The 117109-nt window shown below is 36.1% G+C and overlaps 11 protein-coding genes across 28 annotated transcripts; 7 read left to right on the top strand and 4 right to left on the bottom strand.

Moving 5' to 3' along the window:
• Window positions 1–7852: 7852 nt before the first annotated feature.
• On the top strand, window positions 7853–9444 carry LOC117622791 (shikimate O-hydroxycinnamoyltransferase-like). The gene is made up of 2 exons (XM_034353564.1): window positions 7853–8260; window positions 8470–9444. Exons 1-2 carry the CDS (start codon window positions 7853–7855, stop codon window positions 9442–9444), a joined length of 1383 nt encoding a protein of 460 aa, XP_034209455.1.
• A 17736-nt stretch (window positions 9445–27180) lies between these two features.
• LOC117623022 (shikimate O-hydroxycinnamoyltransferase) lies at window positions 27181–28818 on the top strand. Its single transcript, XM_034353857.1, has 2 exons — window positions 27181–27588; window positions 27796–28818. The coding sequence occupies exons 1-2, from the start codon at window positions 27181–27183 to the stop codon at window positions 28768–28770; spliced, it is 1383 nt and encodes a 460-aa protein (XP_034209748.1). The 3' UTR covers window positions 28771–28818.
• A 6459-nt stretch (window positions 28819–35277) lies between these two features.
• Window positions 35278–43142, bottom strand: LOC117623315. 4 transcript variants are annotated; one of them, XM_034354247.1, is made up of 13 exons: window positions 42793–43142; window positions 41390–41545; window positions 41142–41244; window positions 40849–40938; window positions 40013–40126; window positions 38737–38922; window positions 37936–38073; window positions 37338–37843; window positions 36674–36773; window positions 36509–36568; window positions 36255–36347; window positions 36037–36156; window positions 35278–35930 (listed from the first exon to the last, which is right to left on the bottom strand). In XM_034354247.1, the coding sequence occupies exons 2-13, from the start codon at window positions 41425–41427 to the stop codon at window positions 35613–35615; spliced, it is 1866 nt and encodes a 621-aa protein (XP_034210138.1). In that variant the 5' UTR covers window positions 41428–41545; window positions 42793–43142; the 3' UTR covers window positions 35278–35612. The 4 variants fall into 4 exon arrangements, with proteins under 4 accessions (XP_034210138.1, XP_034210137.1, XP_034210136.1 ...); XM_034354246.1 differs by lacking the exon at window positions 42793–43142 and adding an exon at window positions 41877–42064; XM_034354245.1 differs by lacking the exon at window positions 42793–43142 and adding an exon at window positions 41958–42064 and having other exon boundaries at window positions 41390–41469.
• A 2835-nt stretch (window positions 43143–45977) lies between these two features.
• On the bottom strand, window positions 45978–49245 carry LOC117622398. 3 transcript variants are annotated; one of them, XM_034353056.1, is made up of 3 exons: window positions 49067–49245; window positions 46757–48600; window positions 45978–46606 (listed from the first exon to the last, which is right to left on the bottom strand). In XM_034353056.1, exons 2-3 carry the CDS (start codon window positions 48492–48494, stop codon window positions 46215–46217), a joined length of 2130 nt encoding a protein of 709 aa, XP_034208947.1. In that variant the 5' UTR covers window positions 48495–48600; window positions 49067–49245; the 3' UTR covers window positions 45978–46214. The 3 variants fall into 3 exon arrangements, with proteins under 3 accessions (XP_034208947.1, XP_034208948.1, XP_034208949.1); XM_034353057.1 differs by having other exon boundaries at window positions 46757–48597; XM_034353058.1 differs by having other exon boundaries at window positions 46146–46606; window positions 46757–48577; window positions 49067–49182.
• A 3443-nt stretch (window positions 49246–52688) lies between these two features.
• LOC117622911 (myb family transcription factor PHL6) lies at window positions 52689–57420 on the bottom strand. Of its 5 annotated transcripts, none has more exons than XM_034353721.1 (9): window positions 57191–57420; window positions 55626–55765; window positions 54671–55371; window positions 54134–54341; window positions 53871–53947; window positions 53737–53776; window positions 53492–53564; window positions 53332–53401; window positions 52689–53194 (listed from the first exon to the last, which is right to left on the bottom strand). In XM_034353721.1, the coding sequence occupies exons 3-9, from the start codon at window positions 55298–55300 to the stop codon at window positions 52868–52870; spliced, it is 1425 nt and encodes a 474-aa protein (XP_034209612.1). In that variant the 5' UTR covers window positions 55301–55371; window positions 55626–55765; window positions 57191–57420; the 3' UTR covers window positions 52689–52867. The 5 variants fall into 5 exon arrangements, with proteins under 5 accessions (XP_034209612.1, XP_034209614.1, XP_034209613.1 ...); XM_034353723.1 differs by having other exon boundaries at window positions 55694–55765; XM_034353722.1 differs by lacking the exon at window positions 57191–57420 and adding an exon at window positions 56560–56904.
• A 4297-nt stretch (window positions 57421–61717) lies between these two features.
• On the top strand, window positions 61718–66742 carry LOC117623396 (organic cation/carnitine transporter 7). 2 transcript variants are annotated; one of them, XM_034354357.1, is made up of 6 exons: window positions 61718–62110; window positions 62770–63069; window positions 63838–64075; window positions 64541–65072; window positions 65181–65383; window positions 66261–66742. In XM_034354357.1, exons 2-6 carry the CDS (start codon window positions 62801–62803, stop codon window positions 66504–66506), a joined length of 1488 nt encoding a protein of 495 aa, XP_034210248.1. In that variant the 5' UTR covers window positions 61718–62110; window positions 62770–62800; the 3' UTR covers window positions 66507–66742. The 2 variants fall into 2 exon arrangements, with proteins under 2 accessions (XP_034210248.1, XP_034210249.1); XM_034354358.1 differs by having other exon boundaries at window positions 61747–62110; window positions 62793–63069.
• Window positions 66743–70146: 3404 nt separating this feature from the next.
• LOC117621170 (YTH domain-containing protein ECT2) lies at window positions 70147–76873 on the top strand. Of its 4 annotated transcripts, none has more exons than XM_034351500.1 (8): window positions 70147–70411; window positions 71965–72002; window positions 72114–72288; window positions 72708–72784; window positions 72872–73390; window positions 74704–75237; window positions 75344–75556; window positions 76135–76873. In XM_034351500.1, the coding sequence occupies exons 1-8, from the start codon at window positions 70372–70374 to the stop codon at window positions 76504–76506; spliced, it is 1968 nt and encodes a 655-aa protein (XP_034207391.1). In that variant the 5' UTR covers window positions 70147–70371; the 3' UTR covers window positions 76507–76873. The 4 variants fall into 4 exon arrangements, with proteins under 4 accessions (XP_034207391.1, XP_034207390.1, XP_034207392.1 ...); XM_034351499.1 differs by having other exon boundaries at window positions 71926–72002; XM_034351501.1 differs by having other exon boundaries at window positions 71822–72002.
• Window positions 76874–77932: 1059 nt separating this feature from the next.
• On the top strand, window positions 77933–82125 carry LOC117622621. Its single transcript, XM_034353365.1, has 6 exons — window positions 77933–78336; window positions 78726–78870; window positions 79084–79344; window positions 79777–79858; window positions 80321–80517; window positions 81221–82125. Exons 1-6 carry the CDS (start codon window positions 78059–78061, stop codon window positions 81494–81496), a joined length of 1239 nt encoding a protein of 412 aa, XP_034209256.1. The 5' UTR covers window positions 77933–78058; the 3' UTR covers window positions 81497–82125.
• A 1567-nt stretch (window positions 82126–83692) lies between these two features.
• On the top strand, window positions 83693–89392 carry LOC117622049 (protein STRUBBELIG-RECEPTOR FAMILY 5-like). 2 transcript variants are annotated; one of them, XM_034352562.1, is made up of 16 exons: window positions 83693–83819; window positions 84650–84782; window positions 84916–84987; window positions 85087–85152; window positions 85343–85414; window positions 85495–85566; window positions 85922–85993; window positions 86070–86135; window positions 86241–86303; window positions 86385–86698; window positions 87075–87304; window positions 87521–87792; window positions 87945–88065; window positions 88174–88310; window positions 88401–88557; window positions 88910–89392. In XM_034352562.1, the coding sequence occupies exons 1-16, from the start codon at window positions 83729–83731 to the stop codon at window positions 89084–89086; spliced, it is 2115 nt and encodes a 704-aa protein (XP_034208453.1). In that variant the 5' UTR covers window positions 83693–83728; the 3' UTR covers window positions 89087–89392. The 2 variants fall into 2 exon arrangements, with proteins under 2 accessions (XP_034208453.1, XP_034208452.1); XM_034352561.1 differs by having other exon boundaries at window positions 87069–87304.
• Window positions 89393–98569: 9177 nt separating this feature from the next.
• Window positions 98570–103693, top strand: LOC117622046 (beta-amyrin synthase). Of its 2 annotated transcripts, XM_034352553.1 has the most exons (15): window positions 98570–98796; window positions 99951–100136; window positions 100286–100375; window positions 100491–100688; window positions 100779–100863; window positions 100966–101132; window positions 101216–101407; window positions 101491–101604; window positions 101768–101887; window positions 101993–102115; window positions 102189–102287; window positions 102379–102435; window positions 102562–102930; window positions 103024–103188; window positions 103353–103693. In XM_034352553.1, exons 1-15 carry the CDS (start codon window positions 98596–98598, stop codon window positions 103470–103472), a joined length of 2286 nt encoding a protein of 761 aa, XP_034208444.1. In that variant the 5' UTR covers window positions 98570–98595; the 3' UTR covers window positions 103473–103693. The 2 variants fall into 2 exon arrangements, with proteins under 2 accessions (XP_034208444.1, XP_034208446.1); XM_034352555.1 differs by lacking the exons at window positions 98570–98796; window positions 99951–100136; window positions 100286–100375 and adding an exon at window positions 100390–100431 and having other exon boundaries at window positions 100488–100688.
• A 246-nt stretch (window positions 103694–103939) lies between these two features.
• On the bottom strand, window positions 103940–111585 carry LOC117622045 (cycloartenol synthase). Of its 3 annotated transcripts, XM_034352550.1 has the most exons (18): window positions 110994–111585; window positions 110092–110277; window positions 109772–109861; window positions 109296–109490; window positions 109124–109208; window positions 108714–108880; window positions 108169–108357; window positions 107392–107505; window positions 107109–107231; window positions 106904–107026; window positions 106739–106837; window positions 106511–106567; window positions 106047–106093; window positions 105805–105948; window positions 105218–105395; window positions 104927–105007; window positions 104595–104678; window positions 103940–104184 (listed from the first exon to the last, which is right to left on the bottom strand). In XM_034352550.1, the coding sequence occupies exons 1-18, from the start codon at window positions 111204–111206 to the stop codon at window positions 104071–104073; spliced, it is 2289 nt and encodes a 762-aa protein (XP_034208441.1). In that variant the 5' UTR covers window positions 111207–111585; the 3' UTR covers window positions 103940–104070. The 3 variants fall into 3 exon arrangements, with proteins under 3 accessions (XP_034208441.1, XP_034208443.1, XP_034208442.1); XM_034352552.1 differs by lacking the exons at window positions 110092–110277; window positions 110994–111585 and having other exon boundaries at window positions 109708–109814; XM_034352551.1 differs by lacking the exons at window positions 103940–104184; window positions 104595–104678; window positions 104927–105007 and having other exon boundaries at window positions 105278–105696.
• Window positions 111586–117109: the final 5524 nt, after the last annotated feature.

Raw genomic sequence — 117109 nt, 5'->3', positions numbered from 1 at the left:
TTCCTGTTCTGCCTCATCCACCATCTGTCATCATTTAAATGAAATTACTCTTTAAATATAGGGGAGTTGATTTTCTCACTCTTTTGTCCACTTACACACCCTTTGTTGAAAGTTGTATGTTTCCACTTCACTTTTGTCCACTTTACACTCCCTTATATGTTATAGTAAAAAGTATTAAAAAACGAAAGGCAATGTAAGTGGACAAAAGGAGTGGAAAAATCAACATCCTATACATAGAAATGTACATACTAGTATAATTGAATTTTATCATGTATGAATGGTTTAAGTAGTCATATATTCAAATACTCGCAACATCATGAGTTGATATAAAACTATTTATACCATTTCAACTGACCGTCTTTTATACTTTTAACGGAAGCAACACTCAAAATCAATTACTAAGATGGTACAAATGCCAGTGTATTCATCTAAATTTACTTAAGACTTTTTCTCTTTTTCTCTTTGCTTGTTCTTTTTACTTTTTCTTGGATTTATTGAGAGGTTATGAGCTTTGATGGTGATTGTAATTAGAACAAAATGTCACTTAAAATAAATGAAGGGGTTGTGTTTTGAAATCAAGAAAATAAATTATAATATACCCTTTGAACCCCCTTTTTATTATAAAAAAAAAAAAAAAAACTATTTATTCTTTTGTAAAAAAATAAAAAAAACCTATTTATTCTTTTAAAATGAAGGGGTTGTTTGGAGTGTCGTTGGGGCTTTACAGTATTTGACATTCACAAGACCTGACTTGGCCTATGCAGTAAACACAGTGTGTCACTAAATGAATAGTCCTACTGATGTTCATTGGTTGCTAGTTAAAAGAATCTTAAGATATGTTCAAGGTACTCTGAACTTTGGGATTAATTTTACTAGTACCAGTCCTATAGCAAGTGATCCTTGGCAGCTGTCAGCATATAGTGATGCCAACTGGGCTTTTTGTAGTGTTTTTAGGAAATAATCCCATCTCTTGGCAGTCCAAAAAGCAAGGATCAGTCTCCAGAAGCTCAACAAAGACAGAGTATAGAGCCTTGACAAATATTGTTTCAGATATTGCCTGGATCAGACAAGTGCTGTAACATGTGAAATTCTTTCTACCTAATCCTCCTGTGGTGTATTGTGACAATCTATTTGCCCTAGCACTTAACTCTAATCCTGTCTACCATTCCAGGATCAAACATCTGGACATTGACTAACATTTTGTGAGAGAGAAAGTTCAGAAGAAAGACTTACTTGTACAGTATTTTCCTATAGAAGAGCAAGTGGCAGATGTATTCACAAAGGGATTACATAGTCCTACATTTTCACAACATTGTAATCATCTTCGATTAGGAAATGTAATAGGGTAGGGAAAATATTAACTATTGATATTAAACAGTTAGTAAGTCAGGTGTGCAAGGCACGTGAGTTGTTAGTAGAGTTAGTTAGACAGCTGGATTGGTTACACGGTTAAGCCTTACTTAACATGTATAAAGTGTAACAGTGCTGGAGCTTAAAACAGATTAAGCAATACAGAAATCAAGATTTGCAATTTCTCTCTGTTTCTATTCCTTCTTCTTCCTCAGATAATATTTAGTCATATACCCATTCTTAGCACTAAAACTATAAATAAACCTTACACCATTTAATTTCTATAAACAAACCCAAAAAATGACAACTAGCCCTATTAAATTTAATTTTGATTATTTTTAATGAGATTTTGGGGTTGAGTTTGTTTTAAGAAATTAATGGCAGTTTTGTAATTTAAAAGAAGTTAAAAGCCTTTTTGTTATATTGTAAATGGGCTTTCAGTGTGTTTCTAAAGTCCATTTCATATAGAATTTTTTATAATTTAGGCTCCTATATTTGGTGTAATAACCCAAAACAAAATATCTAAAAAGTATGATTAATTTATTCCAGCAAAAAGACGATTTTGCCCTCGCATTATTTAAAGGGAAAAAAGTTGACTTTTTGATCGAGAATGAATTTGGCAATTCCGCTTACGCCGTTACGTAGAGCACGGCGAAACGAGTCCGTAGACACGGAGTGGACTCGAATCGGAGTTGTAACGAAGAAAATACGGTCAAAATACCGCGAAGGGCAAAACGGTAATTTGGACAAAAGTCAGATTTTTATCTCTTCTCTCTCTCTCTCCTCCCCTCAGCTTTCTCTCTCCTCTCTCTCTCTCCTCCCGCGCGACACCTCCTGCGACCTCCGTCCCTTCTCGTCGCCACCGCGGCCACCACAGGCCGGCTTGATCTCCGGTGTGGGTACCAACGGAACCGTCACACCCTCGCCGTCACGCCACGACCCGTCGCCGCCCTTGCCTCGGCCGGAGCTCGTCGGAAACTGGAGAAAATCGCAGGTTTTCATTCGAATCTTCAAGCTCTTCAATCTTCTTCGTTTCTCAACCAAATCGTTCGAGTAAGGCACCAGAGGCCCGGCAGAACCACAGGAGGGACCTTCAAGGGGTCCAGCTAGCTCGGACCAGCAGTGAGTGGACTTTCTTTCATAAATGATTTTATATAAATGAGTTTACATAAATGATTTTATATTGATTTTATATAATTAAGTTTTATAAATGAGTTTATATGAGCAAATTTCATTATTTGATTTTAAATAAGTTTTTATCGAATGCTTTCCGAGCATGATTAGTACAGTAACATTTCTCTAATTTTATGCTACTTAGTTACACAAACTAAAAGTTATAGAAACAGAGTTTGAGGTTCCAATCAGATGAGAAAGCAGCAGAATTGAGATTACAGTTATTAATCAGATTTTTCTAAAGTTATTTATTTTTGAAAACCACCATGTACCTGTTTTTGGTGATTACCCACAGTTGGACCGATGTCTACGGACATCCAGTCTGATTTCAGCTTCGTCAGTGCACTTGACATTGCCTCACGAGTTTCGGGGACGCTCGGACCGTGAGTGCCAAGATTTGAGGCTCGGCAGACTTGGTGTCCCGAGACCTGCCAGGATTTGCGGCTCGGCTAACTCTGTGTCCCTGAGACCTGCCAGGATTGCGGATCAGGCTGACTACGGTCCCATGTATCTTGCCAGAGCGGCTCGAGTCGACTTGGTGTCATCGAGACCTGTCGGCGGATCAGGCTGATCATAGTCCCCTGAATCCTGCCAGTTTGCTGCTCGGATAGACTTTGTGTTGCCGAGACCTGCCAGGGGATTTGACGGATTTTACAGGGATACAATTAGGTGGTAGTTTAACGGAATTTGAGTACTTTTATACAGCTATTGCTTTCAGTCATTTTATATCAGTTTCCTCAATGTTCGTACATGTTTTATATCTCCATATAATTGTTCAGTTTTACGAATTTATATACATACATTTATATATAGTTAGATGAATACCTTATATTAAACACAGTTGAACTTTAGCCTTACTTATCCAGTTATTTTTACCATGGGGGTTATTATGATTGTAAACTGTTTTCAAGAACATTATTTTTATCCACTCACATTTTCAAACTTGTTTTTCGCCCCCAGGCTGTAGAAGTGTGCAGGCATCCACCACCGGGCCACTCCTAGCTTCCGCACCACCAAGAGGCGTAAAAGTTCTTGAAATCTTGTAAATTAGTAGAAAATGCTCTGATATCTAGTTTTAGTGGGAAACTTGATCTGGTGAATGCTTGGTTGTTTTATTCTGGCAATTGGTGGAAAATTATTTGCTTGTTTAACAGGTGGAAGATTTTGGGTTTAGACAAAAATACAGGGGAGACTCTGCCGAATTTTCGGCAGGAGTCTAAGGAAAGTTTTAATGGTAATTGTAACAGGAAGGGTAAAAAGGTCATTTGTGCACTATATTCACCAGGTGTCGGACACGCACAGGACTTGGCTCAAATTTCAAAGTGGAATTGGGATCGGGTCCTGTCATTTTGTATAATAGTGAATCTCCCTTATTATTGTTATTATTTTGGTCAAGAGCCTAAAGAGTTTATTTGCATGAATTTATGCCCAGATATGTTGGGCCAAATTTCTTGCCTTGGTTAGTCTGGGCAGAACTGCCCGCTCAATTAGCTTTTGTTGGCAGATCCAAATTGCCCATGCTCTTCTAACTTTAGAGTGGTATTTGTAGGTAGAAGAATGATAGGTTTAGTTGCAAGGGCTGATTCAGGAATTTTACTAGGGGTTTCTTTAAGAAAAAAATTTAGTCCACCCTTACCGCGAGTGCGGGAGACTTTTTTTTCATCATGCTTGTAGTGTGACTTGCAATTTTTCAAAAACAATTTCCTATCATGCGCGTAGTGCAACTCAGTATTTAACAAACAAATCCTAAATCATAAACCTTAACAATAACAATTAAACTTTAAACAAAAATAAAAATAAAGAGACAAACTTACTAAAATTGAAGAACCCACTGAAAATATGTTGATACAATTTTGGAGAGGAAGAGAGTCACTTATTTTTTGGTTCTCTCGTGCTTTTAGGCTTTTAGGCTTTTTTTTTTTAAGTTTGGCTTGGCTTGCTTCCTGGTTGGACGCTTGTTTTTTTTGGGTCAGATAGTTGGAGGCTTTTGTTCTATTATTTCATTGGTTTTTTTGGGCTTAGTGAATTCCTTATCCACTCCTTGTGTGTAAAGATGGCTAAGTGGGTAGCCTTCTTTTTATACAGAGTAATAGGTTGACTTATGTATAGAGGGATAGGCTGGTTTCTAAAATATCTAAGTTAGACTACACCCTTAAGCCTCTTTACTAAAGCAGGAATGGGCTAGAGCCCACTCTAGCCCAAGTGTAGATCCGTCCTTTGTTTTTTTTTTTTTTTTTTCTTTTTTGAGGATCTTTCCTATTGAAAGGGGCGATAGCATATTAAACTCACACACACAACACGGATGCTAGGACTCGAACCCAGGACCTTGCCTGAGGGAGTAAATACTCAAAACCACTACACTAGTGGGTCCTTTGCTGATCCCTCCTTACTTTGTTGTACTGGAATGGGAGAGTTCTAACCTTCGATGTATTGTGGGGGACTAATTTTAGCACCGCTCGTGTTAAGTACATGTATATTTTGTTGTTTGATCCTATTTTATCACTATAAACATATGATTAGTCTTTTGTTTGTTAGAGTTTTGTTGGTTGTAAAAACTATGCAAAAATAGACACATTCTTGTTAATAAAAGCACACAATGCGGGAATGCCAAATATCGGCATTGATTATTACCAAAAAACCAAATTATGCAACATTACCCTCAAATATACCTACTAATAATAATAATAATAATAATAATAATAATAATAATAATATCATCCCTTTACTATGCTCGTGTTAGGTACATGTCATTCTATGTTGTTTGACCCTATTTGATCACTATAAACATACGATTAGTCTTGTGTTTGTTCGAGTTTTTTCGATTGTAAAAACTATGCAAAAACAGACACATTCTTGTTGATAAAAGCACATAATGCGGGAATGCCAAATATCAACATTGATTATTACATAAAAACCAAATTATGTGACATTACCCTCTAATATACCTAATAATAATAATAATAATATCATCCCTTTACTATACTAAGTTACCTAATTTTATACATTACTTTTCCTAGTATCACAATTTTAGCACCGCTCGTGTTAGGTATATGTCATACTCTGTTGTTTGATCCTATTTGGTCACTACAAGCATATGATTAGTCTTGTGTTTGTTAGAGTTTTCTTAGTTGTAAAAATTTGACAAAAATAGACACATTCTTGGTGATAAGCACACACAATGCGGGAACGCCAAATATTGGCATTGATTATTACCTAAAAATCAAATTATGCGACATTATCCTCTAATATACCTAATAATAATAATAATACTAATATCATCCCTTTACTATACTAAGTTACCTAATTTTATGCATTGATTTTGCTTGTATCACAAATTAGTATAAGTAACATCTGGTATAATATTGGTTATATCTCTAGTTAGTTAAGGGGTTTCTTTTTCTGAATTACAAACGATAATCTAAACTATTTTAAATTAATTTAATTTGCATGGAGAGGGACTCAAGAATGTGAGCTCACTGCCCTGATCAACTTACCTAAGCTACATTTTCTTGTTGAGGGGTTTAAATTTCTCACAATGTTAATTATCCCATTATGTGAACCAATTTGTTTCACAATTGAAGAACCTACCACACGAGGCACAATTTAGTACCCTTTTTATGGTCGGTTGTAGAACTGCCAGATTGGACAATTTATTGGAAGGAGTCCAATCTGGTAGGTAGTACGTAGGTGAGCTCACTGTCGTTTTTTTTTAATAGCAAAATTGAGTACCTTTTTTATGGTCGGTTGTAGAACCGTGGAAAAATGGGCTTTGTTTGTTAAAGCAAGAATCGACACAGGAGGCACACATTTGACTGGCACTGGACCGGGATAAAATTCCCACGCCACAGTCCTCGAGGCCTAATTTGTTAAAGCAAGAATCGGCGGCACATTGACTTTGTTCTAATTGTCCATAAAAAGTGGCAGGCTTGTACTAACCATTAATGCAGGCAAGAATAACTCAAATACTTTGTCATTGTTGTTTACTCTCTTTTAATAGTTTTTATTGTTGAGAAATTCTAAGATTGAATTTATAATTTAATTAAAAAAGTTATTAGTTATAAATGATCAATATAAATTAGTTATAAAAAGTCATTATAATAATAAAGAGATTTAATATTAAAATTAAGATAATCTAGTACGCTTTCATTAACGATCATGTATGATCGAAAAAACTCTGGTATAAACATCCCAACGAACATTACAAACTCAAAACAATCAAAAATAATAAATAAATAAAAAGCTTGAAAAACCAAACTATAATAATACAAATAATACTCTCACAAAGGAGAGATGAAAAACTCTCACAAAAGGCCTATTCTTATAATTTGGACCATCGCTTTTACTATTTTAAAAAAACCCTACCAAACTTGGAACCATTTTCCACTGTACAATACCAAAACATCTCCCAGGTTTTGAGGGCTTTTATTGTCTTTTTATCCCAATAGGAGGGTAGTTGGCTAGCTAGTCTTGCTAGAAAATTCTCGTTTTAAACGTCTTGAGCCTATTGGTCAAGGCCGGTCTTGAGATTTTGAAGGCCCCGTGCGAATATTAAATTTTTGCCTCACATAAACTAACACAAACTTACACCATTACGTAATGCCATACAATAAATGTTTTTTTTCTTAAAGTGACCAAAGTACCCATACTCCCAATGACAAAATTGAAATTTCACAAAACAATTAAATTGGATTAGATTGATTAAATTGGGTCAGGGATGTTACACCTTTTGAATAATCACCATGATTATGACGATGAGTCTTTGTCTTCATAGATCATATTCATATATTAAATATTTATTAACACCCAATGTATTTTGCATCAATATTCCAAGAACATCATTAATTCGATGCAATTATTTTGGTTGAGTTAGTTGGATGCATAAATATTCTAGGAACATCATTAATTCAATGCAATTATTTTGGTTGAGTTAGTTGGATGCATTATGTTTTCCAAAATTGAATCTGAGCATAGGGTATTTATTATTTCAGTTTGTGTTTGTGAAAGTAGCTGGGATATTGAATGTTGGTGTTGACATTGGACAAGCCTTTAACATAAGTGGGTTTTGAAGTCGCGCCCAGAATAAAAGTTGAGGCCCTGCAAACCAACACAACTAGGAACGTCTTTGTGTCAACAATTTGCTCACTCGGTATATATATAACATTTGTTAAACATATATTATACATATAAAAACAATCGGGGCCCTGTGCGGTGGCACCACTTGCACACCCTCAGGGCCACCCCTGCTATTGGCTGCTTATAAATTGCCTCCCTTTCTTCCCGTCTTTTGCTCACAAAAATATCAAACCATATAGCAGTCAAATAATCAAACATGGAGAGAGGAGAGTTCAAGGTGACCATGAGCAAGCAGGAAGTGGTGGCTGCTGCCTTGCCATTGCAAGAGCATTGGCTGCCACTCTCCAACCTTGACTTGCTTCTGCCTCCTGTGGACGTGGGGGTGTTTTTCTGCTACAAAAATGAGCAGAGCATGAGCTTCTGGTCTATGGTTGGGGTTCTGAGAAAGGCCATGGCCCAAGCTTTGGTCACTTTCTATGCCTTCTCTGGTGAGGTGGTGCAAAACTCTGTTGGGGAGCCTGCGATCTTGTGCAACAACCGTGGTGTCGATTTTTTCGAAGCCTTTGCAGATGTTGAGCTTAAGGGCCTTAACCTTTATGACCCTGATGAGAGCATAGAGGGCAAATTGGTTCCCAAGAAGAAGCATGGGGTGTTGGCTGTCCAGGTATCTGTCAGACTGTCTCTCTAGATAGGTCATGCTATGTCGACATAGATAAAATCTGGACCAGCTAGAACTTGACTTTGGGAACCTTAGTTATATCGAATGCCACGAGAAAAACTTGACTCATTAATTGCAAACACAAAACCTTAGTTAAGATCATATTTACGTTATAACAAAATATCCTAACACTATGGAAACAAAATGAATTGCAGGCAACTGAGCTCAAGTGTGGAGGAATGGTGGTGGCATGCTCGTTTGATCATCGCATAGCAGATGCCTACTCGACCAACATGTTTCTGGTCTCATGGGCTGAGATGGCTCAGTCGAAATCACTCTCTCTGCTACCAACTTTTCGTCGTTCTTTGCTCAACCCTCGTCGTCCTGGTCACATTGATCCCTCCCTAAACGACATGTACGTGCCCATCACAGCTCTGCCACCTCCCAAAAACGACACTGATGTTGACCAAGACCATCTCATCAGTCGCATATACTACGTCACAGCAGAGCAACTTGATAATCTGCAAGCCCTTGCAAGCTCCAATGGGTTCAAAAGGACCAAGCTCGAGTCGTTTTGTGCATTCTTGTGGAAGATGGTGGCTAAATCTGACACTAAAATTGGTTGTGCCCAAAAATTATGCAAAATGGGCATTGTTGTTGATGGACGTACAAGATTAAGCGAGCGAGGAAATTACCGAAGTCACCAAGCCTCACATATGGCTACATACTTTGGAAATGTGCTATCCATTCCATTTGGTGGGGAAAAAGTGGAAGACCTAGTTGAAAAGTCGTTGAATTGGGTAGCTGATGAAGTCCATGATTTTTTGAAATGTGCTGTAACAAAGGAGCATTTTTTGGGGTTAATAGATTGGGTTGAGGTTCATAAACCGGTGCCAGCCTTGGCCAAGATATACTGCAGTGGGAGTGAAGAGGGGCCCGCTTTTGTCGTGTCATCGGGGCAAAGATTTCCTGTTTCGGAGGTGGATTTCGGGTGGGGACTGCCGGTTTTTGGGTCGTACCATTTCCCGTGGGGCGGCAATGCCGGGTATGTGATGCCAATGCCCAGTCCGGCTAGGAAAGGTGACTGGATTGTGTACATGCACATCTTCAAAGGGCAGTTGGAGTTGATAGAGAAGGAGGCTGCTCACGTGTTTAGACGCTTGACTTTTGATTATCTTAGTCAAATTTGAATATTAGTGTTACCACTTCCATTAACTATGCCATTATCTTTAATAGTAGCATGATTGTTGCAACTATATAAATATATATATACACATAAAAGTTTGTATCAAAAGCATGCATGCATATAAACTTTATTAGCAATACAATCACGAACTGCTGCAGTTGGTAACGTTATGTAATACAACCCCCCTATTTGTTTACTATGTCTAATAATTTTGTGAGTCTTGAGATTCTAAAAAGAGAAATGGGTATGATAGAAAGTAGTAGACGCGTTAAGTGTGTCAAGAAAATGACCAACAGATAATAAATTGCAACGAATATTTGAAACCAAGAGTGCATGAGATAAGGGTAAAGAAAGGATAAGGTGGATGGTACTTTTACTGGTAACATGAGAAGGTAAACCATTAACACTAGTAATATAGGGGTCACGAAGGGTACGAGACAACTCATCAAACAGATTAATATCACAAGTCATATGACCAAAAGCACCAGTGTCAATTATCCAAGTATTGGAGCACAAAAGAACACAAATTTGCAGACGGGGCCTGAGGATTGGCCTCGTCTTGGGTCATAGTGCAAGCGGCCTTGGGACTATACATATGAGCTTTGTAGTCAGCAAACCAATCAGGGTAACCATGCTCTTGAAAACATTTTTCAGAGTAATGATCACCATTGCAATGACGACACTTACGATGACCTTCAAAATGATGAGAACCATTGGAAGATGCGAGCTTGTAAGATGACGGGCGACCGGTCGTATCTTGACTAGTGGCCGATCAGTTACGAGCAGGATCCATTTTTAGGGCCATCGAACCTCCCCCGAGCATAGTAGACTGACGAGTGTCTTCCTCAATGACCATGACATAATTCTAGAGGAGGCGGGACAGGATTGAGAGCAAGAATTCTGCTACATACACTATTATACTGGGATCAAGTCCTCAAAGAAAATCATAAACTCGATCAGCTTCAATCTCTTTCTAATGACGAGCCACATCAGTAGAACAACTAAGTTCATTTGGATGCAGACAATTAATCTCATGCCAGATCGCATGAAGTTTTTCATAAAACACTTTCACAGATTCACCATTATGACATGTAAGTATGGACTGCCGTCAGAGTTGAAACAACCGAGAACTATTCTGAGTCACAGTATAGGTCTTCCTAGTAGCCTCCCATATATCAAAAGCAGTAGCACCATGTTTGAAGAAGGCACAAACTGGTTTAGTCATAGAATTGAGAAGCCATGACTGCACCAAGCTGTAACATCCCACATCGACCAACGGAAAGGGGTGATGTGCCTTATATGTACATGCCCGCCTCCATCTAGCATGAGACATTTTGGGAGCTCATTGGCTTCGAAGTCATGGGAACTCCAAAGTTAAGCGAGTTGAGGCTAGAGCAATCCCAGGATGGGTAACCCACTGGGACGTTGCTCCTGAGTTCCCAAAAACAAAATCGTGATGGCATAGTGGGGGCCCCAAAGAGGACAATATAGTGTTATAGCAGAGCCAATCCCTGGATGTGACAATTTGGTATCAGAGTCTGCCGTGTGGTGCGAATGTGCCGACGAGGACGTCGGTCCTTAAGAAGGATGGATTGTAACATCCCACATCAACTAACGGAGAAAGGGTGATGTACCTTATATGTATATATGCCCGCCTCCATCTAGCATGAGGCCTTTTGGGAGCTCGCTGGCTTCGGAGTCATGAAAACTCTAAAGTTAAGCGAGTTGAGGCTAGAGCAATCCCAAGATGGGTGACCCACTGGGAAGTTGCTCGTGAGTTCCTAAAAACAAAAGGCATAGGCAGCAGAGTCTGGAGACGGAGCAGTCTTCTTTCCATTAATTCAATTTGCCATACGACGACCAGTAATCGTAAGGAGTGCACCACGAGACCAAGAAGCATAATTAGAGCCATCCAATTTGTCATGAGTAATATGGGTAGAGTAATCACGCGAAGGACGTTCCTCCTTCGTTTCAGAAGCACTATCACGCGCCACAATTTTGGAATACAAGGATGATACCCTAGTATGATCAAACTAGGTAACAAGATAAAATACTAGTTACACAATGTCTATACAAAAGGAAAGAAATAGAGTCCTAATATACTAGGAAATAAATATCCTAATTAGTCTAGGATCTCACTAACAAAAGTTGTTTTTTTTTATAATGGAAATGTGGGGATATTATGCCACCTACATTTTTTTAAGTAATTTGGATATTGTTACCAAGCACCGCCGGCCATGACTTTTTCTAGTGTATGGACATGGTACATTAAACATTGTATTTCAAGAATCAAAATCGTCTAGTTTTTAGATGTTCCTACAAAAATAATCTCTACAAATCATCATTTGAATCCAAAATCATTTAACCATTCAATTAGATGGTTGTTATTATAGTCTTTTCTTGAATTACCGCGTTAGTCTATTTTGTTTGTCCAAATTAGATGTCTTAATTTTCAATTTGCCTCATTTTTTATGAATGAACACTTGAAAAATAGATAGTTTGGAACATTGAAAAAAAATTTGTACAGAACCATAAAAGGTGTCCCTCAAATAAACTTATTTTAGGATCCCTAGATAAAGGGGATATATATCGGGAGCGGATCCGTGGCACTATATTTTTGACACAAATTTTCAATCATTAGATTAGAATGAATTGAATGGTTGAGATTATGTTTCATTAATTACTTAAATTAAATTAAATCTCTAATGCCAAGTAAATTTCATTTTTATTTATTAGTTATGATAATCATGAAAATCACTCAATTATCTTTCCTCCTTTTGTTTTCTTATCATTTTCTCACTTCTCAATTAATATCCTGGGAGGCTTGTCATTGACATCTACACCAACCGAGCATTCTCCCACGACATAGAAAAACTGTCTCAATAAGCCTACCAATATTGAAGAGAAAATAGGATATTAGTATTTAACCAAAAAAGAGAAAGCCCAAATCTGTTGCAATATTTCTTCTCTAGGGTTTGGTTGGTCTAACTCTGTGTTGCTCTCTCTCTCACTCTCTCTCCCTTTTTTTTCCTAACATCTCAATGGCTTACAAGGTTTAGCTTTTATTCAATATGATTAATAATAATATTAAAAAATATATGGAAAAGACAGTTTACCTTTAGAAAAAAGAGGAGGAGGATGGAAAAGTCATTACTTGAAGAATTGTAGAGGATAGAGAACGACGAAATAGGAAGATTTGATCAAACAATAATTGAGGATAGAGAAATAAGAAAGAAAAAGTCAATTAATAATTATTTTTAATATATATATATTTTAAAAATATATAATTAATTTAGTTAATCTTACTCATTCAATTCATTTCAATCTAATAATTGAAAATTTATGCCAACAATATAGTGCAACGGTGTATGAATTTATACCCATTTAGGGATGGCAAAAATCCCCGTAGGGGCGGGTCCCCGTCGGGTCCCCGACCCTAACGGGGGGAGATTTCGGGTCTAAATGGGTATCGGGTACGGGGATCCCCGAACTTGAAAAATCCCCGACGGGTATGGGGAGGGGATGGTATTGGCGTCCCCATCCCCGAACCCGGCCCGAAAATATATATGTTTATATTTAAATAAATAAATATATAATTATAATATTTATGTTTAACCCTAAGTTAACTTCCCTCTCCTAATTCTTCCTAATTTTCTATGGAATTTCATATTGATGTGATTTTAAATAGTTGAGTTGAACTTTATAGTTAATTTGGATGTGTTGAATGATAAGTTAATATGAAACTTAATGTTAAAATGTATGATAAATATTTTTTTATGCAAAAAAATCGGGGATTCGGGGTGGGTATGGGGGATAGTCCCCCGACGGGGACGGGGACGGGGATTCCCCGAAACCTAATAAACGGGGATGGGTTCGGGGATGAGGGCGGGGATGGAGAGCGGGGATGGGGATGGTATTGTCATACCCGGCCCCTACCCGACCCGTTGCCATCCCTATTCATACATTACTAAAAGGATATTAATTAAGATATTCTCAAATTTAAGCTTGTCAACTATGAGCTGAGGTTTGCATGTTCGGGCAGTTTTGGATTTAAATTTGGTGAGAGAATATTATTCTGTGTATTTATAAATTAGCGTCCAATAATGTCTACAAAATAACATACTAATAGTCTACTTTTCTTTATGCAAAGAGTCATTCAAGTCAGCGAGTAACATGCGTCAAGGCCTTGTGCTTGTCGTCAATTCATTGCGTCTTTTTCTACTCTGGGAAAGGCCTATATATGCCAATCCTTGATTCTTTTTTCGGTCGAAATCCTTAATCCTTTGTCATTGACCTGCATGAGATCGTTTGAAAACCACCTTCTAGATTCTATAGTGTAAATTTTTTTGAAAAATAGAAACTTCATGTTAAATTTACGGAAGTTCATCCTGTATTCGGTGGAAATTATTTTATCATATCTCTGTAAAACTTAACTGGTTCCACAGTTTTTAAGAAGAACAAAAAAATGGCTCATTCTACCTAAGCAACTTTCAAAAAAAAAAAACTAGCTAAACCATTCGCAGATAATAAACGAAGAACTTATGAAAATTCTTGATTCCGCTTTTAGAAAGTACTTGTCAAATTCTCCTTCTTTTTCTTCTTACTTCTTGTTTTTACATTCAATCTAACTTTCTTTATGTTTTGGGTCAAAAGCCAACTTGTTTTATTAATTGAAGAAAGTTGCTCCTTTTCAATTTAGGGCATGCGATCGTCCGAAAGTAATTAGCCAAGTGCCTTGCACTTCCCTAATAAATCAAAATGTTAATAACGTTTTTAACGTTGGAGGTAACATATACAAGGACTTTCTCGGTTACGAAGTGCAACTGTGCAGAGTTCTATTTGTGGCCGTCAGAATACTTATACGCTGTAGATTTGAAACTTGATTGAGAGAAACTCGTTTTCACATCGTGGTAAATATCAAAACTTTTCAGTCTTTTTGTCAGAGTCAAAATTTTCAGCTCTTACACCTCCAATCCACTAACCTCTATTTATTTTTTCCACCACAACACGTTCTCTTCCCTATGATTTCATCCGACGCTTTCATCATTTGCTATACGTGACTCTGCATATGCAATACGTCATTTCCCTTCTTATCTACATTGATTTTCTATTTCTTTTTATAGGGATATCCTCGCTGATTTGGGTTTGGCTTTTACGTGGTCTTCGTATAAACTTGGCTCATTTTTGTTTCGTTTTCAGTTTGGTGAGGTGTTGTAGTGCTGGGTGGGATTTTTTTATATGACCTTAGCTGATCTGTTATTTACCTGATGTTTACAATTACTGACTATATTTCATTTGCAGATGGGGGATATTGAAGCTAACTATGATCTCCTGATATGATTCGAAGAGTCATGCCTTCTTTGGATGATTTGCAAAGTCTGTATATAGGATATCTTCAAAAGTTTGGAAAATATATGAACAGAGAAATGATTGAAATAGATGGTCCCAAGACTCCATTACAAGACAAGGGAATTTAAGCTACAGCAATAATTGATGTTGTGGGTACAACTTACAAGTACAAAATTTCAGCTTCATAAGAAATAAGAAATTATATATTTTCTAGTAGAACTTTACTTGCCTCTTGAGATACCAAGGCACCATCAATAAGCTCAAAAGCAAGTTTAGACAATCTTCCACACTCAGTTATTTCCCCTCCACCCTCTTCCACAACTACGTCAGATTTTGCAGCTCTTGTCCATCTCTTTAATATATATTTATTTGGCAAATACTCAATTTGTTTCATTTTCATGTATGTCAACACATGCCTGCACAAGATTTCTTCAAATTCAAATTTCTTACATATACATGAAGAATAGTCTGCAACTTTGTCAACCATGACTTGTCGCACCATTACCATCTTTTTTCCTCTCCATTACCTTATAAAAGCATAAATTGTCATCCACTTTCGCAAGTTGAAGTACACATGCCAAACATTTCCACAACTCTTTTTGAAACTTGTAGACATGACAGTCATTTGCTTCTCCATTATCAATGGAGATTCAACGTAGTCTGCTCATTGATATCAACATGATCAGCAATTATCTCTTCATGACGTTGCTGGGCAAGCGTCCTATTCAACTGTAGTATGAAATATATAGCTTGAAAAATGCATGAACACCCTATACTCATTGGCTACTGATAAGTCTATATTTTATACATATTTTATGCCTCTTTTGCTTATTTATTTATTAATTTCTTGGATTAAATTGGTTGTTTTTAATTGGTTTTGTGAGATTTGTGAAGGAATTGTGAAATAGGAGAAAGTGTGCTAAAAAAGGCAATAAGATGAAGATCAATTAAAAAGAAGCCAAGTCATTCCTTTTGTTGCAAGGAATGTTGTCAAATTTCCTAGTTCAAGATGGTGCAAGTCTTATCAAGTCAAACAAGGAGAAATAAAGAAGACCTTATTTTAGAAGGAATCCTATTTTTATAACAATTGTAATTATTCCTTAGGTAGGATTTCTAGGAGTTTTATAAATAGGGAGTTTAGGTCATTGTTGAAAGGATCCATTACCCATCATCCATCCTCCATCATCTACCCTAAAATTCCTACACATTCATACTCATAGCCAAAACACTCAAAGGAGAGAGAGAGAGTTTTAGAGAGACAAAGAAGACAACCTGGAGCTAGAGTTGTTATCGTGCAGAGATCAAATCTTCAATTGGTTACTTCTTTCCTATGATATTATTTATCATGGTTTTTATTAAAGTTGTCATGAACTAATTTCTTCTTGCTAGGGCTACGATGTAGCCTAGCCATGAATACTCAATTACTTTAGTCAATGTTAATTCCAAGTATTTTTCCATGTTGAGTATCTATTACCATGCTTAATGCTTTGAATGTTTGGCCAACATTTAATTGTTTTGATGCTAAATTGACAATAGGAATATCCAATTTGGGGTTGCTTCTTGTAATAGATGCCATGAGTTACATGATTAGACAGGGATGTTTGTCATGACTTATGTGGTTGTTTTGTAGGTTTTCCAAGGAATTTAATGGGTTCTTATTATCTTAATTCCATTACTAGGGATAGAGTGGGTTGGTAATAAGAATACTTTTGGTATAACCAGGGATGGAGTATCGAATAAAGTAGGGAAAATCAATTGTCAACATGGAGAATAATTAGGATTAACATGCTAAGGGAATTGGGTAGAATTGGCTATGGTGAAATCGGAAGCTCTAGTGCTCTCATAACTTGAATCTCACTACTTTATTTTTCTACGCTTGTTTTTATTCATTGTTTTAGTTAATTAATCAATCAAATCTCATCATCAATTGTTCAAATAAAGTCTTGGGTTAATCACAATCGGTACTTGGTAAATTAAATCACTCTTCGTGGGAACAACACTTCACTCATCACTATATTACTTGTGCGAATTGTGCGCTTGCAATAAATATCACAACAGCTACTCGACATTCCTGCTGAAAAAATATCTTTCACATATATTGGCACCCATCTTGAACGTATTCTATAGATTGAAGATAGCCACTCATCATCATTTAGTTTACCTTTGTGGACCACATCCATCCACTTTGACTCAAATTCTTCCTTTGTGTATGATTCCCACACACAACTTTGAAGTTCTCTATTTTCATCCTTATAAATGCAAGTGTTTATCTTTTGAGAAAATTTATCCAAAATGTGCCAAATGCAATATCTATGAAACACACCTGGAAAAGCTTGTGAAATAGCATTTCCATGGCTAGATCCTGATCTGTGGGTGGACCAGTAGGCATAGCTTTCTTAAATTGCTCAAACAACCAAAGAAAAGACTTAGTGGTCTCATTGCACAAGGACCCACAACCAAAAAGAATAGTTTGACCATGGTTATTAACCCCTACCAATGGGGCAAATACCATACCATATCGATTAGTATTGTATGTGGTATCAAATACAATCAACATAAAACTTATAGGCTCTTTTAGATGTTGGATCAACCCAAAAACAATGTTTAAGCCTATCATCATCGTCAGCCTCTATCATAAAAAAGAATGATTTATTTTTTGCTTGCTCACCAATAAAATGCTCACTCAACATCTCTGCATCATGCCCCTTTATCTTTCTCTCCAATTGTCTTTTGTAGTTATATAAATCTTTCTTTGTATATCCAATCTGCTTGCATTTCAAGAAGACTAAATTGTTGATGTGTTGTTCCTTCTTTTGTCTTCAGAACCGCAATCTTAACTTTTCATCCACTTCGTACTACACCTCACCACCTTTCACTTCCATTAGAAACTTCTTTGGAATATACTCCGTCTTTGTAGCACACATATTCTTTTCTTAAGATCTCATTAGCAATTTTACTCCTTTGCTGACAATAACTTCAAACATTAAATCCCGCTTGTTTTGCATAGTTGTTATAGAAGTTATAGGCATCCTCAAGTAATTCAAACTCTTGACCAATTTTTGGTACATGCTGGTTTTCTACTTGAGGATTGAAAACTAATTCTGAATTATTTTCATTATTATCTTCCATAAATTCATATGTCCCGAGTCCTTATGGGCTTCCCATCTCTAAATTTTCATCTGTTAAAGCAAAAAATAACAAAAATATTGGTCAATGGGATATTGGTAAACAATAGCAAAGAATACTGCAGCAATGCTTAAACCAAAAGCCAAACTCGTAAGTACATATCAAACCTGAATTAGATAAACTTTGAACCAAAAAACAGAATAGAATAACTTAGCCAAAACTATACAAAACAAAGACCAATTAGTGGCCAAATCCATATAACCCATATATCGCTTTCTGTTTTTCCGATTCCAACCTTTGTGATTTTCAACGAAACCCAAATCTTTTTAGTAAACAATCCCATACCAAAAGAAAATCAGAAAACGTTGTATAGACAAAATGGAAATACCCATATATCATAAAGCAAAAAAATAATAATAAGAAGAAGAAATAAAAAAATTTCTAACCTGGAGGAGCAGCTATGATATTGCCAGAGATGAAAGCACACGGAAGAGAAGGTGTTCAAAAAAAGAAATAAAAATATTATAACATGGAGGAGCAGCTATGATATTGCCAGTGATGAAAGCACAACGAAGAGAAGGTGTTGTGGTGGAAGAAAGAAATAGAGGTTAATGGATTGGAGGTGTAAGCGCGGGAAATTTTGGCTATGACGAAGAGACTGAAAAACTTTTATATTTACCGCGATGTGAAAACGAGTTTCCTCAGTCAAGTTTTAAACCTATAGCGTAAAAGTAATCTAACGATCACAAATAGAACTCCGCATCGACTCTGCACAGTTTCACTTCGTAATGGAAAAAGTCCCGCATATACATATGCCGATAGTGATCTTTGTCATATGCCGAAAATGATCTTTTAACACTAAGCTCAAAGAAATTAGTTTATTGGAAAAAAAAAAAAAGAAAAAAAAAAGAAAAGAGTAATTACATGTTTTGACCTTCTTTTTTAAAAAAACAAAACAAAAAACAAGCAATAATTAATTCAAGAAAGTTGCTCTTTTCTACTTTTACTTGGTTTTGCATATATATATATACAGTCCCGATCTCTTGGACCACAGGAGTCCAAGAGATTGTGGTCACCCACCGTTGGATATTAATCCAATGATTCAAAGTGATATATATAAATGCAATATGAAATAAATGATTATTACCCGATTCAAGTCAACCGTTGAATTTACATCTAACGGTGAGTGACCATAAATCTCTTGGACTACAGGGGTCCAAGAGATCAGGACTGTATATATATATATATATATATAGAGCTTCTATTGAGGGATCCCTCAAATATATATATATAGAGCTTCTATTGAGGGATCCTTCAAATAAGTTTATTTGAGGGATATCTCTTGTAGGCCCCACTTCGGATTGTATTTCACAAATCCAAATCATCTATTTTGTAGATACTCATTCAAAAATCATCTCTACAAAAAATCACTTGAATCGGATATCATTTGACCACTCAATTGAGTTATTGAAATTTTAATATTTTCTTGAAGCACCGTGTTCATTGATTTTGTAAGACACAATTGGATGTCGAAACGGTTTCCGATTTGTCTAATTTTTTGTAAGGATGATCTATGAATGAAGTCCAAAAAAATAGATGGTTTTGATCATTGGGAAAAAAATTGTAGGGTACCCTAAAGGGCGTCCCTCAAATAAAATTATTTGAGGGATCCCTCAATAGAAGGGGACTGTATATATATAATAACTGTACATAAAAATTTTCCTATGCGGATGTTCAGACGTTTGGACGTTATTTTCATGTGAACGCCATGTATTTTTTATTATCCCTCCCTACTTTTCCTTGCTGCCTTTAAATGCTTGGCACTCAACAATACTATTCTCATTAGCATCGCTTCAATACATGTAGAGATATTTGTTCAAAAATCAATTACAAGCCAAGTTGATGCACAACCATTGAATTTTTCCTTGTATATGCAACATGCTGCTTGCTCATTCTTCCGAGATGCCACTGGCCACAGATATATAGTTTTGTTCTTATCCCAAATGTCACTTGAGAAGCAGAGCTTCTCTTATTTCTGTTTTCTTTCTATTTTGGCATAATAGTTTCCTTGCATTGTTGACATAATATTTATATTTTAATTGAGTTGCAACTCTGAATTCTCAATTCTGTTTTCTTCACTCTGATTCTTTGAGAAATTGGATTTCTTGCAGTTTGGTGTAGTGCTAAGATATTTGCAATTTGATTAAGGATGGTGACGACGGGCCTTGATTGTCTTTTTTTTTTTTTTTTAAAGATCTTTTTGTAACCCGAAATTGTATAGCCTTCAGTTTGATTTCTTGTACAGAAAGCAAGAGATGTTCAAATATTGTAAATTTAACCTTACCATGAAACTGCATGTGTAGGTTGGAAAGTGTACATTGCTATAGATTTTGAGATTTTAAATGGAAACATAAATTTAAAATAAAATATAATAAATAAAAAAAAGCATCGACCAAAAAAACAAAACAAAAACAAAAAAAACAAAAGGGTTCAGTTTATGCAGCACAGGGAGACTTGAACTTTGTACCAAGAGAGGTGGAATTAAAGCCTTGATGTAGAAAACAAAGATGAAGTGGGAGAGGCGTAGGGGACCTTTCCAATTCCACTACTTTTATGCCCTTCTCCTTCATCTCTTTCGCCCTTCCTATCATCTTTCCCCCTCCATTGTCATCAACTTCCTGTTCTGCCTCATCCACCATCTGTCATCATTTAAATGAAATTACTCTTTAAATATAGGGAGTTGATTTTCTCACTCCTCTTTTGTCCACTTACACACCCTTTGTTGGAAGTTGTATGTTCCCACTTCACTTTTGTCCACTTTACACTCCCTTATATGTTATAGTAAAAAGTATTAAAAAACGAAAGGCAATGTAAGTGGACAAAAGGAGAGTGGAAAAATTAACATCCTATACATAGAAATGTACATACTAGTATAATTGAATTTTATCATGTATGAATGGTTTAAGTAGTCATATATTCAAATACTCGCAACATCATGAGTTGATATAAAACTATTTATACCATTTCAACTGACTGTCTTTTATACTTTTAACGGAAGCAACACTCAAAATCAATGACTAAGATGGTACAAATGCCAGTGTATTCATGTAAATTTACTTAAGACTTTTTCTCTTTTTCTTTTTGCTTGTTCTTTTTTCTTTTTCTTGGATTTGTTGAGAGGTTATGAGCTTTGATGGTGACTGTAATTAGAACAAAATGTCACGTAAAATAAATGAAGGGGTTGTGTTTTGAAATCAAGACAATAAATTATAATATACCCTTTGAACCCCTTCTTTTAAAAAAAAAAAAAAAACCTATTTATTCTTTTAAAATGAAGGGGCTGTGTTTTGAATTATTATTATTACTATTATTTTGGTCAAGAACCTATAGAGTTTATTTGCATGAATTTATGCCCAGATAGGTTGGGCCAAATTTCTTGCCTTGGTTAGTCTGGGCTGAACTGCCCACCCAATTAGCTTTTGTTGGCAGATCCAAATTGCCCATCCCTTCGTCTGTTCTTGATTGATTCTCTCTCTTCTGACTTCATAGTAGTGTTTGTAGGTGGAAGAATGATAGGGTTAGTTGCAAGGCCTCATCCAGGAATTTTACTAGGGGTTGCTTTAAGCAAAAAATTTAGTCCACCCCTACCGGGAGCGCGGGAGACTTTTTTCCTATCACGTGTAGCATGACTTATAATTTTTTAAAAATAATTTCTATCACGCGCGTAGCGCAACTCAAAATTTAACAAATAAATCATAAATCATAAATCTTAACAATAACAATTTAAATTTAAATTTAAATAAAAATAAAGAGATAAACTTACTATGATTGAAGAACCCACTAAAAATATGTTGATACAATTTTGGAGAGGAAGAGTGTCACTTCTTTTTTGATTCTCTTGTGCTTTTAGGTTTTTTTTTTTTTTTTTTTTAAAAGTTTGGCTTGGCTTGCTTCCTAGTTGGAGGCTTGTTTTTTTTTGGTTAGATGGTTGGAGGTTTTTGTTCTATTATTTTCGTTGGTTTTTTTGGGCTTAGTGGATTCCTTATCCATTCTTTGTGTGTAAAGATGGTTAAGTGAGTAGCCTTCTTTTTATATAGAGTGATAGGTTGACTTATGTATAGAGGGGTAGAATGGTTTCTAAAATTCCTAAGTTAGACTGCAACTTTAAGCCTATTTACTAAAGCAGGAATGGGCTGGAGTGTAGATCAATCCTTGGTTAGTTGTACTGGAATGGACGAATTCTAACCTTCGATGTATTGTGGGGGACTAATTTTAGCACCGCTCGTGTTAGGTACATGTATGCTTTGTTGTTTGATCCTATTTTATCACTATAAACATATTATTAGTCTTGTGTTTGTTAGAGTTTTCTCGGTTGTAAAAACTATGCAAAAATAGACACATTCTTGTTAATAAAAGCATACAATGCGGGAATGCCAAATATCGGCATTGATTATTACATAAAAACCAAATTATGCAACATTACCCTCAAATATACCTAATAATAATAATAATATCATCCCTTTACTATGCTAAGTTACCTAATTTTATGCATCAATTTTCCTAGTATCACAAATTTAGCACCGGTCGTGTTAGGTACATGTCATACTTTGTTGTTTGACCCTATTTGATCACTATAAACATGTGATTAGTCTTGTGTTTGTTAGAGTTTTCTCGGTTGTAAAAACTATGCAAAAATAGACACATTCTTGTTGATAAAAGCACACAATGCGGGAATGCCAAATATCGGCATTTATTATTATATTTCTTGTTAGAGTTTTCTCGGTTGTAAAAATTTACAAAAATAAACACATTCTTGTTAATAAAAGCACAAAATAGAGTTTTCTCGGTTTAAATTGCTCACAATGTTAATTATCCCATTGTGTGAACCAATTTGTTTCACAACTGTCCTTTTTTTTTTTTATAGCAAAAATTTTATGGTTTGTTGGAAAATGGGCATTGCCTTGTTGATGGACGCACCAAGGTTAACTAGTGGAGTGGAAATTCATGAAAATGAAGTAGCAACATCAATGGCTCCTTTTACTTTGGATGCATGCATGTGCAGTGCTACCCACTCTCTAAAATGTACTGATGAACCAATTCAATTTCATACCTTCTTTGGATTTGGAAAGAAGCTTCTCCTTTCCGTACTGCTAAAAGCTCGAGGTCAAGTTATTTGACAGGGTTATTGATTTGGACTTGTGTCAAATGTTATTTCAATAAATGATCAACTACATCATTATAATACAATGAATCTTTGTAGAATTCATTATACATTATATTATGATGATCCGAATTGTCTATTCATTAAGTATTTTTTCATATTAGTTCATGACGTGTGTGGTACTCTTTTTTCTTCTGGGATTTGTCTCATGAGGTTGTCCTAGGAAGGTTTTAACGAGGCCACTATATCATGTTGCTTTTTATACGTCTGTGATTTTATGAATGAATTCTCATTCTCAAAATATATCATTTATGCAAAAATGCACTTGAATTTGATTTAATCACTCAATTAAATGGTTGTTATTTTAATGTTTTCTTGAAGCATTGTTTTTGAAGTAATGCTATTTAGACACATAAAATTGACCAAATTAGCTGACCACCTCATGTGACAGCTAATGTGGTCATGCCATGTCAATTAATGAATATTATTATGTAAATTTTATTTTTATTTATTTCTTTTTTAATAATTATTAAAAACAAAGATAAAGGTAAAATTATAAATAATAAATAATAAAACAAAACAAAACAAAAAGTTGGACTTTTTCTGTCTCCGGCACACCCTTCTTCCTCCATCAAGTTTACCTATCCCCATCAAAACCGGAGAAGAGATATAGACATACTCTAGCACTCCCTTCTTCCTAATCAAATTTACCTATCCCTTCAAAACCAGGGAAGAGATATGGATATACTAGAGAAGAGATCGAATTCAAGAAAAACAACAAAATTACAAGAAGAGAGAACCCAATCAAAACCAGAGGATTTTGATTTTGATTTTGAATTTTGGTGGTCAATTTTGTGTTTCTAAATAGCATTACTCTTGTTTTCGTCTATTTTGTTGATCACAATTAAATGTCTTAATAATTTTCAATTTAACTAACTATATGAATGAACATTTGAAAACATACAGTTCGGGTTGTTGAAATAAAATCTATAGGCCATGTTTGGTAAGGCTCACCAGATAGGACTGTACTAAATTGGACCTAAAGCCCATGTTTGGTTAGAAAGGAGACTAATTTAAATGGGATTATATAGCCCAATAGTAAAAAATACCCTTCACTCGTTCTCCTTATACAGAGACACTGAAAATGAGTTCGCAAAATAAGCCTTCGCTATATTGAACACGCCTCTCGATGTGGTTCGCGACTCCGCCTCTATGACTCCACCTCTCCTTCGTTCAACATCGACTCATCTTCTTCGAATCTTGACCCAGGCAAGTTTTTCTGATCTTTCCCTTTGGAACCTCTCTTATTCCTTCTTCCACCTCTTTGAATTTTGCAATTGTCCTCAACAATTTTGACCTAAAGCTTTGAATCTCTCCTTCATTTTCTCTGTTATTTTCTTCTTCTCTTCTCTAATTTTCATAGAATCCATATCTACTGTAGCAATATGTATATACTTGATGTTAATTGGCCATTAATTTGTAATTAGGTATTTAAGAAAACCTAGAAATTCATAAGTAGACTAGACTTTTGGCATGAATCCTGAGTTTATTGAACTTACTGGTTCATGTGAGATGATGCATCCTTGTGGTTCAGTTTTTCTTGGTTGGTGATTTAGTGCTAAAAGATTACACATAGGAAGATTTGTAGTTTTGGAGTTTGCCAAATTTTTTTTTCTTGGTTGGTGATTTGGTGATTCAATTTGTACTGCATCTATTTATCCTTTGCCTGTTGGTTTTAATACCTTGCTTCTGTTGGGTTTTGATAGTGAACTATTTTTGCTTCTGTTGGTAGCATTTTAAAGTAATCTAGTTCTGATGATTTTCCTAAATATCTATTACAAATGGTTGTATTAGCTCTGTAGAAATTGCAATTTTTGTTCTAGTTATCAAACAAGTGTTTGATATTCAAAATTATGAATCCCGTAAGTAATTATCTATTTTGCAGAAGGATTTAAAATTCACGAGTGTATTTTTTCTAGTGTGATAATTTTATTTGGGTTTGTACAGGCATATACTTATTTTATGTTGTTGTAGGCTGTTGTATTCACTGACATCAGTCTTGAGAAAGCCATTGAATTCAATGATTATTGTCGTAATCATCAACCTCCAATCGCCTTCATTAAAATCGAAGCTAGAGGCCTCTTTGGTTTTCTTCTTTTTTCGTTGGCCATGTCAAAGCAAAGTCATGCTCTCTTTTTTTTCTTTTTTCTTTTTTTGGAGAAAGATTTGTAGTTTTGGAGTTTGCAATTGTCGGTGATTGATTGTATCTGTCATTTGACAAAGCAATTTGCGTCCTATGTTTTCTCATTTGGTTTCAGCCCAGATCCCACCATTTCTTCTAATAAGCTTCTTGCTAAACCAGGCTTTCCAGCCTTGCCCATTGCCTCTAACAAAGTATTGTACACAACCAAATTAGGCTGCACACCAATACCAGCCATTTCCTGCAAGACATACCTAATGCCATCATAGTCCCCAGCCTCACCAAACATCTTACCCAAGATAGAAAATGCAATGGGGTCTGGTTTCCACCCACTAGCTCTCCCTCTCTCATATAAACTAAGAACCTCCTCAACCTTTCCCAATTTGGCATTGGTTTAGGTCTCTCAAATAAGAAAATGTAATAAATAACATGGTGTTAATCAGCAGCAGCAACATCTTTTGGCCAGTTGTGAAATAATCCTACAACTTTTTTCTTCATATTTGTTGTGATATTAGGCACACATTGGTTGATAATTTTTGGTCCATTTGAGGTGAATTTTCCATACTTTGCAAATTGTATTAATTATGGCTTTGCATTAATTGTTATGTTTCTATTTGCATATGAAACTGTTTGTTTTCAATTTGGGGTTATTTCACTTTCAGTAAGATTGATTAAGTGCAATAATTCTTTTCTTTTTTGATTAATAGATATGGATCAAAGACAAATGTTTTTTTATTAATAAATAAAATTGAAGAGACGGAAAATGTGATAGAAGGTGATATGGTTGGCACCATTGGAGCATCAGATGAATGGACTACTTGGAGGAATGACTTGGCTTTCCAAATGTATAATGAGTGGCAAGGAAATGCGAATAACTAGCCAACTCTTGTTATTTATGTTTGAGTTCTTAAGGTGTTTTCTTTTTTATGTGATTGTAATTTGTATTTGAGGCATGATAATTCAGCCTTAACAATGTATTGATTGTGGTATTGTAGTCAATTTATCAATTTGTTTGTTGATTTTATTTCTCTTTTTGTTTTTAAGGTTATGTGATGTACTAGAGAAGAGTCATGCTTTGAAACAAAGTTATGTTTTCTTTGTAAATTCCAATTATTGATTGTGGTATTATTTTATTTGTGTTGATTATTCTTAGGGATGAAAAGTGAAGGTAACAGTCAAAACTTTGAACAAGGAAAGAAAGGAACTAGGCTGTCATGGTCAAAGTTTGAGCAATATGCATATATGAAATGTACATGCTAATTTGAATTGGAGGAAAAGAAATGTATATGTCAATTTGGTAATTCTAATAGCAAAAAAACTTACATTTAATTATTTAAAAATTATTTTTTAAATATATATATATATTTTTTTAGTCCAACATAGCACCAAACATAAGTCTTCACTATTTTTACAATTCAGCTTCTTAGTCCGACGCAGCACCAAACGTAGGTCAGTACTTAATCCAACTTAATCTAATCTAAGCTAATCCAAGACAGTCCCAGAATTTAGTCTAGTCCATGACAATCCGCCGTACCTAACGACCACACAAATAAGGGTACCTAAAGCAAGAATCGACAGCACATTGACTTTGTTCTAATAGTCCAATAAACAGCGGTAGGCAAGAGCAGGCTACCAATAAACAGTGGTAGTCTAATAGTGTCATTTAAGTAAGAATATACTCAAATACTTTGTCATCTGACCATTTTTCCGCCGTCCAATACCAAAACATCTTCCAGGTTTTGAGGGCTTTTATTGTCTTTTTGGTCCGCATAGGAGGGTAGTTGGCTAGCTAGTCTTGCTAGAAATTTCCCTCGTCTTGAGCCTATTGGCTGCTTATAAATTGCCTCCCTCTCTTCCTTATGCTCACAAAAATATCAAACAATATAGCAATCAAATAATCAAACATGGAGAGAGGAGAGTTCAAGGTGACCATGATCAAGCAGGAAGTGGTGGCTGCTGCCTTGCCATTGCAAGAGCACTGGCTGCCACTCTCCAACCTTGACTTGCTTCTGCCTCCTGTGGACGTGGGGGTGTTTTTCTGCTACAAAAATGAGCAGAGCATGAGCTTCTGGTCTATGGTTGGGGTTCTGAGAAAGGCCATGGCCCAAGCTTTGGTCACTTTCTATGCCTTCTCTGGTGAGGTGGTGCAAAACTCTGTTGGGGAGCCTGAGATCTTGTGCAACAACCGTGGTGTCGATTTTTTTGAAGCCTTTGCAGATGTTGAGTTTAAGGACCTTAACCTTTATGACCCTGATGAGAGCATAGAGGGCAAATTGGTTCCCAAGAAGAAGCATGGGGTGCTGGCCGTCCAGGTATCTGTCAGACTCTCTCTAGATAGGTCATGTTATGTCGACACAGATAAAATCTGGACCAGCTAGAACTTGACTTTGGGAACCTTAGTTATATCGAATGCCACGAGAAAAACTTGACTCATTAATTGCAAACACAAAACCTTATTTTAAATCATATTTACGTTATAACAAAATATCCTAACATTATGGAAACAAAATGAATTGCAGGCAACTGAGCTCAAGTGTGGAGGAATGGTGGTGGCATGCTCGTTTGATCATCGCATAGCAGATGCCTACTCGACCAACATGTTTCTGGTCTCATGGGCTGAGATGGCTCAGTCGAAATCACTCTCTCTGCTACCAACTTTTCGTCGTTCTTTGCTCAACCCTCGTCGTCCTGGTCACATTGATCCCTCCCTAAACGACATGTACGTGCCCATCACAGCTCTGCCACCTCCCAAAAACGACACTGATGTTGACCAAGACCATCTCATCAGTCGCATATACTACGTCACAGCAGAGCAACTTGATAATCTGCAAGCCCTTGCAAGCTCCAATGGGTTCAAAAGGACCAAGCTCGAGTCGTTTTGTGCATTCTTGTGGAAGATGGTGGCTAAATCTGACACTAAAATTGGTTGTGCCAAAAAATTATGCAAAATGGGCATTGTTGTTGATGGACGTACAAGATTAAGTCAGCGAGGAAATTACCGAAGTCACCAAGCCTCACATATGATTACATACTTTGGAAATGTGCTATCCATTCCATTTGGTGTGGAAAAAGTGGAAGACCTAGTTGAAAAGTCGTTGAATTGGGTAGCTGAGGAAGTCCATGATTTTTTGAAATGTGCTGTAACAAAGGAGCATTTTTTGGGGTTAATAGATTGGGTTGAGGCTCATAGACCGGTGCCAGCCTTGGCCAAGATATACAGCAGTGGAAGTGAAGAAGGGCCCGCTTTTGTCGTGTCATCGGGGCAAAGATTTCCTGTTTCGGAGGTGGATTTCGGGTGGGGACTGCCGGTTTTCGGGTCATACCATTTCCCGTGGGGCGGCAATGCCGGGTATGTGATGCCAATGCCGAGTCCGGCTAGGAAAGGTGACTGGATTGTGTACATGCACATCTTCAAAGGGCAGCTGGAGTTAATAGAGAAGGAGGCTGCTCATGTGTTTAGACCCTTGACTTTTGATTATCTTAGTCAAATTTGAATATTAGTGTTACCACATCCATTACCTATGTCATTATCTTTAATATTATCTTGTTTGTATCAAAAACATGCAAGCATATGGTTCATATCATATGTTAGCAAGCAAATTATTATATATCCAAGTGTTTCGCCTATTTACTATTTAACTGAGTGTTCATTGGTCATATGATATCAATCTCATTCTACTTTTCGTACCACTCAAATAATCCATGTATAACTGTAACAACCCAAAAAATAAGCAATGAAAAAAAGCCAAAAACAAAGTTAGGGATGGAGAAGAAAAATAGTCAGACACCTGTAAAGCTTTAGAAGAAAAAGGAGGAGGTGGGAAAGTCATTACCTAAAGAATTCTAGAGGATAGAGAACGACGAAATAGGAAGATAAAACATTGATTGAGTATAGAGAAATAAGAAAGAGAAAGTGAATTAATAATTATTTTTAATATATGTTTTTCTTAAAAAAAATATATAATTAGTTTAGTTAATCTTAGTCATTCAATCCATTTCAATCTAATAATTGAAAATTTGTGTCAAAAATATAGTGCTATGAATCCATACATTACTAAGAGGATATTAGTTAAGATATTATCAAATTAGGTTTGCATGTTCGGTCAATTTTGGATTTAAGCTTGGTGTGAGAATATTATTAGCGTCCAATAATGTCCACAAAATAACATACTTAAAAGTCTACTTTTCTTTATGCAAAGAGTCATTCAAGTCAGCAAGTGACATGCGTCAAGGCCTTGTGCTTGTCGTCAATTCATTGCGTTTTTTTCTACTCTGGGAAAGGCGTATGCCAATCCTTAATCCCTTTTTTTTCGGTCGAAATCCTTAATCCTTTGTCATTGACCTCCATGAGATCGATTGAAATTTGAAAACCACCTTCTAGATTCTAGAGTGTAAATTTTTTTGATGTTAAATTTACAGAAGTTCATCCTATATTCGGTGGAAATTATTCTATCCTATTTTGGTAAAACTTAACTTGTTCCACAGCTTTTAAGAAAACAAATTCGCTCATTCTACCTAAGCAACTTTCAAAAAAAAACCAACTAAATTATTCGCAGATAATAAACGACAAACTTATGAAAATTCTTAATTCCGCTTTTAAAAAGTACTTGTCAAATTCTCCTTCTTTTTCTTCTTACTTATTGTTTTTACATTCAATCTTACTTTTTTTAATCAATCCATTTCATCCACACACACACACGAAAAAAAAAAAAAAGTTGCTCCTTTTCAATTTACGGCAAGCACGCGTCCGAAAGTAAGAAGCCAAGTGCCTTGCACTTCCCTAATAAATCAAAATGTTAATAACGTTTTTAACGTTAGAGGTAGCATATGCATATGCCGAAAGTGATCTTTAACACAGCTCAAAGAAAGAGCAATGACTTGTTTTGACATATTTGCAATCATTAATTCAAGAAAGTTGTTTTTGTTTTTACTTTTATTTAGTTTTGCACGTGCATGCACCCAAACCTAATTGGCAGTCCGTTGACCTAGTCCACGGGGACCAGGGGCCGTGTACATATTTGTGTACACAGTCCAAATACACTTTCATACGTGTTGAATTTTTTTTTTTTCCTCCAACTCATCTCCATCTTTATCACCCTTCCACAATCATGACATTTCTTCATTGACCAAAAAAAAATCACGACATTTCTTTCGGCTTTATACAAATAGGTCTTCGTTCTAACATAACATATTATACAAAAATTTTTATAAAGTCTATTTGAAGAGAGAACTTCAAAATAAACCACTTATCATTTTCTAATGATTTATTTGTTCATATGCCCTCTGTGGTTTCCAAATAGTCTCAATTTGCCTGCTGTAGGAGTCTTTTTATATTTTTTGAGCCTCAACACCTACTAATATTTTAAGGGCACGTTTACGTATCAGTAATGGATATGAGAGGAAAGGTAATAATTTCCATTCCTGACTTCCCCTGCTTTTACTTGCAATCAGGAATGAAAAAAATAAGTGGGCCTCACCTCAAAATCTATAATCACATCCCCTCATAACTAGGTATCAGATCAACTATGGGGAAGTAGTTGATACGATTCTCATTCCTGTTTTCTCTTAGTAACTTCTAAAAATACCATTACCACTTTACCATAATTCCAAAACACCCCAAACCCTAAAAAAAATAAAAACTCACGCGAAGAAGTTCCGAGACGCTCCAACCCTAAAAAAAAAAATTAACTCATTTCCAAGAAGTTCTATGTATTTAATGTATGAAGATTATACAGATTATTATTATTTGATTGTTTACTAATTACGTATGTGAAAGATATATATATTTATTGGGGTTTATTTTTTCGTTTGAAATTGACTCTGGACAAAAGTGTTATTAACATTATCATTGAACTGAGCTCTTGTTGTTCATCTTGTTTAGCATATTGATTCCTCATGTTTGCACCTCCTTACTAGTTTGCTGCAGGATTAATTTGGTCTCCTTAGCCAATTTGAGAATTATATATGTGCTGTGGTGAAAATATACAGGGCATTTTAGTAATCAAATTAATTTGGATTCTGATTCATGAAAATTAGTAAACAATAACAATAGGAATCAACCTCATTCCTTTGCTAATTCCATATGTTTAGTAAACAGCTTAATGGGAATGATTCTTCCTATAACGATTCAGTAGTTCTTTGATTCTTAAATTCTCTGATTCCTTACTTTCTCCATTACTGATACGTAAACATTCCCTAAATGACTCATCTCCCCCCTCAACTTCCATTCTATGACTAAGATTGCCTCATTCCGTTAGTTTTTAGATAAAAAATAATTAAATCAGCTGACGTGACATAGATAATTTTAAAATAAATATTTTTTCTTTGAAGAAATTATTTTAAATGTTTTTAAAAAATTGACTTTTTAAAAAAACTTAAAAACCTAGCAGCCCCTCCCAACTCCTTTCTCTTTCCGATCTCTGCTACTTGCCACAACAGTCGGCCTCGACGTTAACGTTGACTGCCATCCTTTATCCTCCGTGTCACCTTCCCCTCTTCCATTGTCATCGGGATCATCTCTCTCCTTCTCACTGGCTCTCTCCTCTTCATTCCTCGTTCTCTTTGCAATCACTCCTTCTCCCTCCATCATCATCACCCACACACCCCTTCCTCTTTTCCTCTTCAATCACTCATCATTCATCACCCACATAGTAGGTGTTGATTTCTCTCTCTTTTTATTTTTAATTTTATTGAGTTATTTATTGGGGAGTTCTATAAATTTTTGGATATGGTGGACTTTGGCTTGGCTTCGGTTTTGTGGAAGAACAATAGTACAGTTTGGGCGAGATATTTCTCTGGTGTCACTCTCTCCTCCAGATCTGAGTTGCAGGGGAAGAGAGGAGAGATGAGAGAGATAGCATGAGAGTAGATGGGGAGATGAGAGAGAGATAGTCGTTGAGAATGGAGAGAAGATGAGGGGTTTGATGGTACCATCGAGCTTGGGGGTTGGGAGGGGCTGCTGGGTATTGTTAAAAAGTTATTCCTAATTTATTAATTTCTATTTTAAATATTTTTAAATATTTTAAATAATTTCAAGTTTTTTTTTATATTTTTAATAGTTAAATTTACCAAAATACCCATACCACGTTAGCTGATTTAACGATTTATATGAAAACTAACGAAATGGGCAATCTTGGTCACATAATGGAAGTTCAGAGGGGGGTGATTGAGTCATTTCAATCATCATGAGGCAAACTGAGACTATTTGGAAACCACATAAGGCATTTCAACAAATAAGCCTTTTCTAATTGGTTCTTACAAAATTTTAACATACAAAGAACCAATTAAAAAATGACAAGTGACTAGTTTTGAGTTTTTCTCTCCAAATAGGCTCTATATGAGTTTTTCTATAATATGTCATCTTAAATTGGGCTTATTTATAAGAACCTACTTCAACCCTGCTTATTATAAATTCTTTTTTTTTTATTTTTTATTATTTGGTTCTTTCAAAATCTATGCCTATCCTCAAATTGATAGCTCCATTAGAAGAGTAAAAAAAACCAAATACTTATAAAGAAATGAAAAAAAGAGTTTGATAATTCTTTTGTTGGTCGAAAAAAGTTTGATAATTGATAAAAACCAAATTAGCGAAAGGCAATCCTAAAAGCAAATTGGCCACCTTTTTTATTTCTACAAAGCAAAACCACACCCGTTTCTACTTTTTCTTTGGAGAATCTACCTCGAGAGGAAATGTAAAGATGCCTCATCACGCACCACCCTCACTAAGCTTGAAAAAGGGAGAGAACTACAAGCATGAATGAGAGATTTTCAAGTTGAAAAAAAATCGACAAACTCTTGCCAGAGAAAAAAATGGCATATGGGAGAATCTGGAATTTTAAAGGGATGAAATTGAAGAAACGTGTGAAAGGATATTTATATATATATTTACCCAAAACAAATTGCATTAAAATTATAAAATGGGCTAAGGCCCCTTCAGTAAGTCCTCAAAGAGACTTCTAAACTTTTTTTCAAAAAATTAAAAATAAAAAAAAGGTGATTTTAGCATAACTTTTCTGAATGCTAATCAAACCTTTTTTTTTTTTTTTTTTACTAGAAGCTCAAAGGGATTGCTTTACTTATTTTTTTTTTAAAAACACAAGAAGGGTGATTAGGTACAGTGACAAAATTTGAAAAGAATAGAAAGAGAATATGGAACAAAGTGGATTTTTTTGTTATTATTTGGCCGTCACATCACAACCTATGGATCTGAATGAAGGCTATATATTCGTAGGCATCTGAAACATAGGAGACTTTGTGTTATTGAAGGTTAAACTAATAGCATCATCACCAACCCTTTAATTATTGTGTATTAGCTGTGCTCAACAAATAATTATTGGATTTGGAAGAAGCACACAAAGTAGTTCACCTTCACCATATAGGTTTTTTTTTTTTCTTTTTTTTTCTTTTCTTTTCTATTTGGGTTTTTTTTGGTCCAAATTAAAAATTCATCCAATAAACCATTTTAAGTATTAATAATTAATAGCCAACGAGATCTAACCCATTGAAAAATAGTCTTAATTTGTATATTAGTGGTCTCATATTTGAACTGTGTGTGAGAAAACCTGATCCCTTTCTAATTTAGACTAACACTTGTATTTTAAAAAATAGTAATAACCAATAAGATAAAATTAAAGGGACGTATTTTAAAAAATAGTAATAACCAATAAGATAAAATTAAAGGGACTTAGGAGGGGCCAAGTAGTTTACCTATGATCAGCCCACCACGATTACCACAGTTGGTATGACATTAGAAAGACCAAACCAATAAATTACATCACATAATCTACTTAATTAAATTCGCCTACTTAATTATTTTAAAAAAAAATTAAAGAAAAAAATAAATAAAATATACCCAAAAACAAAGGGGTCCCTAATAATGTTGGGTTGCAACTGTGGTTGTGGAAGGCCAACAGAAAGGATTAAATATATACATCAGCTTAACAACTCTAGACTTTTGACTACATAATATTTTGTCACTAAATTAGGTCAATGCTAACTCCTTGAGGAGCAAAACCTACCTCTATAAAGATAAGAATTTTATATCTTGCTTAGATTAATATAGAGATTAGTATAAGGAGAAGATATTAATTAAGCAGCTTTCACTGGTACTATTCTATGCTCATGATTGCTGTGGCTTGTGGTCACTGTCATCAACCGCCAAATAGAAGAAACTTTCAATTAATAATAATAATCATAATCATAAGTATATTCTATTGACTAAACATATAGTTTCATGAAAATGCTTAGTATGAAATTACACTTTAGCCCCTGCATAACATTAGTCGTTCTGTTTGGTACTTTATTATCAAAACCTTACCATGTAGATCTTAATGTTTGCACGTTGTTTCAATTTTGGTTTCGCTTATAAAGGGAATTAAGAAACTAATTGAATTTTTAGCAGACAAGGGGAGAGAGAGAGAGAGAGAGAGAGAGAGAGAGAGAGAGAGAGGCCCATGTAGCTTATCTATTTGTTATTCTTAATTAACTTAATCCAAATTAAACAAAGCTTCCCAGGTTTTCTATTCATAGTTGTTATCGACGGCTTAAACAACTTCAAGTTTGGTATGAACTCGTCACTCTGGTTAGGTACTCCTAAAACTATGATTTTCATAGGGAGTTGCTCATCAACTTGGTGACAACAACCACATGACAGGGATTTGCTCATCAACTTAACTAGCTAAATTATATTCAATCCGAATTCGCAATCTGCCAACCGAACATGTTAGATATCATTTTTTCGTGTTTCTTATAATTCAGCACTCATATAAAACAATAGAACTTCATAACTTTTTTCTTTTTTTTAATTCAGAAATTTGTGGTGCACCTGGGTGAGCTTCACCTATCCGGTAATTACACCGTGGTGCAGAGACTTGGAGTTAAACCTGAAAAATCTTATGCAAATCCAGGCAGTTGTATGTTAATGTAGCACATTGTCAAATAAGAGTTTGATGTTACTGGATTGAAGAGCAAGACCAACTTTACAAGAACTTGAACAACCAAAATTCCTCAAAGGCTTATAATGCAATGAACACTTATTTCCAACTCTTATTATAGAAACACAATCCAAAAAATACACATCAGTTGGCTACAAGCACTCTATCTTCAACTCCTGTTATCCATGAACAAAATGTACAATACCCCCATTAGGGGTAGAGGTCTATGAGGTGAAAGACCCTAACTGCCACCATCTGGTTTTTCTTCAAGGAGGCTTATACTCACATCAAGGCTAAACTCATCCAATCTTTTTAACTGTCGCATCATTTAGGATCAAGATAACTTTAGCTCAATGTCACAAATTAATCCGAGGTATTTAGCAGTGCAGTATAACTAAGCCTCATCATAAAGGAATTTTGTCAGGCAGAAATAGGTACCGGAACCGTGAATCAAATGGCAGAATGCCACAGTTGCGCGAACCAAGCAAACTTTGTCGCCGCTGTGATATGGACTGTTCAACAAAGGTGGCTTGGTGGGGTGGAAGGTAATGTGATATCCATACAGCCAAATTTGAATCATCCACAATGCCCTTGGCAAAGCAGTGCAGCATTTTTGGCACCAACAACCTCCCCTTGCTGCTAACCCCAACTGAAGCTCTAACGAAATCACGCTGTGCTTCCTGAAGCTCGTCCCTCACATTTTTAGCAGTGTAGATCCTTACCTGTGTTTATTTATTCCATGTCAAAACATGTAAAATACAGCTCAACTTCCAAATGGAAATAAAAATTAAACGATCCTTCAGGAGATAGCAGAAGTGTAGATATTACCGCTGGTGAAGAGTACATTCCACAGCTTAATGCAAAGGTTATGAGTGGTTCATACACATCAATTGCAGATTTCCGTTGCTCATCTGATACCTTCAGCTTGTGAAGGGCAAGAAGCAAAGCCTGATAAATTATCACTAGAATTGTCAGTCAGGGAATGAAGTATATTACGGTAATAAATTCAAAGTTAGTTGGATGAGATTGTTAGGCAAAGTTCATACAATTTGTGGTCTATGGAGTGGTGGTTTCATCTTCAGAATTACATACTCAATGGCAGCTGCGCTGAAAGAATGACCGCCAACAGTGTAAGCTGCCTGTAAAAGTACAAGACCAATTAATACAGTCTAAGCATGAAAGCCAGTAATTCTTTGTTGAGTAGTAGATTTGAAATAACAATCTTTTACATAATAGTTTCATTGACATCCAGAACTTGAGAAATGCAAAACTATAGAAAGAATAATTTAAGAAATCAGACCTTTTGCATCAAAGAGAAAAGCTTCAAGTCACTTCTAGGGACTCCATAAGCTAAATAAGCCTGTTTACAGGAAAACATATTCAACTCCACAATTTTGCATGCATGCTTTGCAAAGTTGACCAATGCGACATATACTACACATGTTAGAAAATAAAGGAAACTTACATGCATAATTAGTGCATTGTATAAGTTAATCCAGAAAGCAATCTTCTCATTGCAACTCAAATGGATAGGATTTACTTTTGCCAGTTGCTCGACCAGTATTCTGTTCTCACAATAATTATTCCGAAACAAAAAAACAAAGAAACAAAGAAATTATTTTCAGAACAGCTCTATATTCAAACAACAATTTAACAATTCCCAGAAAAAGGTAAGCGTTAATAAAGTTCAAAAATTGTTTATACAGTTATACTTGTCTGACCTATCTACAATCAGAGGCTTAGATGCCTACATCAAGTGAGTTACAATAGAACCTTAATTGACACTGAAATTGACAGAATATTAACTGAAGCAAATGCAAGTAAGCTATTTAGGAATTATGAATCAACATCTTTATGACTTCATATCTACATATAAATTTTTTTGAGAATCATGTGGGATCTATCAATAGCTTGGGGATTGCTTCGAATTAATACTTTACTCAACCTGGAAGGGGGAAATGGCCAATATGAACTAAAGGTAAAGCCTGCAAATTTCCTAGAACATTTTGATATAATGACCATTTGAAGTATATTTTATATTTTTCACAATAGCAGTTTCTTGATAATTTCATATAGTTTGCCAAAGAGAGACAATACAAATTCAAAACAAGAGCTTAATAAAATTTTACCTGAACCTCCTCAGTGCTCCTGCAGCATATTCTAATTGCTTCTTCCCAACTGACATCCAAGAAACTTCACTTGCTAATCCATAGTTCCCAATGTCAGCCCAACTCAGTTTCCCTCGAACTCTGTAGGGATCACAGGCATTCTCTGAGGCCAATACTTCTGAGTTACTCTGTATATCAACCTGTGGGCTCTGCACCCATGATGAAATCATTGACCGTTCAGATGATGACCACCATGAGGAATTGGAAAGATGCCCGCGTGGTGACAATGAAGAGGAGTAGCTCTCTTGTGCAGGAGATTTTGATGGTATAGCTGAATCAGCCAAAGATATGAATATATTTTTCATGCATCTGACCATATCCTCTGACAGTTGATTTGGATGATCCCAGAGGCCCTTGGAGGGCATCCCTTTAGGAATTTTCCTGTACTCAGCAAGTTGAAAAGATTTGGGATCCATCTTCCAAGACATTTTCATATCATGGCAACTTGCAACCGAGTCCTCTGCATACTGATAATCATAATAGAATGTTATGCCATGGGTTTACCATTTAAGCTCTTCAAACATTAAATACTATCTGAACATTAAACACTAACAGATACCTCAGTTACTGACTGTCTAGAAGATGCTTGGCCGCTAAGTTCTGATGGTTGATCTTTGGTCTCCTGGCATGAGCCATCTTCAGAGGAATGATGTATTTCAGGACTGGAATGATCTGAAGACCTCAAAGAAGATGAAATCTGGATAAAGTAAAAAGGAAGTTCATTACGCTGCAAGCCATTTGGCAAAGACAAGATGTTATGTCAACACTTTACTACTAAAAAAATAAAAAGTATTCAGTTCAATCTGAAATAATAGCTGCTAATGGTGTTCGATCATCCAGAAAAAAATCCTATACGCTGCTCATGGGGTTTTTTTTAATAATAAAACTCCCTCGTGCTCAAAAAGACTAGCATGTGAATGAGTTCACCTTTTAAAGCATCATTTCGGGAGTTGGAATAATTCCACATTTTACTATTTGATATCATTTTATCATCTAGACTTGAATATAAAACTTTTGACTTGATTAAAACATAAATGTTACTTTGAAACTTAAGCAGCTGGTTTCAACTTAGAACTTTATCTGAATTGAAGTATCTTACACGCAAACTTCATGACATTAACTAAGGATATTTTCAATTCTAAGGAGGAATAAAAAAAAACTTGCAAAGTAAACAACATGATATCTGCAAAGCAAGTAGAAGGTATACGTTCATAAGCTCAAAGAATAATAGCAATGCCATCAACATCAGCAACATCCATACTCTTTTTCTTTGAAGACATTGGACAATCTTGGAACAATTTAAGAAGAAATCGAAAGGTGTCCAAAACAAGGAGGGAAAGAATAACAGCAGAAAATATACCGGTAGTTTCATAATGTCAGAGGAGTTAGGAGACGTTGACTGAGGAGATTGATGCCTCAGACGATATTCTGCAAGCCTTCGTTCATTTCTTTCTTGACTAAGTTGGAAATGCAAAGCAACCAACTCCTGTTCAAGTTTTGAAACTGTAACCTCAAGTGCAGAAATATTGCTTAGGAGCTCTTGAGCCTGTACAAGTGGGACAAAAGACTACATCACAATCTAAAATCCCAATTTGAAACCTGGCCAATGGTTAAAATGGGAATAGGGATGGGATATCGAAAAGAGGAGTTAAGGAAATCATTCAAGCTCAGAAGAAAACAAACACTTAGGTTTCCCCATTTCATGTAACTGTAGCTCTAAGAAAAAGTTAACCATAAAAGTGACAAGTTATACTCTATCAAACAGTTGGTGTAGATCCCACATCATTCACAAACCATGCCCTAGCATGGTATATGAGTTTGATGTTGCCTCTTTCCAATAGCCTATGCTTTCAGGACTGGCCTGGGAGAATTATAGTTGGTATCAAAGCCATTACTAGGCTGCATCAATTTGCACGGAGTGGAGCACTAACCAACCAACAAGGTTCTGTTGTTCTGTACAAAAGGGCCCGACATAGTGTGGCGAACATAGAATCCAACTAAGTCCTGGTTTAGTAAATGAGTTTGATGTTGCCTCTTCCCAATTATTTGGGCTTCTGTGAGAGGCTTGGATACGTTACATTTGGAAACATCTTAGATTCTTTCATGTCATCATTCCACAGTTGATTTATTACAGTTAGCTTTCATTTAACTTCTATAGCAATGGAGTATATAGCATGCCTCATAAAGCAGTTAAATTTTCTGGAGGGATTCTCGGGCTAACTAGTGATCAACCCAACCAATAAATAGTTTAGAATAAGCGATTACACAGAATTACCCTTCCCACTCTACCTAAATGCAACAACAAAGGGGAAAGACAAGAAATACTAGTGACAAGATCAAAGAGATTGAACAATAGATATATCCTCTACAAAGAAATGTAGCATATAGAAGTAATGTAGTGTGCGTTAAGGAAATGTAGAGCTTCAACAATATATCCTCAAAATTTCCCTCCCCATGTCAATAGTATGTAGAAGAAATGTAGTTGGCATTGAATTACCCTGAACTCTATGATTGAAATGTCTCATAGAGGGTTAGTTTTAGGACTTTCACTAGAATGTTCAGCAGATGATTTATGAAAAGGTGAAGTTAAATAAAGAAAATATAAATTAACAAACAGGACAAAAAGGAAAACATACATAGTAAGGAAGGCCTGACCAACTGGAGCATTTAATAGCATTTTGTTCAATTGCATTTTCCAGAATAGCATGTAGCTCTAGTTCTTCTCGCAGCTGTTGTTGCAACCTTTGTACCTATAACAGGAGCAATTACATTGGTGAATTGTAATTTGTGACTATGAAAAGGATGTCCTTTTAAAAGGTTAAATATCGGCTCTTTGACATTATGGAAGATATTTAAACAATTAGATGTGCCCTAGCTGCGACATTCCTATCCAGAAATCATATTCATATTTTTTAATTCCTATCTGCAAAATTCTGTCATGATATCATCAGTGTAGTCCATCAATTCAACAATTAGATACACCGAATTCAAACTTTCGGGCATCTTCCAAGTCCAAATTTGGCATGACATTGCAGAGGACCTTCACAAGTTACCAACAATTCTCAGTGGCTTGACACTTGGGGAGATCCACTTTCTATGGAAATTCTTTTAGCATGCCATTAGAAACCTAAACTAGGAATTTAGCAAGAGTTGAAGAAATGTTATCTACTGCGTAAAACAGAAATCCCTGGAGATGGAAATAGACATTGAGAACAAGCCTACTAAAATCCAGGTCCATATGGATAATTAAGCATCCAGGACACAATCGGAAATTTTATACATTCTCTCACTGGTTGATAATGTTATACATCTATCTCCTAAGTCACAAGTCTTATTGAAAGTCAAAGGCAATCTTTCGATACCTACTCTGCTCCCAACACTTCTGCACTGAACCCCATAGAAGATGCATAAAGAATAGTTGTACAGAGACACAATTAGTTGTTTTTTGCTTCTTGGTATGAAGAAAACTTACATCCTGTTCAAGCTGAAATCTGTAAGGGTAAGTATCAATGTCTTTAGTGCACGATCCAAATCTTCCAATACCTTCAACAGGATTGCTCACCTAAAGATAAAAACAAGCAGTGAAATATTTGAAGCAATTGACTTCAACCATGGAGCGCAAAAGGACAAGGAGGAGAAAGTGAAGACAAAAGAAAACTATCTAAATAGCATAAATTCAACTAAATATAATTTCCAAAAAGGTCTCAATTTGCTGAAACACAAATCAAGTTTACCCGCATGGAAGATAAGTCCACCAGTTCTTACCTGTGAAATTGTGTTATCACTCTGAAGTTCTTTCACAGAATCTAACTGAATTTCTGAATTACATGTGATGCTAGAATGCGAATATTTGCAAAGAGAAACACTTCTGTAAAATGCAACCAAAGAAAAAATAAGAAAGCATCATTAAAGAAATAGCTTAGAGATCCACTCCATATATGAAGAAAAAAAAAAAAACAATAAACAATAAATAAAAGGTAGAGTAACTACAAAGAACAAGAATGAAAACTTACTGGTTCAAGCCAGTTTGCACAAATGGTGAGTCACACATCCTGCGATCATAGACTTTGGCGTTTATCACATAAGGCTCATCCTGCAATCACCCAAAACAGATTGGCTTCTGGTACTAGAAGCTATATGCACGTACATACAAACAAGCATCCCCAATCCTGCAAATCCACTTCAAATGTAAAACATCTGGCTCTTTTGCATTTTCAAAAATGAGGAATTTCAAGACTGTTTTCTGGTAGAGTATCTGAGTGTAGCTTGGAGGCATGCCTAAGTGAGATGTATAATTTTTTTTTTTTAAAAAACACTGTACACCTGTGAGCCATATAAAGACAAACAAACTCATGAATGCACAGCTACCAGTCATTTTCAACACAACCACACAAATATTATCAGGACAGATTTATTAGCCCAAATTTCGGTTTCGAATTAAGACAGAACCAACCAAAACCCTGAAGGATTATGAAAAAATGGGAAAATTTGGCAAACAACCTTCTGCACTTCCAACATACAGCAATCAATTACAATTTACATTTCATGAAATTCAGAGCTGCTAAAAAAGCAGTCATTTACAGAGATCATGAGAATATGATATCTCCGACAAGAAACAGGCAGAATGATTAGATTAGAGTAAAGGGGCAGTTGATAGGACACGAAATGCAAAATATAAAAAAAATGCTAAAGAACAGAAGTGGGGCACTCGCTAACCCTTGTGCAAGTCAAAAGTCGCTTCCATTGTGAGTTAATAAGACGGCAATCTCAAACCTACCCTCTGAAAGTTTTCTAAAGTTCATTTGGAGAGAGGAAGTGGTTGCTTTTTGCCCCATTTCTTTCCTTTCTATGGAATTAAAGGAAAAAAATTCTTTTTGATTGATGCCCATGCCCATACCCCATTTCTTTCCTTAAAAAAATTCTTTTTCATTTCACACATATCATAATCTGACTGAGAAGGGTACTGGTTGTATCACTGTGTTTTCTAAAGTGCAAGTCAAAAAAGGCAAAGGGGTTTGCTTTGCAAAAGCTTCCAAACTATAGGATATGATGAACTAAATTACTCAAAACAAAGAAGCAGCAGAAGATACAATTCCAGAGGACGGATCTCAGTGGTCCCTGTTGCCCAAAAGACCCCTCCTTTCATTTTTGATACTGATCACAATATGACCCATAAAAAATTAAAAGATCCCTCTTTTTCTGAATGTTCAACAAGACAAGAAGTAAAACAAAACAGGACCATGCAGGACCGTTTTTCAGCTGCTAACCTCTCTTTGATTCAATTGGGTTTTGAAGATAGCTAGCTAGCTATATATATTTAAGGGGAAAATGAAAAGAAAAAAAAAGGCTCCAGAAATGAAAAGGGGTTGTTACTTGTTAGCTCAAAAATAAGTAGAAAAGCAGAAAAGGAGCATACATATAGCCTAGAGGAAGATTCACCAACTAGCAAAAGATCCTCTGCTTCTTGAGAGAAATGCACAAAGACCCTGAATCTGAAAAGACCCCAACTTCAACTCAAAAGCTTCTCTCTCGGGATCCCTCTCTAAAACGCCAACGAGGTAGAATGCCACAGTGTTGCATCAACCATATTCTCCCTCCAGAAATTCAAATCTTGTAGACCTCAAAAGTGACAAAGATGCGGCTAAGCAGCTAAGACTTTGATTATAAGCAGGATTTCGTGTAAACAAAGAAACAAAAAGTTTGGAGAATATGGAACTACCTCCAAACAGCTAAACACTAAAATAGTATCTGCCCTTTGACTAACAGTGACAACATATCCAATAAAATATATAGGATAATGGGCTTCTTGTTTCTTGTTTGCTCTTGTTTTTCTGTCTGTTTATGCACAGAGCCTAGTGCAGCCAAAGAGAGATACTTGGTTCAAATTTGGTCATGGAAAAAATGGTTTTGCATAGAGAGAGAGAGAAACACACACAAATAAGTAGATATTTTCAGAAGAGTGTTTGAAATTTGAAATTAGGAGAAAAAAAAACCTATTTGCCAGAAAACCATGCTGATTATGTTATATGGGTATTTGAGCCCCTGAGTGAAATTGCACTCTCCATCTCCATCTGGTCTAGAGATGCGTGAAGTAACGCATTTATTTGATACTTCATTACAGTAACAGACCTACAATTAACACAGCACGAGGAATATAATATAAGGCAAGGGCATATTGGGTAATTTAAATGTTCCCGTTTTAAAGCTTTTGTGTTTGACTTGGGGATATTCTGATTCAACCTAGTATTTATAATCATGTTTTTTATTTTTTAGTTAAAATTTAACTAAAAACACACAAAAATTATTTTAGGAGATCTCTATAAAATTTAAACTCCAATCATACTTTCTACTTTAAAGAGTCATAAATACTATAATTATTTTTTAGTTCAATATGATTGGTCCATCTTTACAAAAAATAATATACATAAAAAGTTAACATTAATTAAAATAAACTACGCATAAAACAAAGCAGCATTAAATTATGAATAATGCTATTCTTACCACATTTGTATATCACATTCTTATATCATCTTATGTGGCAGTTGAGGTGGACAGCCACATCAATTAAAATTATTTATTTTTTCTTTTCTTTTATGATTTATTCTAGTATTTGTTTTTCTAATTGTCTTAATTAAACACTTCATTGATTTAATTCATGTGTCATATAATATGTGGACATGCCACATCATGTGATATAAAAATGTGAGATAAAAATGTGGTAAGTGTAGCATTACTCTTAAATTATAGGGAGTCACTATGAGTATTTTCTTTCTCCTCAGATTTAGGAGCTCTTAGAGGTCCCCCTATTTTAGGAGGATGCTCATTGTGGATGCTCTTATTTTCCAAAATAGATAAATTGACTAAAACAAATTTTTTTTTAATACAAGCGACATTAGGGGAGGGGAAATTGAATCTAGGACATCGGGTGCATAGATAAATGTTCTTAACCACTTGGGCTACAAAACCCTTGTCAGCTTCTTTTTGTTTATTTTTTTTTTTATATGTAAATGATATTCTACTTTAATCTAATATAAATTACGGGAAGGGGGTTTTAAACTCGGATGCAGGGCTCGTCAATGGGCCGGATCGGGCTAGCCCAACCTAAATTTAATGGGCTTGTGCCGGGCCAGGCCGGGCTTTAAAGAGGAGAGAGAAAATATCAGGCGGGGCGGACCTGGTTTTTTTAGAAAATTCAAAGCCCAAGCCTGACCCATGGGCCGGGCCGAAACGGGCCTACTTCATTCGAAAAAAATCATAAACTTAATCATAAGGGCATTTTAGTCCAAATTTGAGATTAAACTCACTTAATTTCAATATTTTCACATCAAACCAAATTCATAAAACACCTAATAAAGTCACACAACTTAATAAGATTTTCCACAAAAATAATAAAACCAAGTATTATTTTTGCAGTTATTACATAATTAGACCGTAATACGTTTTAAGAAATCATTTTAAAAAATAATAAGTATCAAAAAGATATTTTTTTTAAAGGATTGTATGAATAAATATGCAAATGTTTGGTGATGTGTTCAAGAAAAGCATGATTATATTTGGTGGTATGATTATGTTTCGTGATATGATATGTTGGTCATCTTATTTATATATATAATTGTTGTATAATAATTGACACAAATTAATGTGCTAATTATCCAATTATAAACTAGGAATGAGTAAAGAAAAGTAAATGAAATGAAACAAATTATATATGTGATTTAAGTAATATAATCCTAATCCTAAACTCTTATTTATACATAATTATATATGTATGCGGGCCTAACGGGCCGGGCTTTTATGGGCGGCCTAGTTGGGTTTTCTTGGGCTTAATCGGGCCGGGCCGAGCTTCTGACACCCAAGTCCAAAGCCTAGCCCAACCCAAGGCGTGGTGGGCCATCTCAATGCCCATAACGGGCTAGGTGGGGCTTTTTTCGATGAGTCGGGCGGGCCCCCATCGGCTATGAGCCCGCGGACCAAATGATGAGGCCTAGTTTTGAGTGTCCATAAAATAACCCTTGGGCTGTATCTTCAAGGCAATCATTGGTCTGCAACTGAATGGCCCATTGACACTCTTTTTATTTTTATTTCCTGAAAATCACTGCATGAAGCCCAGAGAGAGGCATAAGACCAAACAACCTAGGCCCGTTGAGCCTTTAGTCACTGATCCATTAAATTTCCGTTCTAGTTGTTTATGCAACTGCTAGCTCCTTCTCTTCCAAATACTTTTCAGACTCCAGACATGCAATATGTACATTGCTGGTTATACATATGCTTAAGTGGTGGAGCGTGAAATTATCATTTGTTCTTATCAATTCATATGTGGCGTTAATTTTTATGATGAGTACATGTTTATATTAGGTGTACAACACATTTACTTGATAGAAACAAACATGTGTGATTAGTTTTTGACAGATGCCTCTCATGCAATGTGCACAAAGTTGGCTACACAAACGCTTGAGTGGAATTATCTTTTATTCTTACTAATTTATATGTGGTGTTAATTTTTATGAGTTTCCTACATGTATATATATTATAAGTGATTGGCGACGCAAACGCTTGAGTGGTGGCAACATAGACACTGCTTCACATTGTCAATGCCACCATTTCCTTGGCGAACTCCCAAGAAAATTTTGTTAGACCAGAACTTATTTAAGTTGGTAAGAACAATTTACAGATTGAGTTGCTGACATAAATCACATATATGTCCTACCAACATACACAAACTAAAGGAGAGAAAACATAAACATAAAAGATGTTCTGGCTTTTTCCACCCAAAGAAAAAAAAACAAAAGATGTTCTGGTTTTGATCCTGTCCAAAATTTACTCCTCTTTTTCAGAATCTTACATGGACTCTGTCTTTGCTCGAGTTCTGGGAAGTCCTTCCTCATCGATAGCTCCTCGAGTGTAGTCCAAGTTCATCCATGAAACTGAAGTTTGAGGCTCAATATCTGGTGCTTCATCAATGATCCAATCATCCATTGGATCAATTTCCTCAGCCACAATGCCAGTCTTCACGCCTGAGCAAAACTGCTGCAGGTGCAAATTATAGTGAACAAATGCGAGATCTTTCAGCCGTTGTTGCTCAATAGGATTCCTTCCATTTGTAACCAGCTTCTCAGCCAGAGTCCTTTTGAGCCCATATTTTGAAGCGCCATCACAGTTTTGGCTCAGAATTCGAATGGCAAACCGCTGCAGTTCAGGACATTGGTGTCCATAACAAGACCACCATATAGCTGCAGTCAATTTAACATAAAAACTTAGTTTCAAATCTTGGTTTTTGACTGATCTCAAAACTGCGGGCTTAATGCCTAATTGTAACAGAATAAGAAAACATACAACAGAACTTCCCTTATTCATTTGTTTATATTGATATATTCTTTTACCTGGAGGAATGTTTCTTCCTTGATTTCTGTCTCTCCCCTCTTGAAAACTCCCTTTAGCAAGTCTATACTTACTGAATTGACGTGATATTAAGACTTGAGTTTGATAATGCTGCACCATTTGTACAAGAGAGTACAGAAGGGCAAATGCAACCTCAGGATCACCATTGAAATCCCTTGTATAGAAGAGACTTGGATTAAGATAATAAGCAGCCCCATGGAGAGGACTATGGAGATGATTGTCCCAAATCTCATCAATAACTATCCAGAAAGGCATGTACTTGGATTTTTCGTTTTTAAATTCTTCTTGAATGGTCTCCTTCACTTGATCCATGGTTTCATATATGTACCCCACGAGAGGCTTGTCAGCCTTAAAGATCAGATCAAGAATGCGGATGAGTGGCATAGCTGCTTTCAAGACCATCCAAGCTCCAGTCCAGAAAGAGTGATCCTCCACCAAATCTGCAACCCTCTTGCCCTCTGCTCTTGAGGCCCAGGGTGACATGTTCCACTCAGATGAGGAGAACATGTCTTTCAGATTCTGCTTTTCTGATAAAATATTCTTTAAAGTCATAACCGGCATTGCTGACCTTATCTTGGAGGGCTGAATTAGGTCCCTACCAAGGGTATGTTTCTTCAAAAGCTTCAAAACTGTTGCATGTCCATGAATAAACTTTGTAATAACCTTGGCCATATCTAATATCCTTTTAACAGAGCCCATCATCCCAATCTTCTCTAATATCAGCTCAATGCAGTGAGATGCACTCACTCCCCAAAATACACCTTTGAACCTATTGTTGAAGTCCTCCTCCCCAATACCAGCCCAGCCTGTTGTAGAATCTGCCACTACCTGGACCACATTTTCTACCCCCACATCCTTCATAATTTCCTCCAAAAGTGAATATATGGCATCAATATCGAAGGATGAAATATCATGGGTGCAAAGATAAATTGCGCCTTCAGGGCAATTCACCAAAAAGTTAACAAGCTTTCGATCCTTTTCATCGATCCAACTGTCCAACAAGATGCTGCACCCAGTGGTAGCCCATGATTTTCTAATCTTTGTCACATATTCTGTAACCTCCTTTACTTCATCCTCAAGTATCCAACCTCTGAGCTCTTCATAGCTGGGGATCTTGAACTCCCCCAGACCAGGACCAAGGGTAGAATGTATCATGTTTTTGAAGCTAGGTGAATTTACAGCAGCAAATTCTAATCCTGTTTCATATAAGAATCTCCCGATGCACTTCCCGGCTTTCCTTGATGCTGTATCATCTATTGTTTCCTCATTGCCACCTCTTTTTGAGCCTCTACTTCCATTGGAAACAAATACATTTCCTGTTTCACCATCTTCCAAAGAAAATTCCATCTCTTCTTGTTCTTGGCTTCCATTCTGAGAGCCAGAAGTCTGAGAAGTTTGAGGCTTATTATGCTTAATGCCATTTGAGCTAGGACTGCTATTCGTCCTCCGGGGAAGATCAGGGAAATGCAGCTCCATATGTTCCATGCCAAATGTTTCTCTTTTTCTCTCCATCAACCGGTTTCTCATCAGCTCCCTCACATCAGCAGGAGCACTTGGACATGGCACTACATCCCCCCGGATTCCTCCTACATGGCACTTCAAACGGAATGAACCACTCACCACCTTACCGCAGTAGTTGCACGCCACTCTACCCTTTTTTCTATCAACAACTGTACAATGCTCATAAACGTTGATGGCTTCACTACCGCTACCATCCATTTTTCTTTTCAAATAAAACCCCCCGATTTCACCTCAAGATCTTTATGTCCAATGTGTACATCTAGTGTTTCAGCAAGCTAGGCCTGCAAATTCACCTCAAACACTACTAAATCATACAATCAGTATGTATACATCATAAACACAATGCATGTAACTGATATGAGTTTGTGATCACAAAGCAAATAATTAGACTAACAAAAAAAAGGGATTCAAACAGAAAAATTATTCCTTTTGCCCACCACTTAGCCACCACAAGAAGAGGAAAGAAAGAAAAAAAACCGATCTTTTTCTGGCTCATAAGGAAAAAAAGAACCATCTTTTGGGCCTTCTTTGTTATTTATTTTCTCTCTCTCACGGAGAACCAAAACACTAAGAACTGGAACCAAAAATAATTTTGTTATGTAGAATGCCGTACATGGTATCATGGTATGCAATAAGCATCAACAAAAATGGCACTCAACAGTCACACATACATGCACACACAAACAAATAAATTTTGAAAAAAAAAAAAAAATTAACAAAAACAAAAAGAAGAACAGAGGAAGAGAGCCAAAAGACATTGTTATACATACCTTGACAAAGTGAAGAGTGAAGATGGAGCTGCCATGGCTGTGATCAGGAAGAGAGATTAGATTAGAGAGCAAAAGGGTAGAAGAAAGCCAGAGTCTTGATCAGGTGTGGCTTAGCTTGCAGGGGCAGTTATGAAGAGTCAAGAGGATCAAAAGGGTGGTGCACAGTCTATGACACGCGCTCTCTGTATCAGTCGCCTCGTCGTCTCGTCTCTCCTCTCTCTCATGCATTTTTTAGCCCAGTAGTGTTTGTGATTTCTCAGCCCCACGCGCAGATGTAATGTGCCTGTGACACAACGCTCCACCCAAAATTGAATTGGTTCTTTTTTTGGTCTCAAGAAATTTGAATTGATTTGAGAGCATTGCTTTGTACAATTTTTTCTTGTGCTTTGAATTTGGAATTAGCAATATGGAATTTTTTTTTTCAATTAGGAGTTTATCAAGCAAACCAAATTGTAGCCTATTTAGTTTGTCCTCCTCATTAGAGAAAATGAGGAGGATGATACTCGAATTCTTATTGTAAGTGGTGTGGAGTTAGTGTTTATATTAATTGAACTCTAGAATTTTTCTTACTTTTCTTTTGATTAGTTTTTCCTTCTTTCATTACAATGCATAAAATTTGCATGTATTCTACATTATTTTATTAGATTTTCATTGTTTGATGTTAAGTATATCAAAGTAAGTGTGCACATTATATGCATGTAATACGCGTGAAATTTGGTGTCAGATGATGAATCTCACATATTAGTGTCAAATATACCACTATTATTATGTAAGTTAGACGCATGTAAGACACATAAATCCAATATATCTTTAGTATTCAGTTAAACACATATATATTATACGTTAGGCGCATGTAATACACGTGGAATCTACTGTCAGATATTGGATCCGATGATACTAGATGTGTTATGTTAACATGCGATATATCATTGTTAATGTGTACGTTAAGTTAATTGCATGTAATACGCGTGGAATGTATCCAGCCAAACAACAATAAATTATTACTTTAGACTTCATATTTTGATGCTGAGCTCTAACTCTTTTTAATATGATTTTCTTTTAATTAATGTGCACCCTAAATCTTTAGTTAACAAAAAAGGAATTGAATTCAATTTTGGAAACCCTCCTCAATACAAGAAGTGTATTGCCACCAACATGAAACATAAGCCCTTCCATAACTCTCCCTGCTCCGTCTCCTCAATTTGTATCCCCAAACATTCCTTCTCGGATAACCGGAGATTCATCCCAAAACTGTTTTTCCAGTTCTTCCATCGATCACACCACGTTTTAAGCTTTCTGCCCAAGCAAATAAAGGGTTACATGAGCTAGAATGCCCAAAACCCTAGCCGCCGCTCAGAAAACCCTAACCCCTTCTCTCCTTGCGAGAGACGTGTTCGTACTTTCATTACTATGTTTAAAATTTCATTATAATGTACAAAATTTCCATGTATTCTACATTATTTAATTAGATTTTCATTGTTTGATGTTAAGGGCATCCACAATAGGCTCCTTAAACCACCTTCTTAAACTAATTTTAGGGAGGAATTGGAAAAATACAACTCTAACCATGCTCCCGATCCACCTCCTAAAATAAAGAGACCTCTAGGAGCTTCTAAATATGATGACAGAGAAAGAACTTCTAGAGATGGACCAATCATATTGAATTAAAAAATATTTATAGTATTTATGATTCCCTAAACTAGGGAGTATAATTGTAGTTCAAATTTTATAAATAGTTCTTAAAATAACTTTTGTGTGTTTTTAGCTAAATTTTAACTACAAAAAATGGAGCATGATTGTAGATATGGTATACCAAAGTTAGTGTGCATATTAAATGCATGTAATACTATAAGATGATGAATCTCACATATTAGTGCCAAGTATACTACAATTATTATGTAAGGTAGACATATGTAAGACACATAAGTCCAATATGTATTTTGTGTTTAGTAGTCAGTTAAACACATATATTGTATCGTTAGGCGATGTAATAAGCGTGGAATCTAATGTCAGATAATGGATCCTATGATACTAGATATGGTATATTAACATGCGATATAATTGTTACTGTATATAAGGGCGGCCCTGGCATGGTGCAAGTGGCGCTACTACACAGGGCCGTCGATTTTTTAGGGCCCCAAATATTAATATTATAAAAACTTTATATATACTCAAGTGTACAACACATTGACACAAAAGTGTATTTGGTGGAGATGGTTTCTAGTGCATATCCCTTAGTACAAGGCCCATGTTTTCGTCTTAGTGATGTTATTCTATTTGTATTTTTATTCTTTTTTCATTATAACAACAAAATTTTAATTAGTTTTTTTTATATAAAAAAAACAGAAGCACGTGAAAAATAAAGGGGGAAAATCCAACTAAACTAACAACAGTATATATCACATTCATATGATTTCTCCTTAAAAACAAGTACTTTCTTCCACTCAAAACAAAAATTCATGCCTTCTTCTTTCTCTTGAACTCTTTTTTTTTTTATACCAAACATTTATGAATTTATCAAATGAAAATATTAAAAAATTTATGAATTTGATTTGTGATTGTTATTACATGCTAATTGATGATGAAGTTTTGTTATAACAAAATTATTTTATGACATTAAGTAATGGCAATTTTTTTTAGTATTTTCATATTATATTATGTGAAAGCTCCAGTTAAAATACGCATGGAAGGTATCCAGCCAAACAACATCAAATTATGACTTTCGACTTCGTATTTGATGCTGAGCTCTAACTCTTTTTCACTGATGTGCACCCAAACTTTGCGGTTAACAAAAAGGAATTGAATTTTCAATTAAATCAGTTTTTGGAAACCCCTCAATACAAGCCCGCATTTTTAGAAACCCTCAGTTTTGATGTCAATTTTTGCTATCATAGAGAGGTGAAGAGTCAAATATTCAATAATCAATACCAAGGCTTCGTGGATTGGGAATTTGGGACTTTTTCTTTTCTTTTCTTTTTTGTCAATGGGCTTTTCGATTTGGTTTGAGGTTTCAAACCATTCGGATTCTGGATCGGTTTTTGTCCTAATGCAACTCTGGTTTGACATGCTTTAAGATTAAATACTAAAAGAAAAAACAATTGTGTTGTATTTTTGTTAGGTGTAATGTAATTAGCTCATAGAAAAAAAAAATCTAATATATAAAGCAAACAAAGAATTTCAACTTCAAATTTAGATGTTTAATCTTAACTTTAGATTTAATTATATGTCAAAAACTATTTAGTTTAACGACATTTAGTCTTCACTTTGTTTGAGTCGGTAGAGTTTTAAGAAGTGTGAAGGCGGCTGCTAACGCAAATCCATGACAATTGACAACACTTTGGTTTCAATACTTGAGTTATTTGCTTTGATGTCAATTTTCGCCATCACTTTAGAATAGAGTGAAGAGTCAAATTATTGAAAACCAAGGCTTCATTGCTGTATGTTGATGATTAAAACAGTTTCTTCTAGTTTTCAGACCCTGCTAGCTTCATCTCCAAATCACATTGATACGCACGGTTTCAATAAATAATTACCCCATGCTTTTTTATCAGAAAAGATACTTCTAATTACCCCATGTTAACATATGGATTCTTAAACAAAAAGATGAAGGACAATTCAGACAAAAGTTTATGGAAAATAGAATTGCTGATTTCCTCTTTCATTAAACTACTATTAGCTGTCAAGAGAGAGAGATACAAATCAAGCAATCTCAATTCAATTTCTAGTTTTACCTACAAAACCTTGGAAGTTCTATACAAGATACAAACAATGGACTTTGGAGTAGTGCTGGAAAGGTAGAAGTTATTGCTGAGGATTTTCAACTACACCCTCATCTGGTTTCTCTTCAAGACGTTGCTTTTTGGCGCATGCTGGTGGCTCAGATTCACTGCTATCAGTAGCTTTATGCTTCAATGATAGAGGTGATGATGAGTCAGACTCAGCAGGTTGCGTCGGCGATACACCAGCTGATGATGAAGGTTGTTGTTCAGGCTCTTGGATGGAATTAGTCGTCAGCGATGACAAGGCTTGTGGAGAAAGTAAGGCGCTGCCAGCTTTCTGCTGCTCCTCCAAGATCTTCTGCAAGTACTTTGCATGATCTTCTATGCGTAGCTGAAGGGCCCTTTGAACCTATGCATGGATATAGAATAGAACCGTAAAAGATTGAAACCAAAAGTTGTTAATGGGGCTCAAAACCTGAAATACCATGAAACAGAAAATGCAGCCAAAAGCGAAAAGAAGGAAGATACAAAAACAAACAATCTCACCTCAAGCTGCTCATGCAGTTGCTTCTGAACTTCCATTTGCATGCGCAGAGCCTCGGTGATTTGAATGCTCCTAAGACAAGAAAGATAACGGTTCACAAAACAAAACAATAGTAAACAACATTTATTGACAAAGATGAAATATATCAAAAGAAATATTCACCCTTTTCTTCGTCCGTCACTTTCGCTGCTGCTTGAAGCTGCTTTCTTTTCTTCAGAACTAGAGGCCCCCTTATCTAAAGAGAGAAAGGGAAAAGTGCAAGTCAACAATTTGTCAGACCATTCAACTACCATAGTCCATAATACTAAAGCACATCTAATCTTCTATCCATCATGTCAAACAAGTTGCAAAAAGATGATTGTGGGATGACCATAAGCATGTTTCTACTTTCATCATCTCTTCCTTACCTTCTCTTTTCTCTGGCATATACTTGGCAAGTCGGTATTTCTGCAGATGCCATGAAAATAACAATATGTAGTCAAATAGCTTGAAGTAACACAAGATTTAGTCTCAAATCACCAAATAAATTAAAGATGAATACCTGTAAGTGGCTTTTCACATGATAAATGGTTAATCCCTCAACATTCATGACCTTTAATACACCTTTTGGAGTAGCCTCTACAATTCAAAGTAAACTGATGAGCATTTTATAAAAAAATTTACTAATGTTGGCATCTTTCCTAATGGTTCACTTGATTAACTGAGAAATTTGTGAATTGATAAATAGACTAACTTATAGAACTAGGACTCTGACTGAAAGGGGACTAAACCCCATTACAGTAGAACAGAAGTTGTTGTATTTACTTTCAGCACCATCAAGCTTGTTAACAGCCTCTACAAAACGCTCATGGAGCTCAGGTGTCCATCGCATTCGTGGTCTATGTGCAGGCGAAGGTCCAGGAGAGGGGTGACTTGAAAGAGCATCAACAGGTGGTGTTGTCAAGCGACAACTCTTACTACATGTGAATCCTATGGCCGGTTTTGGTGAGGCTAGAGGAATTTCATATATTTCCTGTACAAACAACATATTCAAACGCAAAGTACTGGTAAGTATATGACAAGCAACATATCCCCAAGAAATTCGAAACTGGCTAAAAAAGAAATCATTTGTAATTGCTTCATTCTTCTAAGGATTGTATTGATATGCAAAGTGAGAGCAAACAAATTATTTTTTGGAAGGCCAAACATTTGGTTCTCACACCACTCTGGATTTTATAACATAATATGTCAAAGCTTACACTTTATGTGGTTGAAAATACAAACCAGTAATATCTTGAATGCTTTTTTTATGCAAATCACATTTGATCAAAATGTAACTAAAGATGACCACATTGTACTTACGTCAAGCCCGGGATTTTCTCCATTGTCCGTGATAGCCATGTCAAGTTGATCTGACAAAAACTGTAACTCTAATTGCTCTGTAAGTGCTAGAGTGTCACTTCCACAACTAATACCATGAAAGCTACCATGAGAGCCATCTCCATGCAAATTAAGAAATTCTTTCATGAGATCCTCTGATTGTTCGTCATCATATTGATTGCTCATATCGTCACCTAAGAGATATGGCGATTTCGAATCAACAGCAGAAATGGACTGGCTGTATGTTGGAGGATGTGGAAGAAATGGCAAATTTCCAAGCTGCCGAGAGGTTTCAGAACTCGATGAAGATGACTGATACAAACTGGTACAGAAAACAGAAGACCGCGAAAATGTGTTCTGGGAATGTTGAACACTAGATCCTCTAATATTTGTAGGAGAACCAAGAGATTCTGCCCGTATGAAAGGTGACAGGCGTGCAGATGAGCATTCACTGGCCGCTAAACTCCTGCCTTCTGATTTACTACCCAAAAAGTCATGCATCTGGGATTTGGGAGTACAATATGATTGTGTCACTCCTTTGGTAGTCTCACTTTGAGGTACAGAGATTATATCATGGCGACTCATAATTGTGGATGGAAGCCCAACCTTCATCAATCTATCAAGTAGATGGTGCAATATACCACAATTTGGTACTGGACTTGTACGGGTTGAAATCTATATATCTAGATTGAGATAGAATGAATTAGAATCAAAGCTTCAAATGAGTGAAATCCATATATGGTTGCATAACAATGAAGACCAGACAAGCAAAGTTTGAGTTTCATTTAAGTTCAAATTCCACTCAAGGAATCAGCAGAACCAAGAAGCTACATTTCAACTACAAAAGTTTTCTTCAACACAACCTACAGGCTAATATTTCCCACACCATATGCCTATTTCACTAATAACATAGACCCCGAACCAATAATTCGCTTACATTTAAATGGAGGGAGAAATTAGACCACCAACTTAGAGGCCAAAGGAACTAACTCAAATCTAACCCACCAGTAAGTTGTATAAGGACACACATTGAGCATGGTCTTCTCAGGTGAAAGACCATCTTCTAAGGTAGAAGATCTGCAGAAAAGACCACCAAAACAGGTGATCAGCATTGTGGCATCTAATAGCAATTTGAAAAAAAAAAAAATAACCAAATAGAATCAATCCAGTCACTGATTGACACGCTAACCAAGTAAAAGCAGAAAACCATTCATGAATACTTCACAATCATCTGATATGTAATGTACATAGCATAGAGTAGATGACTAACTGTAAATGGATCACCACAAAAGTGAGTCAAAATTATCCTAAAAGGCTACTTAGAGACTCCCATTTACATTGTTCTACAACTCAATAGTTTTTTAAAAGAATATTCCCCCATTTATACTCACAATTTAGACATATCAAACTATTTGTGCCACAACTTCATTTTTTGCTAAATGCCCCCCATTTGATTCTTAAGGTCACAAAACTTTCAAGCCAAAAAAGTCTTAATTCTTTTTTCCTTCTTGGGTCGTCAAGATTTTCTGCCTTTTCCTAATGAGAAGAAGCATTCCGCCGTAACTTGAACCCTTCTATTGTTCAATCCTTATATGCAGGATTTAATCACAAATTTTGGGTGCAATACCAAAAGACATTACCGATAAACCAGCTGACTTTATACAACAAACATTAGATTTTAACAGTTCACACTTATACCTTTATCAAAACGAGACATACAGACAAAATTTAATTGCTAAAAAAATCACATCGACCATAAACACAAAAGTTTTGCATTCATTAGTCAAAAAAAGGTTTTGCAACTTTATTTCTTCAATAAATAAATTTTTAAAAAAACAATGTATATGGTATAGGGCTCAACAATTACTCACTCAGAATTTCTCCAACCTTCACCTAAGAGTCAAAGAACGTTTAAACAGCACATGGAACCCTTTAGTCACTTGAACAAGGTTAAGAAAACAGTCAAACAGAATAAAGCCCTTTTACCTAAACCAATAGGACGATTCACACAGCAATCATATCTTCCCAAAATGGGCAAGTATTCAATCTATTACTAATTTTGAAAATCACCTTCAAGATTAATTTGTGTATTAGGAGCTCTACACTCTATAGCTTCATTGAGTTGTTGATGAGAACTGGTTTCTCATTTATTTTTAATTGAGATTCCATCAAAAAATTAAATTTTTTAAGAAAACTTGTTCAAATTCAAAGAAAGAAGAAGACTAGAGCATGGCAACAGCTGCTAGCAATTTGAAAATATTCCTTCATATTATAAATAATTGCACAAAAAACCATCTGATTCACCACAGAGAAAGAAAAAAAAAAATCACTGATTTGGGAAAAAGCTACCAAATTGACAAAAGTGTGGTGACAAAAACTGATAAAAATCTAACTTGATAAATAAAACATATATAGAGATATACATATACAAGAAAGAGAAAAAAGATGAAATCTTAGCTTAATCAAGAGAGAGAGAGAGATGAGATTTAGAAAAATACTGACCTGAGAAAGAGATCTTGTACTTTAAAAGAATTCTGAGACAGAGCAAATGAAATGCTGACTCACAGAGACAGGTATAAATTAATGTCTCAGAAAGCAAACCCAACCAACAGAACGTTGTAGTAAAACAACGTTATATGAACTAAAATCTTATAAAATCTTGGCTCATGGGCAATTGGGTTTGTAAAGGGTGAAGCTTTGTAGTTGGCGTCTTTGCTCTTTGCTCTTCGCTCTTTGGCTGCGCGCAAATGATTGAGTTTTGAGCATGTGAGGACAAGATATGAAGAAGATGGTGTCTTTCTTCACGCGCTCTTTTGGTGGAGGTAATTGCACGCGCCAATGGGAGGTGCCGAGGTGGGTAGAGCCTCTTCATTTGTCGGATGTGTCAAGTGGTGATTTGTGCCGCTAGCAATTTTGATGTCGTCACCTTTGGTTTATTCCATTTTTGTAATTATTACAGAAAGCACTAATAATCTTTAATTAGAGTACCATAATCATTTCTATGACGTACTGCTACTTCTTTTTTTGCTTTGACAAATTTCTATGCGTATATAATCCTACTTTCCTATCTTATTGGCACATGCGGACCCTACTTATACATGTCAATGAATGTGAATTACGTATCACATCTTATACGTGAATAAACGACTATTAATTGTTAATGAATGTAAATTTCGTATAACATATTAATCTTACGTGTATAAACAATTTAACCATTGTATAATGACAAAATTTTGGCATTGAATTCTCAAAAGTAAGGAATAGATTTGAATAAATAATAGGCATATATACATGTGATAATTTAACATGCTCACTTGTGATTTGAAACATCTCTACTATTGGTGTATGAAAATTTAATTCTTATAATTTATAACGATCAAGTAATTTTTTTAATTATAAATCATTTAGTGCTTATTTATTAAATTTGGTCAAATCACCATCACTAATATCTAAGAATTCATCCACCTGGCTAGTTATTCCAAAAGGCATATACTTTGACTATACAGAAATGAACCATTTCTTGATTGTGGGGGGCTTAATCTACCATGTTGGTGGATAAGGAATACACCTCTACAAGCAAGTGAAGATTTTGGTTTGCTTTTATATCTTTATAAATTTATATACAATACTCTTTGTATAATACCTTATATTGTTCTTAAAGACATAACGTATTGAGAAAATCATCATTTAGAGCTCAAATTTTATGTTTCTCCTGTGTTGATTTTAAGTTTTAAATATCCCAAAATTTGATACTTAAAACATAAGATCAAAGCTCTAAATTTGAGTATCCAAAGCTAGCCATAGCCAGCTTACAAGAAAAAAAAAAAAAAAACTAGGGTTACATACACTTTAGTGTAACTTGTGAGAACAAGAAAAAAAATGATGGATTTATAAATTATAGTACTTTGTGTGTGTGTGATATTAAGGAACTAATTTCAGGTAGACCCTATAAAAATGTCACAATAGATCCTCTCAGCTAAGACGGCAAATGTTAAAATAATGTGATTAAGAACTTGAAAAAACAGCAACTATGATTTAATTAAAGATAAGGAAAGTGGGGCTCTTAGGCATCTCAGATGAATTTTCTTGGTTCTTCAGCCCCCCATCCATGGTGTCTACCATTTCAATCATTCTCTCGTCACCTCATCCACCCACTAGGGTTTCACCCTCACAATTTGCAGCTGTCAATCAAAGGGTTATTTATTTTTATGCATTGTTTTTATACTTGACGTATGGTATAGGAATTTTTAGATAAACGTAAAGCTAGGCAGGCTAATAGATACCAAAATGATCACAACTTTGTATTTCCATTTCCAAAATTGTTACTATAACTCCAATAATAATTTATTCCTAGCCTTAGCTACAACTTAGTTAAATAATACAAATACGTTCTTTTTCTTTTTCTTTTTCTTCTTTTTGTGAGTATCTTGTTGCTAGTTTCTAATTAGTCATCTCCTAATGTTGTGTGTGTTAAAACTTATGATTCCATGGTGTCGTAACTTGTTTGGGGTTTAAGAGCTTAGTATTTAAAATACATTGAGAGATACTTTAATTGAAATTATAAAATTATATCGTCTTTTTATCAAAAATAAAAATGAAAATGCTAAAATGATGTATTTTTAGATTCTTATATTAGAAAATTAAATTATTCTAAAGGGACCTTTGGTTTTTTGTAGCTTTACTAGAAAATGAATCAACATGTTCTAATACGGTTAAGAGTCTTCTAGATTACACCTCCACCCCTTCAACAATTAATGGACCAAATCGCCAGTCTAAACCAAGTGCCAATATTTAAACAACAATCGGTACCTCTGTTTATCTAACACATAATTTTGCTTTTAAATAAAGAAAGAGACAAAGCGTAATCCTGTTTTATTACGACGTTATTTAATAGATACGACACTCATATATGTTTTGGTGAATTTTAAATTTATTAAAAATATAGTGCATAATGTGGTATAGTAATATGATTTCCTTAACATATCCGTCGTTTTATAATGACAATGTGATATGATACTGGACTACAACCCATATTAACAAACGTACATAAATAATTTATACAACGTAACTGTATTTCAATATGCAAATCATATCACAAACAGAACATAGACAATTTTATGTGACTATTATAGTAATTGATGTTATATCCCAATCAACTTTCTGCAAAACTAGTGTTATAGTCAAAACCATTTATAGCATTCAAATCATTAGCCCTAAAAACCACCAATAAAAACAAGTTACTTGAATTGGTTCATTAAGATTCCACTCTCTATAATTACTCTAACCAATTAGGCAAAAGTACATAATTTGACAGAATGCATGAATAGACTTTACATTTTGGATGTTGCAATTATTTTTAAATTTTTCTTTCCAACGTCACTGGTAGTCCCCACTGTGTGCAGTACTGAGTGGTACAGATTAGTCAAACATGATCTAACAACTTGGTTATCACACATAAACCAAATATCAATTAAACTTTAGACTATATTGCCAATATTAAAGAACGGATGGTATTTTTCTTCAGTTTATTATAAAATATCTGAAATTTGAATCTCTTTTGGTTTGATATGACAATCGCATGAATGATGCTTGAAGCGAGAATAGCCCTTGATACGCATTATTGGTACACATGAAATTACTCAATGTTGTTTTGAATTTTGATATTCTCGTTGATCATGACTTCCATGGGGGCAAACTGTCCCACAAAATGTCTCAAAGAAGCTGAGGTAGGGTAGGCAATAAAGTGACTTGTGTGCTTCATCTTGTTTTCAATTTTTATAACAAAAATAAAAATAAAAATTTATGAATTTTTCACTGTATATGACGATGCTTTCAAAAAAAAAAATCAGTAGTACTTTGAGTTTTTCTTATGTCTTGTGAGTCCCTAACATTATTAGCATTAGACTGATGCCATGCCATGGATAGATCAAACTTAAGAGCCACTACATCCACAAGATTGGTGAGATATATAACAAGATTTTTTGATAGTGAAGGAACAAAAGGTTTGAAGGGGATGAGGAAGTTCGTTTAGAATAGTGTTGCCTCATGGAGGTTGGAAATGGCCATTGGACCAGCAAAGTCATTGTCTCCTAACTTTTGCTCTAGATGTATGGTCACTTGTGATGAAGGGTCACAATCTAAAACTTTCTGGTACTGGTATGCATGCTTCCTGAGCCTACATTTAGGCAAACCAAAATGTGCTTGGGCCCAGATGGGTCCAAAATTATTTACTGATTTAAGAAGCAAATGATTCTTTTTTATTGACAGCAACAATCCCAACCAAGACAGATTCCTACTAACCTATCAAATGCCCTTCTTTATTATTGATTTGTGCTCTCAGATTTGAGCATTGGAGGAAAGGAAGAAGAAGGCTGGGAAGTGTAACAGAAATTCAAAGCAAGATAGTGAGTGAGTTGTGATTTCTATCAGCTCAGAAGAGTTCAAAACCCAAGTAAACAATAATATTGTAGGCACATTTAATAACTTACACAAATTTTAGTTATCATAGTATATAGAATTTCGAAATTTATTTTGGTGTTTCTAGCATTCCACCAATTTAGTGAATCACTACTTATAATACTTGTGGCAGAAAGCAGGGACCATTCATCAAAAGATTCAAATTGAAAGCCACTTGACGTTTTATGATATCCATTATCTTATTACACATATGGAAAATGGAAGTACTACTTGGAGCTTCCTTTTACAATAAACAAATTCAACAGTGCCATGGGTAAACTTTGGTTTCCATGTTCCACCAATGTAGTTGACGATTAAATGTTCATCTTGAACTTTAAACATGAGATTACATGTCAAGAACATTTCAGCAAATGAGATTTTTCGAGTGTTTAAAATTCATAATTTTTTTTTAAAATAATTAAATTTATATGTGAATTTTATCAACACAATAAATTAATATTTTAAAACTTGAATAAGGCAATTTACACTAAAAATGTAAATCTAAATGGACCTTAAAAATAAAATGAAGGTATAGATTTCAAGGTGTAGCAAAATATATTATTAAAAATGCCTAACGTATGAAGTAATGCGAAAGACAAACGGTCATAAGAACGTAGTCCAAAAGTCACAAGAGAGATAAAGAGATAGTTGGGTTAGAAGGAAGCGGGAAGCCGAGGAAGTCGTCAAACCCCACAACACCAGAAAATCAAACTATCGTTGATGAATGAAAGATTCATTCTTTAGTCAATTTTCATGTTAATTTTGTGTTTTGTTAATTACCCAAATCGTTTCTCTCTCAGAATCTCAGACAAAAATTTAAAACTTGAGGAAATCTTGAATTTTAGCTCATTCAGAGCAGAAAGTCACTTCCTCAAGATTCTGACTTTCATTACTTTCTCATTTCCCAATTGCCAATTCCCAATCCCAGCGACAACAGGGGGAAGATCTTTCTTTCTAAAATTGCAGGTTAGTTTTTCATAACAGCTGTTTTTTCATTTGCTTTTATTTAATCTTGTTCCATAACTTTGGGATTATTTGGATCCTTTATGTATACAGTATTTGGTGAATGGGCATCCATTTATTGACTTTACAGTTCTTTCTCAATACCCGATCTTGCAAAGTAATCAATTTTTTTTTTCAAAGAAAGAAAGAAAATCAGAAGGTAAGGGATAATCTACTGAGGAAAGTTAGAGTTGAGCTTCAGAAATTTGTTTAAGATGCATTTATGTAATAAATCCTCATATTTGGGATTCACAAACTTTGGTGTGTTGGAAAGAATAGAGTTTATGTGTTCCCAAATATTGGGGTTGGTAAGTACTAAGTAGTAATTTAAGTCAAAACCTTGTGCAATCGGAACATTGGAGTGTCTTATTTTATGCATTAATGTTAGCACATTGTCTTTGTGTCCTGCTTCAACATCACCAGCATGTCCCATGTTTCTGTCTAGTCAGCTTAGTCTATTTAGTTCTGTTCACAATTTCTTTCTCTATGTAAATATTGTCCACACTGTCTCAATATGTGGCCTATGAATAAGTGACTGAGAAGATGTAAACTTTTTTGTAGACTTCATGGGAAACTATCCTTTCTGATATCATTGTATGGTACTAAGAATTCTGTGTAATTAGGTAAAATATTCTTGTCGTCTCAGACCTGTAGATGGGAGATGGAAGCCCGGAATACACTGTTGATGAGGCTCTTGTGGCCATGGGGTTTGGAAAGTTTCAAATTCTTGTGCTTGCTTATGCTGGCATGGGTTGGGTCTCAGAAGCAATGGAGATGATGCTACTCTCGTTTGTTGGACCAGCGGTTCAGTCTGCGTGGGGTCTTTCTTCTCAACAAGAAAGTTTCATAACCAGTGTGGTTTTTGCTGGAATGCTAGTTGGAGCGTACTCATGGGGCATAGTTTCTGATAAACACGGACGTAGGTGGGCTATTTTTTGTTTTCTTATTTTTCTTCTCTTTGGTTAATTCAAACAGTCTGAACCTTTATGGGATCCTGTCTAATATGTTGGGGCCAAAAAAGGTGGCTACTAATATAATGTGTTTATCATTTTATTTGATTTAATTCAGGCTCTTCTCTTAATGTCAAGATGCCTTAGATGATTCTATAGGCATGTTTCAATTGACTACATAAAGTCATTATGCAACATGGTTCGAAACTGTAATTTCAATAGCTGCGTGGTTGCTCATTATCAGACAACTTTTGATCATAAGAGAGACAAATTTTGGATTCATCACATAGTGATGATTGAATATTTTTCTTTTTAATTTTCAATTTTTGTGTCGATTTTGGTCTCTGAATTTAGTATGATCTTTTGATTATGGTTATGTTCCCTAAATCCTCGATCTACTGAAAAAGAAAATGCTAATTTTTAGGCATGTGATATCCAGTTGAGCTATATTACTCGAACCATAACTTTAAATGACAGGGTTTTATTCTGCTAGTACTGATCACTTCTGCTTGGATTTGTTATTTGTAGCATCTGCTTGCCATTTCTGATGTTCTAGTTTTTCTGTCCATGCACCTGCACATTGTAGTAACTGTAGTTTTCCTTTTCCATTCTTAATTGGATACGTATTTGATTTTTTATTCCTTTTATAGGGTTCACTGTGATCTTGAATGCACCCATTTTTCTGACTTAATGATTCTACTGGTTCTTTTTTTTTTTGTCGGTACACTCCTATTCTTTCAGGAAAGGTTTCCTCATTACAGCCACAATTACTTCTGGAGCTGGTTTTCTGAGTGCTCTTTCGCCTAATTATACATCCTTGATCCTTCTTCGTTGTTTGGTTGGTGTTGGTTTGGGAGGTGGCCCTGTACTCTCATCCTGGTTTCTGGAGTTCATTCCTGCTCCTAACAGAGGCACCTGGATGGTTGTTTTTTCAGCTTTTTGGACTCTTGGAACAATTCTCGAGGCTTCACTTGCATGGGTATGCTTTTGAGTACTTTATTTATATTCGTTTGTGTTTAAGCCAACTTTTCTAGATTTGATTTCCCGGATTTGTGTTTTTCTTATGTTTTGATCTTTCAATACTGGAATTAAAGGAACTTTGGCATCAATACTGTTACTAACTAGGCTTTAACAATTGTGTTAAGTAAATACAATGAACATAACAAACGTTAGTAGTAACTTCTATTGTCATTCCATAAATAGTGGATAATAAGCCAGTTGAACATTGGGTTAGCAGATTTCCTTTTCTTTTCTTTGGGTGAATAGCTATTGTAAATATATCTAATTGCATAACAAGTTGACAAACAGATAGCTTTCCCTATTTAGCTTACTTGTTCAGCTGCATGTAATTTTAATTTTCCCCTGTTTTGGGGCTGTAATGCCAATATATGTAATAAGAATTTAAGATTGGTGCCTTCATATATTTATGTTGTGTTCTTTGCAGTTTGTCATGCCAACGCTGGGCTGGAGGTGGCTACTTGGACTGTCTTCACTCCCTTCATCGCTTCTCCTTGTATTCTATTGGGTAGCACCTGAATCACCCAGGTATTTATGCTTAAAAGGAAGAACAACTGAGGCAATCAATATTTTGGAGAGAGTAGCAAGACTGAATGGAACAAAACTCCCTTCTGGAAATCTTGTTTCTGATTTAAAAATCGAGTTATCTGAAAAGAGTACTCTATCAGAAGATGCACGTTTGATCTCACCAACAGAAAATGAAGATACATCATCTAAGGAGATGGATTCTTCTGATATGGGGGGCATCTCTTCACTGTCAATGCTTCTTTCCCCAAAATTAGTCAGATCTACCTTGCTCTTATGGGTTGTATTCTTTGGGAATGCTTTTTCATATTATGGCCTGGTGCTTCTGACCACTGAGTTGACCAATGGACATAGTAAATGTACGCCAGATACATTACGGTCAGACAAATTGCAGGATACTGGCTATAGAGATGTTTTCATCGCTAGTTTTGCAGGTAAATTTCTCTAATTATTTCAGTGTTTGTAATTATTTATTTATGGAAAAAGTGTTATCCTATTGCTAGAAAATGGTTTAGTGACATTTAACTTTGTTTGGAATGAAGAGTTACCTGGGCTCCTCATATCTGCTGCCACGGTCGATAGACTGGGTCGTAAGCTTTCAATGTCAGCCATGTTCTTCTTGTGTTGCATTTTTCTACTCCCCTTAGTAATTCAACAGTCTCAGGGCTTGACCACTAGCCTTCTTTTTGGAGCTCGCATATGCATCACAGCAACCTTCACAATAGTCTATATTTATGCCCCAGAGGTAAATTGTGAATGCATTTATCATTTTAAAAGGCAGTGGACATGAAAGTATTTTTCAAGTGTGCAAATCCATGCTTTTCTTCAATGCATGATTGCCTGAGATTTTTAGTTTTTTGGGTTTCTTTATCATACAATGTTTTATTTGAAGTTAGGCATCTTTAACTATCAGAAGCGTTTTCGAATAGAATGAGTTTTCTTTCTTCCATTTTATTATTATTATTTATAAATAGTACTAAATGTAGTTCTGGAATCAGAGCCTGCCAACTAAACTCTCAATCCAACATGGGGATAAGTAAATTTCTAGGTTTAGAAATACCCTTACGTGAGATTTACGTTCAAAAGGCATGGCGCTGAAACCAAGTTCAAACATCACACAAATTGCAAAAAATGAATCTAAAATGATTATACGGCTTTGGTTGACATGAAAACACATCAAATGTGGAAGATATCTAGAGCTCGTTTTCCCATTTTTAATTGAATATTAACTAGTTTAACTAAATTTTTCAGTTGTTATATTCTTTTATGGTGGAGACAATTATGGGAGTGCTTACTGCTAAGGGAAATGTACTTTGAATCTAAACCACCTGGGTTCCAATTTTCATATGTTGGTATATGCGTTGTGTGTGTGTCACTGTCAACTTCTTGCACATAACCTCTAATTTCTCCACCATATTTAAATAATCTACATAACTGCAGTGGTAAAGCAAAATGCACTCACTGCTTAGAATAAGAAAAAAACATGGTTGATCTAAGAAAAACCTTGCTTCTGGATTCACATTCTCGGTCTTCTGTTTGTATGGATTTGTGTGCTTATCCATGAAAATCAATTTGAACTAGTACCAAGTACTTAATCTCTAAATCTTTTGTTTGAACTGTAGATATACCCAACCTCAGTCCGAACAACCGGCGTCGGAGTTGCAAGTGCAATGGGAAGAATTGGTGGAATGATATGTCCTCTGGTGGCAGTAGGTTTGGTACATGGATGCCATCAGACAGCATCCATTCTGCTCTTTGAGATTGTAATTTTTCTTTCCGGGGTATGCGTTTTGCTCTTCCCATTTGAAACCAAGGGACGTGAATTGAGCGATACTGTATCATCTAACTCAAACAACCAAGGCCAGTAAATGCATTTGTATATCCCACATACAGTAGAGGGGGCTTTGCCCCCAGTCCTTATACACTGTCCATTTGATAAACATGAAGCACAACCAGAATTAGGCAGGGCTTCGCTTGTTCATTATATCAAATGCAGCTTGTGAAAATTAAGCAGCTCAAGTAGTGTTTTATTATTTCCTTTGAACAAACTCTGTTCCTGAAGATCTTAAACTTATTTTAATGCATTTCTAAGTTAAAACTGAAAGGTAGAGTACAAGGATGTCAATTTTCATTAACTTTTGTGTTTCAGTTAGAATGCTGAAATGTTTTTTCAGTTACAGTTTGTTGGTTCTCATGAGACCAAAAAAGAAAAAACATTTTGTTAGACCCTTGAGGTCAAAATCAGAGACCACCATTTGTGTCCTTGGTTGCATCAATGAGTTTGTCCAATATTTTTAACAAGGCATCAAATACTTTGTTACCTATGAGCTGGGATCAAATTGACATTCATTAGAGAATTGAGATTCTTTATATTTTTTATTTATGTAATACCATTACCAGCCATATTGAGGGATGGGAGAATCCAACTTAGAACTTTGGTGTAGAGGTAAATACTATTAAGAGAAGGGAAAGACAACATTTACAGGATATTACAAGAGGCTTGGAGAACTCCCTGCTTATTTGTGGCACATGGTTACACAGCTTTCTGACATCTGCTGGGAGAATTGCTTTAGCACAGATCATGTGACCTGGTTAGCCAAGTTCTTCTCCATGTACACTCCAGGACGGCTCTCCATGTACTGCTACCACATCATAAGGACCACTTGGGAACTACCCAAACATTTAGAAGGTCTCACAAGCTTTTTTTCTTTTTTTATTTTATAAACAAGTTGGGTGAACACACACAAAGAGGGAAAATAATGAAGTGAGGTTGCCTAGAAGTTCATGCTGTGTAACTTGAGTACTATAGAGATTCTTAGGACACACCTTTTCTCTCATGTTAACCCACATAGCACAATAAATTGAAAAAATAGTTGTGTTAGAGATTAACAGTGATGAATGAGCATAGGTCAATCTTGTTAAACAAGTGCTAGTCCCAACAACTATATAGGCGTAGGAAATAGAATCCATGACCACTTACAAATAAGGCTCCATGTTAGACAATCATTAGCTCTAAAAAGTTTAAGTTGTTAGCAAATGAATCAACAATAAACATTCATCCTTGACGGGTTAAGACAATTTAATTTGGTTCAAGTCATGAAAGATCTATATGAATTACAATATGAACCGAACCAAACTATCTTAATTAGCCGAGAACGTGTAAGGGCTTAAGCTTGGATAAAGTCACATTTTCCATCAAACATATGGATAGATAGGTCACATGGGAAAATGTTCGATGGCTTAAGCTTGGATAAAGTCACATTTCCCATCAAACATATGGATAGATAGGTCACATTGGAAAATGTTTGATGGCTTAAGCTTGGATAAAGTCACATTTCCCATCAAACATATGGATGTGTGTTGTGGGCTAAAAAATCTAGAGTTGGACCCACAATAAATTATAGGTCTAGTGCAATGCCTTATTAAGAAGATACCCGATTTGGAACACGCGAAAGTTCGTCATACACGCTAGCACGAGTCACGATCTACGTGTCATGCCAAATAAATATGTAATCTGTCACGCTAAGAGTTGAAATGAGCCAATAAAATGCACTGGCTCTACGAGCCCAAGCTAATTGCCTCGTCAAGCATCATATCCCTCTTCAAAGCGATAAAATTCAAGCACGCCAATCGACATGCAATGCCAAGCAGAAAACCCTTATTTTGCACCTAGCCACGCTACAAGCTTAAGTGGGCCCAAGCCACGCAAATGCTCGGCCTTGTTGAGTGGGTTGTGGTATGAATGGTAATGAGCTTTCATGAGGCTCATTGATGAGCGGAAAAATGGAAGTTTTGGGCTGCTTGGGGCCAAATATGTGGGTAAGCATAAAGGAGAGAAAAAAGGGAGCCCAATACTTTAGAAAATTAGCCCATCACTTTAATTAAAATAGTCCATCACTTTAGGGAGTTAGCCCATTCCCTTAGTGGGCTAACCCATCACCTTAGGAAGGCCCAAGCAACCAAGAAAATTATTTGCAAGTCTTCAGCACATGGCTGGAGACAAAGACACGACAGAAGCCAAAGTTGCCCATGTATGTGAGCTGCTGGGAGACTCCAGCACGTGGGCAAAGCAAACCTCAGGGCAGAACGTTCAAAAAACCAGAGGAGAATAGCGTGCGCACGAGAAAAGGCATCCTTTAGACCAATGTTGTTACCTATCTCTTTTCTTTACCAGATCTTGCCATGAAATAGGGGAAGAAAGAAAGAGAGGTGATAACCAAAGATGAGAGATTATCATTGGGGCGGCTGCGGGAAGACTTCTGAACCCCCAAAATCTAGTCTCTGTGTATTGGGCAGATGAGGATTTCACAAAACATGGATGGATCGAAGGCAGAGAAGAGAAATGAAATAGGAGACTTGGTAAAATTAGAGATAACCCATTAGGGTTTCTTGTGAAGGAGGAGCTTTCATCAGCTATAAAAGGAGGTATCTCCTACCCATTGAACACAACCACACATCCTGAGAACAAGCATACTCTCTCATCCATGAAACCTTTCAATTTCGAGCCTTATTCCTCCATCTCCTCCCATTTTCTCTTATGGTAAGTTAGTCCAGAGCTTGACAGAGCTTTCATCAAGTTGCCGGAAACTACTCAACACACCCATTGTTCTTTCTCCATCTCTCTCTTTTCAACGAACCCTCTTAGAATCCCTTCCTCCTTCCCTTAAAACCCCTATTTCTCATAGGAACTCACAGCTCTCTCTCTCTCTCTCTCTCTCTCTCTCTCTCTCTCTCTCTCTCTTTCTTTAATGTTAAACCCATGATTACTTTGTTTCCATGCCAAGCTAAAAATCTATCTTTAAGCAATTGTTGGTTTCATTGGTGAAGGAGACCAATGTGTTTTTTTAAGGCTCAGCTACTCTTTCGAAACACTCTTGGGGTTTGATTCCTGAACTCAGACCTAGGGGCAATTTTCACACACTTAACTTTTTACAGCAGTCCAGGAACGAAAAATCCCATACTAGCACCATTCTTTTACTAGAAATCTCTCAAATATTTATGTCGAGGATATGCATTGGTTATTTGTACATTTCAAAGTCAATATCAGAACTTGATCATTTGGTCTATGGTAGCCATTGCACGAGTGGGTCAGCCTATAGCAGGTACACAAAAGTGTAGTGTTGCAGATGTCAAAGACTGAATCAAGAATAAAAAAAAGAAGTAACTTACAGCCCAAACTATTTACTGTTTTATTTATTTATTTAGGGTTTTTTAAATGAGGAATTTCTTTTGGGTTGAGATAAAGGGTTAAAAACTATTGTCAGTAATTTATTATTTAAACTTCTTTGAAATGACCAAACAGTCCCCAGAGAAGTAAAAGTCGCTCAGTGCTCATTGCATTTGCATATTTCTCTTTCCGGGTACCCACTGTTCTTTTGGAACTCATCATAAATTTACCATTTTAGTGACTTCCAAGCCCAACTTTTCTTTTCCGAAATTCCAATTGATATTAAATAAATAAATAAAACCCAACAATATAAAACGGAAATGAAATTTGCTTTATTTTATGATGGGATACAAAAAAGAAAAAAAATAGAGAAGGCAAAGCGAGAAACTTCTTGTTTCTGCAGGATAAATATGGAGTACGTTATAAATATATAAGAGATATAATTGTTAATAATGTTATGAGGAGAGAGAATAGGTACATATACACATATAGTAGATACACTCTGCTCTGCTTAGATTCTCGTGCGCGGTGTCTCTTTGAAAATTGAAGATCTTTACTTCAGATTCATGGCGGCAAACCAACCGCAGGCTCCAGATCGTACCTCTGGTACGTCAATACCATCAAACCCATATCGCAAATAACCTTCCTTTTTGTTTTTTGTTTTAAAAAAAATTCTGCTTGCTTCTTCTCTATCCCTTGTCATGATTTTTGATGATTTTTGTTATCTGTGTTGTGGTGTTAATCTTTTCTTCTGATGGGTTTCTTTTGTTTGTTTGTATTTTGCTTTGATCCTATGTAAAGTCAATGAATTGGATAAATTTTTCATTTACTTGTGAAATTACTTGAACAAGTTTCTGTATTTATTGGGGAAGTTGGGGCTTTAGCGTTTTTTAGTTTGAATTTTGGCATCCATGGTTGGCTTTGTCTGTAGAACTGTGCCCTGATCTGGGTTGCAGGCACGCTTAGGAGTATCTAAACATTGGAGATCTAGTATCTGGTATTGTTAGATGACAGAATTATTGCAAGCTTTGGTTGTTTCATTTTCTGTTTTCTTGTTTGGATTTTGTGTTTGAGAGGTCATTGCTTATTGATATGTCGGGTCATATGATTGGGTTACTTCGAGATCAGTCATCATTTAGTCCGAATGCTTGATATATGTATAATTGTATATGTATTAAGTTATGTTTGCTGCATGTATGTATATGCATATAGTGAAGATGCAGTTTTGATGATTATGTTTGGTTTGTAGGAGTCATTTGGATATTCATTTTTAGAATTGCTGTCAACAAAAAGCATGCACTAGACTATAGAGTGGTTGTGCAATCAATTAATATGTCATGCTTGTAGTTACTTGCAGACTCAGTTTTTGTTTTTAAGAAGCCTCTGTTTGATATTGCACGAAATGCCAACTTTCCTGAACTAGAATTATATAGGTAGAGCGCTAGGCTTTTTCTAATGTCTCGTTGTTGTAGTCTTTATAGGTGTATTGTCATGTTCTGGTTTACTGGGGACTGGGGAGAGGCAGATAGAAAAGGAAAGATATTTTCTCCGGAGTAGTAGGAGGTGGATGAATTGGAACAGTTAATATCAGACTAGCTTAAGATGAAAGAACTAAGGGAGGTAATGAGGCTTTTGAGGTCAATACTTTTTTTCTTTTTTTTCCTTTTCCTTTTAAAATTTGTGGGAAATTTTACTTCACTTCTTTTTTCAATATGGGTTATCACTAGAAGCTCTCTGGATAACTTATACAGTTGGGCATCTTGGTTCATTGTGTATCCATAAACAATTCCATGAATGTCATTATTTATAGTTTGAGAGGTTAGGGTCATATCTATGGCAGCTTTGCAGTTTTCTGAAGTTGAGACCTTTATATCTATCAAGGCTTTTTTCTTCTAAAGAATTCTATTACTGGTGGTCAGCTCGAAATTTTGTATGTTTTATAACCAGATTTCGAACCTATTGATGTAGACATGACTGAAATATATTCATGTACTTCTATTTATCATGTGTGCATAGGTGTGCACGCGTGGATATGTGCGCACATATTCATAGCTTCAAGTTTTCCTATCACCGAATTTTGCTTTGGTTGGTCAATAATTTGTACTGCCTGTGTTTCTAAGACTCTACTAAGTCACTGAGCATACTGATCATGGATGCAGAAGAGAAACCTGCTGAACCAGATAACATGAAGGAGCAGGTAGTTGCGAATCCAGTACAATGCTCTTCTGATCCATTGCAATTGAAGTTAGTTTGTTTTCTTTACTCCCTCTTGTGCATGACAGTTTTCTGTTTGTTTATCTGTTATCAGCCCCATGTAGCAAAAATTGAGAGGTCAGTTTCTCCTAATCCTTCTCCAGATGCTGCCACAATTGGTCATCCAAGGGATGCAGCAGGTCAATCGGGTCCTTTTGGTTCTGGTGGAGATCACACTGTTATCCCACCTAATGTCTATGCCCCTCAGGCCCAGACCTTCTACTATAGAGGTTAGTCTTGTGTTCCTCTGGGTCTGGATGCGCAGCCATGGAAATGGGGGCCATTCACAGCTGTACAAAGTCTGAAAATAAACTTCACTGTTTGTTGGCCTTCTGAACATACATTGATTCAGCTCCATCAGGGAGGAACTTTTTTTCCTATTTTCTGTGTGGAGTAGAACCAATCAAAATCTGGTTTACATTAATTTGTGAGGTTGGAATATATATAAATTTCAAAATCTGTGCATTTTTAGCTGACCTAGGAAGTCAGGGTTCATGATTGGCTTCTTTAACTTAAGTTTTAAGGCAATGATAGTTTTTGACTCGTATAAGGAAAAGAATTGTTGTCATATTCTTTATTTAGTTGTGTTTTATGTTACTGTCACTTATAGAATGTAAGTATAGATATAATGTTATTATCTGTGATGTAGGTTATGAAAATGGAACTGGTGAGTGGGATGAATATCCTCCATACCTCAACGCTGAAGGGTTGGAGATTAGTTCTCCTGTGAGTGTATTTTGTTTCTTCTTCAATTCATATATCAACATTTCTGTTAATTTATTGTAATTTGATTTGATATTTAATCTTGATTAGGGTGTCTACAATGAGAATCCTTCTCTAGTCTTTCATTCTGGATATGGCTACAATCCTCAAATGCCCTACGGGCCTTACTCCCCGGTCACAACACCTATGCCGTCTGTAGGTGGTGATGCACAATTATATTCCCCCCAGCAATTTCCATATTCGGGACCACCTTATTATCAGCAGCTTGGTCCTCATAGCATGCCATATATTACTTCACCAACTACAGTTTCACAGCCAGAGCTCACCACCTTAGTTAGCATTGACCAACAAGGTGACAATATGCTTTTTGGACCAAGGCCTGGTTATCATCCACCAGTGGGATCTTTCGGTAGAGGCAATTTTCCAGGAAATCCGGGTAGTCATGGTTTTCATGATTTGCAGCAGGGATTTGATGGATTAAGATCTGGAGGACTTTGGTCAGATTGGTCAAAACCCTCAGACAGGCACAGGTCTTTGACTCCCTTATCGCCATCAGTATCTCCACAGCCACTTGGCCCGCTTGGGTCATTTGGGCAGAACGTTGGAATGGTTTGTTCTTGTACCTGTGTATATCTTCTGATGACGTTCTTTTGAAATCTTGTTGGTCTTTTCTTCATTCTTCTTACAACAATTGTTTGGGATATTATTTGGAGGAAGTTAGATTTGGTATATTAGGTAGAACTTGTATATTATCCTTGGTGCTTTTGCCCAAAATATTCTTTGCAATCTGTCGTTAATCACATGCGTGTCATGTGATGAAATTTGACTGTATCCTTGTGCTTGTTCACAAAAGCAAACCAGAATGTTGGAGCAAGTGCTTTAGAACTAGGAAACCCAAGGAGTTCAAAACTAACTTTTTTAATGGCTGTCATGCTCCTCTAGGTGTCATAGCCAATAATTGTATTAGTTTTGCACGCAACCTAGGCATATGACCTGATCAAGCCGATTAGAGTGGAGTTGAATTGATTGATTTGGCTGAAGATGTGCTTTACCATGATAGGTCTGCTGTTTAAATATATCCTTGGCCTAAAGCTCTGAATATTTTGTTCTCAAAGAAGTATGGTAAGGGGTTTACTGTGACTTCCTCCCAAGACTTCAAGTTTAGAAGTGATTAGAACTTCTTAAAACTTAATGATAGCCTTTTTTCCTATTTTCCAGGCTCTCAGTGTACAGCTGACCGATCTTTATCTTTCACATTTTTCATATAGAAGTGTTTGAAAGCTTGTATGAATAAAATATTATTCTCTCTCTGTGTCCCTCCCTCCTCTTCCCTCCTTTTAACGGTTCCTAAAGCTACTTTCGACTTCACTGTCACATCTGCTATTGCTGACCCTTATGTTAAGTTGTTTACCTTGTGTTTCTTCTTATTTATGAACCCAGGTTTTGTATTTGTGTAAATCCATGGTAATTGAGATATTATAGTTTGCCAGACACCATAACTAGATCTTCATCGTTAGTAGTTCTATTCTTACAAGGAAAATTTATTGTTTATACTGTAAACCATGATTCCCAGTCAGTCATGGGATACATTGGCATCCAAATCAAGACCTGCAAATTTATATAAATAGAATTGAGGAATCTAATATAGTTTATTGATCTAGGCATGGATTGTTTGAATTGAATAACTATGGGTATCTATCTACCAACAGTGGAGCTCAGGTGTAACCCTTAGGTCATGGTCGTCTTCCATCTTTGGTGTCATGCAACTTTGGCTTATCTTTTATGAATGCATATCTTGGCAATGATGCCAGCCTATAAATGCTTGTGATATAGTTGATTGTCACTGACATCATCTGAAACTTGATGAATCTAATTAGACTCATGTGTTTTAGTATTAATGCTGATTAATGAATTTTCTTCAGGCTTCTCAACAACAAAGGTCATTGTATGGGTTTGGATCTGGTTCAAACTCTTATAACAGAGGCTACATACCCAGTGGTTTTAATCAGGCCTCTAGCCTTGGAAATGCATCTTTTTCTAGTTTTGGAGCTAACAGTCGGGGCTTTCTATCATTAGAGAATAGCAAGCGGCATGTGAGGGGCAGTGGTCCCATATGCAGTTGCAATGCCCCCCTTGATATTCTTTGTGAGCAGAACCGGGGACCAAGGGCCTCAAAGCCAAAGAGTCAAATCATGGCTGATAGCTCTGTGGAGAATACCAAACATAACACTACTGCAACCAAGGTCCATGATGAATCATACAACAAGCCAGATTTTGTAACAGAGTACAACGATGCTAAGTTCTTCATTATCAAGTCTTACAGTGAAGATAATGTCCACAAGAGCATCAAATATGGTGTCTGGGCCAGCACACCAAATGGGAACAGAAAGTTAGATGCAGCTTATCGTGAAGTTAAGGAGAAGCGTGATGGCTGCCCAATTTTCCTCTTCTTTTCGGTAAATATATGGTCTTTTTGATGAATACATGTTCGCAATATAATTAATGTATGCCATCCATTGCTGTCCAGTTTTTCCTTATATGGTTATACTTAATAATACTCAGGTGAATGCTAGTGCTCAGTTCTGTGGGGTGGCTGAAATGGTTGGACCTGTGGATTTTGACAAGAGTCTGGATTACTGGCAGCAAGACAAATGGAGTGGCCAGTTCCCTGTCAAGTGGCATATGATTAAAGATGTCCCCAATAGTCAGTTTCGGCACATCATTCTTGAAAATAACGACAACAAGCCTGTAACTAACAGTCGAGACACTCAAGAGGTGACAATTTGTGAAAAGCCTGTTTTTATTATATAGGAATTAATATTGCACACAGTTCTTATTTTTAACAATAGCCTTAACCAGACGGAAACTAAATATTTAGTTTGTTTACCTGAATACTTATAGTAGCTTGACTGAGCTTTTGACTATCGAACCAATTGCAGTTGCTGCCAATATGTATGGACTATTAAGTGTGGTGGATTAGGTAGATGTTTATCTTTAGTGGGAAAGGCCTTGGTTTTTTCTCATTCTCTCAAATCCCTCCGAAAGTTCTGTCTGAGATGTGCCACATATGCTTTGTGTGTAAATTCTAAGGTTCTAGAGTCTGAATTTTCATGTTGTTTTCTCCCTTCTTTTTTCTTATGTAATTATGCTCAGATACTGATTCTCAGGTCTTATAAACCAGGAGCCTCTTATTTTGAATCATTTGCAGCTTTTCTTGTCCTATGTTAAGGAGATTACCTTATAAATTTGAGGAAAAAAATTTGGAGTTGTAGATTAGGAATCTCTAAGCACACAGTATTTCGGCAAGTGTTGTAATTTTGTTTATAATGCCCTTTTTGGTCCCATATGTGCAGGTAAAATTGGAGCATGGGATTGAGATGTTGAACATCTTCAAGAACTATGAAACAGATATGTCGATTCTAGATGATTTTGATTTTTATGAAGACCGGCAGAAAGCAATGCAAGAGCGGAAGGCAAGACAGCAAGCCAGCCTGATTGCTGTAGGTGTAGTTGGAGAAAAGGAGCCCAGAAATACTGTTCAAATACCCAGTGATTTCATTAAGCACATGTCAAAGAGTTTTGCTCAAGTTGTCCGCTTGGATGAGGGTAGTAAAGAAGCTAATCTTTCTGAAAGAGCTAGTCCTGCTTCTGACGGCTCCATTGGCACCAGGGTAAAACTTGAAGATGCAATCCCAGTACCCGTGTCTTCTGCTCAGACCAGTTAGGAAGAGATGAACGCTCGGATTGTATGTGACAGACTTAAATACTACTTTCAGTTTTTGATTAACTTGTGATTAGGTTGCTGATGTCTCTGTATTCATAAGGAGTGCATCAGTATCTGAATGAAAAGGGGTTTTACCGGTTCTACGAAGCTGATGGTGGGCTTCATGTATTATATGCGTCGTGGGTGCTACTTTTCAATGGTAGTCATTAGTATCATAAGACTTGCATTTTGAGTGAGTAGTTTTCTTGAAAAAATTGGATAATGTTTTTGCTTTTATAAGGTTCCCCATCTTTGCAGGCAGTTTAATAAAGTATGCAGCAAAAAGACCTTGATGGAAAAACCTCATATATTATGCTTGTTCACCATTTGATTCATTGATTTATTTCATCAGTAGCAAGCAATGCTGCCCCCATTTTGGAACCATGCCTTGTCATCTTCCATTGCACTTTAATTCATGCTTTTGTAGAATATTGCTTCATGGGTTCCAAATGGTACTTTTCTTTTAAAAGAACTAGACAGAACAATAATTAACTGACAAGCCATGACCCAGTTTTTTTGTCCCTTGAAGTAAGCCTTTCAGCATAATCTCTGTTCCCAAAATACATAACATGATGCATGTGATTGGAACATAACTCAGTTCAAGATCCCATGATCAAGCTTTTTCTCTGAAGAGGAGTTTCTGTTTCAAACTTCTCTCTTCTTTTTCTGGTTTGTGTGTAAATGTATTAACTGTAAACTGTATAGAGGTGGAAGTGCATGTGCACAGCTGCTGCTGTCTTTTTCCTTTTTTGTTTGAATCTTTGAGAATTTAATTCATGCATATCTTCCTATCTTATCCACCAAGACACCGAAAATGCAATGCCATTTGTGGCTTCTAAATATAGGTGACAGTGTTGCTTGTCACATCAAGTTTGTGGGCTTTTGTGCTTCAGGATCAAGACCTATCTCTTGAGAATTAGTCAAATACTTTAGAAAACATGTGTACAAGATGAATGGTGAGGCTGTGTATTAAGACTTAAAATTCCAAGTTATTAAGGAAAGGGCTATATTAAATATAATTTATTCAAGAAAAAAAAAAAAAAAAAAAAAGCCCCTACACGTTAGTTGAATGACATTGAGATAGCAGTTTACGAAAACAACCACCGCACATTTTGTTTTCATACAAGCGATGTTCCGGGACGACTGAATGCATAAACTCGAAATATAAGGGGAGATGTCATTAATCAATTGAGCTACATATTTCTTTTGGAAAAAAAGAAAGTGAAAAATTAGATGGGGCTTTTCAATTTTTCACTTGCACTGCATGACTTATAAAAGAATGCCACGTGTCAGACAACATGAATCTGAAAAGACTATATTACCCCTCTTATCCAGATATGAAGATAATAGTACTCCTCCTCACAGTAAGATACGTTGTAGCTGAGCACAGCGGATTATATCCAGCCAACTGTCCCATCGGCGACTTCGATGCCTTTGAGTTCTTCGCGAAGCACAAACCGAAGCTGCATAGTATATAACACAGAAAACAGAGGGGCACAATTTCAGAGCTGCTCATGAGCCTCTATAACTATGCGATTAGCGAACCAGAGAATAGCAAAGAAACAACAGAGATGGTGAAAATCGTGGATTTGAGGAGAGTTCACGGCATGTTCCAAGGATCATCGGAGGAATTTTGGCGGGAAAATGTTTATGGCGGTTTTGCGACTCTTGTCGCTCTTCTTTTCGTCTTGGCTTGGCACTGTGCCAAGAGGTTCGTCTTTAGGAAATCCTCCTCCTCCAAGTCTTCTCCAGTTGGTGTCTCAAATTCTGATCCAACCAGTTCTGGGTTCAGGTCAAGTTTCTTAATTTTCCTCCTGGGGTTTGTCTATGCTCAATTGGGTTCGTCTTGGTTTTCTCTAATTTTGTGCTTTATGGTTTAAATATGAGATTTTGCTAATTGGGTTTTATTTTCAGTTTTGTTGTCTTACATTTCCTTTTGGGTTTTATCTCTACTCAATTGGGTTTGTATTAATTTTTCTACAATTTGGTAATCGGGTTCAATTGATTTTAAGATATCTGATAATTGAGTTTTGATTAGCTGTTATCTTAAATTTCATTGCGTTTTTCATGCTCTTTCTCCAGTTTTGTTTGGGATGATTGATATTGAGTTTCTAGAAACCAAATTTTGTGGGATCAACTTGTGATTGTATTACTCAAGTATTTATTCTGTTATTTCTGCAGCATCTCGGAAATGGTCACAGATGCAGATTTGAAGTTTCTAATTGAAAATTTGGAGGAAAAGACCCGTGAAAATGAGAAATGGGACAATGTCATAGAGAAAAGAAATGATCTTCTATCCTACTATGCTAAATGCTGCAAACCTAAGGTCGTTCATACGGGTGTTGTTTTTCTGACAAGTTAAATCTGATTCTTGTGTCTTGTTGTTTCGTGAGTTCATTACCCCAAATTTGCTCGAGGCATCTGCTCTTGGTCTAGTATCTGTTGCTAGCACAACTACTTGTTTCCCTGTTTTACTCTACTGGTTCCAGAGAATAAAGGCTATGGAATTGAGTTAATGCATATTTGTTCTTGCTTTCAGGATGGCCCTGTGAAATACTTGAGCTCAACAATATTTGAGAATTGCTCTCCTGAGAAGCTGAGAGACTTCTACATGGACAATGATTACAGAAAGCAATGGGACAAGATGCTGATTGAGCATGAGCAGTTACAGGTGGACAAAAACAAGGGGGTTGAAGTTGGTCGGTCAATAAAAAAGTTTCCACTGTTGACAGCCAGAGAATATGTATTAGCTTGGAGGTTGTGGGAGGGGAAAGATAATACATTCTACTGTTTTATCAAGGTAACTAATTCCAACAAAATCGTTCACATTCAAATTACTTCTAGGCAATTTTGAGCCGTGCATAGTTTTTATTTTCCATGTTTCATTTATGCAGTTATGCATCTCTCTCTCTCTCTCTCTCTCTCTAATCCTTTATTGTTCTTTACCTTGTGACAGGGATAATCTATTATAATCTATTAAACAGGGATTGCTTTAGGAATATTCTTGAAAGAAAAATTTATAGTACATAACATCAGAAAATACCCTTTATTTGCTTGTAATTCCCAGCACTGACATAATACCCTTTATTTGCTTGTAATTCCCCGCACTAACATAATGCCTTTTGGTTTGTTTAGGGATTAAGTTTTTGCCTTTGATGCGTTTGTTCCTTTTAGAACTTCTGCCTCTCTTTGTGAGTTACCTAATATGTTTTCCAATTTTTGGTGATAGCAGGAATGTGAACATCCTTTGGCACCACCCCAGAAGAAGTATGTGCGTGTTAGTATTTTCAGATCTGGTTGGCAAATCAGAAAAGGCAAGCTCCCAACGAATCCCTCTTCATTTGTTTCCTTTCTCTCTACCTTATGAAAATAATTTTCTTTGTCTTTACAATTACTTACAATTTGTCAGTTTGTCCAGTTTGGGCTGCTTTTATTACTCGTACTGTACTACTGTGAACAATAAGGCCTATTCCAAATAAAACATATGCTTCATTAAGCTTTATCCTATTCAGCATGATGCAGGAAATATTCCAATAAGGATCATATTAGTTTTGCTTCATGTACTGGTGGTGGATAAAGGAATAATTTTCTTCTGCTTTAGCGTGACTTGCACTTTTCAGACCAAAAAGAAAGGAACCACTTACACTTAAAGTTGAAAGGCTTGTTTGGCTGACATTCTGGCAGACTGCATTATATCTGTAAAAGTGGTACTTGATGTCTTAAAATGAGTAAAAGAAACTGTTTATAATTTTGTGATTTTTAATCATCTCCTACAGTGCCTGGTAGAAATGCCTGTGAAATCAAAATGTTTCACCAAGAAGATGCTGGTTTAAATGTGGAGATGGCAAAATTAGCTTTTTCCAGGGGCATATGGAGTTATGTATGTAAGATGGATACTGCACTTCGCAGATATTCTAGAATCAGCAATCATCAGTTAAGTTCTGGTGCTACTGCTGTCACTTTGATTAAAAAGGTCAGGACAATTCTCTTCAATATAGTAATATTGTTTAACTGTTTATATACGTTGCTTGTCATGTTACATTTCTTGATAGCAATTGATATCATTTATCGGGGTACTTGGCTAGTTTGTCATGTATTAATTTCGGTTGAGAGTTAGTTGTGGTTGATGAATTGTCTTGGTGTATGTAATAAACAAGTTTCACTTGATGGTTAGTTGTCTGGGAACAGCTGTGTGCAGGCATCATGTTTCCTAAATTTTGGCTTTATTGTGCTGTTTAGTAAGGGTTTCATGCCTTTTAAATTAATGGTTCTAAACAACCGTGTGCATTTTGAGTGTTGACTAAATTTGGGTTTGGTTGAACTAGACAGGGTTCTATTACATCCAGAGCCCATATTAGTACAAGTTTGTAGCATTGTGCAGCCGAGATGAAAGCATCATTTGAATGGTTGTGTTAACTCAATTACTACCCTCATGGGTGTGTCTGGTGTTTTATATTGCTGAAATGATACTTACCATCATCTTACAGGGATCATTAGCATGCTTCCTGGTCATAGAAACAACTAGAAGGATTCAAAGGAACTGTCTGGTTCATATCTGTAGTTTAGGACAATTCATGCCTGGGTTTTTTAGTTCCAGAGATTTTAACATATCTAATCTTCTGAATACTTCATATGCATGCTGTTTTTGTTGTTGATTGTTATTCTCCTCCACACAGGTTCCCCCTGGATTGGAAGCCACAGATAGCATGACTTCTCAAGAAAACTCTGCAGCAACTTCTGTTCACAGACCAATCGCTGGTGGGGGGAGGAAATTGTCAAGAACACCATCAAAGAAATTGCTTGCCAATGGCTTGCTGATTCTTGGGGGTGTGGTCTGCTTGTCTCGTGGTCACTCTAGCCTAGGTGCTAAAGTTGCCATGGCATACATCTTAACCAAACTGAGTAAGCGTGGTGCGTCTTCAAGTGAAAGCAGCCCAAGTTCAGGTGCATGACCTCGTTGGCATCACAACTAATTTTGGAAGGCCATGTAAAGTTTTGTTGTATAAATTATAGACAGGGCCCATCTACCAAGAAGACCGACCACTACACTACTTTTGCAAAAATGAGAAATGGAGGAAAGGGTAGGGGGTTAGTTACTCCTTAATGATTTTCTGTACATCACGCCTTCCAAATTTCGTACATATCTGCTACCCTTTTACCAGAATAACATTCTGAAGCCTAGCAATTGGATTTCACACTGATAAAGAGGAAAGGCTTATTGATTCTGGTGCACTTTTTAAGTTTTAGTCCTGGAAACTAGTCGTTATATGAACTCTTCTGGGTTACAGAGTGTAATGGTGTGTGTGGCTGCAGTTGGGCAGAAGAATTCATTACTCCTGTATGATAACTCAGACTTCCTGCAATGAACTCAAAGCTGCTTTAGAAGTTCTCAGAACTACTGGCATGGGTAAGGCGTTTGGACCATGATGTTTATATGTATGTGAGTACCGTACTTACATCCTTCATTTTGTGTATTAATTATTACCTTGAGGGTATGCGTTGATATCCTAATAATGTAAAATTGTTCTAGACTATTTCTTCTTGGTGAATTACACTTATCCACTGGAAATTAGACCCGGCACCTCACCAGTCAGGCAATTGGCTCAAAGTGCATAGACTTTGTAATCGATGCTTTGTCTACACGAAGGAACTCGACCTTAGACAATAGAAAGGGCGGTTGTTTGCTGGCAGCATAACACTAACAGATGCTCCATCTGCTTGCAATTTCATCAAAGGAAGGTCGTTTCATTTTATCATTTTATGGCCAAATCTGCATATGGTACTCATTATGTTAGGAATGGTTCGGTACTTTCGTCTCCTTGGTTTCATAGCTTTTCCTCTTCTTTCTTTGTACCTCAAAAGCTACTTAGAACGTTCAAAGTCAAAAAGTCTGTTTATCAATAAGTTTAGAGTTCAGCCCAAATCTAGTCCTCACTCTAGTTGATCTTATTTAATATTGTGTTCTGAGAGCATTGACATCATTATTTCTGTGTGCAACAAAACTTTCTTGTTGCCGTCAAAACCCACTCCCACCTCTCATGGAATTGAAAAGAATGCGCGCATAATTTATTTTGGAAAAGGATTAGCAAATTTGGTTCTCTCCCACATACAAAATTTCACATCTGCATATTTCTGCTTTTATGCTGAACAAATCATCTTTGGACGTAATAATTTCTTCAACGTAAAAGGGGATTCGAAACTTGGGATATTCTAACATTGGAAAAGAAAAAAGATACACGAAACTAAGAATTAGTTGGTTTGGCCTCCGTCATTTAAACATACAAATTAGGTCCCTTTTTTTTTTTTTAAATCTTTTTTGGTTGGAAAGGAATTAGGTACAACTTTAGTAAAACTGATAATGTTAACTTATTGTGGAAGCTATTGCAATTTTCTTCATTTGACCAAATTCTATGTGGCTATATATACGGTTTACATTTTTCGCATCGGTTGGATACGAGGTCATTTTTATGTGGAAGTGCTCATGTTTTAGTCACATGACCACTTAGTGCGGGAAGAAATTCTTATGTATAACCCCCTCCTAACAACAGCTAATAAGATAAGGTTGGTTGTGAGAGAATAATTGTATGCAGAGATTGTATATAACAAAAGGTGAATATATATTTATTCTTTTTGGAAGAGGGGTGCATACAACAGTTGTATACAAAAATGAAACAGGCAGCAAAAGGGTATGATGGGTAAATATCCAGCTGGGCATTTGAAAAACAGTTGAAAGAGGCGGAAAAACGTTGGGTCTCTCGGGAGGCTCTCATTTGGTCCTCACGTTTCGCTGAGACTGTTGCAAATGCTGTCTTTCTCAACGATTTTTAACTGTACATTGTTGATGTTAATGCATCTTCTTTCCTCTTCCTCTCTAATTTTAGCCAACTCACATCATCTCTCTCAGAAAACCAACCCAAGAAACACCCCACTAACAACAACATTCACCAACAAAAAACATACAAGAAAACACAAAACAAGAAAATATAAAGTTTAGAATGCCTGCTCTTTTTTTTACCTTAATCAATCAATCAACATCTTCACCCAAAAATCCTCCTCTTCTTTTTCTGTTTCAAAACCCATAACCCACCACCCTTTTCTTTTGATTGTTTTTTTTTTTAAAATTTAAAATTTAAAATTTTGTTTTTGCTTTCTGGGTTTTGCTTCTCTTTTTGTGCTTTGAAAGGATGATCCACTTCCACAACATTCTGGTGTTGTGGGTTTTTTTATATGGGTTCTTCACAACTGGGGTTTATTCCAAGACCAATTCCCAAGATGGTAAGCATATCTTATTTTCTAGTCTAATGTGTGTGTAATATGTGTAGTTTCTTGTGTTTAGATTTTAAATGTATAGCTTCAATCTTTTTATGACGGTTCAATTTCATCCTGAGAGAGAATATCTATATAAATTAAGATTACTGGGAGGTAAGGTATATCTATGAGGAAGTGAGATTACACATTTTACGATCCAATTTGAATTTCTTGTTAAATAAAAAAATTTATTTGAACCATATGTCAATCCTGCTTTTTTTATTTTTTATTTTATATAAAGTAGATGACTGGAATTACAACATTATCAGGCGAAATTTTCATCTGTGAGAGATGTTCCTCATATGATCAATTGAAAAAAAAGAAAAAAAGAAAAAAGGAAAGCTCTCAACCCTTGGCAAAATTTCAGAAATGCCAAGTCAGTTTGTTAACAATTTTCATAATGGCTTCTAGCTTGGCATCTACTATCCTGATTTTGAGCTTCCTTGAAACATTTCTAATTTGTAATTCTCAGGGCCTGTCACCTTTACATGTCCTTAAATGGTCTTATGAAGATAAACAGAAATCAACTAATTGGAACATTCTATTCAAATACTCAGTTTAATGTCACAAGTTTCATTTGAATATTTGTTTTTTCTTTGTCTATATCACTGTATTACAAGTTTCATCAGAATTTTTTCTCGTCTGTTGAGCCAGTTTTTGAGCACCTTCATGACACGAGTTTCATTTGAATGTTTACTTATTTTTCTGTACCACTGTACCATCTACATCATATTTCCATTTTCCTCCATGAAAAAGATAAGTACTTAAATATTCTGATGTTTTACTGTGCCTTGCAGTCTCTTCCCTTAATGTGATGTATAACAGCATAAACTCTCGTTCGAAACTAAGTGGTTGGAAATCAAGTGGAGGTGACCCTTGCGGCGATTCCTGGAAAGGGATAAAATGCTCAGGCTCATCTGTAACTGAAATGTATTTCTCATTTCTTACATACATATATACTTGCATTATCCCAATTTATGGTGAAGAGAGCGAACAGTTCCATTATTTACAAGATATATGCCTAAAATGTACAAGTTCAACCTGTTTTCTAAATTTTATGCAGAGATCTGTCTGACCTTGGGCTCAGTGGATCAATGGGCTACCAGCTTGCAAGCTTAACATCTGTCACTCGCTTGTAAGGACCAGTTCATTAGAATAGGCTTTTCTTTTTATACATATTTTTGTTTTCAAAGCTCATAATCTGAAGGATATGCATTTGTTCGTCATAGTACAGTGATTTAAGCAAGAACAACCTCAATGGCGATATACCGTACCAACTGCCTCCTAATGCAAAGTACATGTAAGTCTGCAGACAAATACTTCGATGAATTTAATACGCGTGAGGCCATAAACTCTTGTTTATTTCCTGCAGATTGACAGTTTATTATTTCGTCTTGCTATACTTATTTGTTACAATGACTTTATCCAACAATCAGACCCCAGTTTATTTCCATCATTGTCAATACTAATCTAATTCCGTTGATCTGCAGAGATCTTTCTCAAAATGGCTTCACAAATACTGTGCCATATTCAATATCTCAGATGTCTGACCTTGAAACTCTGTAAGTGGAACTTGTTCTTATGTTAGCATAATCTTGTAAGGAGCCACTCCCATTTCTCACAAATTTGTGGGTAAATGCAGAAATCTTGGTCGTAACAAGCTCAATGGACAGTTGACGGATATGTTTGGGAAACTTACTAAACTCAAAGAGCTGTAAGTTATTCTAACTTTGCATTAAAGGTTGTACTCTTCGTTTTTTTTGTTGTTGGTGTTTTTCACTATTGTACATATTCTTTTCAAGAAGCTAGGGTATTTGAGTCTAGCTAGCACCAAGGTTTCATGAGTGTTTGTTATGTCTCTTACTGTAATACAAACTTAAACTCCTCTCGAACTTTTGTAAATGGCTTCTACTGTCCATTACCCCTCATTGCGCTCTTAAGCTTTGGAAATTCTATTCGTACCCTGATTGCCATGAAAGAATGTGACCAGTGGTAATGCTATTTTTGAATTAGATAGCTATTCTTGTATTTAGATATGATTAACTCATATATCATGAAATGGCTTGCAGGGATTTATCGTACAACTCAATGACTGGCAACTTGCCTCAGAGTTTTGGAAAGCTCTCAAGCCTGAAAAAATTGTAAGAATCAATAAAATTTAAACCTGCATGTGTGTCCAAGGTTGCTGGTTGCTAAGTCCTCTATGTCTCCATGCAGGAATCTGCAGAACAATCAATTTACTGGTCAAATCACTCTACTTGTGTACACTCCCGTTGAGGACCTGTAAGTATACTTGAGCTAGATTTTGTTCTATAAATGATAGTTCTATATGTACCCGTTAGAGTTAGTAGTTGTTTTCACTCAACGAATTCATTATCATGCTGGCAGGAATATTGAAAACAACCGCTTTTCTGGCTGGATCCCTAACGAGTTGAAGGGTATAAACATAAAGTGAGTATCGTTTTCAAAGATCAATGTCAAGGATGAAGCTCTTAATGATTTGCTTCTGACTTTTTTATTATCTAATTGAAGGTCTGGAGGAAATTCTTGGTCGTCTGGACCATCTCCACCTTCTCCCCCTGGTGCACGCCGTAATAGAGAAGGAGGGTCTTCCTCACAGAGTGGTGGGGGGAAGTCTTCTGTAGCCAGCGGATTAACCATAGCTGGGATAGCTCTGGCCGTATTGTTGGTGCTTGCAATTATAATTGCCCTTTTTTCAAGAAGAAGACGTTCTTCTACTTCACACCTCCTTGATGATGACAGGCTTAGCCAGCGTAAATCCTTTGGTGCCTCCTATTCATCTAAGGAATTATCTAGAGAACTGAATTCTTCATTCAGAAATAAAGGTAATTTCTTCATTCAGAAATTTTTTTAATGGAAAATTTTGTTAGAATTGTCTTTGAAATATCTTTGATTATGAGTTTCTGATAAAGTTTGTTATATTCTTATTTGGATTTTCTTTGCTAATTTATTTGTATTTTAAGCTGTTCTAATGAAATTCTGCAACACTCACATAGAATTGAACTACTGTAAATCTGCTAGCAATGTAACTCAATGTGTATGTGATGAGCTTTCCACCTGATATTATTTCTTGCCCCCCAAGTCTAGGTTCCTGCCCCATTGGTCATGCAGTCAAAATAATGTATCAACTGGCTTTTTAATATCTGTCACTTTACAAATGTTTATTAACTTTCTACTAACTAGATGATATGCCAGTGACAGATCCTGGAGCCGTTTCAATTGACATAAAGCCTGTTTCAAAATCTCCATCAATTGGTTTTAAGTCGCTTTCTGGACGTTTGCAATCCTTTGCCAGAAGAAGCACCTCTGTAAAAGCTACGAATTATGCTTTGGCAGATTTGCAGGTTGCTACTGCTAATTTTGCACCCGCTCGCCTTCTTGGACAGGGTACCATTGGACGTGTCTATAGGGCTAAATATGATGATGGGAAGGTATAGTTTTTGACTACTATATAGTTGCTACTCACCACCAAATCTTCTACTGGTTCATGTTATAATTTGTGTTTAAACATAAGTCCTAGCATAAAACTTCATTTGGAATTACTGATGTGGATATCTTTATCAACCGGAATTAGAGATAGTCCTATCTTATTATTAAGAGGTGTCTCTCAATTTTTACTCACATTTCTTATGCCATATGCATGTCAGGTTTTGGCTGTGAAAAAGATTGACTCCTCACTGTTTCAAGGCTCAGCGCCACAAGAATTTTCTGACATTGTTGTAAATATCTCCAAGATTCGCAATGCCAACATCGCTGAACTTGTTGGTTATTGTTCAGAACACGGGCATAACATGTTAATTTACGAGTACTTTAGAAATGGCTCGCTTCATGAATTCTTACACATGTCAGATGACTACAGTAATCCCCTAACTTGGAACACAAGAGTCAGAATTGCTTTAGGCACTGCCCGGGCTGTTGAGTAAGTGACTATAAATCCTACTCTGCTCATACATTTTTCTATCAACCTCATTAGCCAATATGTTTAGTCATCTGAATCGAGCAAATCAACGATTTTGATTTACCAGGGTTTCTTGCGGTCATTGAAATCAACTCTTTGTGAACTGTTTTCAGGTACCTCCATGAAGGCTGCTCTCCATCCACAGTTCACAAGAACATCAAATCATCTAATATTTTGCTTGACATTGAACTCAATCCTCGTCTCTGCGATTATGGCTTGGCAACCTTCCATCAGGTTAATTGCATTCTCTTAAAACTCAGTGAATCATTGTGTTTATAGGATCAATTTCTTATATGTTCTTTTCAAGATAACAACCTGAATGGTGCAATGTATTCTTTTCAGCGTACTAGCCAAAACCTTGGGATGGGATGCAATGCTCCAGAATGCACAAAGCCATCAGCCTATACAGCAAAGAGTGATGTTTACAGTTTTGGGGTAGTCATGTTGGAGTTATTGACTGGTCGTATGCCAGTTGACAGGTGTGTTACATTGGCGTCTCTCTCTGCCTTTTATTCACAAACCTTGTCAATGTCTTGCCAGTCTTAACCATTTTAGTTTCCTTTCGTTAGTTCAAAACCACCTGTGGAGCAGTGCCTTGTCCGGTGGGCAACCCCACAGCTCCATGATCTCGATGCCTTGTCAGAAATGGTGGATCCTGCTCTCCGTGGACTCTACCCTCCCAAGTCAGTCTCGCGGTTTGCTGACATCATTGCCCTCTGTGTTCAGGTGATTCCTACACACACATATCTACCTATATAGGAAAATGTAGCATTTATAGGGGCTCTGGTTAGGCTTGGCTTTGGGCATCTAGAACTGTAAGAGTGCTGCTATTTGTACCACATTTATTAGCAGTCTCTCTGCAACAGAGAGGCTGTCAGCAAGTTATTCAATAAATATGGTACAAATAGCATCATTCGAACGGTATTATCAACAATTCCATAAGAATTTTTTTTTTAAAAAAATGGCTGTTTATGCAAGTATTGGTTCACCTATGCATTTACGCTTTTATATTGAGTACTTGGAAATGACAGAAGATTGTCCTTGACTGACATTTTCATTCCTTAATTTGTATCTACAGCGGGAGCCTGAATTCCGGCCACCTATGTCAGAGGTGGTGCAACAGTTAGTGCGGTTAGTTCAGCGCTCTAGTATGAACATGAGAGAGGATCTTGGTCTCGGGGCATCTCGTCACTCGAGTGCCATGAGCAGCGCGAAAGAGGATCTTGCAGCTTCTCGCAGGTTGACCGACTTTTGATGGTGATTTGCATTTTGATCAATATCATGTAAGCAAGCATATGGGAGACACAGATTGAGTCATTCCATTAAATGTTTTTCTCTGTCTCTCCCAAAGCTGCCCAATATTTGTTAATAGACTTACTTCAAAATTAATCTCATGAAGCCTGGGCCCTAAAGTTGTTCAAGGCAGTTTAGCTAGTTCATTATTGGAGAAGCAGATTTGAGAAAGAGAAAAAAGAAAAAAGAAAAAAAAAGGTTATTGGAAATTGTTCACGGGAGACTACAAAGCCAACCTCAGGTAAAGTGTATACTTCAACATGATGCATTTTGGGGGATGGTTAGGAATAGTTTGTAAACTTGGTTTTGTTCCCCAACTGAGTCTTGGTTTTGTTCATTGCTCAAATTGATGAATAATAATATCAACTTTAAACAAGTTTCAAAAATTGCTTAATTTGCAGAGATCTAGCTAGCTTGAGGAATCAGACATTGAGATTGAGTTATAATTTCCAATTTAATTTGGCTTTTGTTGGATTGTACTTAGAAAGCCACAGAAAGCTATAAAGCTATAAATTTTGTGTCAAAAATGAGTACTGTACTTGTGTCTTTGGTCGTTGTATCGTGCTTGTACTAAAAACTACGTCATCGTTTCGGGTGGAGTTGATCGTTTTTGTATAGAGTTTTATATCAGAAGATAATTGAATCAAAATATATATTAAAAACAAAAGGCATGATACAAACACCCAACTCAAATTGTGGTCCTAGTTTGAGTGTTGACGTTGATTTTTGACATTGCAAACCTGTTGAGAAGTCAACTAAATCCCAATATATTAGGGATTGAGTGATTAGCCAAATTATATGTAATTGATTATACATGATTTGCTTTCCTTTATTGGTCTTTTGATTGTAGGAAACCTGTGTATAGATACCCTTGACACTGTAAAGAGAAAATCATCCAGTAATCAAATATTCTTCCTTTGATTACAATTTTACATGGTATCAGAGCAGGAGAAATCCTAGCTCTTTGTTTTTTTTCTCTTTGCCGTCAAAATCCCTTTGTTTTCGTTAGCTCTCTGCCATGCTAACGACAAAGAAATTGAAACTTCTTCCAAGGATGGAAACAAGTCTGATGTTTCCAACCCTCTTTTCATTCATCACTTTGACCACCCTGGCATGGTTCTTGTATCCAAGCCGCCGAATGGAGACAACTATGGGACATGGTGTCGCTCCATGCGAATCTCCTTGAGTGCCAAGAACAAACTTGGTTTTGTTGATGGCACCGTCACGAAGCCCTCGAAGAAAACCGATCATGATGAGTTCTCTCTTTGGCAACGTTGCAATGATATGATCCTATCTTGGATCTTGAATTCCCTTGATCAAGACATAGCTGATAGCGTCATCTTCTCTGACACTGCTCATGATATATGGGAAGATTTGAAGGAGCGCTTCTCTCAAAGCAACGTTCCTCGAATTTTCCAGATCCAACGTGACATTGCTTCCCTTACTCAAGATCAAATGTCGGTTGCCGCTTATTACACAAGACTTAAGGGACTATGGGATGAGTTGGCATCATACAGTGATGTGCCGACTTGTACCTGTGGTGCCATGAAAGATCATGCTGAACGTGATGAGAGGAATAGGGTGATGCAATTTCTCATGGGTCTGAATGATTCATATGCTGCTGCTCGTGGACAGATTCTTCTTATGCAGCCCCTACCATCCATACGCAACATCTATTCCTTAATTTCCCAAGAGGAGAAGCAACGACAACTGGGGACTCCTCATACTACCTTGGAACCTGCTGCAATGGCTGTTCGCCATCACCAGGGACATTCGAATTCTAATCGTAAGCCTCTTCACTGCACTCACTGCGATCGGGATCATCACACAATTGATACCTGTTATAAACTTCATGGCTATCCTCCTGGGCATCGACTGCACAAATCCAACCGAAACAAGAAAGGCTCAAGTTCCTCTGCCAATCACGTGCAGAACAATCCCACTATGCAAGAATTGAAGTCTGCCATGCCCAACCTATCTGACAGTGAGTATCAGCAAATTCTTACCATGATGAATGATAAGAAAGAGCCACAAGCAAACTCTGCAGGTTTGTCATATTATCCTTTACCTTTACACCGCTGGCTGATTGATAGTGGCGCAACAGATCATATTACATCCACCTCACATTCTTTTACGTCCACAAATAACAACCCTTCCATTCCACCAGTTGTATTGCCTAGCGGTGAAAAGGCTTCTATTATTTCTGTTGGGAATGCTTCTCTCAACTCATCTCTTTCTTTAAACAATGTCTTGTATGTGCCTAGCTTCAAAGTTAATTTGATGTCAGTAAGCAAACTTACACAAGGACTTCATTGTTCCATCTCTTTTTTTCCTAATTGGTGCATTTTGCAGGACTTGGCTACGAGGAAGACGATTGGTCTGGGTAAACAGCAAGGAGGTCTTTACTACTTGGTTTCTTTGGTGTCAGACAAGCCTTCCCTTCTCCCACCATCTTGCAACCATGCTCATGCCTCAACTCACCTCTGGCATAGCCGTTTAGGCCATCCATCATCTTCTCGTTTACAATTTTTAGCTAAGAATGTTTTACATTTCCCTTTTTCAAATAATGCTTGCGAGGTTTGTCCCTTGGCAAAGCAAACTCGCTTACCTTTTCATTTAAGTTCTATTTCCTCTTCTAAACCATTCTCTCTTATTCATTGCGACATTTGGGGGCCACATAAAATTGCATCTTTTTCAGGGGCTCGTTATTTTCTAACTATTGTGGATGATTTTACTAGGTTCACTTGGTTATTTCTCATGCAAAATAAATCTGAAACACAGAACTTGCTTAAATCCTTTTTTGCCTTTGTCCAAACACAATTCAATACTCACGTACAACAAATACGCGTTGATAATGGAGGTGAATTTTCTTCCATGCGTCGTTTCTTTCACGAACATGGGGTTATCTTTCAACATACTTGTGTCTACACACCACAACAAAATGGTGTTGTAGAGCGCAAGCACCGACATATCATAGAGATGGCTAGGGCTTTACGTTTTCAGGCAAATCTCCCTATTTCATTTTGGGGAGAGTGTGTTCTCACCTCCATTTACTTGATCAATCGTCTACCCGCTGCCCTTTTATCCAAGATATATCCCCCCTTATGAGAAGCTGTACCATAAACCTCCTTCTCATACCCACCTCCGCATTTTTGGTTGTTTAGCCTATGCCACCATTGTCCAACCTTCCCATAAATTTGATCCTAGAGCCAAGCGATGTGTTTTTCTCGGTTACCCTTTCAGTTAAAAGGCCTACAAATTATTTGATCTTACCACCAAATTTTTTTTACCTGTCGCGATGTTGTTTTTCATGAGAGTCACCTTTCTTTCCAAACTCTACCTTCTTCCTCTCCCACTGAACCTCCACCTCCTGTTTTACCTCTTCCTTTATCTGATTTGTCATCTCCTCCATGTATATCTCCTGACCTACCCTCACCACGTCCTTCATCTCCTTCTACCCCACCCGATCTCACGGCTTCTTTTGACACCGCTGCCCCCATTTTCCCCTCCGACACCACTGCCGTACCAGCCCCATCACAACCTTCTTCTCCTTCTGTACCACTAGCCTCCATCCGCCACTCTCTTCGCCACAAGGTTAAACCAGCTCATCTCCAAGATTATGTTTGCTCAGAGGTTACTTTACCCACGCTTGACCAATCGTCGGACTCCTTGCCATGTCGCACAAAAGGTACTCGTTATCCCATTTCTAATTTTCTTTCTTATCACCGCTACTCACCATCACAATTTACTTTCATTGCCAATATTAGTCGGACAGTGGAACCTAACACTTTTGCGGAGGCTGTTTCTGATCCACACTGGCAAGAGTCCATACAATATGAACTTGTAGCTTTGGAATCCAATCACACTTGGTCCCTCACTTCTCTTCCCCTTGGGAAGCAACCCATTGGATGCAAATGGGTCTATAAAATCAAGCATCGTTCCGATGGCACAATTGAGCGCTATAAGGCTCGTCTCGTGGCCAAAGGATACACTCAAACTGAAGGTCTTGACTACCATGACACATTTTCTCCTACTGCCAAGATGGTTTCTATTCGGTGTGTTCTTGCTCTTGCCGCTGCCCACAACTGGTCTTTCCATCAACTTGACGTCCACTATGCATTCCTCCATGGCGATTTACATGAGGAACTCTATATGTCACCTCCTCCTGGTCTTCAGCGACAGGGGGAGCATTTGGTAAGTCGCCTTCACAAATCCTTGTACGGATTGAAGCAAACATCTCACCAATGGTTTTCTAAGTTCACTAAAGCCATACAAGCTGCTGGTTTCACTCAGTCCAAAGCCGATTTCGTTTTTACCTGCAAAAATGGCAAGTCCTTCACCGCTCTTTTGATCTACATTGATGACATCTTGATTACAGGAAATAATTTGCTTGCCATTAATGCTCTCAAGCGATTTCTTAATACTCGTTTTAAGATCAAAGACCTTGGTGATCTTAAATATTTTTTAGGCATTGAGGTCTCACGTTCCAAGAAAGGTATTTCTATTTGTCAAAGAAAATATGCACCGGACATTATTAAAGATGGAGGAGCTTTGGGGGCATGTCCAGTAAGCTTTCCCCATGGAACAAAATTCCAAAATTTCTTCTGATACAGGTGAGATATTTCTTCTCACCATAACAAGACCTGATATTATGTATTCAGTACATATACTCAGTAGATTCATGCATGAGCCTTGCAAGCCACACTTAGATGCCGCCATGAGAGTTTTGAGGTATCCGAAAAGTACCCCAGGACAAGGACTCTTCTTTCCTACTGGAAATGAGATGAAGTTAACGGAATATTGTGATTCAGATTGGGCGGGATGTACACGAAGGTCAACAAGTGGCTACTGCGTGTTTCTTGGAAATTCTTTGATCAGAGGCTGAATATCGTGCAATGACAGGTGCTTGCTGTGAAATTACTTGGTTGCGTTATCTATTGCAAGACCTGCAACTCCCAGACCCAGGACTAGCTACTTTACACTGTGACAACCAAGCTGCGCTGCACATATCCACCAATCCAGTGTTCCATGACAGAACTAGACACATTAAAATGGATTGTCATTTTATATGGGATAAAATTTTGGATGGAACAGTGATTACAAGATATATTTCATCTCAACAACAAGTAGCAGACGCGTTTACAAAGGCCTTGGGATAAGAAAATTTTTCGGCTATGGTGTGCAAGTTGGGAGTTCACACTATTCACTCTCCAACTTAAAGGGGAGTGTTGAAAAGTCAACTAAATCCCAATATATTAGGGATTGATTGATTAGCCAAATTATATATAATTGATTATACATGATTTGCTTTCCTTTATTAGTCTCGTGATTGTAGGAAACCTGTGTATAGATACCCTTGACACTGTAAAGAGGAAAATCATCCAGTAATCAAATATTCTTCCTTTGATTACAATTTTACAAAATCTAGTATGTGGCCCTTAGCATTAGCACTAGCCCTCACCCATACGTCACACCCACATGTGAGCCATTCTGTCTCTTTAACAATGTGCAAACCCCCACATGTGAGTCATTATGTCTCTTTAACAATGTAAAAATATCATAGGTTAAGGGGTTCAAATTTGAGATTATTGAAGATCAAAATCATTGTAAGCCATTACGTATTAATGTGTAAGCCATATACTGAAAGATAATTAATGTGACAGCAAAATTTGATTAAATTAGGGGAGGCTATCCATGGAGCCGTACGAAATGGTCCCATGAAAAGATAAAGCTAGCAGCTGTACGTACCAATAAGACCAACCCCACCGTTAATTTTTGCTCTTGATTTTCAAATTGCGGTGGTTACTTGGTGGGAACTTGAATGATTATTTTGGAATTAATTAACATTCACATCACCGACTTGGACTTTGGTGAGTAGGAATATTGAGTGGTAAGACTTGTTTTTTCTTTGGCTAATATTTGTGCACGTCCACATTGACTTAATTGCTCCTATTTTTCCTTTAAGCTTGAAATATAAATATAATCTATTGCTTCTTTTTATAAAAAAGTAATACTAATAATTTGCGGCCAGACAATAAATGAACTAAATAATGCACCAAAAATTGTTAAACGTAGTTGTCATATTAACTGTTTTGGTACACTTTTTTTAAGGTTTCCCATTTGGGCTAGCTTTTTTTTTTTTTTTCCTCCCACTGTGATCTAGTCGTGCACGTTTGAAATTATGTAGGCAATTATTTTTGTTAGTTTTCTTGGTGCAATATTGTTGACGTGCTGATCTGCACGCCTTAGTGACGGGCTTGATTCTTGTATGAGATATTTAGTTATAGGGTAATGTTATTGACACACTAAAATTTGCTCTTTGCACCTCATATTCTCTTTACATCCCATTGAATTTTAGTAAATTTTAAAATTACTCACTACACCTCATTTTTCTTTCTAGATTGCCCTCATGAACCCCATTCCTTAACTTACCTATGTAAACCCCACTGAAATCGTTACCTTGTTCAGTGGTAGTCCACCAAATTTGTTTTCCTTTTTCAGTGGCTATCCACCGAATGTGTTTATGTTTTCAGTAGTAGTCCACCAAATCTGTTTTAGTTTTTTTAATGGTAGTTCATTGAATATTTTCCCGTTTTTCAGTAGTAGTCTACTGAATTCGTTTTTTGTTTCCTTGAATTCATTTCTTGTACTTCAGTGATCATCTACCGAAATGGTTATTGATTTTGTACTTAATATTGTTTTTGATTAGGAATGTGATCACCTTAGGTGCATGTCGAAGACATTTACCCTTCGTTAGTGAAATTGGTGGGCAAATCCAAATAATGGTATATTCAAATGGTACATTCAAATTTCTGGATTATAACAACTTATCAGGTGTTCTTATCAGAATGTAGATAAGATTGTTGTATCTACCTTCTTTGAGAGATGGCATCCCGAAATGAACATTTTTCACATGCCATTTGGTGAGATGACCATGACATTGGATGATGTGTCGTCTATTTTAAGGGCGTCACCTTGTTTTTGTTCCTTCAATAGGAGTGAGGTCAAAATAACTTACATTAAATTTGTGGTCGACAATAAGTTACTGAAAAAATTAATATATTGCAATTCGTTGCCACTGAATTGTAGGCAAAAATTCGGTAATACACCACTAAACACTATTCCGTATTATGGTGGATCTCCACTGCATTTGAAGTTAACGGCCGATCAAACACCACCGAAATAGGTGCAATGTTTCGATGGCATTTCACCGAATTTACCTATCGCGTTCAGTACTAGTGTGCTGAACGCAACCAGCGAACCATCATGAAATCCTAAGCTTGAAAAACGCCAAAAAATAAAATCATACCTCATTCGAAGCCTCTCTAACTTCAATCTCACCATTCATGAATAAATACAATACATTTTTTCACCAATATAAGCGTATAAACCTTATTAGGGTTGTAGAAACATAATAGTTTGAGAAAAAAGTTTAACTAGGGTTGCAGGAACATATGTGCGGTGTAGTGAGCAAATTTAATTTTTATTATAAATGCTTTTTGTCCTTAACGGTAATCATGTACAAGGGTTAAATAACTTATTCATGTTTAAAATTAGTATGGGTTGCAAAGAGCAAATAATAGGGTGCCAATAAAATCTCCCTTAGTTATATATTCATTCTTAGCACTAGTGATATAAATAAGGAACTCTACAACATTTAATTTCCATAAACAAACTCAAAAAATGACAGCTAGCCTTATTGAATTTAGGGAGATTCACTATTATATCAAATATGGGGGCTCAAATAATTATAAAAAAACTCTATATGAAATGGAATTTAGAAACACACCCAAAACCCATTTACAACATAATAAAGAGACTTTTAACTTCTTATAAATTACAAAATTGCCATCGATTTCTAAAAACAAGCCCAATTCAAAACCTCATTAAAAAAAAAAAACCAAAAGCACTTAATAGGCATCAAAGTAATTTATTGAGTGTTTTGGGTTTTATTATGAGGCTTTGAGGTTGTGCTTATTTGAAGAAATCGATGACAGTTTTGTAATTTATAGAAAGTTCAAAGCCTCTTTGTTATGTTGTAAATTGGATTTGGGTGTGTTTCTAAAATTCATTTTATATAGAATTTTTTGACTACTGCTAAACGAACCCTAAAATTAACTGAGTACACCCTATGATCTAAGTATACCCTAATATTTTAATTAAAATATAAAATTAGCTAAGTACACCCCTATTTAACTACCAAAAATACCCATATTATATCCTAATACACTCTATTACACAACACTCTAATACCAATCATAAACCAAATTTCTCTTTTTACATGAATTCATGCCCTCTTTTCATATTTATAAATGCATTGAATTGAACTATAGACACAAACATTCAACTTATTATTTGGTTTCACAAGTTATATGAAGGGATTTTCATGGGCCCTTAACATATTAGTTGAATCTAAACCAGAAAAGCTATGAAGGCTCCGGCTGCCCGGTTCACACCATACATATATCTCCTATCTTCGTACGCTTTTTAGTTATTGTTTCTCTACAAATCAATTGAACTAACTTAGGTATCGGCGGGCCTTTGGCCAACACCCCCCGGGGGTGATCCTCTTATTCCGATTTATTTTGCAGGGAGAAAGAGACAACGAAGAGGAAGGCAGAATCTTAGACGAATATTCTCGTGGACGAAAATCGCTCCCGCAGTATGTATGAGAAACTCCTCTCACAAGATCACCAGTCTATCAAATCAAGCCATTCACGTAATTAATTAAGGGATCTGTGGTGGCTTGGCCGTGGCAATAGCAACAATGGGTAAATGCCGACTTTGTTGAAAAAAATGGCGTATAGCTGATCAGCTTAATTACCAAAGACCAAAAACAATAACATCACATGGCATGTCATATATACCTCATATTGTTTGTTTTGTCTATAAAGTTCTCCTGCATTTCATCTCGTTATAACCAAATTCAATATTCTTTGCAAACTGCACTAGAGGTTCTCTCTCTCTCTCTCTCTCTCTCTCTCTCTGTGCGCGCATTAACCATACATATACAACACACGCACACACACACATATATATATATATATATATGAGCTAGCTAGCTGGCCAGCCCCACCTCTCTTTCATTCATAGCTATATAACCAAACTCTACAATACGGTTTCTGCAGCAGCTTCTTTGCAAACTGCAAACTGTACGTACGGGGTTTCTCTCTCTCTCTCTCTCTCTCTCTCTCTCTCTCTCTCTCTCACACACACACACACAAATATCCGTACACACTATATATACAACAATTCAGACATTTACAAAATATGGAAAGCCAGGGGATCCTATGTGTTATATATATATATAGATTCACCAAGCTACTTAGCACATCTTTATGGTGTATTCATTGTGACTTATACATTGCATATGCATGAAACAGGTTTCTTACTGAGAAGATATATATCAAGGTAAAACAGCAGTTGGTAGCTATATATATATATATATAATAAGAAAGAGATATTTGAAGAATGTGGAAGCTTAAGGTTGCAGATGGAGGGAATGATCCTTATATCTACAGCACAAACGACTTTGTGGGGAGGCAGATATTTGAGTTTGATGCCGAGGCAGGAACTCCCGAAGAGCGAGCCGAGGTGGAAGAAGCTCGTCTTAATTTCTACAATAATCGCTATCAGGTCAAGCCTAGTGGTGACCTCCTATGGCGTATGCAGGTCTTTATCCACTTAATTTCGTTAGTACTTAGTAATGTTCTCTTCTTCTTAGACTTAAGTTTAGCAAGAGAACAGGAGTGTGTGTATGTTTGTCTTGGTTTTTATTATTAAATTATTATAAAAATCTTGAAAGGGGTTTCAAACTTGATATCATATCTTATAAATAAATAAAAAAGTAAAATAAAGAAATAAAGAAAAATACAACTAGACAAATAGTTAGCTTTAAACCTGTCAAATTTTGAATTCTTTTTCTTGTTTTCAATTAGCACTCATAAGTTTGTTCTATAATCACCCAGAAGATAGGCGGGTAAGGCAGTCGTCTAAGGACTCCAAATTAGAATTGCCCTCAATTTTTATAAACCACTATATATATATATATGTATATATATATATATATATATATAATCCGATCTTTTGGACCACAATGGTCCAAGAGATTGTGGTCACCTACCGTTGAATGTAACATCCAACGGTTTAAAAAAATTTCTTAAAAGGAGTGCAAGAGTGAGTGAACCGTTGAATTTATATCCAACGGTGAGTGACACAAATCTCTTGAACCCCTATAGTCCAAAAAATCGAGACTATATATATATATATTATATGTTACTTTTGTACCGTATTGATATTATATTAAGCCCAAGTATTGTTTTTTAAAAAGCCCAATTATCTTCTCTAAAACTTTAAAAAGGAAACTTAATAAAGGACCAATTATTAGTATTTTTTAAAAAATGCAAGAGGAAGCGCAAGAATAAGAAGGTAAAAATCCACAAGCTTTATATTTAGTTTTTATATTTTATATTGAAAAGGACATGGTAGAAAAACTTGATTATGTAAAGTTAATTGATACTTTTTGCATCGAAAAGTATAAGATAAGCGATATTTAAGTGATGTTTTGATGTATTTTATAAAATTATTATGTGAATTACATTTTATTTGATTCTTTTTAAGTTACAATTGTGACTTTGAGTTCATATAATTTTTTTCTACTTATCCAAAAAAATTTACATAAATATATATAAAAAGTAGGTCACATTTTTAGTGGTTCGCCTAGTGCCTCCAAAACCTTAGCACCCCCACTGAAATCAGCATCATGAATTAACTTACTTTTTCTCTAATACAAATCCCAATCCTCTCCTCTGTTCACTAAACTGCAGTTCCTAAAAGAGAAGAACTTCAAGCAGACAATTCCCCCAGTAAAGGTTGAGGATGGCGAGGAAATCACATATGAAAAGGCAACAGCCTCACTGAGAAGATCTGTTCACTTCTTTTCAGCCTTGCAGGCAAGTGATGGCCATTGGCCTGCTGAAAATGCTGGCCCATTGTTTTTCCTTCCTCCTTTGGTGAGTATATAATTTCTAATTTCCTTATAATTACAGTTATTTATTAGAGAATTTTTTACTAAAATTTTGGAGCGTTTTACTAATTTTCCCTTTTTTATTTTTTAATATTTTAATATTTTAATTTTTTAATATTTTAATTTTTTTTGCAGGTCATGTGTACATACATTACAGGGCATCTTAATACTGTATTCCCAGCAGAGCATCGCAGAGAAATTCTGCGTTACATATACTATCATCAGGTGCACACTTATTTATTTGGTTCACACAAATGGGATCAATTTTTAAATTTAATTTCCACTCATTGTGCATATTTTGTGTTAAACTAGTATATAAAGAATGGTAATGTATTTTCAGAATCAAGATGGTGGTTGGGGATTACATATTGAAGGACACAGCACCATGTTCGGCACAGCCCTGAGCTACATTTGTATGCGCATTCTTGGAGAAGGACCTGATGGAGGCCAGGACAATGCTTGTGCCAGAGCAAGGAAATGGATTCTTGATCATGGTAGTGTCACACACATGCCCTCTTGGGGAAAGACTTGGCTTTCGGTACGTATGGCCTTGTTGAATGGAAAAAATATGAGTGCTAGGTGCATTTATTAGGCTTCAATTAATATAAGTATGTTGCTTTTGTTGTAGATACTTGGCGTGTTTGAGTGGTCTGGAAGCAACCCAATGCCGCCCGAGTTTTGGATGCTGCCTTCATTTCTTCCTATGCACCCAGGTTAGCACACCTGCTGATTGAAGAATTCTGCAAACTCCAGGAGTGTCCTTGTGATTTAGTTAGAAGTCTTAATTTTTAACCTCTTTTATCTTGAAAATGCAGCAAAAATGTGGTGCTATTGTAGGATGGTTTACATGCCTATGTCATATTTATATGGGAAGAGGTTTGTTGGCCCAATCACTCCTCTCATTCTGCAGTTGAGGGAAGAACTATATGCTCAACCTTACCATGAAATTAATTGGAAGGGAGTGCGCCATCTCTGCGCAAAAGTGAGTTTAACTTAATTAAACTAGTTAATCAGTTTATGTTTCTTGTTCAATTACAGAACCTGATTACAGTAATTTAATTGCAGGAGGATATCTACTACCCTCACCCTTGGATACAGGACATCATGTGGGATAGTCTCTACATATGTACAGAGCCTCTTCTTAATCGCTGGCCGTTTAACAAGTTGATCAGAGAAAAAGCTCTTCAAGTAACAATGAAGCATATTCATTATGAAGATGAGAACAGCAGATATATTACCATTGGATGTGTTGAAAAGGTAATGCGATTACAGAATCAATGAAGGATGCTAATAGTTTTGAGGTTCTCATGTTATTTACAAATTTTGCCTTACTTGAACAGGTGTTATGCATGCTTGCTTGTTGGGCTGAAGATCCAAATGGGGACTATTTTAAGAAGCATCTTGCCAGAATCCCAGATTATTTATGGGTTGCTGAAGATGGGATGAAGATGCAAGTTAGTACACATTTTGTTTAAACAGTAGCAGTTAAACACCATACAGTGAACTTTACTGTGATTTTGAATTTTCAAACATTTACTCTTCACTATATAGTTGTATGCATTTAATTTTGAGACAGAGTTTTGCATTTAATTCAAAGTGTAACTCAACTATATGCAGAGTTTTGGCAGCCAACAATGGGATACTGGTTTTGCCATTCAAGCTTTGCTTGCTAGCAATCTCACTGACGAAATTGGACCTACGCTCGCTAGAGGACATGACTTCATCAAGAAATCTCAGGTTCATTTTTAACATCAGTGAACTCAATTATCATTTTTTTAAAATGTGAATGTGTAACCATTAATTTGTTCAGACTAATGAATCCCTTGCACCCAAACTGTACAGGTGAAGGACAATCCATCTGGTGACTTCAAAAGCATGTACCGCCATATTTCCAAAGGATCATGGACTTTCTCTGATCAAGACCATGGATGGCAAGTTTCTGATTGCACTGCAGAGGGTTTAAAGGTAACGAACGCTTCAATTTAGATATCCACCCTGTTTGTTATCTCCATGTTTCTCACGATAGCCCCCTCTACAGTGTTGCCTGCTGTTCTCGATGATGCGACCTGAGATAATTGGTGAAAAAATGGAACCTGAGCGATTATATGATTCTGTCAACGTCCTACTTTCCCTACAGGTGACAACTAATGTGTCTTCAAGTACTCTTATCTTGCACCTCTAGTCATAAACTCATAAATAAAAAAGCCTTATTTTACAAATCATTGCAGAGTAAAAATGGTGGTGTAGCAGCCTGGGAACCAGCAGGAGCTGCAGACTGGTTAGAAGTAAGAATTTTAACAAATTGGTCATGTTCTTATGCAAATATGTCAGATGTGTAAGAAGTTAATTTTCTTGAAATATCCATTAACAGATATGTTGAATCCCACTGAATTCTTTTTTACTTCCTCTAGATGTTAAATCCCACTGAATTCTTCGAGGACATTGTGGTTGAGCATGAATATGTTGAGTGCACTTCATCTGCAATTCAGGCTTTGGTTCTGTTTAAGAAGTTGTACCCTGGGCACAGGAAGAAAGAGATTGATCATTTCATTACCAATGCCACAGAGTACCTTCAAAACATACAAATGCCAGATGGTTCATGGTATGGAAATTGGGGAGTTTGCTTCACATATGGTTCCTGGTTTGCCCTTGGAGGGTTAGCAGCTGCCGGCAAGACTTTCAATAATTGTTTAGCCATGCGCAAAGGGGTTAACTTTCTACTCAAAACACAGAGAGAGAATGGTGGTTGGGGAGAGAGCTACCTTTCATGTCCCAAAAAGGTAAAATGTGGGAGGTGTTATATTTTTAAGCTTCAAGTTTCTTAAACAATCCCATTGTCTTACATTATAATGTCTTTGTGTTGGGTGACACAGGAGTACGTTCCGCTCGAAGGAAACCGATCAAATTTAGTACACACTGCATGGGCTATGATGGGTCTGATTCATGCTGGACAGGCAGACAGAGACCCTGCACGTCTTCATCGTGCAGCGAAGTTGATTATCAATTCTCAAATGGAAAATGGTGATTTTCCCCAACAGGTATATTTCTTAGCACAACATGACTTTCATTGTAATATTGATGACTTGCATTGCAATCTTGTTGACTTGCATTATAATCTTGATGATTGAGAAAGATCAAATACAAAATAACATACCATGTTGGAATACGCTTAATCTAACCACTAATCATTGAATTATGGCAGGAAATCACTGGAGTATTCCAGAAGAACTGCATGCTACATTATGCAACTTACAGAAATATCTACCCTCTGTGGGCTCTTGCAGAGTACCGCAAGCAGGTCCCATTGCCTTCCAAACCCTAAGTGCTGTATTGTGTAGCTCATCCAACTTAAAGGATGAAACATATAATAGCCTGTTGATTTTTTTTTTTTTTACGAGGTTCAGCTTGATGCCTATTGAGAATAACTGTGTATAAGCAATGTGTCAATAAATCTATGAGGAAGTTAGGTTACCTATTTACAATTCAATGAGATTGAATTTCCTGTTCAAATTATAAAACAAAATAAAATTTCTATTTGTGCCATATGTTAATTATGCTTTTCTTAGGCGATGACTACGATTACAACATTAACGGGCAAAAAGACCGTGTCAGATGTTCCTAAAATGATCAATTTGAAAAGAAGGAAGAAGGTTCACAACCCTTGATAACCTTCCTAAAATGACTCTACTTTGGGGCCACAAACCCTTGTTTATTTGGACACTGCTTTGCTGCAGAAGACCCTTGTTGATGTCCAGAATTGTTACAACTAATGCATAACGAAAACTCATGTGATCAAAGACATGTTGTAAATTGATAAACATTAATTTATGAAGTACATTGATTTGAGCTGAGTTCAAGGAGCCCTCATACATGTTGATGAAAACAATTCATTTTCTGGAATACTAAGCATTGAACATCATTCAGAGGGCCTCCAATACCTGACAACGATATTCTCCAAGGGCCCAAATGGGAAAAATGTTTCGGTAGGCTGAATAGCTGATCATGCAGTTCTTGTTGAAAACTCCCGTGATCTCCTGTAAGCGAAGTGAAAGAATTACTGAGTTCATGTACCAGTGGTAATTGGTAATCACAGTTGATTTATTTTTGGAATCACTTAGCGCAGAGGTAACTCCTTTCAGGTTATTTTTCAAGTTTACTGACAGTCCTCTGTGGGAGGAAGTGACTGTTGCATATCATATGGGATGGTCAGGGAGTGTGTTCCACTGCAACACAAATGTGTGGCAGGTATCCAAGACTAAATGTGTTGACTAATATTACAGTTAGCATGTACAATCAAACCAAAGAAAATGTGTTTCTTTGACCATAGAGTTGCATGTTCTTTTGTAGTTGTAGATTCTCAGGACATAGTTCAATTGCACAGTCAAGCAAGAGAACACAATGTTTTTTTACGTGAACAAATTGCGGAGAAAGTGGCTAGATTTACCTTTTGAGGAAAATCTCCAATTTCCATTTGAGAGTTTATAAGTACTCTAGCTGCACGGTGCAATGGAGTTGGGTCTCTCTTAGCCTTTCAAACAAGAGAAAATAACAAAACATACGGGTACAAAAGTCAGTAACATGTAGTAGTAGTTCATATAGTTATTCATAAAAGCACCCAAAAACTATGTTGCTGCAGTTTTAGAATACAACCAGCTTTCTTTCCCTCCTCTTTTCCCACTTTCCATCCTTCCCCCTCTCCAATAGTGTTAGTGAGAAAATGCCCCCCACAAAACAAAAGAAAAAGAAAAAGAAAGAATACGATTGATATCAATGTACCTGTCCAGCACCAATGAGGGCCAACATAGCCCATGCAGTATGGACTATATGTGACCTATTGTCTTTGAGATTTGTATACACCTGGCATAGAGATAGTCGGCATTAGAATCATGCAAGACTAACTTAGATCATACATTTTGTCAAATGTGTACGTGAGTGAAAACCAGAAATTAAGAAAAGGGACAAATCACATGCCATCAACATAATAGGAATTTTTCATAATTGAAAGAATGAAGTAAGCTCTGGGCCTAGAAATGACAAGGATATTTCAAATTTGAGGAACCACTGAACCTTGTTCTGACATGACAGATAGCTTTCTCCCCATCCACCTGAAGGAAGCTCTTTGGATAACAAAAAATCACATGCTTTACGGATACTAGAGCAGTCATTATATGTCCTTCCAGCAGCAGCCAACCCCTTTATCCCAAACCACCCAGCATAGGTGAAGCATACTCCCCAGGAACCGTACCTATTATAAAAACTCCAAAGTAAATTGGTGCAACTAATCTCATAATCATTATGTTCTTTTGTTGTTCATCATCAGAGAGAGAGATGACAGATTCTGTCTGACCGGACAATTTAACATGTTATGTTGTCAACCAGTTGATTAAGATCATTGACGAGATGGAATTATGTTTGAATGTGCAGTGTTGTTTAAACTTTAAACACGAAAAATTTGTGTGCATGTGTGTCTTTTCAATTGTGGTCTGACGCAGATGTCATAGATCACCACCAGCCATTGATTGAGTTGACTTCGTGGATTGCTTGGACTGCACAAAGAACACATACAACCAACAATATCCACCGGCACACATCCAGACCGCACAGTGAAACGGGTACCTGTATGAATGAATATTATATTGAGTTTGAAAACAAACCAAGAGCCATCTGTTGCTTGTATCTTTTCAATGAACTTTGCCGCACGAGCAATACAGCTTTCTATTTCCTCCCTCCTATGTCCAGGATATAATTTTCCGAACATTGCAAGTGCTTGAATTGCTGCTGAGGTGCATTCCACATATCTGCATTACCGCTCCAGTCAAGATGACATCAGTCATTTTCCACAATACAGGACTAAATGTACAAACAACATTCAAAATGATGTGTGCAGAAATCTTACGGATAATCGATAACAATGTCACCAAAAGTTTCGGCAGGGTTGATTAGCTGAAAATAAGATAAATTTAACAAATCATACAGATCTAATCCAACCATCATCAATATAACAGTATATTGACACTTGGAACACAAAAGTTTCGGCATAATGCAAACAGAATAACATGGCATAGGCTGAAACCCAATAGACAGTTAAACGCAATCCAACCTCATCACCAGTCTACAAAAATAATAAGATTCCACAATGACCATGATTATAAAAGAACCTGTTACAAAATAGAGTTCAAGGGCTCAAAGTACATAATGGTAAAAAAAAACATGAGGAGACTTGGCAGCATATTCACAAAACTTGTTAGACAATGGGTTTGCCATTGAAAGCATACCTCTACAGAGAATACTCATACGGTCTATATCATAAAATAAAAAAGGGAAAAGAAGGAAAAGAAAAGGAGCATAAATGATTCATACCTCCAACCACTGGTATGATCTGGTTAATTCATAAGTCGCAAAACCACCATCATCATTCTGCAGTACTTCCAAAATCAAAAGATTAGGGAATTGATTAAGTACTCCAAAAACCGAAATGCAGGAATATGTAAACATTCTGTCAAACTATTAAGACACGAGCTGCCTAATTTATAATTTCCATCAATATGTCCTCTGTCAGATTCCAACTCCCATATAGCCAATCATTACCTGTAAGGAAAGCGTAACATTTACGGCATCATATAATCGCTTCATATCCAATGATTCGCCAACTGTTCCCGTTGGAAGTTTTGATAGTAATAAGACAGCCTGCACAAAGAAATAAATATTATTAAAATCAATGTATGTATGTGAAATGTTGAGTTTCCAAGCTACCTTCAGTCCTTCTGCTGTGCAGTCAGAGATGGGCCATCCATGATCTGCTGTTGAGAAAGGCCAAGCACCTTTTGAAATGTGACGATACCAAAAATTCAGATCTCCAGGACAATCTTCTAAGACCTTCAAGAGCAAGGTACTAGTCAAGCAAGGATAATTAGCATAATTTTTAAGTGATACAGTATGATTTTAAGCCCCCGAGAACCTGCGAATCTTTTATGTATTCATGCGCTTTTCTTAAAGTAGGTCCAAATTCTTCAGCAAGGTTAGTTGATATGATCGCTTGAACTGCAAAAGAAGTATCCCATGATTGACTTCCATTGTAGCCCTGCGGCAAAAGAAAAAGAAAAAACAATTAGCAGCATATTTACAAAGTTGTAAGTTTGTTATAACTCTAATGATACAGGACCAAAATTGAGATTGCTTCAGGTGAGAAAGAGGGAGTGGGAGAAGAGATAGGGAGAAACAATTGAATGCTATTACTGGACCTGCATTTTCATGCCATCCTCAGCAACCCACAAATAATCAGGGATTCTCGGAAGATGCAACTTGAATGCGTCTGAGTTTGGATCCTCCGCCCAACAGCAAAGCATATTTAACACCTGCATCGTTTGGGATATAGAAAATCAAGAGCCACACAACTACTCATTGCATCTAAGTGAATCAGTGAACTAAAGAAAAGTGTCAATTGCGCAGTTCCATTGGCAACCATGTCCATGGATGTATGAGATCTATTGGCAGATGATGATAGATGTTTAGGATAGTCAATTACTAATCCAACTTGTAAATTAATTTTAGATATTTGAAATGTGTTGGAAGATTTTTTGAATGATTCAATTACTTTATAATCGATACATGTGTGAGACTTGTTGGCAGCCATGGAATAATGACAAAAAGTCAAGCATACAATTCCAATAGAAGGCTACTAGCAGGTTAGAAAAAATTCAAAGAAAAGGCGTATAACTAGCAAATAGTTTCTTTTCTTTCATTTACCATGGACTTCTTATGTTCTAGAATGGAAACTTTCTATACAATGTAACAGGTTAGTGACCACATCCTTGAGTATGGCGTATTTTTTGTTCTTTCAAATATAACTCTTTGAATCATATTGTTCTATTCCTAAAAAATGTGCTTGCTGTCAGTTGTACAACATCTCACACACATTAATGTAAACCAATAAAAGAATTAACATGGTAAACTTGTAATTTCAAACACTGCTCACTACTTCTACATATAAACCAAAAAGCACGTGATGATATGCATACCTTGTTAACAGGCCCTATGCATATATACCGAGTATTTTCATCTTCATAATGAATATGCTGCATTACAGTCTGCAAAGCATTCTCCCTCAATTCCTTCGCAGGCCAGCGCGCGAAAACAGGTTCATATATGTAGTGAAGAGACGCCCACAAAATATCCTGAACCATTGGGTGTGGGTAGTACAGATCTTCCTAACAATTGTATCAAGCATCCCATGTAAGCATCAAAAGAACATTTGCATATAAAATGTTATAAATAGATTACCTGTACAACTACAATTGGATAAAAATATGCATGCACCTATATAAATAGATGCAGTGGACACGTGTTGTATTTGTATTCAAGGAGTTATAGGAAAACAATCTACCAATTAACCATGTCTAGGACCCTAATCATAAATGTACTTGCACAAAAAGCTATCATATATTTCACCTGTGCCTAAATTATGGAAAGCGGAAGTGTACAATCAAACTCAAAGACATGGGATTCTTTATGCAGGGGAGCTGGAGGAAGAACATATTCAAAACGGCAGATGTCTCTTACCAACCTTTGCACATAGATTGCGAGCTTGATTCCAATCAACTTCATGATAGGGAACACTATAAAGCTCCTTCCTCAATGACCGGATTGTGGGTGTGATAGGTCCAACAAACCTCTTCCCATACAAATATGACATGGGCAAATACACCATTCGACAATGACACCACATTCTTCCTATAATTGGAAATTTCGCAAATTCATAACCAATGAAGAGTAAAAGTTACACATTAACAAAATGCACAAATGTATGTTCCCTAATAATGCTAATGGGACCTCACTTATTAATCATAATGGAAAGAAAGCATATTCATTTTCTTGATGAAGATTTGTTAATGAAAGGAGACTTGAATTTCTTGTTATCCTGCCTAGAGTGAACCTATAGCATCAATGTCAACTGTAACAATAATGATGAGAGACCTGGATGAAATGGGAGAGAGTAAGGACATAGCCATACTTCTGGCGGCAGTGGATTATTCCCGGACCATTCATATGTCCCAAGTACCTATCACCATCAAAGATGCATGTCAACTAATATTCCAAAGGACTACGTATTTGGCACAATCCAACAATATAAGCATTGAGTTCATACTGAAAGCCACATTTTCCCCCATGAAGTAATTTTAGTCACGCCACCATGGTCTAATATCCATTTTCGTGCTAATTCCATTGCCCCTTGTCCATCATCGGCACCTTCACCAAGCAACCTCAAAGTCACATAATTTAGTGCAGTACCAAACATGGTACTTGGCCCCTCAATATGTAGACCCCATCCCCCATCTTTATTCTGCAAAAACAATTCATCAGTTCTTCTCTTCATTAATTCAATATTAGTTAAGACAAGTAGTAATGACATTATTGGTATAAAAACAAACCATTCATGTGTACAACTTATAAGCAATTCACTGAGTTTGATAAAATGTTAATATTTTCCTTTAAGAAGAGCAGAAAGAATACAAGTCATATCAGTTTGTCATCTTATTATCATACAGGGAGAAAGTCACCTGAAATTCTATGTGCAAATAAGCTTTCTTAAAAAGCATTAACTTCATGAGAAACCATTCTTGCCTGATGATTATAGAGATATCTGCACATTTCATGTTGATGCTCTTTTGATAACACAGCATTTAGAGCTCCAGTAATTGAAAGTGTAATGACCTGTTGCAAATTGCAATTGGTAAGTAATACTTAGTTACCCAACTATTACCAATTGGACCATTCATTGGTCCAATTGGTAATATGAGAATGGCCATGCAGTTCAAAAACAAATATGCGACCATCTTTTGGAATGTAAAACTTCTTTCTCATATTCAGCCATGATATATAGATTTGCCGTGTTTTGATACAAATATTGATGGAAACAGAGTGTTTACTAGTTTCTCCCTTACCAAACCAGGAAGCAGAAACATTGGACCCCCATAATCCCCAGGCCAATGACCATCATGTGCCTGGATTGTTGAATAAAAACTGATAGCTCTACGTAAGGTCGTTTTCACCACCTCTTCCGTCACCTCTTCTTCATCTTTAACTTTGAGTTGTGGCAGATTAGTGCCACATGGATTCTCCTTTTCGAACTACATTTCATTAATAAGAAAGAAACATTGGTTAAAAACAAAAACAAAAGGAAAAAGTAGTGTTGCAAAATATAGTAACTAAAAAACTAAAACACCAACTTCAAACCTCATATCCTTTGTCCTGAAATCGCTAAACTCCTTTGCTCATATTGTCAGGGGATTAACAAATTAGGCATGATTAAGGAGACAAATTTTAAGGATGGTTACACGGTTTCTGTAGCCATTCTTTAACAAACTATTATAGATATACCCAGATGCTACATATGAAAGCCAAAGATACAAGAAACAGAAAAGATGAAAATTTTCTATGACCATATCACCATGGCATGCAAAATGTTGGATGGCATACAATTAAGCATAGGAATGACGATACGGTATTGAAAATACAGATCATCCGGAAGAAAGAAATATTCCAACTTACAATGCATATCCCTGCACATGGAATCAGAGAATGCAGTGTGAGTAATTTGACCACATTATCAAATTCCGGTGATTGTACATACATAATTCGATGATCCAGAAGACCACAGTGATATTGTGAACAATAAACATGTAATTGGCATACAGGACAAACCATACAGCCATATGCAGTATGATCCATTCTTGAGAAAAGTCTTACCCAACAATAAACAAACACCAATGAATTGGCAAATAGAGAAAAACCCAGATGAAAGTTCAAGAAATGGAAGGCTTTGCAGAAAGTTTGTGTTTGTAACCTGAATTCTCATGAGGAGGTCAGAGCTGTGCTGCCTCTCAAAACGGTTGTTCCAGAAAGCCTTGCGGGCATCTTCAATCCGTTGAAGCTCTTCTGGGCTTCCAAGCTCTGGATTGAACTCCCACACTTGCCGTCCCAAGTGATTGTTCACACTCTTCAGCCATTGATAACCGCCTTCTCCAACTGTCTCTGCTCCTATCTTCAGCTTCCACATTTTGACTTTTTTGTTTCTTGAAAATCAGACCTGAAGTAAGTTTGAATTTTTTTTATGTGGGCTTGGTTTTTAATTGGTGAAATTGGTCACTGAATTTTCAGTGAGAAAGAAAAGAGCAGAAAGTTTATGTTTTTCTACTTGCAATTGGGTTTCTTATAAAAAAGAAGGAAAATTGTAATTGGGCATTGAAATTTTGTTAGTTGCCAGTTGGGATTGGAGAAGAAAAAACTGAAAAGAGAGGGGTCAGCTTGGTTTTCCCTCCTTTGGGATTTGGACACTACCAATGAGATTATTAGTTGAAGAACACTTCAATCAATCCATGTGAAAAAATTAATTTTTTAATCCAAGCCAAGTTTATTTTTCCTTTTCCTTGGCCATGTGACCACATCAATAATTGTGGGTTTATATAGAAATGATGATAATTCTTTAGAAGGTTTGGTGCACTGAATGGAAAGAGGTATTGATAAATTTCCAAATTAGGCAAGTTTTGAAGATGTTAAAGATTTTTATTTAAGTAAGGGGCTTGTAGGTCAAGTAATTATAAGAGTATTTATCCCTATACCCAAGATCTTAGGTTTAATTCTCTCATCCTTCAATATGGCTTTTATTAAATTTATAAATAAATAAAAAAGAGTTTTATCTATAAAAAATTACTTTCAGATTTTTAATCACTAAAGGGATCCCCGAGCACTGCTCAAGGGATCTCGAAATGATTAGACCCTCCTGAGGATTTGAGCAATGCTCCTTGAAGGATCCTTGAGTGATTATATTTCTAAATCCTAAAGTTTTAAATTTCCCTAAAATATTCATGTATGATTTCTAACTACTAGCAAATATCATGGGACGATGATAAGAATGCCTATTCAAAACAAGGACACCACAAGCCATGCTGCTTTATATCATTGTCACGAATACCAATATGTTTATTGATATTTTTTCCTTGCTCACCACCATTATCATCTTTATCTCAATCTCTATAGTAGGGCCATCATCACCAATCACAACTAAGAGATTAATTTAATCAGATTCAACAAATAGGACTGTCAAATTCAACCCAAGTAAAACCCAGGACCACCTATGTGTTTCACAAGCTTAGCAAAGAAATAAAACACTTTGGCCAATGGGTTCTGTCACAGTGGTGGTGACTTCTCCCTTCCTCCCTTCCCCATGGAACCCCAGTTCGAAACCCCATGTTAGCATATTGGCACTTCAGCTTGAAAATTGAGTTTCTCCTCATAACAGTTGAACTAGCTATAAGCTTCTTTTTCTATTTTTATACAACTAAATATCAGATCTTTTTTTTATTCATATGAAGAATATGATAAACTAATATAATCTTACAAAAATGTGATAAACTAATATAACTTTCAAGTGTACCGAAAGATTTTCTTGACCAGGTGAACTAATATAATTACAAAATGAAAATACTTTCCTACTTCCAATGTAAGTAGGACTCCTATATTTCTATCAATGCCAATTTAATACGTGGGCATAAGTTTTTCTTTTTGAGTTTTCCAGTCACGAGAGGAAATATATCCTTTACAAAATTTGTAATGTATTGCATCAAAAAGAGTTGTTTAGGATGCCTAACCACAAAAAGAGTTGGGTAGGATGCCTAACCAACCCTCAATTGGGCCAGCAAGTTAAAAAATACCTATAAATTATAATTATGAAGGAGATTAGTCGTACTTATCATAGCCCGAGACCACCTTGGAAATTTGAGACGGCCAAACTTTTTTTTTATATAACCAGGCTTGGCCGACTTGGTTTTGCCTTGTAGGGAAAGGAAATGGCATGTTGTATTGTATTGTACCATCCGTCTTCTCAGATAGTTCTAATTCAATACATGACAAGGTTGCAGAAAACAAACCATGCATAATTCAAAGAAAACAACTTTTCTATAGATTCTATTCTAATTTATTAGTCAACGTTGGAGTTTGGAAAATTGATGAGATAGGACTTTATATATATATATATATATATTTTCAAAAGCATTTTGAGCTTCATCTAATTTGGGGCAAAAATGTGTTAGTTTAATTATTCATTTCAATCTGTAATGTCCGATTTTGTAATGCTTGACAACCTATGTGTCATTTTGCCTACTCATTTATCGTATTAAAAGTTTACTCCTCCTATAGCATGAGGCAATGCGACAATTATTATTCTAAAATTGTATGGGCCTCAATTTATTTAAATGTTAGAAAGTAGAAACATGTAGAATCATTGAACGTATTTTTCTTTATTACAAAATGAACCCCAATTTAGCTCATGCTTTGGAAATGCTCTAATGCAAGACTGTTGAGAGGATGGCATCAATGATCACCACCTCTTACTCTTGCTCTTTGATTTTCTCTTACATTAATTCTTCCACCCTTATAAAACAAGTGAAATTAACACGAAGGTACGTAATAATGAAACACCTAAGATATGTGGCAAGACTTGACAAGAAAACTTACATATTATGGCTTACACCACGCTAAGTGACCCATATTTCCTTCTCTTTCAACAGAAACTTAATCCAACGAATCCAAAATCTTCTCTCTAATTCGAATACCCAATTGAATCAAATCAAAATTTAAAAGTAAGGACTACATTCATCTAATGGTCCAAATTTAAATCAAAATTTACATCCTTCCATTGGAAAAAAGACAAATTTATTTTGATCGAAAATGCAAATAAGAACGTAAATATGGCTTTACTTCACCCAAATTTACATCCCCATTAGAGATCCTCTCAAAGATTATGTTCAGTTAATAGCATTGTCCCGACAAATACACGAATAGACATGCAAAATAAAAAATAGTCATAGATTTTGGTATATTGAACTAATATATGCACATTCATCAAGTGTTTGCTTTGGTGAATACCAAAAGTTTGTGCATAAAATACCAAAAAGCCGATTGTAAATTGTTTGTGTGTGTTGAGCTCTATTGTTTGGTGCAAGGGTGGTCATAAGCCCAAGAACAGAAAACAAAACCAAAACCCAACCAGGAATAGATCTGGGCCTGAGCACGCATCTCACCATGATGGATCAATCAAAGGTAAAATAAAAAGAAAACCCAATTTTCCTTTTGAAGTAGTAATCACCCATAGATATGAATCAAACCATTATAACACCACATGACGGTGTGAATGTGAAACTAAAACAATACTCAATAAGTGTTATATACTATAATTTGGAACTCCGGTAGTAAAATGTGCTCCGATGCGCGAAAAGTTGGTGTACCAAATAGGATTGTTGGTTTCAAGTGAGATGGGCCAAGATCATTCATCACGTTCTTCACTTTATATTTTCTTCACACCTCAAAATAGAACCTCTCTAGGTGGAGTGTTTCTACACAACATAGAGCAGTACATTTCATGCAAACTCTTGCTATATATCCTCCCAAGCTCATTTGGTTAGAAACTCTTGCTTCTAATACGTACCCAAAATCCCTTTTTTTTCCCTCACAAACATCCAAGTGTAATTAAAAGCAAAAGAAGATAGAAGAGGGTGAGAGAAGATGCCTTTTTCTGGGACCAAAATGAGCACATCATCTTGGTTGTAGTATGTTGGGATCATCGACTCATATTCTAATCATTCCAAAACATAGAATATACAAATAGTATGAATAATATATCACTCCAAGAAGATCATTTAAGATTTGGAGATCCCTCCAACTCAAAATTAAAAAAACAAGTCTAGGAATCTCTATTTCTCTATTTCTACATATCAACCAAAAGCTCAAAAGTATCAACAAGTTTGCGTCCAAGAAGGAGCATATATATGGCAGCTAAAAGGCTATTAAGGTTTTAAATTGACTAGAGATTTTTTGTTGTTGATATTCTTGCATTAATGGCATGAAAACAGCTGATTATTATATATGCGGTTGCGTATGGTTGTGTGATAGAGATTGGTCATGAGTGAGTGAGATGAGACCACTAAGACTATCAAGAAAAAAGAAGATTTCAAAAAATAAGGTACAAACCATTAAGCATTAAGCACGCCAAGCTTCAGATAGTCTCGTTAAGTAGCCTCACTCTTGTCTTGAATATTCATAAAATGAATCATTATCGTAGTAGTTGGCATCACTATCATTATATAAATTAAAATAACTATATTTGAGGCGGACACCAATGTGGAATTAATCAGTCTATATTATTATTAATAAATCGCCAACCCAACAAAAGTAATAAAAGATAGGTTATGTATTGTCCAATTAGTGCAAGGCATGGCATTTTTTTATTGGGACCAGCATGTGAAACGATGATGGCTTCAGCAAAGGACCATTTTGCCAACCCAATAAATGTATGAGAAACTGTAAAAGGAATTAACACCATGTTTGTAGCGAAAACAAATAAACCAGATCTACTTACTTTTTTCATCACATTTATTTACTTTGACTGCCTTCGTTATGTAGTGCTTAGGTCCGATGATTCAGGATTCAGAGCTCAAAATTCAGAATTAATGTTTAATTATGAACTGATTTTATTGGATCAATTTCAATGGGAATCTCTAATTCAAACTTAGATCTCTAGCTAAATATTGGAATTGATTGAATATGCGTGCACAAGAGGTACATGCACTGCACAGCTAAGTTTTACCTTGTTTTTTTGGGGTCAAATTGCTAGCTCTCTCTCTCTCTCTCTCTCTCTCTCTCTCACTGCGGGAGTTGGTAGCCCATCACACGTCCGTTCTTTGACCTATTTGCTTAAGACAGGCTCATCTTCATTGACTTCTTGCACTCACCAACTTTGAATTGAACAGTAATTTAATTTATATCACTTTCATTTTATAAGTACATGAGACAAATAATAATAATTTTTTTTTTCCTTCTTGGTTTCCTTGAAACTGTCAATGCCACAACTGTTTTTTAATTCCTGGGTTACACAAAAAATCTATCGTTGAACTCAGACAGACATAAGCTAATTGCGTTGATAAAGTCAAGCCCGCCATTTTGTATTTTTAATAACCAAATGTTGTTTCTTCTGATTGCAAGATTAACATGGCTTCAACAAATACATATTCAGATATTTAGTGTTATACTTATTCTTAACATTAATAATATAAATAAATTCTATACCATTTAATTTTTATAAATAAATTCAAAAAATGATAGCTTGTCCTATTGAATTTAATTTTAATTATTAAATTACTTTGATACTTTATTGAGTGTTTTTAATTTTTTTTAATGAGGTTTTAGGGTTGAGTTTGTTTTAAGAAATCAATGGCAATTTTGTAATTTAAAAGAAAGTTAAATGAACTTTGAGTGTGTTTTAAAAGTCCATTTCATATAAAATTTTTATTTATTATTTTTTATAATTTAAACTCCTATATTAAATATAATAATAAATCTCCCATATATATTTATCTTACCAAAAAAAATAAAAGTATAGTGGTCACTATAAGTAGTCAAACTTGTCGTACTGCATTATAAAAGTATGATATATCATGTTGTTGGAGACACCATCAGCACGTACGACCAAAAGTATGAAGTTCCAAATCATGAATGGCCATTCAGCAAAAGGGGACTTTCCTTTTAACATGTCGTTCCAAAAGTAAAGAATATCTTCTTCTTGATGATAACGCATATGCATAAATGAACAAAGAACGGAAAAATCAAAACAAAGCACAAAGTACAAGGAGGGTTTAAGTAAGACTAATCTCCACCATTTAAATTCATGTGATTTTAAAGCTGATATATATATATATATATATATATATATATATGTACACATGTACGGACATCCCTCTCGTATATGCAGTTATTCTCTTATTCAGATGTTCATACGCTATTATAGTGCATATGCTACTGTAAATAAATGAAAAAGCAATGAGAGAGAATAGAAATGCATGACGTGTAGATGATAATAATGTCCGGACATCGGCATTGGAGAATTTATATTTATAAATAGCGGTATGA

This window comes from Prunus dulcis, chromosome 3, assembly GCF_902201215.1.
Source record: "Prunus dulcis chromosome 3, ALMONDv2, whole genome shotgun sequence".
Lineage (NCBI taxonomy): Eukaryota > Viridiplantae > Streptophyta > Magnoliopsida > Rosales > Rosaceae > Prunus > Prunus dulcis.
Note: the sequence above shows the minus strand (reverse complement) of the source record. Positions and strands in the feature narration are given on the sequence as shown.

Bases quoted from the DNA above. Each gene is read 5' to 3' on its own strand.
- LOC117622398 (XM_034353056.1), bottom strand. From the start codon at position 48,494: ATGGATGGTAGCGGTAGTGAAGCCATCAACGTTTATGAGCATTGTACA. The intron at 46,607-46,756 runs GTAAAAGAATAT...AATTGACTGCAG, and splicing joins AGGAAGAAACATTCCTCCAG to CTATATGGTGGTCTTGTTAT.
- LOC117622911 (XM_034353721.1), bottom strand. From the start codon at position 55,300: ATGAAGGTTGGGCTTCCATCCACAATTATGAGTCGCCATGATATAATC. The intron at 54,342-54,670 runs GTAAGTACAATG...TTGTTTGTACAG, and splicing joins GAGAAAATCCCGGGCTTGAC to GAAATATATGAAATTCCTCT. The intron at 53,195-53,331 runs GTGAGATTGTTT...ATCCATGCATAG, and splicing joins AACTGCATGAGCAGCTTGAG to GTTCAAAGGGCCCTTCAGCT.
- LOC117623022 (XM_034353857.1), top strand. From the start codon at position 27,181: ATGGAGAGAGGAGAGTTCAAGGTGACCATGATCAAGCAGGAAGTGGTG. The intron at 27,589-27,795 runs GTATCTGTCAGA...AATGAATTGCAG, and splicing joins ATGGGGTGCTGGCCGTCCAG to GCAACTGAGCTCAAGTGTGG.
- LOC117622045 (XM_034352550.1), bottom strand. From the start codon at position 111,206: ATGTGGAAGCTGAAGATAGGAGCAGAGACAGTTGGAGAAGGCGGTTAT. The intron at 109,491-109,771 runs GCAAGAATGGTT...TTGTTTTTGCAG, and splicing joins GATATCTCTATAATCATCAG to AATAAAGATGGGGGATGGGG. The intron at 104,185-104,594 runs GTAAATCTAGCC...CTTCGCTTACAG, and splicing joins TTGGAGATTTTCCTCAAAAG to GAGATCACGGGAGTTTTCAA.
- LOC117623315 (XM_034354243.1), bottom strand. The intron at 36,774-37,337 runs GTAAAATTTTAT...TTGTGAGAACAG, and splicing joins GGAGCACTGAGGAGGTTCAG to AATACTGGTCGAGCAACTGG. The intron at 36,157-36,254 runs GTATGAACTTTG...ATAATTTATCAG, and splicing joins CACTCCATAGACCACAAATT to GCTTTGCTTCTTGCCCTTCA.
- LOC117622621 (XM_034353365.1), top strand. From the start codon at position 78,059: ATGAGCCTCTATAACTATGCGATTAGCGAACCAGAGAATAGCAAAGAA. The intron at 78,337-78,725 runs GTCAAGTTTCTT...TTATTTCTGCAG, and splicing joins CCAACCAGTTCTGGGTTCAG to CATCTCGGAAATGGTCACAG. The intron at 79,345-79,776 runs GTAACTAATTCC...TGGTGATAGCAG, and splicing joins CATTCTACTGTTTTATCAAG to GAATGTGAACATCCTTTGGC.
- LOC117623396 (XM_034354357.1), top strand. From the start codon at position 62,801: ATGGGAGATGGAAGCCCGGAATACACTGTTGATGAGGCTCTTGTGGCC. The intron at 63,070-63,837 runs GTGGGCTATTTT...CTATTCTTTCAG, and splicing joins TCTGATAAACACGGACGTAG to GAAAGGTTTCCTCATTACAG. The intron at 65,073-65,180 runs GTAAATTTCTCT...TTTGGAATGAAG, and splicing joins TTTCATCGCTAGTTTTGCAG to AGTTACCTGGGCTCCTCATA.
- LOC117622791 (XM_034353564.1), top strand. From the start codon at position 7,853: ATGGAGAGAGGAGAGTTCAAGGTGACCATGAGCAAGCAGGAAGTGGTG. The intron at 8,261-8,469 runs GTATCTGTCAGA...AATGAATTGCAG, and splicing joins ATGGGGTGTTGGCTGTCCAG to GCAACTGAGCTCAAGTGTGG.
- LOC117622046 (XM_034352553.1), top strand. From the start codon at position 98,596: ATGTGGAAGCTTAAGGTTGCAGATGGAGGGAATGATCCTTATATCTAC. The intron at 100,689-100,778 runs GTACGTATGGCC...CTTTTGTTGTAG, and splicing joins GGGGAAAGACTTGGCTTTCG to ATACTTGGCGTGTTTGAGTG. The intron at 103,189-103,352 runs GTATATTTCTTA...GAATTATGGCAG, and splicing joins ATGGTGATTTTCCCCAACAG to GAAATCACTGGAGTATTCCA.
- LOC117621170 (XM_034351499.1), top strand. From the start codon at position 70,372: ATGGCGGCAAACCAACCGCAGGCTCCAGATCGTACCTCTG. The intron at 72,003-72,113 runs GTAGTTGCGAAT...ATCTGTTATCAG, and splicing joins CAGATAACATGAAGGAGCAG to CCCCATGTAGCAAAAATTGA. The intron at 72,289-72,707 runs GTTAGTCTTGTG...TCTGTGATGTAG, and splicing joins CCAGACCTTCTACTATAGAG to GTTATGAAAATGGAACTGGT.
- LOC117622049 (XM_034352561.1), top strand. From the start codon at position 83,729: ATGATCCACTTCCACAACATTCTGGTGTTGTGGGTTTTTTTATATGGG. The intron at 85,567-85,921 runs GTAAGTTATTCT...AATGGCTTGCAG, and splicing joins CTTACTAAACTCAAAGAGCT to GGATTTATCGTACAACTCAA. The intron at 87,793-87,944 runs GTAAGTGACTAT...AACTGTTTTCAG, and splicing joins GGCACTGCCCGGGCTGTTGA to GTACCTCCATGAAGGCTGCT.